Source organism: Trichomycterus rosablanca, chromosome 1, assembly GCF_030014385.1.
Source record: "Trichomycterus rosablanca isolate fTriRos1 chromosome 1, fTriRos1.hap1, whole genome shotgun sequence".
NCBI classification, from domain to species: domain Eukaryota; kingdom Metazoa; phylum Chordata; class Actinopteri; order Siluriformes; family Trichomycteridae; genus Trichomycterus; species Trichomycterus rosablanca.
Window position 1 is genome coordinate 19,786,698 of NC_085988.1, and position 121,896 is coordinate 19,908,593.

Below are 121,896 nucleotides of genomic sequence, written 5' to 3' on the forward strand. Positions count from 1 at the left end.
TTGCCCAAACATATGCGGATTCATCCTACTTTCCACGTCTCGCAGTTGAAACCGGTCAAACAGTCCAATCTGTGCCCTCCGTCCAAACCCCCTCCACCCGCCCGACTTATTGATGGGCACCCGGCCTACACAGTCCGCCGCCTCCTGGATTCCAGACGCCGCGGCCGGGGCCTCCAATATCTGGTGGACTGGGAAGGCTATGGTCCAGAGGAACGCTCCTGGATTCCCCGCTCTGCCATTTTGGACCCTCACCTTATTCGGGAATTTCACCGGGACAACCCCGACAAGCCTGGTAGGTCGCCTAGAGGCGCCGTTAAAGGGGAGGGTACTGTTAAGAGCTCCTCCTGAGCTGCTGTTCTCTGTGGCCGCTCCTCTGGTGGTTTTGGTGACATCTAGCGGTGGCTGAAGGTACTTCTCCTCCCATTCCAGCCAATAGATCTCTCCCCTGCCTAATTTGACTCACCTGGCCCTAATTACCTTCTCATCAGCCTCCTGGTTATAAGCCCATGCCTTCCTCTCAGTCAGGACCAGATTGTCAGTTGTTGTTTGCTATGCACACTGTCTGGTTTCCCTTGCGCCTGCAATCTGTTCCTGTGTTCCTGACTTCTCTGCCTGGTTCCTGGATCCCTCGCCGGCTCTCTGTTCCTGTGTTCCTGCCTTCTCTGCCTGGTACCTGGATCCCTCGCCGGCTCTCTGTTCCTGTGTTCCTGCCTTCTCTGCCTGGTACCTGGATCCCTCGCCGGCTCTCTGTTCCTGTGTTCCTGACTTCTCTGCCTAGGTACCTGGATCCCTCGCCGACTCTCAGTTCCTGTGTTCCTGCCTTCTCTGCCTGGTTCCTGGATCCCTCACCGGCTCTCTGTTCCTGTGTTCCTGCCTTCCCTGCCTGGTCCCTGGATCTCTCATCCACCTGCCACCTGCGGTTCCTGTCAGCCTCCTACCCCCAAGCGTAGCCACTCGTACCCTCGCCTTCACCCTCGTTCCCTGGTTCTCTTTCTGGACTATTATTCTTAATAAATCACTTAAACCCTGCTCCTGTCTCTGTGGTTGTGTTCGCATCGTGGTTCCAATTCCAAACCCCTCTTAACACACACTGCTGTTGAGTCACATATTTTGACCTACACCAGCTCTGAAGTCCCACTGGCACTACTGCTGAGCCAAAGTGTGATTTTCTTTTCTTCGCCCCACATCAGTACTCTGAGTGACTGTTTCCCCTTTTTGACTAAAATCAGTATTGCTGTGACTTATCCACTCATACCAGCACAACACACACTAACACACCACCACCATGTCAGTGTTACTGCGGTGCTGAGAATGATCCACAACCCAAATAATACCTACTCTGTAGTGGTCCTGTGGGGGTCCTGATAATTGAAGAACAGCATGAAAGAGGGCTAACAAAGCATGCAGGAGGTGGTTTTAATGTTATGGCTGATCGATGTATGCTAACAGCTGTCAGTCAAAGACCTGGTTGATTTACAGGCTATGAAAGGAAATAAAATTACTTGGTTACAATAAATCATGATTATGTTTGAACACTTTGCCATTTGGCTACTAGTAAATATATCACCAAGAAATTATTCATACAAATAAAGACTCTTATACTGAAATAACTCTTAAGAATTAGTCAGCAGTATTGATAATAGTTATCTAATGATAGACTCAATTACACACTGCCTGAATGCTAACATCACCACTGGTAGTCCACTCATTTAAAACACTATTTAGTAAAGTTTAATTTGGTTTGGGATGTGACCGAATTGTGTACATCAGGGGATTTTTAATGCTAGTGCTAACAGGCTACACATTATTTATTTATTAGCATTTTATTTAATTATTTATTTTAATGCATTTTCTCCCCATCCAGTTGCCCAATTGCATTATCATTATCATCATGCTTCCTCTCTGCCTATGCCTATCCCTGCTCTGACCGAGGAGATCGAAGCTAACCCACGCTCCCTCTGACACGTGGGCAGCAAGCCGCATGCATCTTATTACCCACACATTTGACGAGTGTTGTGCCACCTAGCGTTGTGTACGGAGAGACACACCCTAAGAGCACTCTTTCCTCATCTCTGTGCAAGCGCCTCTAATCAGCCAGCAGAGGTCGTAATTGCACCAGTCTGACAGAGAGAGACCCTATCCGGCTTAGCCCCGCCCACCTGAACAACAGGCCAATCGTTGTTCATGTGGCCGCTCAGTCTTCAGCCGGCAAGGCAGAGCTGAGATTCGATACGATGTATTCGAGATCCAGCTCTGGTTGCAGCGTGTGTTTTTACTGCTGCGCCACCTGAGCGGCTTTATTAGCATTTTAACATCATGTTTTACACTTTGGTTACATTCATGACAGAAACGGTAGTTACTCATTACACAAGGTTCATCAATTCACAAGTTTAATATCAAACACAGTCAGGGAGGAAGGAAACCCACGCAGACATGGAAAGGACCTGGACCGCTCCACCTGGGAATCAAACCCAGGACCTTCTTGCTGTGAGGCGACAGTGCTTCCCACTGAGCCACTGTGCCACCCAGGCTACGAGTTAAATTTTGGTTAATCCAGTAGGTCACAATGATAATGATATAATTTATAGTGCAAAGTGTATTTTGCTATGGGTCTGGCGCCAGCTGAAAATACTGGGTGTAGACCAGGAGTACACCCTGGACGTAGTGCAAATCTACCACAGGGCACGACATCTTTACTTACACCTAGGGGGCATTTGAAGCAGCCAATCTACCTTATGTTTGTTGGCAGGCAGAAGTAAACCAATGTACCAAATTTGCTTTATCCTATTCAGGGTCGCAGTGGGTACAATTCACCAAGCAAAGGTAGGAAACACCCTGGAAAATGTATACACACACACCTACAGACACTTTTGAATCTTTAATTAACCTGACTCTATGACTTTGGACTGTGGTAGGAAACCAGAGCACCTGGAGGAAACCCATGCGGCTTGCTCAACAGGGGTTTTGATCTGTTGGTCCTGGATTCTGTAAAGTTGCTTTGAGACAATGTCTATTGTAAAAAGCGCTATATAAATAAAGTTGACTTGACTTGATTTGGTGGACACTGACCCAATCAAACCCAGAACCTTCTTGCTGCAAGGCGACAGTGCTACCCACCGAGCCATGATGCTGCCTTGTAGGAACATTTGAGAGAACTATTTCCCCACAGATACTGACCAAAGGCAGAGCTGAAACTCTAAGAAGGTTCTCAGAAGTAGCCAGGGCAGTTGTAGCCTAGTGGTTAAGATACCTGACTAGTAATCAAAAGGTCACTGGTTCAAGCCCACCACTGCCAGGTTGTCGCTGTTGGGCCCTTGAGCAAGGCCCTTAACCCTTAATTGCTTAGACTATATACTGTCACAGTACTGTAAGTCGCTTTGGATAAAAGCGTCAGCTAAATGCCGAAAATGTAAATGTATTTAACCAGGAGCTGTTCTGTTAGAGGGAATTAACACACACCTCTCAGCCAATTAGAATCCATGAGCTGTGTGGCACCCACTTCACCAGCTGCGCCACCATGGAGGACATGGAGGCGTTTTGTAATCCAAATATCCTACACTATTCATAAAAACCTTGTATTTTAGGGCATCAAATATGAACAAAAACTTATTAGACTTATTACTGTTTTAAATTCTAATTTATTTTAATGGTTTTAATGGAGTTTAAAGACACCTAAAAGGTGAGAAACCTGTTCAGAACACAAAGCCAAATCAGAAAACTCATTAAAGATACAATTTTTACATTGCAAAAAGAAAAAGAGGATAAAAAAGAAGCAGGGTGGAGATTTGGAGCTAAGCGATTGAAACCTAAATGAACTCAGCAGACTAAGTGCAATCCTTTCTCTTCTTCCAACAGAAAATATTCTTTGTAGCTGCCGCTCCACTAAAAGCCTTTTTAAATGACTCTCCTGCAAGAACGAGGAACGAAGCTCACAATGCCAGCCCAGCCGACGGGCACAGCACTCAGTACGCGGCCACAGCCATATGCTGCTATCCAGACACCAACAGCAGTTGGAGTTTTAGTCTGTTGGTTAAATGTTTGTTAATTATGTTCTTTGCTTTTCCCCCAGCATCTTAATCAGAGAGAAACATCCATGAGCTACAAAACATACTCATTTCGTTTAAATTACCTTTATCGAGTGAATGCATTTACTCCTGCAGACAGCTCATTTTCCGAAGCCCCCAGAGCCGAGAACAACTGTCCTGCCTGATCTGAAGTCATCAAAGCGACAATTATAAGGTAAAAACAGCTGCAAAGCATATTTCCTCAAGCTAATGACAACTGGCTTTGCATCTGAAGCTGCGACTATAAGGAGTCGGCAAGCATCAAAGCACTTCATTCAGCTTTATAGCAAAGCAAATGGCGCAACTGTCACTCTTTTCTAAAACTAAAGCGTGTTAGTGTGGATCAGTGATTTAAAGAGATATGAACACTGTTAGTCCACGTGCCTGGTCTGCACCTTTTATTTTCATTATAAACATTTACAATCCTGCCCCAGTGTTACTAGAAACTGATACATAACTATTTTAATGACTAATCTTGCGCATTTATCTACAGATTCAGAAGTAAGATACCTGGCAATACACCCCTATTTACTCCCCAACCACCTAGGAACACCTTAGCAACTACCCCCTTTATCCTAGTACCCACCTAGCAACAACTAAGTAACCACTCTGTACAGCTTGGCAATCACACGTTACATCTTGGCATCTGCATAGCACAACTTTAGCACCACACAGCAACACTTAGTGCGTTAGCAATTCACCCGCTACCATAGCAACATCCTAGCAGCACCTTAGCAACCATTAACATTTACATTTTCGGCATATAGCTGACGGGCGGCACAGTGGCTAAGTGGGTAGCACTGTCGCCTCATAGCAAGAAGGTCCTGGGTTCGATACCCAAGGTGGGGCGGTTCGGGTCCTTTCTGTGTGGAGTTTGCATGTCCTCCCACAGTCCAAAGACATGCAAGTGAGATGATTTGGAGACACTAAATTGTCCATGACTGTGTTCGATATAACCTTGTGAACTGATGAACCTTGTGTAATGAGTAACTACCATTCCTGTCATGAATGTAGTGTAACACATGACGTTAAAATCCACAATAACCAAACAAACATTCATCTAAAACCCTCAGGACGACTCACAGAAGTGCTTCCATAGTAAACATTACCTTACTCTAGTTTAAGTAGACATAAGCTTGACAACTTCTACCAGTGTATCACAATGTATCGTTTTTATTTGATCATTCTGATTAGATTTTGACAGGACACTTTATAAGTTTTTTTATACAACAAGAAAGAGCATTTAATTAACCAAGGGCTAAATGTTGTTCTAAATAGTTACAATCCTGCCCCAGTGTTACTAGAAATTGATACTTAACTATTTTAATGACTAATCTTGGGCATTAATCTACAGATTCACAACTAAGCTACCTAGCAATACACACATATTCACTCCCCCACCTGTTACCATAGCAATCACCTAGGAACACCTTACCAACCACCCCCTTTATCCTAGTAACCACCTGGTAACAGCTTAGCAATCCCCCGTTACGTCATGGCATCTGCATAGCACAACTGTGGCACCTCACAGCAACACATAGCACATTAGCAATTCACCCACTACCATAGAAACATCCTAACAACACCTTAGCAACCTTTTTTTTTACATTTTCGGCATTTAGCAGACGCTCTTATCCAGGGCGACTTACAGAGTGCTTCCATAGTGAACACTAGCTTACTTAGTTTAAGTAAACAACAGTCCAAGAACACAAATCTGCTGAAACCCTGTTAACAAGTTAGTTTTTTGTTTGGTTTTTTTGCAAGAAATGAATGAGTGTTAGTAAGAGGTAATGAAGGTTTTTAATCGTTTTTTAAAGACAGCAAGAGACTCACCACTTGGGTGCAAGTGCAGAGAAGAGCCTTGATGCTTGTCTTCCTCGGGTCCTGGGTGGAGGATCAAGTCGAGCAAGACTAGTGGCTCGAAGGTTGTGTGGTACAGAGCGGGGTTTGATTAGACCACGAAGGTAGCTTGGGGCTGGTCCATTTTTGGCTTTGTAGGTGAGCATCAGTGTTTTAAACTGAATGCGTGCAGCTACAGGAAGCCAGTGAAGAGAACGCAGCAGTGGGGTGATGTGGCAGTGTTTAGGTTGGTTAAAAAACCTGACGGGCAGCTGCATTTTAAATGAGTTGTAAGGGTTTAAAAGTGGACATAGGAGCACCTGCCAGGAGGGAGTTGCAGTAGTTCAACCGTGAGATTACAAGTGACTGGACAAGAATCTGAGTGGCTTCCATGGAGATAAATGGCCGAATATTCCTGATGCTGTAGAGGAGAAACCGGCACAATCTTTCTTGAAAAGAAACCATTTACATTTTCAGCATTTAGCAGATGCTCTTATCCACAGCAACTTACAGAGGTGCTTCCATAGTGAACATTACATTACTCTACAGTAGTTTAAGTAGACATAAGCTTGACAACTTATACCAATGTATCACGATGTATCATTTTCATTTGATCATTCTGATTAGATTTTGACAGGACAGGTTTTTTTATACAACCACGAAAGAGCATTCGATTAAACAAGGGCTCGTCCGGGATTTGAAACCGGGACCTTGAATCATACCCCTAAACCAAAGAGCCAGCTTGGCATCAAATACATAACTTTTAATTTTTACAATATTTTTACAACGTTTAATAATATCACAATTATGGCTAATAAAATATTGTCAAAGGCAAATGGCAAAGATAAGGGATTAATGAAGTACAACCATAATCATAAACAGAATTGTATGAATTGTTATATAAAAACCTATTGTGTCTATGTACTGTGACCAATGTTTAAGAAATTGTTGTGTTTTATTTATGTACAAGTACATTTGGGTGGGCAGGAGGGACATCTGCTCTCCTCTCAACCTATGTTCTCTTCTCCAGTCCTCTTTTCTCTTCTTCTCCTTTTTCTTCTCTGAACACACCAGGATAAACATTAAAGAAATATTATATGTAAACAACTTGTATTTCTTACCACAATATTTAGGAATGTATTGACCATATCTGATCTGAATGGCAATTATTATATCAGGAAACACTGACCCATCTCTTGTACTTCTGTGTACTTTTATCATCTGACTCATACTTATTTACATTTACATTTTCAGCATTTAGCAGCACTTACAGAAGTGCTTCTATAGTGAACATTTCATTTCTCAAGTTTAGGTAAACAGTCGAAGAACACAAATCTGCTAAAACCTGGTAGAACCAAAGTGCCTTTTTTTTTTTCTTTTTTTTTTTTTTTTTTTTTGGGAAATGGAAAAGAATGGAACAAAATGTTAGTAAATAAGTACAAGTCAGCCTAAGTGTTTAGTAAAAAGGTGGGTTTTTAATCGTTTTTTAAAGACAGCAAGAGACTCAGATGTTCGGACAGACCGAGGAAGTTAATTCCACCACTTCGGCGCTAGAACAGAGAACAGCCTTGATGCTTGTCTTCCTCGAGTCCTGGGTGGAGGATCAAGTCGAGCGAGACTAGAGGCTCGGAGGTTGCGTGGTACAGAGCGGGGTTTGATTAGGCCACGAAGGTAGCTTGGGGCTGGTCCATTTTTGGCTTTGTAGGCGAGCGTCAGTGTTTTAAACTGAATGCGTGCAGCTACAGGAAGCCAGTGAAGAGAACGTAGCAGTGGGGTGATGTGGCAGTGTTTGGGTTTTGAATGAGCTGTAAGGGTTTAATCGTGGACATGGGAGCTCCAGCCAGAAGGGAGTTGCAGTAGTCCAACCGTGAGATTACAAGTGATTGCACCAGAATCTGGGTAGCTTCCCTGGAGAGAAATGGACGAATCTTCCTGATGTTGTTCAGGAGGAACCGACACGCTCTTGTCATGTTGGCTATATGAGGAGAGAATGTCAGCTGGTTATCAAGGACAACACCAAGACTTCTTACCTTATCAGATGGTCTGATCTGGGAGTCATCCAGAGAAATGACTAGGTCCTGGGTTGGAGATTGATCTCCAGGAATGAGCAACATCTCTGTCTTGCTGGGATTAAGTTTTAGATGATGAGCCGACATCCATTGTGAGATATCTTGCAGACATGCTGAGATGCGAGCTGAGACTTGCATGTCTGAAGGAGGAAATGACAGAACGAGCTGAGTGTCATCTGCATAGGAGTGGTAGGAGAAGCCATGGGAGGCTATGACCTTGCCCAGAGAGCGGGTGTAGATAGAGAAAAGAAGTGGGCCAAGTACAGAGCCCTGAGGAACACCGGTTGAGAGAGTGCATGGGGGAGATATGGATCCCCTCCATGACACTTGGTAGGAGCGCCCTTCCAGGTAGGAGGCCATCCATTGCCATGCTGAACCTGTTACTCCAAGGTTGGAGAGAGTGGTCAGGAGAATGCTGTGATTCACTGTGTCGAAGGCTGCAGAGAGGTCAAGAAGAATAAGGACAGATGACAGTTTGGCTGCTTTGGCTGCATGAAGCTTCTCAGTAACAGCTACAAGAGCTGTTTCTGTAGAATGTGCTGCCTTGAAGCCAGACTGGTACGGATCGTGGAGGTCATTCTGAGTGAGAAAGGCAGATAATTGGTTATAGACAGCACGTTCAAGAATTTTGGATAGAAAAGAGAGGAGTGAGACAGGTCTGTAGTTGTTAATGTCTGTAGTGTCTAGTGTAGGTTTCTTAAGAAGGGGAATGACTTGAGCCTTCTTAAAAGCAGTAGGGACAACACCTGATGTCAGGGAGTTGTTGATGATGGGTGTGATTGAGGGGATTAGGTCCTGTGAGATGTCTTTAAGGATGGTGGATGGTATAGGGTCAAGTGTGCATGTAGTGGGATTGCTGGATGAGAGGAGCTGTGTAACCTCATCCATGGTAAATGGGGTGAAGCTGGTGAGTGTGTTGGTGGGTTGAGGGTCAGTTGAAAGTGGGTCAGTCGAAAGTGGGTCAGTCGGAGAGAAGGATTGATTGATTTTTTCGATCTTGTCCTGAAAGAATGTTGAAAAGTCAGTAGCAGTGAGAGAGGCAGAAGGGGGAGGAGGAGGAGAGTTCAGAAGAGAGGAAAAGATAGCATGAAGCTTACGTGGGTCAGCAGCAGATTGTTCAAGCTTGGCTTTGTAAAAAGATGTTTTTGCAGCAGTCACGTCAGATGAGAACCTGGACAGCAGATCGTGGTAGGAGTGAAGATCAACACTGAGGTTAGATTTCCTCCACTTTCTCTCAGCTGCCCTTAATTCTCTTCTGTTGCTGCGCAGTGCATCTGAAAGCCAAGGAGCAGGGTGAGAAGGTTTTCCTCGTTTGAGGGTAAGAGGACAGAGCTGATCGAGGGATGTTGAAAGAGAAGAGAGTAGAGTATTAGTTGCGGAGTTGAGTGGAAGGGTAGCAAGAATGTCAGGGTTAGGTAGTGAAGTTAGGATGGTGGAGATCAGAAGGGAGGGAGATAAAGAGTGAAGATTGGGGCGTGTTGTAAGGGTGAAAGTGTGGTTGGAGGTAGGAAGAGTTGGGAGACGGAGAGAGAAGGACACAAAGTGATGGTCAGAGAGGTGGAGTGGGGTGACAGTGAGGTCCAGAACAGAAGCTGGACGGCTGAAGACCAGGTCCAGAAGATTGCCTCCTTTGTGTGTCGGAGGGCTGTGGTTAAAGAGGAGGTCGAAAGATGAAAGAAGAGGAAGAAGACAGGAGGACTGAAGTGTAGGGAGATTAAAGTCACCAAGAAGAGTCAGAGGAGTTCCATCTGAAGGGAAGAAACTCAGAAGAACATCCAGCTCTTCTATGAAGTCTCCCAGTGCGCCAGGTGGTCTGTAAATGACAATGATATGAAGAGTAATTGGAAAAGTAACAGTAATAGCATGAAATTCAAAAGATGAAATGTTAAGGTGAGAAACATTCACAGGAGTGAAGTGCCATTTCCTGGTCAAGAGCAAACCTGTACCACCACCCCTACCAGATCCTCTCGGTGTATGAGAGAAGGTGTAGGCAGAGGATAAGGCTGCTGGTGTTGCTGAGTTCTCGGTGGTGATCCATGTCTCAGTCAGTGCCAGGAAGTCGAGGCTGTGAGAAAGTGCAAAAGCTGAGATGAAGTCAGCTTTCTGGACGGCTGATTGACAGTTCCAGACCCCACCTACCACCACTGTTTGAGACTGTTGCAACAGTTGGGGGTAGATGAGGTTGCTGCTCCTGTAATGTGCCCTCTGATGTCTGCAGGGTCTGTGAGATATAAGCACAGGACTGTTTGAGTAGCACATGCTGAGAAAAAGTTTGATAGATTGAACAATGTCAGAGACTGATAGTACTTACCCAAGTTAGTTTAGATTAGTAGAAAAAAACCTAGTAATAGAGAAGACCAGGAGATTTAATTTTATACTAAGCTTAGCCCTGCCCCTCAATTCACACCTAGGCCTCCAACAATAGGCACCTGAAGCCACTTTAACCAATCAGCAAAACACAGATTAATGCATCAACAGACTATCTTTTAACAATAGTTAAATGCTACTTCAATTCTAGCAATGTTAATAATCAAAGTTACAAAGATAGAGTCTAGAACAAGTTACAGCAAAAAATATACACTTTAACCAGAAGCTTACCTTACCCAGGAATACAAATGAACACTATAAAAGTTACAAGCACTGATTAATTCAATGGCTGGAGATTTAATTTTATACTTATTTCTCTACTGCTTACTTTTTTTTTTCTTCTGAGGCTGCTAAGAAAAAACTAAAACTGGTGAATGTCACTGCAACCCTTCCTCTTGCTCATAATGACTCACTGTGAATGAAAAGTATTTTTTACTGTAGTAAAAATAAAACTACTTGCATTTCAAACACTAGTACTGCTATTTACCATATACAAATACAGCTACACAGCTATATGAATATGCAATAATTAAAAGCTACTGACTGTTCTACATTACACATGCACCACTACAATGATTAACACTTTAATGAGACCTCACATGGGTTTTCTTACAAATACTATGTAAAGACACTTGTGACTATTGTTGGTCACTTAGCTATGATAGCTCATGTTAGGGATGGTTGGTTGATTGATTGGCACTCACACGTTGGCCAGTTTTCACCAAAAATGTTTTTACTTTAACCCCTTCATGCATGAATTATAACAACATGAAGAATCAAGAATGGTTAAATTTTCCTTTCAGGCTAATACAACTATTGCTTTTTTGAATTTTAAATGTTTTAAATGTAATTAATTACGAGTTAGGTGGACAGCATGCATTTGAGGTTCACTGAGAGTGATATTTCATTAACAGCCCAATGAATAGAACAATCATTTTTAGAAATAAATAAAGTAAAATACAAACTTTTAATGATGTACAACAAATGCTATCATGTTTTAACATGTACTGGACTGGTTATGAAAAAACATGAACAGTCTACTGCCCTGTGAAAACATAGGAAAAAATGAATTAGTTTGTACGTAAAATCTATTTACGATACGTTAGCAAAGTAGCCAGGGCACAAAGGCACAAGACATTTCAAGCAAATGTACTTGGTCTATTGCATGCATCAATAGAAAGTCATCTTGGCATCTGTGTGCATTTTTTGCTTCCTTGAGCTAAGGCCAGTAGTTTCTAGGCCCAAATCTGATCTCAGTACATCTCATATTGGTACAAATGGTACAAAGAACACCTCGTGATTCTCTTCTGTATATAATCACAGAGACGCAAAATTAAAAATATTAATTTAATACTATTAAAAATAGTGTAGTTTACAAAAAAAATCAGACTTGAGGTGTATTTTCACCAAAATATGGATTTAGTATAAAATACATTTGGTAGTTGAAATATCCACAGAAGGCATGATGTCCATTTTAGTGGACATGTGGTTAATTGTAATGTACTGCTTCAAAAAAATAAATATTTGAACAACACAATGATTGTATTGCTTCTTAGATGTTGCTTTTTGTGCTCAAATTTTATTTACCAGCAAAGATGCCTTGTAGTAGAAGAATTTTACAGAAATCCCCGAAGTAGATGGAGTTTCTGACATTCCGTCAGCTATTTTGGTTTATCAGATGATTTGTTGCACTTCATCTTCATGCAATTATTGGCCAAATGGTGGCGCAATACTGGGTTGTTTGGTAGCGTCCGCTTAAAAGGCATCAATAACAATAAAACCTACACACATAGAAAATAATGACTTTTAAATAGCTGTGCACTGTAGTGACCACTATGCATAAAATGGTTAATGTTTGTAAATGTTTGTCACAGTTACAGTTCCATCACAAAATGAAATATTGACATTAACTTTACCTTTTAATACAAATCAGAGCTGTTTTAAAGACTTAGCTGAAGTGAAGTAGTGGTAGTACGGTGTTACAATAACAAGTGTCCCCATCAACGACTGACAGATTCTAACATTACACAAAGCTAGTGCACACAGGTCGGAGGAGGCGTCGCGAGCAGCAATATACCCACCTCAACTGAAAATATCGGGGATCCCACAGCGGCGGAACACAAATTGACTACACTAAATTGGGAGAAAATGGGAGAAAAAAAGCATAAAATATATATATATATATATATAATACTTAATGCATTAATTGGGTTAATCAGTTCCAGGCCCCAGATAACTATAAAACCAATAAATGTAAATGAAATAAAATAAAATAAAAATGTAAGGTAGAAGGTGGACAGGAATAGAGGGAAACACTGTCACCAGCCAACTGGTTTTGTAAAATCCAGACTAACAAAAGTTTTTTCTATTTGTGATAGATAACCTGTTCACTCCTTTTGCCACATTAGCCCCTTTTCATTCTGCCTGTAGGCTCCTTGTGGAGCAAAGGGCCGCAACCACACCCCTCCAGCGGACTCTGTTCTGTGCGTCCCTCCTCAGCTGTGTCCATGACAGGCCGGCATCTCTTGCCTCGCCCTCGACTGATCTCCTCCACATCTGTTTTGGCCTCCCCACTCTGCGTTTCCCCCGTGGGTTCCAGTCCAGGGCTTGTCTTGTGCGTTACCGGCCTGTTTGTGTAGGGTGTGGCCAATCCAACCCCACTTCTGTTTCTTCACGTCCTGGCTAATGGGTTTCTGGCTGGCCAGTTCAGCGTTGGAGATCTTCTCAGGCCACTTGATGTTAAGGGTGTGGTGCAGGCATCTGTCACTGAAGGTCTGAAGCTGGTTGGTGATGGTGTTTGTCACTCGCCACGTCTCTGACCCATACAGGAGGACTGCCTTCACGTTGGTGTTGAAGATGTGGCCGTAGCCTAGCGGTTAAGATACTGGACTAGTAACCAGAAGGTTGCTGGTTCAAGCCCCACCACTGCCATGTTGCTGCTGTTGGGCCCTTGAGCAAGGCCCTTAACCCCCAATTGCTCAGACTGTATACTGTACTGTAAGTTGCTTTGGATAAAGGCGACTGCTAAATGCCGAAAATGTAATGTAATCCTGCTGCACAGGGATAGTGCCTTAGAGTTCCAGATGGGTCACAGGGTGTTAAACGCGAGCCTGGTTAACTCGGCTTTGACCGACTTCTTAGCCCCTTTTATTGCCTCTTTATTATTCGTTTTTATCCTGTTTAGTATTCCACTTTTAAACTTCGCAATAAGTTCTTTTTCAGTTCAGTTGTTGTTCTCACTGCTTTCCTCTTTGGGTTAATAGAATTACTCATGTTTTGGACCCAGGTTTACTGATGTTAAAAAAAACAACATAACACAATGTTTTGCTTGTATTTAGCTTATATTAATAATGCTAAGCAAAGAGCCAACGTGAGACTGATTGAATGACTCAGGCTTGGTCGGGACTGACCACAATGGTTTGTTTTGAATAACAGAAAAAAACAAATTCCGTGTTTATTTAACTTTATTATAAAAACTGGACAAATGACAAGTTGTATGAGTGGAGAGGCAAACAAATAGCAGGGTTCTATTGTACTGTATTTATATTTTTACATCAGAATATTGGGGGGGAAATACATATTGTGATTATGGCCTAGTACAGTGCTGTGAAAGTGTATTTGCCCCTAACCCCATTTCTTCTGTTTTTGCTAATTTGTCACATTTAATTCTTCCAAAACAACTGTGGAAACACTAAGTAATAATCCAGACCTTTGTTCAATAGAGAGGAATGGTTACAACTGCTAATGCCACTGCTTCTATCAATGTGAATAACTAATCAATGTTTTCAATGAACTCATTAAGTACAAGTGTTATTGTTTTAGGCATAATGTGTTTGTACACTATTACAAAGTTGAAGATGAAGTTATGATTCATTTTTATAATTTATTAATGTAGAAAACAGGGTATTTTTAAAAGGTTTCTAAACCACAGTATACACTGATCACCCATAACATTAAAACTACTGGTGGACTATTCTCAGTCCAGCAGTGACAGTTAGGTGTTTAAAAACTCCAGCAGCACTGCTGCGTCTGATCCACTCATACCAGCACAACACACACTAACACACCACCACCATGTCAGTGTCACTGCAGTGTTGAGAATGATCCACCACCCAAATAATATCTACTCTGTGGTGGTCCTGGGAGAGTCCTGACCATTGAAGAACAGCATAAAAAGCAGGCTAACAAAGCATGCAGAGAAACAGATGAACTACAGTCAGTAATTGTAGAACTACAAAGTGCTTCTATATGGTAAGTGGAGCTGATAAAATGGACAGTGAGTGTAGAAACAAGGAGTTGGTTTTAATGTTATGGCTGATCAGTTTATCTTGCAACATACATACAATACAAGTAAAAGAACACCATGTTTCTCTTAGTCTTAGTTGTAATGCCTATTATGTTTATGGGTACATTTAGTTAATAATGAATAAATAAACTGAGAATATTCCACCATAAAATCTAAAAAAGGTAAAGACTGATTTTATTTTTACCATATTAAAAATGTATTAATGAATGCAGCTCTTGATTTGCAAATGACCTAAACACAGCGATGGCACCTTTTAAAATGATGTACTTCACAGTTTAGCAAACGATAAGCATTTAACATCTAGAGTATTAATATACTGCAACATATGGAATGCCATATGTGATATAATCCATAATCAAATTCAGAACATTTATAGTATTTAGCAGACACAAGGAAACTTATGAAGTTTTTTTTTACCTAGACACCAATTACATTTACATTTTCAGCATTTAGCAGATGCTTTTATCCAAAGCGACTTATAGTACTATGACAGTATACAGTCTCAAGGGCCCAAGTAGTGGGGCTTGAACCAGAGACCTTCTGATTACTAGTCCAGTACCTTAACCACTAGGCTACAGCTTGCAATAATCTTACTTTAATAAAAAATAGGCATAAATCTTAAATAAATCAATAAATCAAAATTCAAATAAATCATTTTAGAGGGTTTAATCGGTTTTATTAACTGTAAGATCAGTGTCTACTTAAGTATGCTGTGAAAATGGTGCCTTTAACCTTGGTGCTTGTCTTCTCTTAATTCTTAGAGGTAGGTCATGTTGAGGCCAGGCTTGTGACTCCAAGGGTTATACATATGTAGAGACTGTGCTTCAACCAGTGTTTTCAGATGCTGATCCAATTTGGCATTCTAGACAAGCATTGTTGTTTTAAATTTAGTGTGGGCATCTGCAGAAAGCCAGTAGAAGGAATCCAGCAGTGCAGTGATGTGGGAGTTTTTATTTACAAAATATTAGTGGAATGACATTTTCCATCTCTATAGCATTTCCCATTCTGGTAAATAAACAACACACAAAAAAGGTCTTAGAAAGGTCTTTAAAATGGGGCTACTGCTACCTCTTGAAGGTGCTATATGCGGTACTTAAAAAAGGATTAAAACATGAAAACTGTTGAAATGAGCCATGTAAATTAAATTTCAAAAAGAATTTCAAATAGGCAGATTAATAGTACATTATTTAATATTTCTAACACTAGTGTTGGAACCACTATGTAAAAAGTGAATGTACTTCGATCTCTTAAAAGCTTCAATCAGTATTGTATTTTTTGGTGGTAAGCCTCTAGCTAATGACTACAAAAAGCCAACTAATCTATTTATTTGCTTAAAAAAATCAATAAATAAACCTTTTAAACTAAGTTTTGGTGTTAATGAAGGTTGGTAGCATTTGCTGGTCATGCTGGTCAGTCTTTCCTTGGTCAAGTTGTTAATTTTGGTCAAGCACCATCCTAATCAAACTGTTCATCATGATCAACTAGTTAAATCCTAAACCTGGTAAATAATAATCATAAACAAACAAACTGAAATTTAGATATATGGTGATCAACAAATTATTTTATTTGCTGGACGACCATGTTAACCAGCTTAAACTGGCCAAGCCAGCAGGGACTACAATTGTTTAATCAGTTACACTATGTATTTAAAAGACTAACCAGTCATATCATGTGTAGCTCTATCTTTGTTGGTTGGTACTAGTAGGGGTGGGCGATATAATATCGTTCACGATAATACCGGTATAGTTGTAAATTCGATATGGTTTTTGCCATATTGCGATATTGTTAGCAAAAGCGCGTCACTCGCTCTCAAGCGCTTAACAGTGAAATAATGGACAGAGAGTAGTACCGGAGTTAGCACCGAGGACGAAATAGTCCCTAAAAGTCGAGCTACATCACTAGTGTGGAAGTTTTTCGAATACAGAAGGTCGGACAAAACGTGCGAAAATACTGTAACGACAAAAGGTGGCAACACATCAACTTTATTTCAGCACCTAAAGCAAAAGCACCCGCGTGAGTACGAGGAGTGTCAGTCACTGCGTGAGTCCGAAAATGATGTGAGGCCAAAAACTGTGTCAGTGAATGAATATAAATACACAGGTTACCACACAGGTTACCATCTGAGAACGTTTAAAACACAAAAGCGCTAAGCTGAACGCTTTCCTTCATGTATGAGCATGGAAACTGAATCACTGAGTCAATGAGTCAGAAACGACTCTTTTCAGACGAATTATTCATAGGAATCGAATCAGAAAACTGTGCTCTGGTAAAGATTTATTCGTTTTGCTCACTGTGTGATAAACAACTCCGCTTCAAGAGATTCAGATGTATAAACCAATCAGAGCTTCGAATTCAGATTCTGGGTGGAATTTCAAGCTCTCTCTTCATTGGTTGCTGTATAATTGACAGATATTCATTTTGCAACAATAGTTAAGCATGATCAAATATTAATCAGGATTTTTCCGATGCTCATTTATTTGAAGTAAAACGGACAGTAGAAATGTGCTTGTGAGATTCTGCTGGTTTGTTTAATATAAATGTTGTCAATATGAATACAAATACAGCCTGTAATAATACAGAAAACACAGTAATTAGTCAGAATTTATCAGAACTACAATGTTTTGTGTTTTTAAGAGAACCTTCGTAAGGTAAAATACGAGCAGTGGCCTGCCATTGTACTAAGTTTACATTATATTGTATCGTATCGTATATAGCCACTTCTCAAAAGCATATCGAGATATGAGTTTTTTTTAGCCATATTGCCCAGCCCTACTGGAAGTGATGCTTAATTTAATGTACATTTAGTTGTTTGTTTTGTTTTATTAGGGTTTTAATGTCATGTTTTACACTCTTTGGTTACATTCGTGACAGGAACGGTAGTTAATCGATACACAAGGTTCATCAGTTCACAAGGTTATATCAAACACAGTCTTGGACAATTTAGTATCTCCAATTCACCTCACTTGCATGTCTTTGGACTGTGGGAGGAAACCAGAGCACCCAGAGTTAACCCATGCAGACACGGGGAGAACATGCAAACTCCACACAGAGAGGACCCGGACCACCCCACCTGGGGATCGAACCCAGGACCTTCTTGCTGTGAGGCGACAGTGCTACCCACTTAGCCACCGTGCCGCCCATAATGTACATTTAGTAACATTTGTACCTTAGATTTCCTGACTGTCTGCAAAACAAAAGTGTTTTTAAAATAAACTTTTTTAAAAAGTGTTCTTATATATCGCTAGTGAATATCGTTATCGCAAAAATATCCCAAAATATCGTGATATTATTTAAAGGCCATATCGCCCACCCCTAGGTACTAGACTAGTAAACAGCAGGTTTAAGTTTTACAGTCACCAGGTTGCCATTGTTGAGCAACTGAACAAGGCAAATAACCATCAACTGGATTATAATCTTTCTTAATTTTAAGTCGCTTAGGAAAAAAGCATCCGCTAAATGTCAAAATTATTTTATGTAAAATGTATAAACATCTGAAGCCACACCTGGCCTGCAACAAAAAGGTGCCAAGAGGAGTCTTACATCGGTCCTTAAAAGTTATTTGCATGATAATTAGCTATGTAAAACCATTTATTTAATTATTCAAAATAAGAAATAACACTTTTTTGCTTCTTTACATCTTACATTTGTTATTATAAATATGTAGTATTGAAAGCCATTTAGAAAGGCAGTGACTCTGAAGTCCAGTTTATTAGCTAATGCTAACGGATTGGAACTTGGTGCTATAGGACCGGCTTGAACAGGTTTAGTGAGGTGGGTAAACAGTAGTGAGGACGAGAACCTCAAAATGAATTGAGAACACACGTCTTTTACACTAATAAGACCTTATAGTACAGTCAGTGCCTGACATCTTGTGGTAGCCAACAGAATAATTCACATTCGTGTCCAGTTGTCGACGTTTAACACCGTTACTGTAATTATAACCTCGTGTTAAAAACATGTACCAATGTTAATTACCTGAATGTGTGTGAGTGTTTGTTTCTAGCTCTTGAAGGTGCGTTGGTCAATGTCTAACTGTTCTTAGGTCAAACTGTTCTTAAGTATAAATATCTGGAGAACATAATAAATCAGAGTAAACAAAGAAAGTGTATCTGAGAAAACAGTCAGGCTAGCTTGTTTTAATCCCTCTTGTTGGTTACATATTGACATTCATCAATTAATCTGTCACTTCATCACAATCTTTATTGCTCAAAGATCAAACGTAGCCGCTCAGGTGGCGCAGCGGTAAAACACACGCTGTTCACCAGAGCTGAGATCTCGAGTACATCGTATCGAATCTCGGCTCTGCCTTGCCGGCTGAGGCTGAGCGGCTACATGAACAATGATTGGCCTGTTGTTCAGATAAAGGGCGGGACTAAGCTGGATGGGGACTCTTTCTCAGACTAGTGCGATTACGACCTTTGCTGGCTGGTTGGTGGTGCCTGCCCGGAGATGGGAAAAGAGTGCGGTAAAGGGTGTGGCCCTCTGTGCACAGCGCTGAACCGCACTGCACTCGTCAGGTGTAGGTGATAAGATGTTTGATTGCTGTGCACGTGTCGGAGGGGGCGTGGAGCAGCCTCGTCCTCCCCAATCAGGAGCAGGGACCAGCATTAGTGAGAGGATGATTGACAGGTAGAAACTGGATGCGCTAAAGTGGGAGAAAAAGGGGTAAAATAAAAAAAATAAAAAAGATCAAACATGAAACACATGGTCATCATACACTACTATAAGTATTAATTATTAAGACCCCCCTTCTAATTACTGAATTCATATTTTAGCCACAACAACTGCTAACAGTTGTAATAAATCAGTTACACAGTCAAGTCACATTATTATGAACACTTTCTGTTTTCGACTACGGCAGCGCGTAGCTCATGAAAGAAGTCACGTTTCGTGAACTGGCTTGGTGGTTATATAAGGTTTGCAATAGACTGTCTGCACATATATTCCTCATTGCCGTCGTGGGTGAAAGTACCATGGGTAAAATTGTCTTCCCAGGGGCAGATAGGATCTTACAGCAAGACAATGCGACATGTCACATGGCTAGATATGTCCGACACTGGTTGGAAGAGCATGACCAAGACTTCCAAGTACTACCCTGGCCCCCTTATTCCCCAGATTTGAACTCAATTGAGCATCTGTGGGACCACCTTGATCGTCGTGTTCACTCAATGGATCCTCCCCCACATACCCTCCAGCAGCAGTGGGATACACTGCAGTCAGCATGGCTCCAGATACCTGTGACAACCTACCAGGAGCTTATTGAGTCACTTCCAGCCTGTCTAGCTGCTGTCTGTGCTCACTTGGCGGTTACTCTGAATATTAGCTGGTGGTCATAATAATTTAACTTGACTGTGTACCACTATGACTGTGCTCCTGTGCACAAAGCAAGGTCTATAAAGACATGAAGAAATGCATAGTTTAAAGAACTCTCGTGGCCTACACAGAGCCCTGACCTTAGCCCCACTGAACCGCTTTGGAATAAATTAGAGCATCAACTGAGGCTTTCTTGACTTGAACAGCTATGGAACGAACTGGAATATCAACTGAAGCTTTCTTGACCAACATTAGTGCCCAGCCAAACAAATGCTTTTTTGACTGAATAGGCACAAATTCCCACAGATATACTTTATGATATACTTTACTTTATGATGCCTTCTCAGAAGAGTGGCTGTTGTTATAATTATATATACAGTATACAGTATATATACTGTATATAAATAATATTATAATAATATAATTATTAATATAATTATAATATTATATAATAATATAATTATATATATATATATATATATATATATATATATATATACAGTATATATATATATATATTGATCATGATGTTCTCATTTCTCGCCTTTTCTCTATTGGTATCACTGGCATAGCTTTACAGTGGTTCAGGTCGTATCTTACAGACAGACAGCAGTTCATCACGTTACACAGAAGCTCACAGAAGTCCTCTACTTTTACTGTTATGGCAGGGCTCAGTTCTTGGACCTCTACTTTTTGTAATCTACATTTTACCCCTTGGCCAGATCATTCGTACTCATGGCCTAAATTTTCATTGTTATGCTGACTATATTCAGTTATATCTCAGTACACACATATCCTCAGTTTCCCCTCCCAGTACATTAATTGACTGTATTTCTGATTTAAAGCTCTGGATGCACAATAACTTTCTTATGCTAAATACTGACAAAACTGAAGTCTTACTGGTTGGCCCTAAACATCTATTGTCAAAGTCATCCAATTTTTCAGTGAGTATTGATGGCCTGCTCGTTAAGCCTGCGCCTGTTGTTAGGAATCTTGGTGTTTTATTCGACTCATCACTTAACTTTGATCAGCATATCAAGTTCCTCACTAAGAGAGCATACTTTCATTTACGTAACATTGCTCGTCTTCGACTGTTCCTGACCAATAAGGATGCAAAAACCTTGGTTCATGCCTTTATTATGTCCCGTATTGACTACTGTAACTCCCTCTTTGTTGGTATCCCTGTAAAATCTATACAAAAGTTACAGTACATTCAGAACTCTGCGGCTAGAGTTCTTACTCACACTAAGCGTTCAGCTCACATCACCCCCAGTCTTTTTCAGTTACATTAGCTGCCAGTTTCGTCCCGGATAAAGTTTAAATTTTTACTACTTACATTTAAGGCCTTGCATAACCTTGCTCCCCTCTATCTCAGAGAACTGCTGACCTCTTACACTCCCTCTCGCTCTCTTAGGTCTTCTTGTAATAATTTACTTGTTGTCCCACGCACTAGACTTTCCACTTTGGGAGGAAGGTCCTTCAGTGTCATAACCCCCAAACTCTGGAACTCACTTCCTCAATCTCTTCGGGACTGCACTTCCTTTTCCTCTTTTAAATGTGACTTAAAAACCTTTCTTTTTAATGCATATTTTTCTTCCTTCTCCACTGCTTAGTTTATTTTTTTTTTTTTTTTTTTTTTTTTTGCTATTGCTTTGTAAAGCGTCCTTGGGTCTGTGAAAGGCGCCATTAAAATTTAACTATTATTATTATTATTATTATAGCTGAAAAGATCACACAGAGGCCACTCTACCTTTATCCCATTTGTTGGGTGTCCAAAAACTTTTGGCCATTTAGTGTACAATACTGTGGCTGCATGGGAAAAAAAACACAGTCTGTTGCTGTTGTTCACCTTTTAAGCACTAGCGCCAGAATTCTACCTATTATGACATTATACCATGAAGGACACACTGGTCTTCATTAGACTGAACTTAATTTACTACATTTTTATAGATTCACCAATTTAGAAAAAAAACATTTATGTAAATTGAGCTTCCTACAAAGAGGTTAATTACAATAACATGTAAAAACAGGTCTTAATAATATTCATAGCTTAAAAAAAAAAAAAAACCTATGTTAACATGTATTCATTGCTACAGGATGATTTGTGTCCCTACTGATGCTGCTAGAATTTTTCTTCAGTATTTAGCATACATTATGTCCAGGTTCAACAGGTCACTGATCCACTGAGCCCTCTCATCACAATCATGGGACCAGCAGATAATCAGAATTGACCTCCCAAACCTGGACAGAATCTTTGTTTGCCGAATGAAGAATAATCAACATTAATAAGGACATTAGTACATTAGATTCAACAAATCAGCCCAGAAGCTGTCATTACATCAGAGTGCATGCAGGGCTAACAAAGTGGAATAAATATGTTTGTTCTTCTGAACTAGTTTGGTTAAACTGCTCTGCCATAACCACACATCTCAGAGTACAAAAAGACATACAGGTGCAACAGCGCCCCTTGCTGAAGCACTAAGAATACAGCTTGCAATTGTGTAGTACTGATCAAATGCTGTGATAGATTTTGCTGTGATAAGAACTTACAACCTCTTTTCCACTGCACAGTACCTTACGGTATGTTTCAAATCAGTGGCGATTTCTGTAAGACTGCAAGGGAAGCTCAGCTTCCCCTAAAATGTCCAAAATTAAATGGTCAAATATGTACAGTTGTGTTAACATTTCATTGACTACAAATGCGTTAGAACACGTTCATCTCGAAGACGAGTTCGTTCAGAATCAGCTACTTATCACAAATCGACTCGATTTTGTTAACTTAACTCATACATTCCCGGAGCGTCAATGCATTTACCCGCAGACGCTGAGCGTCTCTTTGCTTCTATGGGGCTGCATGGGCAGGAATTCGAAACTCGCCGGTCATTGGATAAATGCCACGATCTTGTCCCGCCCCCAGACGCTGAGCGTCTCTGGGGGTGAATGGGGCTGTGGGCGGGTCTGGACGCTGAGCTTCTGCAAGATGATTGGAGGATCAGTCGAAAGGCTGAATCCCGTTTTGATTGACAGCTGTCGCTGGGAGCTTCAGTACCATCGCGGATTTTGCGAGTGAAGTCGGAAGACAAACTGCAACCCATTTCATGCCATTTTCTTGAAAACTAACAAAGGGGAGAATTTATACATTTATATATAAATAAATTGACAAATTTTATGATGTAAGCCGACAATGAGCTTCCCCTCTTTGAAAGACCAGCAGCCGCCACTGTTTCAAATCCATGATCACACATTTAGTAATTGTAAGTAAGGTGTATAAAAACTCTATCAGCATTGCTGTGTCTTATCCACATATACCAGCACAACACACACTAACACACCACCACCATGTCAGTGTCACTGCAGTGCTGAGAATGATCCACCACCCAAATAATACCTACTCTGTAGTGGTCCTGTGGGGGTCCTGACCATTGAAGAACAGCATGAAAGGGGGCTAACAAAACATGCAGAGAAACAAATGGACTACAGTCAGTAATTGTAGAACTACAAAGTGCTTCTATATGGTAAGTGGAGCTGATAAAATGGACAGTGTGTGTAGAAACAAGGAGGTGGTGTTAATGTTATGGCTGATCAGTGTATGTAACTGCTTTACAACTGTACACAAATAACTTACTAATTATTTAAAGTCATGAAAAATGTAAACTAAGGGTGGTTGTAGCCTAGCAGTTAATTTATTGGATTAGTAATCAAAAGGTCACTGCCAGGTTGTCACTGTTGGGCCCTTGAGCAAGGCTCTTAACTTAACAGGTGCCCCAAATAATGGTAATATAATACATGTTCTAAACTGGTTCCATACTATAGAAATGAGTGGACTGGTTCCCTGACACACCATAACCCATTCACACCATGCATACGTCAGAAGAGACCACCTAATGCGCCATTGATTTTTTCAGAAATGTTACCTTAAATGAATATGGCTGTAGCCCTGGAGACTTGGGTTTGGACCTCACCACTCATCAGTGTCCTTTCACCTCCCAAAATATCCAGAAATTGGATTAGCTGCTTTAACCCACCTCTGGGTGTCAGTAAGTGAGGAAATGTGTAAGTGTGTGTTGCTCTGCAATGGACAGGTTTCCAGTTGAGTGTATTAATTACATTTACATTTAGCTTAATTACATTTATATTCAGGCCTATGTTGCAAACTAATCAGAATCAGAGACACTTTTGCCAGGGAGTAGTGCTCACAGAATTTGCTTTTGTTTTTAGTGCATGCCATAACATAGATAATTGTTGGCTGGATGGATGGGTGGGTGGATAGATAGTTGCATGCAATACAATGTGCATTAATACTAAGAATATATACATACATACAAGTAAAGTGGCTGTGCATTGTGAACAGTACCATGTACATACACCAATCAACAATAACATTAAAACCACCTCCCTGTTTTTACACTAATTTTATAAGCTCCACTTACCATATAGAAGCACTTTGTAGTTCTACAATTACTGACTGTAGTCCATCTGTTTCTCTGCATGCTTTGTTAGCACTCTTTCATGCTGTTCTTCAATGGTCAGGACTCTCCCAGGACCACTAAAGTGTAGGTATTATTTGGGTGGTGGATCATTCTCAGCACTGCAGTGACACTGACATGGTGGTGGTGTGTTAGTGTGTGTTGTGCTGGTATGAGTGGATAAGACACAGCAATGCTGATAGAGTTTTTAACACCTCACTGTCACTACTGGACTGAGAATAGTCCATCAACCAAAAATATCCAGCCAACAGCGCCCCATGGGCAGCGTCCTGTGACCACTGATGAAGGTCTAGAAGATGACCAACTCAAACAGCAGCAATAGATGAGTGATCATCTCTGACTTTACATCTACAAGGTGGACCAACTAGCGCTGCTGTGTCTGATCCACTCATACCAGCACAACACACACTAACACACCACCACCATGTCATTGTCACTGCAGTGCTGAGAATGATCCACCACCTAAATAATACCTGCTCTGTAGTGGTCCTGTGGTGGTCCTGACCATTGAAGAACAGCATGAAGGGGGCTAACAAAGCATGCAGAGAAACAGGTGGACTACAGTCAGTAATTGTAGGACTACAAAGTGCTTCTATATGGTAAGTGGAGCTGATAAAATGGACAGTAAGTGTAAAAACAAGGAGGTGATTTAATGTTAAGGTTGATCGGTGTATATTATAAAGTGTGCCATATGTGTGCAATATGGGTAGATGCTCAAGTTCAAGTAATCCCATAGTAAGTATTTTAGTGCACAGTAATGCCCAGACACAGTGTAGTTATACAGTATGATCACATGTTAGAATAAACAATCTCTTGTACCATAAGGCGGTAAAATAACAGCCAATAGCACAGAACAATAAACAGAACAACAAACAATGTGACAACAGACATACAGGAAGTGCAGCAAACAGACAATAATTACACAGTGGACAAGATGTCAAACAGTAGTTGACATTAAACAGTACAATATAATAGACAGCTGGCAATGTGGTATAGGGCATGTCTGCAACCTGTAACATGCAGATATGTGTTATCTACTAAAAAATATTATTGCAACTGTTATTAAGCTTTTGAAGATACAGTAGGGTAGTGAAAGCTCAATGGTTAAGTTGCTGGCCTAATAAATTGAAGCTTGCCAGTTTAATCCCCACTACTGCCAAAGTGCCACTGTTGGGCCCCAGAGCAAGGTCCTTAACCCTCACCTGCTAGCATTGTGTTCAGTCATAACAGAGTAACATAAATGTAAATACTGATAACCTTAAGAAAGAAGCTATGTAAGTGGTGTTTTTGTAAAGGCCTTAATGTTTAGTGTTGCCCTGATGTCGTACAGATGCTTGATTTTGGTGAGTTCACAACCAACGATTTTCTTAGCAAAGTGGACCACCCTCTGTAGCTTCTAAAGCATCACAAATGTAATCCTAACATATAGTATATATTGGGCCCCCATGTTTAATTCATGGCTACAGCCTTACAGGGCAAACTCACCACCTCTATGACAGTTTAAGGTCCAGACTGACAGAATCATCACCTAGGTGACCTCTGGCACAGCCCAACATTGGCTGTTAAACATTTTATGCTAAATGTTTGATGTGGATTGGTGACTGCAATGGATAGGCACCTTGTCCAGGGTATTTCTACCTTGTGCCCAGTGTTTCCTAATGGTACTGGATCTGCCACAACCCTAGCCAGGATAAAGTTTGCTTTGTTTATTAGAGTTTAAACATCATGTTCAGGTAGTTACAGGTTACCCATGATTCATCCATTCAAGTTCAATGTCAAACACCATCACAAGCAATTTTGTGTCTCCAATTCACCCAACTTACACATCTTTAGACCGCTCCACCTGGAAACTGAACCCAGGACGTTCTTTCTGTGAGGCGACAGTGCTACCCACCGAGCTACCATGTTGCACTGCCAGAATAAAGTGGTTAACGAAAACAAAAGGGAAAAAATGAAATAAAATATTAGTTTGTTTTATTGACCTGTTGTTAATCCAACTGTTTACTTTGTTTAAAAAAAAAACTTTATTGTGGTCAGGCTTGTGGTGGGTCAGGCACCACCTAGGAACACTGGATGCAAAGCAAAAATACATCCTGGACATGTTGCCAATTACTGTAGGTCAACAAACATCCCACATGTTCATTCACACAACTATGTGCAATGAGAACCAGTCTGTATGTTCATTTTATTCAGGGAAAAATCTTAGAGCTTAAAGGGGAAACCAGTCAGTTGCTGGACACTAGTCCTACTGGGAGAAAAATGAAATGTGTACTAGTACAAGAATGATGAATATGCTTGAATATTTAATTATCTTGTTTGAATATCTTTGAGTTTTTAAGTAATAATTACTACTGGTGACAGTGGGTAGCACTGTCACCTCACAGCAAGAAGGTTCTGGGTTCAATCCCTAGGTGGGGTGGCCTGGGTCCTTTCTGTGTGGAGTTTGCCTGTGTCTGCGTGGGTTTCCTCCAGGAGCTCTGGATTCCTCCCACAGTCCAAAGACATTCAGTCAGGTTCACTGAAGATAAAGAAATCATCCATGACTGTGTTTGACATTAAACTTGTAAACTGATGAATCTTGTGTAATGAGTAACTACCGTTTCTGTCATGAATGTAACCAAAGAGTGTAAAACATGAAGTTAAAATCCTAATAAATTACTACAGTGGTACCTTGAAACTCAACGTCAATTGGTTCTGGGAGTGGCATCGAGTTTAAAAGGTGTTGAGTTTTAAGGTATTTTTTCCCATAAGAATGTATGGAAAACCTGTTTTGTGGATTTGTGGAACTGCATATATTTTAGGCTAATCTAAAATAATTGGCTTGTTTTTAACACTTATACACTAAAAATAACACAAATATAATATAACAAATACCAAGCTACAACTGAAAACAGTAAAAAATCAATAAAAAAATACAATAAAACCTGCACTTTACCTTTACCACACTACCTTTATTGTTTTCTTATGCTTCTTAATTAGTGGAGAGAATTTATGAGCAGTAATAATTAAGAGAGTTTTAGTGTTTCTATGTCGTTCCTTTAATACATTAAGTCACATTAAGCTTTTTTTTAATGATAAGCGTTTTAGACTCTCTCGTAAAAGCTGATTCTTACAGTTTCTCAGAACCCCGAGCTGTAACACAAGTTTAAAAGTGAAACAGAAGGAAAATCCAGCTTAACCCAGATACATGTGGAGCTTTCAGAGTGGATTTGATGGTCATTCCACACAAATGCAGATTCGTCTCATATTCGCACTTTTATCACTTTTCAAGCCGAGCACTGAACAAAGCAGCAGTCACACACATGTCGAGTTTAAGGGAAACGTTGAGTTTAAGGGTACAAATTTCTTGATGAATGGTGTTGAGTTTCAAAGATATTGAGTTTAGGGGGACGTTTTATGAGACCTTTCTTAGAAAACAAATTCCCACAGACATACTTCAAAGTTTGAGAAGCCTTCCTAGAAGAGTGGCTGTTGTTATAGCTGAAAAAGATCACACAGAGGTCACTTTAATACCATTTGTTTTTGATATAGGATTGCCTAACAAGCTCATGGTTGGGTGTCCAAATACTTTTGGCCATACAGTGTATAATACTTTGGCTGCTGTTGTTCACCTTTTAAGCACTACTGCCAGAATTCTACCTGTTATGGCATTTAAACCTCATGAAGGAAACACTAGTTTTTAAAAGGCTGAACTTAATTCACTCCATTTTTATAGATTCACCAATGTATATTTAATCTATATTTAATGTATATTCATCTTGTTTTTAAATAATAATGAAAACTGAGAAGACTGTGGACACTCCCGGTATCTACAGCAGTTTTGCTGTTCACCTGCAGATGGAGGCCAATCAGCTTAGTTCGGAACAGTTCCACCTTGTAGATCCGAGTCAGCCAAACTCAAGCTGTTGTTCATTCACTAGCCGACGGAGAAATGGAGAGGAATATGTTAGAGGTAAAAAAAATAATTCACATAACAAAATAAATTGATGTTTTAATTGTATTCAAAGTAGATAAACTTGTGTTGAATCTGTTTACCTAGAGGCGTTGCTTGTTTGGAAAACAACTGAGGCTACCTGAAGGTTTTCAGTGTAACCAAGCAAAACGTTGCTATCATAATATTAAACAATTTGCAGATATGTATATTTTTTTGGAAATATATCGTGTATTTGTTTCTATTTTTCAGTTTAGAGTTCCAGTGGGCCTGTTGGCTTTTATACCTGGTGTGGTAACGAAGGGAATGAACTCGTTACACAGATATGTATTAAAACTGTGTTGTGTTTTTATCACAGGCGTTGAACTCACAGAATTTGAAGTCTCTAGAAGAATGGCTTCAGAAAACCTCCATCACTTTAACACAAGTTAACGGCCAGCGGAAATATGGAGGTCCTCCACCAGGTAATTTATTATATATTGGCTTGCTGTATGCTCAGTGCCTTTATTTCTTTTTTACTGTCTGTATAACAGAAAGGTTTCATGTGTATATTTTGTATAAATGCCTGTAAACAAAGTCGCGACTTTCTAGAACATTCCACTTCTCTGCTTTGTTTTCGACTTTTACACAGCTAATTCATTTAAACGTATTAACTAACCCAGTAAAGATGACCTGAAACAAGAAAAAAAGCAAGATTCTGCACCGCGATAATTACCAAACACAGGAGAGACCAAAACGCGTAACATAACATCAGGGGCGATTTAATGCATGGGCTTACCTGGGCCCAGGCCCCGAATAATTGAGGGCCCCGGATTGGCTGTTTTATTTTTTATATATTTTGGTTAATAAGAACGGGGAAGCTTACAGACCAATGATTTTGTAAATCATTTACACGTTATTCATATTTCTGTCTGTTGATTGGCCAGATAAACTAACGAGCTGCTGTAATTCTGATTGTTAGTGGTGTGCCATACTGCAAAATTTGGTATGATCCGATACCAAGTAAATTCAGGGCCAGTATCGCCGATACCGATACTTTTTAATAATTAAAGTAGATGCATCATTAAATTGCTAAATCTGCTTGAATTTTCATGACATTTAAGTGTATTATTAAGTGTATTTTGTTTTTTATGTAAGTTTTGTTTGTTTGTTTATTAGGATTTTAACGTCATGTTTTTACACTTTGGTTACATTCTTGACAGGAACGGTAGTTACTCATTACACGAGATTCATCAGTTCACAAGTTTATATCAAACACAGTCATGGACAACTTAGTATCTCCAATTCACCTCACTTGCACGTCTTTGGACTGTGGGAGGAAATCGGAGCACCCGGAGTAAACCCACGCAGACACGGGGAGAACATGCAAACTTCACACAGAAAGGACCCGGACCGCCCCACCTGGGGTCCGAATCCAGGACCTTCTTGCTGTGAGGCGACAGTGCTACCCACTAAGCCATCGTGCCGACATTTTTGTAAAGTAGCTGATCTGAGTAGGGTTGTAAATAAATTCAGTTGTTTAAAGCGGTCAGATTTCTTGTTTCTGGTGCTTTACTTTCTCACAATGTTATCATCATAGTGTATTGCCACAAAGTGGCTAACTCATACTATGTAGTTGTGTTTGCAGGGTGAATAAATTTGTAGCTTTTTAATAGTGAGCGAATACATGTGTCCTTGTTAATTTAAAATAAAAATAAATAGATGCTATTCTGTTTACATTTATAAGCACAAAGTCAAAAGAAAAGAGCTCTCATTCACCAAAACACGGAATAAGAGCCTCACTACATGATCTGATTCATTTGCATAGGGTGCGCAATGTGCGTAAGGTGCGTCTGTACTTTACGCACGTATAGTTTACACTATTATTTCCATAAAATCGCCCCTTTTTCTGTATCTGCAAAGCAAAGTATTCAAAAACTTACAATCTTCCACTGCCTACCAACGTGCTGATGTCTGTTAGGATTATAACAACATGACGTGACGGTACCACAACAAAACCCAGCAGAGCAGGAGCGAGGTGAGCATGTAAGATGTGAGAGGAACGAGTCTGTACACACATGATCTTTATGTTCTAACGAAACGAGAGAATTGTGCTGAATGTAGCGGAGAAAAAGTGAAACTAAAGTATCGATCCGATACCAATACCAACGTTGGTATCGATAATATCGATATTTGGATCGATCCGCCCACCACTACTGATTGGTGGTTTCAGTTAAGCAACGTAAACGTTAGAGCTAGTGCGCTATCAAAATGTCTGAGCTTAGAAAGTACGAGAGTGGGGCGCAAAAAAATAAAACGTAAAAATAAACTGCGATCTGCTATGCTCCAAGAAAGAGTGAGCCACTTGACTCTGATGTCTATCGAGAGTGACATTTTGAGAAATCTGGATTTTAAGGACATTATTAGAGACTTTTCATTTCAGAAAAGTAGAAGAAAATACTTTTAAAGGTAGGCTCAGATGTTTTCTATTTTTCATGTTAGAACTGCAGTGTTCAGTCTTGTTGTCGCGTGTGTTGTGAAATGATAAGACTGTAGACCTGGGTACTCTTCCTGATTCCATATTTACATCCTTATTATTTTATTGAATCTGCATTTAATGTTTTAACCTGTTGATTGTTGTCCGTGTGCTATCGCTTTGTTTTCTGTCCTTACTATGGTTTGGGTAACATGGCTACATTAGTTCGGAAGGAACTCTGTTGTCTTGCGTTGTGTACTGATTTTATGAAAACTGTACATGGGGGCCCACAACCAGCCGTAGCCCCTGGGCCCACAGGCAGGTTAAATCGCCTCTGCATAACATGTACACCGATCAGCCATAACATTAAAACAACCTTCTTGTTTCTACACTCACTGTCCATTTTATCTAATCCACTTACCAATAGAAGCACTTTGTAATAATAATAGGCATCCGTCAGTCTCGGGAGACTATGGAGTTGTGCACTGTTCAATTTTTGCAACATCGGTTGTGGCTTGTCAGGCATATACGGGAATGACAGTCTCTTCCACATCTTGCGCAGATGAAGCTTGATGCTGGTCTCTCAGCTGCACTTAGCGCTTTCCTCTTCTGGCATTGTACCTCTGTCTGTTGAGCTATTTTCTCTTCAAACTTGGAGAGACTTTTCTGCACTGTATGCTTCCAGGATGATCGCTCGGTGGCCAGGGATTCCCACGTGTTGAGGTTCATGTCCAAGGCTTTCAGGTCTCTTTTACAGACATCCTTATATCATAGCTGAGGCCTGCCCGTGGGACGCTTTCCTTCGGCCAGCTCTCCATACAAGAGGTCTCTAGGAATGCGCCCCTCGTCCATCAGGACAACGTGTCCAAGCCAGCGCAGCCGTCGTTGTTTCAGTAGGGTGAACATGCTGGGGGTGCCAGCCCTCTCGAGGACTGTGGTATTGGGCACCCTGTCCTGCCAGGTGATGTTGTAGCACTTTGTAGTTCTACAATTACTTACTGTAGTCCATCTGTTTCTCTGCATGCTTTGTTAGCCCTCTTTCATGCTGGTTTTCAATTGTCAGGACTCACAGGACCACTACAGAGTAGGTATTATTTGGGTGGTGGATCATTCTCAGCACTGCAGTGACAATAACATGGTGTTGGTGTGTTAGTGAGTGTTGTGCTGGTATGAGTGGATGGATAAGACACAGCAGTGCTGATGGAGTTTTTAAACACCTCACTGTCACGGTCACTGGACTGAAAATAGTCCACCAACCAAAAATATATCCAGCCAACAGTGCCCCGTGGGCAGCATCCTGTGACCACTGATGGAGGTCTCAAGGATGACCAACTCAAACAGCAGCAATAGATGAGCGATCGTCTCTGACTTTACATCTACAAGGTGGACCAACTAGGTAGGAGTGTCTAATAGAGTGGACAGTGAGTGGACACTGTATTTAAAAACTCCAGCAGCACTGCTGTGTCTGATCCACTCATACCAGCACAACACACACTAACACACCACCACCATGTCAGTGTCACTGCAGTGCTGAGAATGATCCACCACCTAAATAATACCTGCTCTGTGGTGGTCCTGACCATTGAAGAACAGCATAAAAGGGGGCTAACAAAGTGCTTCTATATGGTAAGTGGAGCTGATAAAATGGACAGTGAGTGTATCCGCGTATATAATATTTCTCTCAAGTATTACTGGTCATATGCACACTCATACTGAAATTACCAACCTGTGCTCCTTGAAAATACAATACAGATACAGAATTTTTAAACTTTTTAATACTCTTTAAACATCAAACGGCATTTAAACAACCAAACCATCAATGTCAGTACAGAGTCTGTGTGAGCAGTAATGTTTGGTGTACCTGGTTTGTTGTTTTAATACATTAAGCCATGTTTACACTTTTCCTAAGTAAAAAGTTTAACATAATAATAATTATTTTCATTTTGAACCACATGTTGGTCATTTCAGCAGTAGAGAGTACTTATGACCAGTAGAAATCAAAAGTTTGATGTTCCTAGGTCATTGTTGAACACATTAAGGCATGTTAAGCTTTTTCTTTATATTGATAAATGGGAGGAAAAGGTCTAACATAAAAATACAACCCAAAATCCTTATGTTCTTATATTTACTTTGACTTTTACTTCATTGCAGACAGGATGAACCTGATATATTTCATGTTTTATCTGCTCACCTTCATTTAATTTATTAATAAACATCCATTCCTGTATTTCAGACCTGCAACACATTTTAAAAAAGTTGGGACGGTAAAGCATTTACCACTTTGTAATGTTGCTATTCCTTTTCACCACACTTAAAAGATGTTTTGGCACCGAGGATACCAAGTGATTTAGTGTTTCAGCTTTTATTTTGTCTCATTCTTCCTGCAAACACGTCTTAAGATGTGCAACAGTACGGGGTCGTCGTCGTCCCATTTTTCATTTCAAAATTCTCCACACATTCTCTATTGGGGACAGGTCAGGACTGCAGACAGGCCAGTCCAGTACCTGTACCCTCTTCTTCCACAGCCATGACTTTGTAATGTGTGCAGCATGTGGTTTTGCATTGTCTTGTTGAAAAATGCTGGACGTCCCTGGAAAAAATGACGTCTTGAAGGCAGCATATGTTGCTCTAAGATCTCAATGTACTTTTCTGCATTAATGCTGCCATCACAGAAGTGTAAATTATTTTTGCCAAGGGCACTGACACAATCCCATACCATGACAGACCCTGGCTTTTGGACTTGTTGCTGATAACAGTCTGGATGTTTTTATTCGTCTTTGGTCCGGAGCACAGAGTGTCTATTTTTTCCAAAAAATCCCTGAAGATCATGGGCGTTGAGCTTAAGCTTGTGTCCTTGGCCTTTATGCACTGAAACTCCTCCCGGTTCCTTGAATGGTTTAATGATATTATGCACTGTAGAGGGAGAAATATGCAAATCCCTTCCAATCTTTTTTGTCTTGTTTTTAAACATTTCAATAATTTTCTCATACATTTGTTGACTAACTGGAGATCCTCTAATCATCTTTGCTCATCAGAGACTCAGCCTTTCCTGGATGCTGCTTTTGTACCAAACCATGATTACAATCACCTGTTGACATCACCTGTTTGGAATCACATCATTATTTAGTTTTTTCACCGCATTACTAGTCCTAAACTGCCCCGTCCTAACTTTTTTTGGAATGTGTTGCGGGTCTGATATGCAGGAATGGAGGTATATTAACAAATGAAAGGAAGTTGAGCAGATAAAACATGAAATATCTTAGGTTCATCCTGTCTGCAATTAAATAAAAGTTAAAGTAAATGTAAGGAACACTGCATGTTTATTTTATGTGCATTTTTCATACTGTCCCAACATTTGGGGTTGTAGTTGGAAGATCTCAAACATTTAAATGTGACAAGTTAGCAAAAATAAAAGATATCAAGTGAGGGGCAAAACTAATATAAATCTTACGTATAGTACTGTATAAGGCAAAGTTAAGACGTTAACTGAGACAAGGCTGAGACATTAACTCCACAATACATCTGCAGAAGTCCTGTGAATCTGGTAGCAGCAGGTCCTTCAACTTGCTGTTATCTGGCCATGATGATTCAGCCCGTATTAGTCACATGTACTGCAAGTCACTACCATCAGCCCAACATTTAATTATCCTTTACCGTGGCCCAGTTGTTACAAAATAAGCATTACCATTCACATTTTTTGAGGGTGGTTCTACTGGTTTGGGTCATTATTGTAAGTCTCTGTTGAGTACTCTTGGTACGCATGCGAACAGTGAACCTAATTCCACTTTTGTCTTCTGACAGACTGGAGAGGTCCAACTCCCGGTCCAGGTTGTGAGGTCTTCATCAGTCAAATTCCGCGGAACGTCTTCGAGGATCAGCTGATCCCCCTGTTTCAAAGCGTGGCACCACTGTATGAGTTCCGCCTCATGATGAACTTCAGCGGTCAGAACCGTGGCTTTGCCTATGCCAAATACGGAGACGTGGATGGCGCAGCCGCTGCCATCAGGGCTTTCCACATGTACCCGCTGCAGGCTGGCGTCACACTGCTTGTAAGCAAGAGCACTGAGAAGAGGCAGCTGTGTCTGGGTGATCTGCCTTCTACCATAGAGCGCAATGAGCTACATGCCGTGCTGTGCCAGATCTCAGAAGGAGTGGAAGGCGTCACCGTGAAGACCGCCGGACATAAAGGGAAGAGTGTTTCAGCAATCGTGTACTACTCCTCACACTACGCCGCCTCCATGGCCAAGAAGCTGCTAGTGCAAGGTAAGATGTTATCTTTAGTTAGCACTAGACAGAGAGTCTTAGCTCAATAATTAGAGTAGAATTTGGGACACCTGAACCCCAAATGTAATTGGTCAGCCAACATATATTTGGTATCTAATATTTACTACTTTAATATTATCATATACACTGATCAGCCATAACATTAAAACCACCTCCTTGTTTCTACACTTACTGTCCATTTTATCAGCTCCACTTACCATATAGAAGCACTATGTAGTTCTACAATTACTGACTGTAGTCCATCTGTTTGTCTGCATGCTTTGTTAGCCCCGTTTCTTGCTGTTCTTCAATGGTCAGGACCGCTACAGAGCGGGTGTTATTAAGATGGTGGATCATTCTCAGCACTGCAGTGACACTGACATGGTGGTGGTGTGTTAGTGTGTGTTGTGCTGGTATGAGTCGATAAGACACAGCAGCGCTGCTGTAGTTTTAAACACCTCACTGTCACTGCTGGACTGAGAATAGTCCACCAACAAAAAATATTCAGCCAACAGCGCCCCGTGGGCAGCGTCCTGTGACCACTGATGAAGGTCTAGAAGATGACCAACTCAAACAGCAGCAATAGATGAGTGATCGTCTCTGACTTTACATCTACAAGATGGACCAACTAGGTAGGAGTGTCTAATGGAGTGGATAGTGAGTAGACACAGTATTTAAAATCTCCAGCAGCGCTGCTGTGTCTGATCCACTCATACCAGCACAACACACACTAACACACCACAACCATGTCAGTGTCACTGCAGTGCTGAGAATGATCCACCACCTAAATAATACCTGCTCTGTAGTGGTCCTGTGGAGGTCCTGACCCTTGAAGAACAGGGTGAAAGCAGGCAAAAAAAAGTATGTAAGAAATAGATGGACTACAGTCAGTAATTGTAGAGCTACAAAAGGCTTCTATATGGTAAGTGGAGCTGATAAAATGGACAGTGAGTGTAGAAGCAAGGAGGTGGTTTTAATGTTATGGCTGCTCAGTGTATAGTGCCATCAAGTTGATTTCGACTACAGCTTCCTCTAAGCCCATGGTGGTGTAACGCTTGCTTGACTGTGGACAGTGTCACCTTTCCTTCAGCAGCTTCATGCTTTATGGAAAATGCTTTATGAGACCTTTTAAAGCTTTTTAGATCTTCAATGCCTATGGGCCGGTCTAGTGGATGGGTAATGGACAAAGAGAAGTCACCAGCTGGGATCAAACAAGGAATTTAAAGGCCATGCCACAAGGTCACATGACAGAAGTTTCTACATCACTGAGATTTTCATGTTTTAATCATCGATTCCTTTCCATTGAAAGGAATGATTGAATCCATTGTTCCTTACAAGTGTCTGTAAAGTTTAGACATCAACAATATATGGTCCGTCTGAAAACCTAGTGAGCTGCCGTGTTGCCTACTACCTAAGCAGCTGCATAAGTGGAGAGGATTCTAATAAGACATCGGCTTATAAGGCAGATTATTTGGACACAGCGATTACGTCACCGCAGTTTCACTTACTAAGCTAACACAGTTAGCCTCAGGTCATTCAAACCAATTGGCTAAGGCGGCACAACCCGCTAGCATGCCAGCTACCATATCCCTTCATGTACCGAAATCAGTTAAATTGTCCCGGACAAGACAAATTTGCTAAAAAATGACACTTGTGCACCTTTATACAAAATAATTTACAACCCCAAATCAGAAAAAGTTGGGAAAGTATGGAAAATGCAAAAGAAACGACAGTAAGAACCTGATATATTTCATGTTTTATCTGCTCAACTTCATTTCATTTATTAATAAACATCCATTCCTGCACTTCAGGCTTGCAACACATTCCAAAAAAGTTGGGATGGTAAAGCATTTACCACTTTGTAATGTTGCTATTCCTTTTCACCACACTTTAAAGACGTTTTGGCACCGAGGAGACCAAGTGATTTAGTGTTTCAGCTTTTATTTTGTCTCATTCTTCCTGCTAACACGTTTTAAGATGTGCAACAGTACGGGGTCGTCATTGTCGCATTTTTCATTTCAAAATTCTCCACACATTCTCTATTGGGGACAGGTCAGGACTGCAGACAGGCCAGTCCAGTACACGTACCCTCTTCTTTCACAGCCATGTCTTTGTAATGTGTGCAGCATGTGGTTTTGCATTGTCTTGTTGGAAAATGCATGAACGTCCCTGGAAAAGATGACATCTTGAAGGCAGCACATGTTGCTCTAAGATCTCAATGTACTTTTCTGCATTAATGCTGCCATCACAGAAGTGTAAATGACCTTTGCCAAGGGCACTGACACAGCCCCATACCATGACAGAGCCTGGCTTTTGGACTTGTTGCTGATGGATGGTCCTTTTAATCTTTGGTCCGGAGCACACGGCGTCCATTTTTTCCAAAAAAGACCTGGAATGCTGATTCATCTGACCACAATACATGTTTCCACTGTGTGATGGTTCATCCTAGATGCCTCTGAGTCCAGGGAAGTCGATGCAGCTTCTGGACACGGTTAACATGAGGCTTCTTTTTTGCACAGTAAAGTTTAAGTGGCATTTGTGCATGTAACTCTGTATTGTAGAGCTTGATAAAGTTTTTGATGCAGTGCTGTCGGAGGGATTGAAGATCACGGGCGTTTAGGTTAAGCTTGCGCCTTTGGCCTTTACGCACTGAAATTCCTCCAGATTCCTTGAATGGTTGAATGATATTATGCACTGTAGAGGGAGAAATATGAAAATCCCTTCCAATCTTTCTTTGAGGTACATTGTTTTTAAACATTTCAATCATTTTCTCACGCATTTGTTGACAAACTGGAGATCCACTGGCCATTTTTGCTCATCAAAGACTCTGGATGTTGCTTTTGTACCAAATCATGATTACAATCACCTGTTTGGAATCACATCATTGTTTAGTTTTTTTTACTTTATTACTAGCCCTAAGCTGCCCCCGTCCCAACTTTTTCTGGAATGTGTTGCAGGCCTGAAATGCAGGAATGGATGTTTATTAATAAATTAAATTTTGTTGACTGGACAAAACATGAAATATCTTGGGTTTAAACTGTGTGCAATCAAATAAAAATCAAAGTAAATGTAAGGAATACTGCATTCTTATTTTATTTGCATTTTCCTTACTGTCCTAACTTTTTCTAATTTGGGGTTGTATTTACATGTGAAAAAAACTCGTTGACCGTTTGTTGCTGTAAGAAAAGTTGTGCCGCACTGACTGCTGGAATTGCCTTCACTGCTGAGGAAGCATTGGATGCTCCCTTGTCATTCAGTCAGTTTATAGCTTCGAAATAAGGCATCTCAGTAGGCAGCATTTTAAAGTATCTTAGAATTCAGACACTTTTCTTCTCTGAAGTGTGCGTAGGATGACGTAAAATGCGTGTATGTAGAGAGATCACTTGGTTTTCAGACAGACCCATAGTCTGGAATTATAAACCTTTTGATTCCCTCATCACAAGAAGCACATTGTCTTAGAATAAAATGCAAAGATGTGACTTCTGTGCTGTGATGAGTAATCAGTCCTAGTACAGTCTTAATCAGCTCATTAAAACCTGTGTAATAGGAATGAGCCACATCACAGGAATAAACTTTCTTTTTAAGTTCCGCTAGATTAAAGTCTTGATCAGTGACTCAAACGTCTGTAAAATAGTCTACACCTTGGTGAGTGAGCGAGCGCCGTGTGGAGCACAGGAGGGTTTCACGGCTGTATCAGGCTGACGGTTCGGTTCGTCACGTTGCGCCACGGAAAGCAGACGCCTGCAGCGCACGTCTCTCAAACGCCATGCTGAGCAGATCCTCCGCTGACGAGCTTAATGCTAATTTATGCTAATCACATGCAAATCAAGAAAGCTGCTGTTCCACATCATAACACAGCAGAGGTGGGAAAATAATTAAGGCCTAGCAAAGAGCAATCAAAACCCAAACATAAATCACTGAATAGTATAACAGGATGACAGGAATTATTCATATTTCTATCGTCTTTAATTGGTTTTGCCTGCACCACGTTGATGTGTGGCCTTAGCCTAGTTTCTAACTGTTACATCAGAGATTAGACGCAAATTAAACTTTTGAAGGGAATAATCTCATGAGGGAGGAGATTCTAGTCAGATGAAGCTACATATATTGTAGAATTTCATAATATTTGATGTGTTCATTCTTTGTCATCACAGCATGCAATCAAGCTGGCGTGGACAAAATCATAATTTCACAATATTTATACCATCATGAGTGTCTTTTTTTAATTTCTCCCCAATTTTCCTCCCAATCTAGTCGTATCCAATTAGCTGATTGCATTTCACTTCCTCTTTACCGTTGCTGACTTCCACTCCTGACTTATGACAAGGAGAGCCATGACCAAAACACGCCCCACGGCGGACGTGTGCAGAACCGACTGCTTCTTTTTACCTGACCGATGTGAGTTCATATGGGGATCGGAATCACGTACAGGGGAGTCACAGCTGATCTCTGTTATCCCCCGCCACTGTGCAGGCACCATAGATTAGCAGCCAGCAATTGCATCAGTTATAAGGAATCATCAACAGCAATCAAACCCAACAGCCAGCCAATCAAACTCTCAAGTTCGAGATGTCAGCTATGGTGTGCTAGAGTGTGTTACAGCTGTGCCACCCGAGCACCCCAAAATGTTGTGATGTTACTGAATGTCTGACTGTCTGATTTCAAGTCCTCCTGTAAATCCTGATTAGTTCAGGTTGGTTTTGGTTCAGCTGAATGTGGAGAAAAGTCCATAACAACATACTGTATCATAGCACTGCTTGATTTTTTTTGGTCTTGAAATAGTTGATGCAAAGCTTTGACATTTAATATGCTAATGAAAAACATTGTATTGAAATCAAGATTCTAGTGGTCTCAGACCTTTAGTCCTGATTGTATGTAATTGGAGGGATTGATCATAACATGACTGCAACTTGAGTAGTTTTGAGCATTTAAAACCTACATTTCAGTTAAGATCAGCTTTGATCAGGACAGCTTTAAGCACATGGTAGTGCTAAAAATCTCAGTCAGCTTAATCACTTCCAACATTCATACTGTTGCAGTGATTTTTTTCTAGTGGTGGCAGTGTCTAAGATTTAGTATTATTTAGGTGGTGGATCATTCTCAGCACTGCAGTGACACTGACATGGTGGTGGTGTGTTAGTGTGTGTTGTCCTGGTATGAGTGGAATCAAACACAGAGTTTTTAAATACCGTGTCCTCACTGTCCACTCTATTAGACACTCCTACCTGGTTGGTCCACCTTGTAGATGCAAAGTCAGAGACGATCGCTCATCTATTGCTGCTGTTTGAGTTGGTCATCTTCTAGACCAGAGGTCACTAACAGGCGGACCGCGGTCCGGGTCCGGACCCAGAAGCTGTCCCATACGGACCCGGACCTACAGCCAAAACAGAAAGTTAGGATTTGAAACCTGACGGAGCGCTTCTATTTTAACCGGCGCAGCTTTTGTAGTCTTTACGGTAGCGGTTTAGCGTATGAGAACCAATCACGTGACACCACTCAGCCAATCAAGTCTGTGCATTCCAGCCGGTAAACACTGCGACTGCAGTGCAGACAGTTGAGAGAGTTAGAGGTGAGTTACATGTGGAAAGACGGTGGAAAGAAAAAGAAAGATAGCGAATGTAGAAAAAACGAAGGGAGAGATACAGACGACTGTGCCGGAGAAAGTTGAGAAAAAGACGAGTGAGACAGGAGACAAATAGCGCTCTCCAAAAAAGAAACGTGTACAGCGAAATTACAGCATTTAATCCGTGATGGAGAGACTCATCTCTGTTCTTACTTCCCACTGGAGCACAATTTATTGTCCGGTCAGGGTCCTCTCTGTGTGTGCATGTTCTCCCCGTGTCCGCATGGGTTTCCTTCGGTGCTCCGGTTTCCTCCCACAGTCCAAAAACATGCAAGTGAGGTGTATTGGAGATACTAAATTGTCCATGACTGTGTTCGATATAACCTTGTGACCTGATGAATCTTGTGTAATGAGTAACTACCGTTCCTGTCATGAATGTAACCAAAGTGTAAAACATGACGTTAAAATCCTAATAAATAAACAGACATTTGATTTGACAGTTATTGATAACATGCAGATGTTGATACAACTACTAGGCTACATTATATTATATATATTATATTGTATATATGTTATAGTGTTAAGGTACTGGACTAATAAACAGAAGGTTGCCAGTTCAAGCCCCACCACCACCAAGTTGCCACTGTTGGGTCCCTGAGTAAGGCCCTTAACCCTCAATTGCTCATTGTGTTCCGCTCATTGTGTAAGTCGCTTTGGATAAAAGCGTCTGCTAAATGCTGAAAATGTAAATGTAAATATCAATATATTTACATTATATATATATATATATATAGTTAAACATTCCAGACCTTTGCTTCAAGAAATTTTCTCTAACTGGACCCCTTTAAATTTTAGTTGAATACCCCTGTTCTAGACCTTCATCAGTGGTCACAGGACGCTGCCTACAGGGCGCTGTTGGCTGGATATACAGTGTATCACAAAAGTGAGTACACCCCTCACATTTCTGCAAATATTTCATTATATCTTTTCATGGGACAACACTATAGACATGAAACTTGGATATAACTTCGAGTAGTCAGTGTACAACTTGTATAGCAGTGTAGATTTACTGTCTTCTGAAAATAACTCAACACACAGCCATTAATGTCTAAATGGCTGGCAACATAAGTGAGTACACCCCACAGTGAACATGTCCAAATTGTGCCCAAAGTGTCAATATTTTGTGTGACCACCATTATTATCCAGCACTGCCTTAACCCTCCTGGGCATGGAATTCACCAGAGCTGCACAGGTTGCTACTGGAATCCTCTTCCACTCCTCCATGATGACATCACGGAGCTGGTGGATGTTAGACACCTTGAACTCCTCCACCTTCCACTTGAGGATGCGCCACAGGTGCTCAATTGGGTTTAGTCCATCACCTTTACCTTCAGCTTCCTCAGCAAGGCAGTTGTCATCTTGGAGGTTGTGTTTGGGGTCGTTATCCTGTTGGAAAACTGCCATGAGGCCCAGTTTTCGAAGGGAGGGGATCATGCTCTGTTTCAGAATGTCACAGTACATGTTGCAATTCATGTTTCCCTCAATGAACTGCAGCTACCCAGTGCCAGCAACACTCATGCAGCCCAAGACCATGATGCTACCACCACCATGCTTGACTGTAGGCAAGATACAGTTGTCTTGGTACTTCTCACCAGGGCGCCGCCACACATGCTGGAGACCATCTGAGCCAAACAAGTTTATCTTGGTCTCGTCAGACCACAGGGCATTCCAGTAATCCATGTTCTTGGATTGCTTGTCTTCAGCAAACTGTTTGCGGGCTTTCTTGTGCGTCAGCTTCCTTCTGGGATGACGACCATGCAGACCGAGTTGATGCAGTGTGCGGCGTATGGTCTGAGCACTGACAGGCTGACCTCCCATGTCTTCAACCTCTGCAGCAATGCTGGCAGCACTCATGTGTCTATTTTTTAAAGCCAACCTCTAAATATGACGCCGAACACGTGGACTCAACTTCTTTGGTTGACCCTGGCGAAGCCTGTTCCGAGTGGAACCTGTCCTGGAAAACCGCTGTATGACCTTGGCCACCATGCTGTAGCTCAGTTTCAGGGTGTTAGCAATCTTCTTATAGCCTAGGCCATCTTTGTGGAGAGCAACAATTCTATTTCTCACATCCTCAGAGAGTTCTTTGCCATGAGGTGCCATGTTGAATATCCAGTGGCCATTATGAGAGATTTGTACCCAAAACACCAGATTTAACAGCCCTGCTCCCCATTTACACCTGGGACCTTGACACATGACACCAGGGAGGGACAACGACACATTTGGGCACAATTTGGACATGTTCACTGTGGGGTGTACTCACTTATGTTGCCAGCTATTTAGACATTAATGGCTGTGTGTTGAGTTATTTTCAGAAGACAGTAAATCTACACTGCTATACAAGCTGTACACTGACTACTCTAAGTTATATCCAAGTTTCATGTCTATAGTGTTGTCCCATGAAAAGATATAATGAAATATTTGCAGAAATGTGAGGGGTGTACTCACTTTTGTGATACACTGTATTTTTGGTTGGTGGACTATTCTCAGTCCAGCAGTGACAGTGAGGTGTTTAAAAACTCCATCAGCGCTGCTGTGTCTGATCCACTCATACCAGCACAACACACACTAACACACCACCACCATGTCAGTGTCACTGCAGTGCTGAGAATGATCCACCACCTAAATAATACCTACTCTGTAGTGGTCCTGGGAGAGTCCTGACCATTGAAGAACAGCATGAAAGAGGGGGTTAACAAAGCATGTAGAGAAATAGATGGACTCCAGTCAGTAATTGTAGAACTACAAAGTGCTTCTATATGGTAAGTGGAGCTGATAAAATAGACAGTTTTGGAGATGCTCTGACCCAGTCGTCTAGCCATCCAAATTTGGCCCTCGTCAAACTTTTTCCTGCTTCTAACATCAACTTTGAGGATAAAATGTTCACTTGCTGCCTAATATACCCCCCCTCCCCCCACTAACAGGTGCCGTGATGAAGAGATCATCAGTGTTATTCACTTCACCTGTCAGTGCTTATAATGTTATGCCTGGTCGGTGAATAGTGTTATGCCTTAATTATAGGGTGTATTTTATTTTGGACTAATGATAGACAGCAGAAAAGAATGTTAATGAAAAATCTATTTTTCTCCAGGTGATAGAAAGAACTAAAATACACCCAAGCTATATGTAATTCATGTTTGTTTATTTATGCTTCATGTTTAACATAACCTTTGTCTTCTCCTAGCCAGGTACTGAGCTCTTACTGCAGACATAAATAAATATATAAATAAAAAAGAATAAATGCCTAAAAATGCATAATTACCAAAGTGAAATTACATGCACTAATTTTAATTTTGCATTTTTCACAAATTGTAAATCATTGTTTCTGTAAAAACATAAATCATTGTTTCTGAAATATTAGAATATTAGTCATATTGTTATAAAATCTATTCCATAAATACTATAATAAAGTACTTTACATATATACATCATCAGTTATATATATATAAAAGCACAAATACTGCCAATCTAGGACATATATCCATCATGGAATTCACTCTGCAATGGTCGCACCGCATGATATTTGGTCGCACCACATGATATTTTCAAGTTTAGTTCAAATTTACAGGCACAGAATTGGCCACCATAACAAAATAAGCTAGCTTACCACATAATGTAATTCTGAAATCTATAATCAAAATATATGTTTGTAGAAATAACTTAATATTCATTATATTTGTGAGGTCATACCACATAAAAAAATTAAAAAGGTTATTTTTTAAAAAATTGAGTTAGTTACAAACCTGCTTGTTGCTTTCAAGGGCCCTTGACAAATAGGTGTATGATACAACTTTTAGTCTTTGACTTGTTTTCAACATTAAAACCCCAAAGTGGCAGTTTCTTCATGGTCGCACCACATGATATTTCATAAAATGGGCATCTTCGGACAAAGTTTGTTTGTATATTATGATGGAAATTTAAATAAAAAACACTTTGCATTTTTGTGCAGTACTGCAAAACACTTTGAAAATTATGCCGAATAAGACAGAAAATAAAGACGAATAGGTGTAGAGAACTTCAATGAAGTTTGTAAAACAGAAGTCATGGCCGGACGGTCGCACCATATGATATTTTGACACTTTAAAAAACAAAAAATTACAATTTACTAATGTTTTGTGAAAAGTTAAATTGAGTACATATATGTGAGAGATACTACATACATATGGCACCTTTTTATGCATTTAAACAAATGCAGTCGGACAGAAAATTAAGGCGTCACGTCAATGACCCATGTATCAAAAGTGGTCCAAGAAAGGAACAGTGGTAAACCGGCGACAGGGTCATGGGCAGCCAAGGCTCATTGATGCATGTGGGGAGTGAAAGCTGGCCCGTGTGGTCCGATCCAACAGACGAGCTACTGTAGCTCAAATTGCTGAAGAAGTTAATGCTGGTTCTGATAGAAAGGTGTCAGAATACACAGTGCATCACAGTTTGTTGTGTATGGGGCTGCATAGACATAGACCATTCAGGGTGCCCATGTCCACCGCCGAAAGCACCAACAATGGGCATGTGAGCATGGGAACTGGTATATATGGAGTATGTTTGAGAGCCAGGATCGAAAACATGGTGGCAACCTTTAAAGAATGGAGCTTCTTTCAGTATTGTTTGGAACAGTTTCAACCATTCCATTCTCAAGACCTGGGGTTTGGGAAGGGAGAGTGACCGGCGTCGGATGAAGCACCGAGTAAGAGGACTGATACCATCCAACCATGCGCTTCGGGTCCTGCAGTTGTCGAATTAACTTTTGGTGAAAACATGTTTCTCAGAGAGTTAATGTTGTAGCTGAGGGATCAAATTGAGATGCATGAAACAATGGTTTGGCATTGATGGTTTGGCATTGATGGTTTCACTGGCTAGAGACACACACTGATCAGCCATAACATTAAAACCACCTCCTTGTTTCTACACTCACTGTCCATTTTATCAGCTCCACTTACCATATAGAAGCACTTTGTAGTTCTACAATTACTGACTGTAGTCCATCTGTTTCTCTGCATGCTTTATTAGCCCTCTTTCTTGCTGTTCTTTAATGGTCAGGACCCCCACAGGGCCACTACAGAGCAGGTATTATTTAGGTGGTGGATCATTCTCAGCACTGCAGTGACACTGACATGGTGGTGGTGTTAGTGTGTGTTGTGCTGGTATGAGTGGATCAGACAGTAGCTCTGATGGAGATTTTAAACACCTCATTGTCACTGCTGGACTGAGAATAGTCCACTAACCAAAAATATCCAGCCATGATGAAGGTCTAGAACAGACCTGGGCATTGTACGGCCCTGGGCATTGAGAGATCCCCAACCGGCCCTCATGAGGTCCGTGGCAATTAAAAATCAGACGTAAATAAATGTACATCACACATGCTATATAACAGGATTGTTTTTGACGGGAGAGCTATGTCTTTAAATTTCCGCAAGTTTCGATTTACGTGTGTGCGAGTGTATCCAGCTTCACCGTAATGTGTCGGCGAACAGAACTGAGTGTGATTGACGGTCGAGTTTTTTACAAGACGTGAACTTCTGAAGTATTTATTTACTGAAGTCAGATGTAATGCTGTTTAACGATCACAATTTAGGCTTCAAATCGCTGTTATGGTACTACACAGAGAAATACAACAACATGAACGATGCAGAGCGTCACACCTGAAGCTGCGCTAACTAAACTGCAAAAGCAACAAGGACTTTTTATTAAGTCTAACACATCCAGAACTGAAGCAGTCAGGACCAGCTCTGTGATTTTAAAAATAATATCCAACATAACAAAGGACTGAAAAACAGCAAATGAGGTAAATAGACTCCAAATGAAATTGTGTAAAGTTTAAAAACCTGCACATTGTTCACATTTGTTTTTAAAACATTAGTTGATTAAATAGTGAAATAATGTTGATGTTAACATCTAAAGTGTAACAGATTATCAGAACTATACAATTTACTGCTTTTTATAAAGAGATCAAATTAATATTGAGCAAAATTAAGTTGACCGTAATGGTCCGGCCCTCCACAACAGTCCCAGTTTCTTATGTGGCCCCTTGGAAAATTTAATTGCCCACCCCTGGTCCAGAAGATGACCAACTCAAAAAGCAGCAATAGATGAGCGATCATCTCTGACTTTACATCTACAAGATGAAACAACTAGGTAGGAGTGTCTAATAGAGTGGACAGTGAGTGGACACAGTATATAAAAACTCCAGCAGCGCTGCTGTGTCTGATCCACTCATACCAGCACAATACACACTAACACACTGCAGTGTCACTGCAGTGCTGAGAATGATCCACCACCTAAATAATACCTGCTCTGTGGTGGTCCCGTGGTGGTCCTGACCATTGAAGAACAGGGTGAAAGCAGGCTAAAAAAAAGTATGTAGAGAAATAAATGGATTACAGTCAGTAATTGTAGAACTACAAAGTGCTTCTATATGGTAAGTGGAGCTGATGGAATGGACAGTAAGTGTAGAAACATGGAGGTGGTTTTAATGTTATGGCTGATCAGTGTATAGTGACAGTTTAACAAGGTAAAATGTCCACTAACACCCAAAGCCCTTTGATTGATTGGTTCCCTGTCCAGGGTATTGATGCGCTGCACCCAGTTTTTTCCAGTAAAACCAGACCTGACCAGGATAAAGTGGTTGATGTAAATTAAATAAAAATCTTCAGTTTTATTACTTTATATTATTTTGTTTATGTTTATGACATGTTTGTCTTTTCTTATCAGCCTTCTGGAAGCTGTATGGCATCTCCATCTCTGTTAGATGGATTTCCTACAGCCACAAGTCCAGACATGAGGAACGGAACGAAGAGGCTCCCCTCACCCCTCTGTCCAAGAATTGCTTCACACCTGCACTTAGCCAAGACCCTCTTCCTCCTCCACCTCCTACACCTTCACCTTCTCTCCATCAGCACTACTTCTCCCAGGCTGTAGGGGGTCCAGCTCTGCGAGCAAACAGTGTTGTGGTACCCCAGAGCCCCAGGATCGCAGGGGAGCCGTTCCACAATTCTGTACAGCAGCTGCGCTGGATGTGTGAGCTGCAGGGGCTCGGTGTACCACTCTACAATGTTGAATACCACCACACGGGCCCTGATGGCACCCTATACTTCACCTACAAAGTGGCAGTGCCAGGGCTGCCCGTGCCTCTCTGTGGTGTTGTTCGCATCCTGTTAAGCACCAGCTCCTGCAACATGGAGGCTGAGGTGCACCAAGCTGTGGCCACGCAGCTCCTCAGGGCCATGTGTCAGGCCCAGGTTCCATGAGCTGTGGCCACCTGTTCCAGATGTATTATTAGTATTAAGATTAGAAAGCATACAATGTTAAGGCTGCCAAGGTGAAGTGGTTTAATTGCTTGATCTACCTCATTTTTTTGATGTTTGTTTTATCTTTTGGTTTGTTTTATCAATGTTTTATATAAGAAAAAAATAATTGTATAATTTGTGTGTTTTCCATTTTCTAGTTTGTTCAATCTTTACTTTTTTGCATGGTGTTTGCATTTGATTTTTATGTTTTGGAGTGGATTTGCATGGTTGTGTTGCACTTACATTAAAAAAAGGATTGTTGGATTAAATTCTGGTGTTTTTCAAGGTTCTACAGTGGGTTCCAAAAAAGCGTTTAAAATATCTTTGGTTTGTGCTTTTGTTGATAGAATAGATAGGAAGACCCATAGTCCACAAAGTTGAATCAGTTCATCTGGACACAAGTTGGTCGTAGAGATACGTTTCGTCACTCATCCAAGTGACTTCTTCACTCACTGAAGACTGAAGAAGTCACTTGGATGAGTGCCGAAACGTATCTCTACAACCAACTTGGGTGGTGGATCATTCATGGTGTTAGTGTGTGTTGTGCTGTTATGAGTGGATCAGACACAGCAGTGCTGCTGGAGTTTTTAAATACCGTGTCCACTCACTGTCCACTCTATTAGACACTCCTACCTAGTTGGTTCACCTTGTAGATGTAAAGTCAGAGACGATCGCTCATCTATTGCTGCTGTTTGAGTTGGTCATCTTCTAAACCTTCATCAATGGTCACAGGCACTGCCCACGGGGCGCTGTTGCCTGGATATATTTGGTTGGTGGACTATTCTCAGTCCAGCAGTGACAGTGAGGTGTTTAAAACACACTAACACACCACCACCATATACTGTAAGTGTCATTGCAGTGCTGAGAAATGACCCACCACCTAAATAATACCTGCTCTGTAGTGAGACTATTCAATAGTCCTGACTATTGAAGAACATCATGCAGAGAAACAGATGGACTACAGTCAGTAATTGTAGAACTACATAGTGCTTCTATATGGTAAGTGGAGCAGATAAAATAGACAGTGAGTGTAGAAACAAGGAGGTGGTTTTAATGTTTTGGCTGATCGGTGTACATACGCTCATAAAATACATGTATGCGTTGGCAGCCTTGGAAAATCGGCTGGCATCATGTGTTTTTGAGAACAGCTCTGGTAGTAATCATGCCTGGCTGTGGCTAGTGAAATTGTACCCAGTTGTCAATTAAATTTGGTTGACTGGTTGATTTAGGGGGCAGTTACTTTTTTCACATGGGGGATGTAGGTTTTTATTAGATCCTTATCTTAAGTAAATGGAATAATTATTTAAAAGCTGCATTTTGTGTTCACTTGTGTTGTCTTTAACTGGAATCTACAACATTTAAATGTGCCAGAAATAGAAGAAATTGGGAAGGAGGCAAATACAGCGCACAGTTATTTAACTGACAATGGAACAAAGAAAAGATTTCCATTGTTTTCACTATACAATTTAATTGTATTTAAATTGAATTAGCCAAGATGGGCAAAATAAAGAGTGAAAGGTGTATAAAATGTTACACTGTTTTAAAACATTTAAATTGGTAACAGTTGAGGGAATCATGAGTGGGTATAAAATGAGGATCCACCAGTCTTTACAAGTAAATATGGGTTATAACTAAGAGATCTGTAAACCAGTTAAAAACATATTTCTAAAGGTAAGGTATTTTGGGCCGCTCAGGTGGTGCAGCGGGGAAAAAACACGCTGCAACCAGAGCAGGGATCTCGAGTCTCAGCTCTGCCTTGCCGGCTGAGGCTGAGCGGTCACATGAACAACGATTGGCCTGTTGTTCAGATGCGCGGGACTGAGCCGGATGTGGGTCTCTCTCTGTCAGACTAGTGCAGTTACGACCTCTGCTGGCTGATTAGAGGCGCCTACACAGAGATGAGGAAGGAGTGCTCTTAGGGTGTGTCTCTCTGTACACCACGCTAAGTGGCTCAACACTCGTCAATGTGTGGGTGATAAGATGCATGCGGCTTGATGCCCATGTGTCGGAGGGGGCGTGGGTTAGCTTTGATCTCCTCGGTCAGAGCAGGGATAGGAAGCATGATGCAATTGGGGAAATTGGACGCGCTAAAGGGGGAGAAAATGCATTAAAAAAAAGGTAAGGTTTACCATCTACTATACATTATATTGTAAAAAGGCTCAAGAAAATTAAGAGAAATTTCACTTAGCATAGGGCAAGTTGGGCACCATGTTGAATGTGTGTGACCTTTGAACCCTTAGACGGTGTGAAAGTGCACAGTTCACTTCTAACTAGTGAATAAGGTGTAACCTAATGAATAAGGGCGGCACGGTGGCTAAGTGGGTAGCACTGTCGCCGCACAGCAAGAAGTTCCTGGGTTCGATTCCCAGGTGGGGTGGTCCGGGTCCTTTCTGTGTGGTTTGCATGTTCTCCCCGTGTCTGCTTGGGTTTCCTCCGGGTGCTCCGGTTTCCTCCCACAGTCAATTGGAGTCACTAAATTGTCCATGACTGTGTTCTAGTATATAACCTTGTGAACTGATAAATCTTGTGTAATGAGTAACTACCGTTACTGTCATGAAGGTAACCAAAGTGTAAAACATGACGTTAAAATCCTATTAAACAAACCTAATGAATATTAAGGTTTAAATGAAGCTGCTCCTCCCAGACACACGTACTTACATGAGCCATATCTTAATGGTTGTGTAGGAGGATATAAATGTCCTGATGTCTCATTTCTTGTTCTATTAGATTCCAGTGCAGTGTTTGATATTTCCTGGAAAAGCTAGAAAATGCAGTAGGTGTTAGATGACTCGCACTCGTTTGAATAAAAAAAATCCAGTCTAATGTACAAAATGCTCTGCTCTAAAACTGCAAAAGTATGGGATTCCACATGGGTTAGTTTTGGGACCTCTATGATTTACACATACATTTTTCTTTGTAGACATGGAATCTATTCTTTGGCAGACAACAGTTGTATAGATCTGTCAAACCCAATGACATCCACATAGGAAGATAAAGGATTGTAGACCCGAGCGCCCCTCACGCAGCATTATTTTATACTGGTAACAAGTTTTGACTGAATCTGATCAGGGTAATGGTAGCTCACCAGTTAATGTACTGGACTAGTAACTGGAAGGTTGCTGATTCAAGTGCTTATGAGCTGATATGAAACCCTAGGTTTGCACTTCCATTTGTGCATTTACAAATCACTGCAGTTTGAATTCAGTGAATGCCCACCAGGTTCAATTTCGAAGCATTTAACACCCATTAATTGTCTACATTTAGAGAAGAGGAACCACCCTGAGCAATATTCATGCAAATACATTCCGACTTGAGGCGTCATTTGATGAATCATTTGCCTGGAAAAAATGGCTGGAAGGGCACAGAAAGAATGGCAAAGGCAGAGCATTAAAAAGAAAAGCAATTTTATGAAGTGTGAAATTGAATTATTTGTCAGGAAGGCTGACTGTCTCAGCTTGTGGAATACATTAAAAACTGCCTGCGAGTTTAGATTTTTAAAGACAATTAAATGATATAAAGGATGTAAGGTGGAAAACATTCCTTACTTGCAGCACTGCAGATGTAATATCCTATAAATCATGCCAATAGGTGGTTTATTCGTTCTACCTTAATAACCTGAGTTGATTACTTAATTTAAAAGTAGCCAATCTGCATAGATTGGGAAGGTACACTATATTGCCAAAAGTATTCGCTCGTCTGCCTTCACACGCATATGAACTTGACATCCCATTCTTAATCCATAGAGTTTAATATGATGTCGTCTTACCCTTTGCAGCTATAACAGCTTCAACTTTTCTGGGAAGGCTTTCCACAAGGTTTAGGAGTGTGTTTATGGGAATTTTTGACCATTCTACCAGAAGCGCATTTGTGAGGTCAGACACTGATGTTGGACGAGAAGGCCTGGCTCACAGTCTCCGCTCTAATTCATTCATTCATATGGAGTTGAGGTCAGGACTGTGCATGCCAGTCAAGTTCTTCCACACCAAACTCACTCATCCATGTCTTTATGGACCTTGCTTTGTGCACAGGTGCACAGTCATGTTGGAACAGGAAGGGGCCATCCCCAAACTGTTCCCACAAAGTTGGAAGCATAAAATTGTCCAAAATCTCTTGGTATGCTGAAGCATTAAGAGTTCCTTTCACTGGAACTAAGGGGTCAAACCCCACTCCTGAAAAACAACCCCACACCATAATCCCCCCTCCACCAAACTTTACACTTGGCACAATGCAGTCAGACGAGTACCGTTCTCCTGGCAACCGCCAAACCCAGACTCGTCCATCGGATTGCCAGACAGAGAAGCGTGATTCGTCACTCCAAAGAACACGTCTCCACTGCTCTAGAGTCCAGTGGCGGCATGCTTTACACCACTGCATCTGACACTTTGCATTGCGCTTGGTGATGTAAGGCTTGGATGCAGCTGCTTGACCATGGAAACCCATTCCATGAAGCTCTCTACGCACTGTTCTTGAGCTAATTTGAAGGCCACATGAAGTTTGGAGGTCTGTAGTTATTGACTGCAGAAAGTTGGTGACCTCTGCGCACTATGCTCCTCAGCATCCGCTGACCCCGCTCTGTCTTTTTACGTGGTCGACCACTTCGTGGCTGAGTTGCTGTTGTTCCCAATCACTTCCACTTTGTTATAATAGCACTGACAGTTGACTGTGGAATATTTGAAAAATTGGGGAATATTTGGAAAATTGCCCCTTAGTGTGACTGTACAGTAGATTGTGTGATTCCTTTGATTGTGTGATTCCATTTATGCATGGCATTTTTTAAACTGGCAGAGCAGGTAGAACAGATGCCACAAAGAAGCATGGGTTCTGGGGTGCCTACCAGGTTTTCCTATTGTTGCCCAAAAACACATAGAAGGTGGATCGTGTGTGTTACCCAAAGGTGTGAGCGAATAAGAGAGTAGTAGAAAGTGTTAAAAGTGTAAACAGATGCAGTCATTTTCAACAAATGACTGAATGGCCTGATTTAGATGTGTAAATGTACTGAAATTAACCAGTAAAGGCTCATGGTGCAATGGGTCAACATAGTGTGAGGTGAGACTGGATGCCAGTCTGTGGCAGAGCATAGGGCTTTTATGTACACTGGCTGTGCTATTATTTCCATTGGCATGAGGTGCAGATTCAATGCTTTGAGGCTCGGTTTTTATAGCTTGCCACTGCTCTCAAAGTTCAGTCTGATTGACCGTTGACCCAGTTTGCTGCTGCCATTTTCAAAGTGCTGCCAATTAGACAAACTGTTTATAAGATGGAATCAGAATGGTCATCGTCTTCTTTTGGCTGGTCCCGTTAAGCGTCTCCACAGCAGGTAATTCCTTCACCCTTCTCTGTCACATCAACCACCTGCATTTCCTCCCACACCGCATCCATAAAGCTCCTCTTTGGTGGCTTCCTGATTGGCACCCTTTCTCTGCCCATCACAAACCCTTTTGTCTCTAAAACATCCTATCTAAGGCTGCTCAGATGGCGCACACTAGCGCACCAAAGATGGGATTTTGAATACATCATATCAAATCTAAGCTCTGCCATCCGGCTGAGCTGAGCGGTCACATGAACGACGATTGGCCTGTTGTTCATATAGGGGTGGGGTATTAAGAGAGTCGTAACTGATGCACTGCAATCTCAGCTGGCTGATCGATGGCGCCCGCCCAGAGGCGGGGAAAGAGTGCAGATCGGGGTGTGTGTCTTCGTGCACAAGGCTGATTCGCACAAGGCTGATTCTGAGGGGATCGTGGGTTAGCTAAGTTCTGTGTACTGTGTATGTGTGTGTATATATATATATATATATATATATATATACTGTATATATATATATATATATATACAGTCCCTGACAGAAGTTCTGTCGCTTATCCCTGTTGTGGAAACAAAAGCTTATAACCTGACTTTAAATTCATCCATTGGTTTTAGAAATGACTCATATGAAAGCTGAAACCCTCCCAAATGAGGTTTAATTTACGAAAATAAATTTGCTTCACTGCAGAAATATTGATCATTTAATGAACACAGAAAGGTCAGATTTTGGCAAGACAAAAGTTTTGTCGCCTTGTCATATAATGCACCCAATCCTAGTTTACAGCCTCACCTGTGCTCACTAATTGATCGGTTAATTAGTGGGAGTGTATAAAAAGAACCCCAGCACCCCAAACCTTCACTTGAACTGCAACTTCACCTCTGACAACATGCCAAAAATCCACCCTGCGACCAAAGCCTTGATTATCAAGAGGCTGAAGACCAGATCCACTGCAGAGGTGGCTGGCACCTTTAATGTGTCTCAGCGTCAAGTACAAAGAATTAAAAAAAGATTTGAAGAGACTGGAGATGTTTTTGACAAGCCCAGGTCCGGCAGACCCCGCAAGACAACTGCTAAGGAGGAACGTTTGTTGGTTAGAAAATCCAAAGCCAGCCCCTCTTCCACTGCAGCAGAGCTCCACCAGGCCTGGTCACCTCAAGTCCCTGTGTCAACTAGAACAGTTTGTAGGATTCTGTCTCGAAATGGCCTCCATGGTCGAATCAGTGCCCAGAAGCCAGCACTAAACAAAAGGCCCACAGCCTGCTAAACGGATGGATGCTGGAAAAGTGGCAGAAGGTGGATTTCTCAGATGAATCTTCAGTTGAATTACACCACAGCCGCCGCAAATACTGCAGGAGACCTACTGGAGCCCGTATGGATCCAAGATTCACCCAGAAAACTGTTAAGTTTGGTGGTGGAAAGATCATGGTCTGGGGTTACATTCAGTATGGGGTGTGCGAAACATTTGCAAGGTGGAAGGCAATATCAATAGCCTAAAATATCAAAAAGTATTAGCTACCTCTTACATTCCCAATCATAAAAGGGGTCAAATTTTGCAGCAGGATGGTGCTCCATCTCATACATCCATCTCTACATCAAAGTTCCTCAAGGCGAAGAAGATCAAGGTGCTCCAGGATTGGCCAGCCCAGTCACCAGACATGAACATCATTGAGCATGTTTGGGGTAGGATGAAAGAGGAAGCTTGGAAGACAAAACCAAAGAATCTTGATGAACTTCTTTGCTATTCCTGATGACTTCATCAATAAATTGTATGAATCATTGTCAAACCGCATGGATGCAGTCCTTAAAGCTCATGGAAGTCACACAAAATATTAAATATGGCTCTAATAGCACCACAACTTCATTCACCAATGTTATGAAACATATCTTTGTATTTAAAGTAAATTATTTGTTTGATTTTCACATTACTTTCTGTGGACGACACAACTTTTGTCTTGCCAAAATCTGACCTTTCTGTGTTCATTAAATGATCAATATTTCTGCAGTGAAGCAAATTTATTTTCGTAAATTAAACCTCATTTGGGAGGGTTTCAGCTTTCATATGAGTCATTTCTAAAACCAATGGATGAATTTAAAGTCAGGTTATAAGCTTTTGTTTCCACAACAGGGATAAGCGACAGAACTTCTGTCAGGGACTGTATATATATATATATATATATATATATATATATATATATATATATATATATATATATATATATATATATATATATATATATATATATATATATATATATATATATACACCGATCAGCCATAACATTAAAACCACCTCCTTGTTTCTACACTCACTGTACATTTTATCAGCTCCACTTACCATATAGAAGCACTTTGTAGTTCTACAATTACTGACTGTAGTCCATCTGTTTCTCTGCATGCTTTGTTAGCCCCTTTTCATGCTGTTCTTCAATGGTCAGGACCACCACAGGGCCACTACAGAGTAGGTATTATTTAGGGGGTGGATCATTCTTTGCACTGCAGTGACACTGACGTGGTGGTGGTGTGTTAGTGTGTGTTGTGCTGCTATGAGTGGATCAGACACAGCAGCGCTGCTGGAGTTTTTAAATACCGTGTCCACTCACTGTCCACTCTATTAGACACTCCTACCTAGTTAGTCCACTTTGTAGATTTAAAGTCAGAGACAATCGCTCATCTATTGCTGCTGTTTGAGTTGGTCTTCTTCTAGACCTTCATCAGTGGCCACAGGATGCTGCCCATAGGATGCTGCCCATAGGGCGCTGTTGGCTGGATATTTTTGGTTGGTGGACTATTCTCAGTCCAGCAGGGACAGTGAGGTATTTAAAAACTCCAGCAGTGCTGCTGTGTCTTATCCACTCATACCAGCACAACACACACTAACACACCACCACCATGTCAGTGTCACTGCAGTGCTGAGAATGATCCACCACCTAAATATTACCTGCTCTGTAGTGGTCCTGACCATTGAAGAACAGGGTGAAAGCAGGCTAAAAAGGTATGTAGAAAAACAGATAGACTACAGTCAGTAATTGTAGAACTACAAAGTGCCTCTATATGGTAAGTGGAGCTGATAAAATGGACAGTGAGTGTAGAAACAAGGAGGTGGTTTTAATGTTATGGCTGATCAGTGTATATAAACTTATCTGCACTGCCCCTCTAATAAAAGTTCCTTGACCATCCTTGTCACTCCCAATGACAGAAGCAAATCTGTGGCATTTGGCTTGGCGACTTTTGTGATGAAACTGTTTCCTTTCTAATCTTCTAATTGTTCCAAATGACAACACTGAAGAGCTATCTTGAATAAACTAAATACATTTCATACAAAAACTGCATGTGAATAAACTGCCAATAACAGTCAGTAATGTCAGTTAATATTGTGTGTTTTCAAGCTTGCCATTGAGTGGCACAACCAGCAGAAAGCAGGATTGGTGCTCATCATGTGAAAGGCGTAAACATTGCAGTAAGTGGTGTAATCATGTAAAGGCAGCCACACACTCATTTATATTCCCAATTAAGAGTCACCAATGCAGTTGCTCAGGTGGTGCAGCGGTAAAGTACGCTAGCGCACCGGAGTTGGGGTTTCGAATACATCGTATCTTCTTCTAGACCTTCATCAGTGGCCACAGGATGCTGCCCATAGGATGCTGCCCATAGGGCGCTGTTGGCTGGATATTTTTGGTTGGTGGACTATTCTCAGTCCAGCAGGGACAGTGAGGTATTTAAAAACTCCAGCAGTGCTGCTTTCCGACTAGGCTGGGCGGCAGTATGAACAACGACTGGCTGTTGTTCAGGGTTAGAGGGTAAGAAAGTCGGATCAAAGGTCCTCATAACTGGTGCGACTGCGGCCCCTGTTGGCTGACTGATGGCGCCTATACAGGGATGAGGAATAATGCTGATGGGGGTGTGGCCCTCCGTACACAGTGCCTGTCAAGTGTATGAACTCGACTCGTGCAGGTGAAAAATGCAGTCTGTACTGACTACGTACTGGAGGAGGCGCAAGTCAGTTGAGAGGCGTCCTCAGTCAGCGGTGAAGGGTCGAATCAGTATAGAGGACGCAATCAGGGTATTTGGACACGACTAGACTAGGGGATAAAAATTGGGGGGAAAAGAGGGGAAGAAAAAAAAAAAGTCACCAGTGAACCTACTTAAAAGGTTGTATAAACTCACAATGGTAGAAAAACACACAGAAATCCACACACGGTAACCAAGGCTGAGGATCAAACCTAGGAGCTTGGAGTTGTGACATTAACATTACCTGCTAACTTTAGTGAAATTACACTGCAGAACAATGAACAATTATTTTGTCGTTTCCAGCAGATCTTTATTGTAGAAGCTACGCTTGAATATGAACAGTGTTGGTAACTCTACTCAAATCAGAGATAGTGGAATGCACATTTCTGCCCACCGTACACGTTAAGCTGATTAGAAAGCAGACGCAGACTCGGATTTCTTGTGGATTTAATTATGAGTGGACAGAGTCTGACCCGTTCACAATGATGCGTGACTAACAGCATGTACATACTTCATGGAAAATGAGAGATCAGCTAATGAAACCATGGCTGTCAGATATAAGTGTAATGTATGCTTGAGTAGATCAACTAATGACAGACATGTATTATAGTACTTCTGTATGCGACAGTCTGACTTTTAGCAGTGCTGAGGGTGTATTAGCATGATGTGTCTCTGTGGTAACTGTGGATCTCAGCACTGTGATGTTCGCTTCTTGATTTCTTCAACCAGTTCTGCTCTGGACACGTCCACCTGTTAAAAAATAAGATGCTTTTAATAGCTGGCATTTCATAAACTGTGCTCCTCTACATTGTGCCAGCACATACGGCAATCAGGTAAGTACATTAATCACTTATTTTAGAAGCTCCATCTACCATAGAGATGAACTTTGTGGGTAGACAATTACAGACTGTAATTACAGTCCATCTGTTGCTCTGTGTACTTCGTCACTGCCCTGTATGACATGGACCTTCACTGACCTGATGATGTTTGGTTTATAGACCATTCTAAGCACTACAGTGGCACTAACGTGGTAATGGCATGATAGTGTGGTGTTGTTTTGGTACAAGTGCATCAGGTGCAGTAGTGTTGTTGGGATTTTTTTACATACTGTTTATACTTACTGACCTCTTCATTAGGAACACATACCTTGTTAGCACTGGTTGTAGCTGAATAATTAGAGACTGGAGCTGTGTTTTAATCTTCATCTAGTCTTATCAGTGGACACATTCTGATCACAAAATGTTGTTGACTTTATATTTTTGGTTAGAGCACAATTCTTTTTCCAAAATTGACATTAAGATGTTTAAAATCCCAATAACACTGCTGTACCTGCTACACTTTAACAGCAGAGTACCATGTCAGAATTAGAATCAGGCTTTACTGGCCAACAATTGTAGTTCTGAGTAGTAACATGTCATTACCATGTTACTTTTACTAAGTACTGAGAATGGTCCACCACCCAAATAACATCTGGTTAGTTGGGGTCCATTTCAGTTACTAAATAGGGTAAAAAAGGGGGAAGGGGTGTAACAGTGTACAAAGCAATGGGCTACAGTCAGTAATTCTTTACCCTTGGTGTTAATCTACATGGTTAATGTCGAAGAACTACAGTGGCCTACTGAGCCCTGACCTCATTAACCATTAATCATCTTCGGGATGTACTAGAATGTCAACTGCGAGTCAGGCCTTCTCAAACATTAGTGCCTACTCTGAGAAATGCTATGTAATGATTTATCATACCTCCTCTCGTGTGGCCACATTGCGAAGTTTGATGACCCCATCTTTAAGCTCCTGCTCCCCCAAAATTGCCACCAGCGGGATGCCGGTCTCCTCACAGTGCTGCAGCTGAGTCAGTAGCTTGGGGTTCTTCTTATAAAGCACCTCGGCCTGCAGGTCAGGAACGCAAACATTAAAAAAACCCAGTAACACACTGATGTCCGTTATCCCTGGTCTCATTGTGCAGCGATCGATCAGCCAGCAGAGGTCGTAACTGCAGGAGTTATGAGGAAACCCTGTTCAGCCATTGTCCCACCCCTTGCAGAGACACAGCCAATTGTGGGTCAGTGTAAACGCCAGAGCTGAGATCTCTGCACTGGTGAGCTAGCGTATTTTACTGCTGCGGCACCCAAGAACTCGCACCATCTTAAAATACATTTACTTTAGATATTTAACTGATACTTTTATCCAAAACGACTCCCAATTGTGACCGTTCAGTAACTGACGAAATAAGGGCCTTGCTTAAGGGCCTTGCTCTAGGGCCCAACCTGGCAGTGATGGGGCTTGAACCAGTACAGTGGCTTAATTTTTTGCATTCTCCAAATCTAGTCATTACCAATTCCTCTACAGACTGGTGGCACCACATAGACTTACTTCCAGGTCTTTGAGGTCGTGGGTTAGTGTATTTGAAAGCTGCAACACCACCGTGCCCAGCAAGTGAGCCCCCCACCCCAGCACCAGTCCTGGGCAATGCATATCGCAGCAGCAGCAGCAGAAAGAGACCCCGTCCAACCATCCCTTCCTCAAACACGACATGTATGAGTGTTGCAGGCACAGGCTCATATTTTATGGCAACACAAACATAATGCTCACCTTAATTCCTGCGTTCCACAGCTCGGCAGTCAGTTTGAGTCTCTCTTCCAGGAGGTTCTTTTGTGCAGAGGCCACCAAAACCTGTGTTTCTGTGGTACGGATCTTCTCTGCCGACATCTACAAAGAGACAGATTGAAAACATTTACTCTGTGCTGAACAGTACCAAGTGGCACGGACAGGAAACCTGGTAAGGATTGAGGGATGGATTAAGGATTTAGGGCACACACCGACTCCAGACTGGGGTGACAGTTCACCTTTAAATACAAAAATGACCTGAAGCATACATACAAAACAACACTGGTGTGGATTCAGGGCATGAGTGGCCCCTATCTGTTCAGTTTCTCTGTGTGGCTTACCTCAGCTTTCTGCTCCATTATGGAAAAGATCCTCTCGATGCCGATGCTGACACCCACGCAGGGAACTTTTCTGCCTTTAGGGTCGAACATGCCCACCAAGCCATCATAGCGCCCTCCGCCTGCCACACTGCCCACGGTCACGCCGGCCTCATCCCCTGGAGCACCGTTCTGCTCTGCCGGCTCTGGAGGCCGAAGCGTTTGACACAGCACTGCTTCATAGATCACACCGGTGTAGTAATCCAAACCACGAGCCAGACTCAGATCAAACACCACCTATGTAGAACAAGCATTGGGAACGTATCAACAGTTCTGTATGGTGAACATAAACATGTTCACCGAACACTTTATCAGGTATTAAGTCTGGTGTCTACATTTATTCATAAGCTAGGTCTTCCATACAGATGAACATGGTGGGTATAATCTGCACTTCTCATCACCTGCCAGTGTTGGGTTCTCACTCAGAGCTGTACTGCGTACAGAGAGACACATAAGGCTCCATGTAACCCCCACACTTGCGCAAGCACCCAGCACAGCTCAGGAAATAACATATTGCAGCCTGTCCGACCTTCCCTCCCTCCCTCCCTCAAACGTGGCAAAATGTGTTTGTGTAGAGGCCTGGTTAGATTGGTGGCTCTGCTGAGAGGTGTGCTAGCATGTTAGACCCTAGCACCAGTCGAGCACCTGTACCCCATTTATTAACTGAAATGGACCCCCATAAGACCCACACTGACTAGATTTGTGGGTGGTGGACCATTCTCAGCACCGCAATGACAGTAATATGATAAAACATGGTAGTGTGTGTTGTACATGTGCTGTACAAGTGTAGCAGGTGAAGCACTGTTTGGATACAGTCAGCGTTAATGAGGTACATGTTCCTAATAAAGAGGCCGGTAAGTATTTAAAAATCCCAACAACACTGCTGCACCCGATCAACCAAACATTATTTGGTAAGTAGGGGTCCTTTTGATTAATAAATGGGATACAGGGAGGGCTGACAAAGCATAAAGTGCAACAGATGGGCTACAATCAGTAACTGTACACTAACAAAGTTAATCTGTATGGCAGGTGTAGCTTACAATAAATCATCAATGGATGTACATACCACATAGGTGTCCCTAATAAAGTGCTCTGTGAGTGTATGCTTATAAATTGCACAACAGTATGCATGTGTGTGTGATGAGATCTGATCTCACCTTGTCTGTGACCTGGAAGAGCTGCAGAAAACTAAAAAGCTGTTTCATGTCAGTGAGGCCAGCACAGGCCTGCTTGCTCTGTGAGAGTTTGGAATCCTGCAGCAGCCTCTCCGCCAGGTCCAGCCCACCTAAACACAAAGGGGGTTGACGTTTAGACATCACGCACAAGCTTTCACTCTACATAACAGATACTCTTTTTTGTATTTCTCCCCTAATCTGTCTTCCAATCTAGTCAAATCTCTACTGTTGCTGACCTCCACTCTGACCCGAGGACAGCCATGACTAGCACAGGCCTCCTCCGACACGTGTGCAGTAACCGAATGCATCTTTTCACCTGCACAAGACGAGTTCTTTTGGGGCTCAGTCTCGCACACGGAGAGTCATGCACCAGCAGCAGGAGAGGTCCTAATTGCATCAGCCCCTAGGCAACCAATCTGATGAACGAGCCAATTATTGTCCACGTAGGCACCCAGCCTGCTGGTAGCAGAGCTAAAATTCGAACTCATGAGTTTGAGACATCAGCTCTGGTGTGCTAGCAAGTTTTATCACTGCGCCATTGAGCGCCCAAAAGATACTAACATGCATGCTTGTTACTGGAAGTGTAGCTTTTTTTTTTTTAGAAACACTAAATATGGACTGTACGGATTTGGATTTTCAAAAAAGCTACTGGCACTTGGCAGTTAGGTTGTTTGTGGCTCATAGGCCATTTTTCTAGCAGAAGCGATTGGTTGGATACCGTAATTCAGACCTGGGCATTGTACTGTACTGGTGCTCCGGACCAAAGACGCATTGGGACATCCCCAACCGGCCCACATGAGGTTCGTGGCAATTAAAAGTTAGACGTAAATAAATGTACATCAAACATGCAAAACAACAGGATTGTTTTTGACGGGAGCGCTGTGTCTTTAAATATCCGCAAGTTTCATTTTCGTGTGTGAGAGTGTATCAGCTTCACCGTAATGCGAACAGAACTGAGTGTGATTGACGGTCGAGTTTTTAACAAGACGTGAACTTCTGAAGTATTTATTTACTGAAGTCAGATGTAAAGCTGGTTAACGATCACAATTTAGGGTTTAAATCGCTGTTATGGTACTAAACTGAGAAATACAACAATATGAACGATGCAGAGCGTCACACCTGAAGCTTCACTATTAAACTGCAAGCAACAAGGACTTTTTATAATGTGTAACACATCCAGAACTGAAGCAGTCAGGACCAGCTCTGTGATTTTAATAAAAATATCCAACAATAACAAAGGACTGAAAAACAAATTATGTAATTAGACTCAAAACAAAAGTTTAAAGTTTAAAAACCTGCACATTTTGTTCACATTTGGTTTTTTTTTGCATTTGTTTGTTTAAATAGTAAAATAATGATGTTTTTACTCTGCCTACTTCTAATTGTCTGATTGTAACATCTAAACATTAACAGCTTATTAGAACTGTACAATTTACTGCTTTTAATAAAGAGTGAGCAGTTGTAGCCTAGTGCTTAAGGTACTGGACTAGTAACCAGAAGGTCGCTGGTTAAAGCCCCACCACCACCAGGTTGCTGCTGGCCCTTAACTAATATTGAGCAGAATTAAGTTCACCTTATTGGTCCAGCCCTCCACAACAGTCCCAGTTTCTTATGTGGCCCTTTCGAAAATTTAATTGCCCACCCCTGCCGTAATTGGTGGAGGTGGGAGGAACCAGTCCAGTAATTGACAGGAATTTGATCAGCGTTTCAGTTTTGGACATGGATGTCTTTTATTATTGGCGATATGTGGAATTGCCATCATTCTTGGTGGTGAACAAGAATAAAGGAAATGGAGAAGATCTTCAGCTGTAACTATTTAACTGTCCAAACAAAGACCAGAAATGTCCAGACTCTGGCCTCTCTGTGGTTCTTCATTAATGTGAAAGCTGGGGAGTAAAAAGCAGGTAGAATATTGATGCTTTTGAATTTTGGTGCAGGCAGAGACTTTTGAGAGTACCTTGGATGTCAAAGAAGGCAAACAAATAGATCTATGACCAAATCAAGCCTAACCTCTCACTTGAAGACCAGATTTATTTATTTATTAGGATTTTTAACATCATGTTTTACACACTTTGATTACATTCATGACAGGACAGGTAGTTACTGGTTACACAAGATTCATCAGTTCGAGTCTTTAATGTCAAACACAGTCATGGACAATTTTGTATCTCCAGTTAACCTGACTGCATGTCTTTGGACTGTCGGAGGTAACCGTAGCTCCCAGAGGAAACCCACACAGACACGGGGAGAACATACAAACTCCATACAGAAAGGACGCGGACCACTTCACCTGGGAATCGAACCCAGGACCTTCTTGCTGTGAGGCGACAGTGCTACCCACCAAGATAAGCAAACTGAACTATTAATTGAAAATGACAGTTATGCTTAGAAAAGCTGAAGGTGAAAGAGGAAGAGGACAGTCAGCAACAAGATGTATGGATACAATTACAGGAATAATGAACAAGCCATTAAGAGGCCTGAAGACCAAAACAAAAAAACATGATATTCTGGAGAAACACTACCCCTGTGGTCGCCAGAAATAGGAGTCAATCCAATCTCGACAACAATACTAATAAACAACTTATTAGATTTAGCTTTAGATCAGTTGAAGCACGGTGCATTCCACATCACTTAAGCCTCAGTGTCTTTCCCACCCCAGTCTGCCGGATTTACCTGATTGCAAGCTGGATGATAAGCGGATGAATTAATCAGGTGTTTCCTAAAGCATCAAGCAATTTTTACTATAGATGATTGACTAATAGATTCTGTTTATAAAGACTGCTTGATGAAAACTATTTTTAGATGGACAGTGATACTGTTTTAGAGTACAGCATTAATACATTAAAGAGGAGAGAGTCTCACCTTGCATGCTGACATACTGTCCAATCTGGTCGGCCACATCCTCAGACAAGCCTTTTTCATTTACCATCTCTTTCTTGACATCCTCCCAGGGCATCTGCAAACATGCGCACACAGACAGCACATTTACATATTGCATATTTTAAGCATCACACAAATGGCATGTTTGTGTGGGAAGACGATTTTTATATTTCACACCTGGAGAGGAAAACCACTCTAGAATTCTGTGTTTTCCATCATTAAACACACCGGGTTCAGTTAATGAAGAGCTTGATAATTAGTGGATGAGAAGAATCAGGTGTGCGAGTTAGAAAAACAAGGCTGCGCAGTGCACAATTGAACTGACTGGTCTGAAACACCTGATGTATAAGCTGATCATCACAGCATTCTCAGAGAAAGTATCACTCCAAGTCATGGAGCTGGGTGCACAACTGCTAAAATTCTTGTTGCATTTGTCAAATGTTTACATACCAAAGCCGATATCCAATTCTCTTCCAGTAGTGTCTGAATACGAAAGCAGCCACGCTTTCTCTCTACCAAAATGTTCATAATGTATACATGTAAAGGTTACATAAGAAATAAATGTTCCAGATATTAATAATGCAAATTTAAAAAGCTGTGCAAAATACATCAGGTTTTATAAGGAATGACGCTGCCATCGGTTTGAGAGATGCATGCAACAAGGTTGTGTCACCTCAGCCCATTGGTTTGAACACAGTTAGCCTAGTAAGTGAAAACTTGCTGTGACGTAATCGCAGTAATCACTGTCTAAGTAGTGTGTCTAAATAATCTGCCTTATAAGTTCAATGTCTTATTAGAATCCTCTCTATTTAGGCGGCTGCCCAGGTAGGCAGCAGACAGCTCACTAGGTTTATACAGACCCAACATGATAGTTGAATGACTTATAATTAGGGCTGTCGTTAATCGCGTTAATTAACGCGTAAAAATTTTAATTGCGATTAAAAAAATTAATCAAGATTAAAATTTTTAATCTAACTATTTTTATTTGGCTGTTTGTGCCACATACATGTGTGTCTCTGTGGTAATTAACTGTATTTCAGATGAATTAGGATGTAAAGCGCATGAACTGTCCGATGATAAACTACTTTTAGCGGTTTTCACTTTTTTTACGTGTTGATGAAAAGATGAATGAAATCACGCAAGCTCTGTAACGAGTATTTCCATTGGCTGCTAGAGCTGTCCATCAAAACCGTGTAGCTCTGCCTCCTTCCCCTCCGGTGAGAAGTGAAACTCTGCGTGATGTTTCATCTCTACAGTTTATTCAGCTTATTCTATCACATGGTTATAAACATGATTTATATTTGTGATGTTTGTAGTTTTCTAAAAACACATTCGTATCTGATATTTATATGGACTAAGCGTTTACATGGACTGTTTTAATTAACACTTTTTTTATATAGCTACAGTCAATTACTTATAGATAATGTTTGCTAACTTGACTGTTTCAGGTATTTATAGATGTTTAAATGGTAATGTAGAACAGTATTTCCCAGTCATGTTTCTGCACAAACACAGTATTTAAGGGTTTTCTTAATAGATCTATGAAATAATCATATCTGTGTTTTGATGCTTTATTGATGCCTTATATTAGATTAAAACATTATGGTTGGTGCACCTGTTTTCAGTGTCAGGGTCATGAACAGAAAAAGATCCTCACTTTTGTCAGATAATGTGCTTTCTACAATGAATTTAGATTTAATCATTTTATCATATTTTATGAATGTTTTATTGGTAAACACGTTCTTGCAATAACAATGTGCGATTAATTGAGATGAATACATATATATTAGGGCTGTCACACGATTAAATTTTTTAATCGAGATTAATCTCGATTAATTTTGTTCTTTAATCGTGATTAATCTCGATTAAAAATTTTAATCATGTGACAGCCCTACTTATAATAATAATGAATATGCAGATAAGGAGTGGATTTTGACATGCGGTGCGAGCTCTCACCTTGTCCAGTTTGTCCACAGTAGAGCAGATAGTGCGAAATTTCTCATCAGGAACCCCACACACTGCAAACATTCCGTCAAGGATGCGCCGGTCGTTCACCTGTAACCATAACAAGATATCACCACCACCATCCAGCCCGATTATTAATATTCAGGGCAGTTGTAGCCTAGTGGTTTAAGTACTGGACTAATAAGCAGAAGGTTGCCGGTTCAAACCCCACCACTGCCAGGTTGCAGCTGTTGGGCCCTTGAGCAAGGCCCTTAACCCTCAATTGCTTAGACGGTATACTGTAAGTCGCTTTGGATAAAAGCATCTGCTAAATGCCTAAAATGTAAATGTATTCAGTTCAGCTGATTTGTTACTACTGTAAATGCAAAATCCAATTCATTTAGTTATTTTTCTTTATGTATTTTTTCCCACTTTTTTCCCCCAATTTTTCTCCCCTATTCTAGTCGTGTCCAAATACCCTGATTGCGTCCTCTATACTGGTTCGACCCTTCACCGCTGACTGAGGACGCCTCTCAACTGACTTGCGCCCCCTCCGGTACGCAATCAGTACAGACTGCATTTTTCACCTGCACGAGTCGAGTTCATACACTAATGGACACTGTGTACGGAGGGTCACCCCCCCCATCAGCATTATTCCTCAGCCCTGTGCAGGCGCCATCAGTCAGCCAGCAGGGGCCGCAGTTGTACCAGTTATGAGGACCTATGATCCGACTCTCTACCCTCTAACCCTGAACAACAGCCAATCGTTGTTCATGCTGCTGCCCAGCCCAGTCGGAGAGGTAGAGTCAAGATTCGATGCGATGCATTCAGAACCCCAACTCTGGTGCACTAGCGTACTTTACCGCTGCGCCACCTGAGCGGCCCAATTCATTTAATTCTTTTTTTACTTTAAACCAACCCATTATGTAAAATTAGGTAAATCTTTGGTTTAGTGTTCACCATTCTTATTACATTGAAATTAACCTTTATTAAACTTAGATGGCTGACCTTGATGAGGAAGTCACCCAGCTCCAGCTCGCTCAGGATCTCGTAGACAATTTTTAAACACTCAGCGTCAGGAATCATTGGGTCGTACTGGCCTGCAATGTCAAAATCCTAAAGAGTGAGAGAAAAGCTAATATTAATTATTTTTAATAAAGCCAATATTTTAAAAACATTTAAATGACTTAATATAAGCAGTATACACTGATCAACCATAACATTAAAACCACATACTTGTTTCTACACTCACTGTCCATTTTGTCAGCTCCACTTACCATATAGAAGCACTTTGAAGTTCTACAATTACTGACTGTAGTCCATCTGTTTCTCTGCATGCTTTGTTAGCCCCCTTTCATGCTGTTCTGCAATGGTCAGGACCGCTACAGAGCAGGTATTATTTAGGTGGTGGATCATTCTCAGCACTGCAGTGACACTGACATGGTGGTGGTGTGTTAGTGTGTGTTGTGCTGGTATGAGTGGATAAGACACAGCAGTGCTGCTGGAGTTTTTAAACACCTCACTGTCACTGCTAGACTGAGAATAGTCCGTCAACCAAAAATATCCAGCAACAGCGACCACTGGGCAGCATCCTGTGACTACTGATGAAGGTCTAGAAGATGACCAACTCAAACAGCAGCAATAGATGAGTGATCGTCTCTGACTTTACATCTACAAGGTGGACCAACTAGGTAGGAGTGTCTAATAGAGTGGACAGTGAGTGGACATGGTACTTAAAAACTCCAGCAGCACTGCTGTGTCTGATCCACTCATACCAGCACAACACACACTAACACACCACCACAATGTCAGTGTCACTGCAGTGCTGAGAATGATCCACCACCTAAATAATACCTGCTCTGTGGTGGTCCTGTGGGGGTCCTGACCATTGAAGAACAGAGTGAAAGGGGGCTAACAAAGCATGCAGAGAAACAGATGGACTACAGTCAGTAATTGTAGAACTACAAAGTGCTTCTATATGGTAAGTGGAACTGATAAAATGGACAGTGAGTGTAGAAACAAGGAGGTGGTTTTAATGTTATGGCTGATTGGTGTGTATATTCATCAAGACATCACAGAAGAGAATCTAAAGTTGGATATATGATCTAATCAAACCAGTTAAAGAGGACAGGATGTTCTGGAGACTGCACTTAATAATAATAATAATACTAATAATGACAACATATAAACATGTAATGCTTTAAGTTTAATTTTTAAAAAGCTGTGGGTTTGTTTGATTCTTAATGCCATGTCAGCTACTATAGCTATCATCATGGCTAAACGATTCCATCTTTAAAAAGTCAAAGTGGGGACGATATGTTTCTTCATTTCTTTATTTAGAAATTGAACATTTGAAAAGACTTCATGGTAGTAAGCCGTAAAAAAGGGTCGCAGGGAAAAATAATAATAATTAAATCAACTTGTAAGCAAACACTGTTCTGGTGTTATTTATCTGGTGTGCTTTATTGGCATGTGTGGATGATGTGAGTTGTGGGTTAGAATATGAAACATGTGTATGGTACTCACACACTGGTAGAACTCTCGGTAGCGGCCACGGGTCATAGCTGGGTTGTCTCTGCGGTACACTTTAGCAATGTGGTAGCGTTTGATGTTGGTGATTTTGTTCATGGCCAAGTAGCGAGCAAAAGGAACCTGGACAGGAATAATGAAGGAACCACAACATGGCTTAACAAAACACAGACAGCGGTGAATCTTCAGCAGGTGACAGAGGAGATACAAGAGCTTTAATAGCATCCCATTTTAAATCCATAGACATTAATCCTGAGTTGGTCGCACTTTGCAGCTGTAACAGCTTCCACTGTTTTGGGAAGGATTTCTACAAGATTATGGAGAGTGTGTGTGGTCATTTTTGCCTATTTGCGAGATCAGACTCAGAAGTTGGATGAGATGGCATGTCTTGGTATGCTGAAGCTTTCCCTTATGATTAATATTTCCCTTTGATGGAACTAAGGGGCCAAGATTAACCACTGAAAAACACCACCACAGAATGGTGTTCACCAAACCCATCAGACTGCCAGATAGAGAAGTGTGATTAGTCACTCCACAAAGCACATTTCTACTGCTCCAGAGTCTCATGGTGGCATGCTTTACACCACTCCATCCGACAATTGCCATTGTGATTGGTGATGTATGGCTTGTGTGCAGCTGCTGAAGCAGCTCAGCAGGTTTTGTGCTTATGTTAATGCCAGAGGAAGTTTGGAACTCGTTATTCAGTCAGTCTCCAATTACTTCATTTGAAGACCCATTCTTTCACAAATGTTTATAAAGGCAGACTGTATAGCTGCATGCTTAATTTTATACACCTGTTACAATGGGATTAAATGATACACCAGATTTCAGTGTTGAAGATGCGTGTCCCAATACTTTTATCCATATAGTGTACATCAACATTGGTATGTTCCAGCTTCCAGGACTTGAACTGTTATTGTTGTTGTTTAATTCTTAACGCCATGTCAGCTGCTATGGCTATTATCATGGCTAGCTAATGGTCTTTAAAAGTCAAAGTGGTGGGTCGATTTGCTTTCCTAACAAGTCTGTATGGTGTATTAAAGTGATTATGTGACTTGAACTGTAAACAAGCCTTGGTGAGATCAATGAACAACACAACATGATTTGTTGTGAATGTGTAACTGACATAAACATAACACATTATCTAATATCTGGGGAGGGAGGGCACATTTCCGTAAGTAAAGAGACACTGACTACTGAAATAATAAACTGGTTGAATAAAAGAGGATACGGTGAGATCATATCTCAGAGACAGCAGCTCTCCTCCCTGGTCCTTCAGGTCATAGATGAGTTTGGAGTCTTCACCATATTTCCCCGTCAACGTTTCCTATAGAAAAAAATAAACAACTGAAAATGTAAACACGTTAGTACTTAATTAAAATGCTACAATTCCTTCCCCTTTAAAAAAAATATTTTCATGTTGTACCATCACGAGGCTGGAACCCGACCTACTACAGAGAATTTCAAACCTTGTTTTGTACCTCATACCCTTCAAGGAACAAGTCTAGCTCATCCTGATCCAGCAGATCCACCAATCAGAATTCCAGCAAGACAGGCATCAAGGTTCTCTGTTCTAGCACCCAGGTGGTGGAATGAACATAACAGCTGAGTCTCTGGCTGAATATACCTCTGCACTAAGGGTCTATTTAAAAACCTAGTGAGCTGCCCTGCTGCCTACTGTCTAGAGAGAATTCTAATAAGACATCGAACTTATGAGGCAGGTTATTTAGACTGCGATTAGGGCGATTACATCATTGCAGTTTTAACTCACTAAGCTTACACAGTTGGCCTCTGGCAACTCAAACCAATGGCCTGAGGCGACACAACCCGCTAGCATGCAAGCCAACATCTCCCTCTGTATACCAAAAATGGGTAAACTGTCACCGACAAGCCTGAATTTGTAAATAAAGGACACTTGTACAACTTTATACAAATTAAAAATCTATGAAAAGATTCAATTCGATGAAAAGATTCAAAGAACTCAATTCGAAAACTTTGGCGAGAAAAGTTGGGCCACACAGAATGCTGGGATTGCCTTCACCCCTAAGAAAGCATCCCTTGTTATTCAGTCAGATTATAGCTTCGAAATAAGACAACTTAGTAGGAAGCTGTTCTTTAAGGTATCTAAGAATGTGGACAGCCTTCTTCTTGGGAGCGTGCGTAGGACGACGTAAAATGCGTATATGAAGAAAACTCACTAGGTTTTCAGACAGACCCTAAGAACTTCCATGGAAACTGACCCTGCACTAAATCTTACAGGGTTCCAGTAGATTTGTGTCCTACTAGACAGACTGTTCTCTATTTGTACTAGAGTAAATACATGTTTACTAAGGAAACACTTCTGTAGGCTTCATTCAACACTTCATTCCCGGAGATCAATCTCCAACCCAGGACCTAGTCATTTCTCTTGATGACTCTCAGATCAGACCATCTGATAAGGTAGGAAGCCTTGGTGTTGTCCTGGATAACCAGCTGACCTTCTCTCCTTATATAGCCAAAATGACAAGATCGTGCCGGTTCCACCTCTACAACATCAGGAAGTTCCGGCCATTTCTCTCCAGGGAAGCTACCCAGATTCTGGTCCAATCACTTGTAATCTCACGGTTGGACTACTGCAACTCCCTCCTGGCAGGAGCTCCCATGTCCACTATTAAACCCTTGCAGCTCATTCAAAATGCAGCTGCCCGTCTGGTTTTTAACCAACCCAAACACTGCCACATCACCCCACTGCTACGTTCTCTTCACTGGCTTCTTGTAGCTGCACACATTCAGTTTAAAACGCTGATGCTCGCCTACAAAGCCAAAAATGGACCAGCCCCAAGTTATCTTCGCGGTCTAATCAAACCCCGCTCTGTACCAGGCAACCTCCGAGCCACTAGTCTCGCTCGACTTGAGCCGCCACCCAGGACTCGAGGAAGACAAGCATCAAGGCTCTTCTCTGTTCTAGCACCCAAGTGGTGGAACGAACTTCCTCTGTCTGTCCGAACATCTGAGTCTCTTGCTGTCTTTAAAAAACGATTAAAAACCTTCATCACCTCTTTACTAAGCACTTAAGCTGACTTGTACTTATTTACTAAAAAAATTAAAAAACACTTTGGTTCTAACAGGTTTCAGCAGATTTGTGTTCTTCGACTCTTGTTTACTAAAACTTGAGAAATGAAATGTTCACTATGGAAGCACTTCTGTAAGTCACTCTGGATAAGAGCGTCTGCTAAATGCAGAAAATGTAAATGTAAAGTAGATGCCACTGCAACATCTACTGTCTGCTTAAAGGGCTAGAACAGATGGTGGAAGAGTGGTGAGAACACAGTGTGATCTGTACACGTCATGGCTCTCACCATTACACCACACAAGCTCAACAGATTTCTACATCCATGTAAAAGTACAAAATCTTTGGACTCCGTGTTCACAAAAGCCATGACTGAAGAAATGAAAGATGAAAGTTTTTACCTTGAGCTCAAAGACAGGGGTGTCGATGGTTTCAGCACCATGGCGTTTAAAGCAGCTGATGATGGTGTTGAAGACCTTCTCTCTGATGGCCATCTGTTTGGGATTGTAGTCCCTGGTCCCCTACACACACAAACACATATGGTTTCCACCAGGAGACACTGGGCACAAGTCAGGAATACCCTGGACAGGGCACCAATACATCGCAGGACCTAGGCTATGTCCCCCAACGACACAGTGGTGTTGGGCTAGTGTAATAAACAGCTGTACCACGCAAGTGGCAAGTTTTTTTAATGAAATAAAGAGCATCCTAATGTAAAACATCACAACATACACACACACACACCTACACACATAGACCACCTTATTTCGACTGCTCATACCTTGGCTGTTTTAAGAACAAATGTGTGCTTGACATCGTCTCCTCCAAGCTGAGCCTTGAGCTTTAACAGTTTGGAAACCTCCTCATCAATCTGCAATAAACAAAAACAAAGAGTTAAATACAAAATAATATAAAATCCAAAGTCAAAGAAACAAAGCACCTTTAATCTATTTATATAGGGCTTTATCAGATGCCTTAGCCCTCATGTCCTCTGACATCAGCTGAGTCTTTGCCACCTAACAACCTGTAGCTAGAAACAGTCAGATTAGGGCTGGGCGATTTTCACGATTAATTCGGTTAATTCGCATGAACGTTTTCACCCGATGTTAGAATGTGACAATCGCGATTGTTTACATAGTTTATACTTTAATTAAAATACCAACATGTCACGAAGCAGAAACTGACCAGACGCCCGCGGAATATAAATCAGGAGAAGTTTAATATAAAAAGGGCGAAAACAGTGTACAAAATCAGCGAAAACCAAAACAGTAAACGGAAAACAACAAGGATTATACACGGTAACGGTTAGATTCAGTAATAAGGAGAGCAAACACGATCGGCAAAACGAGACACAAACAGAAGAGTTTAATTAAGATTCACTGAATCAAACACCGCTGAACTGAATCAAAACACGGAGCCGATGAGCGCGATCAGGATTGGCTGGAAAGTAACGAATTACATTTACTCGCGTTACTGTAATTGAGTCGTTTTTTGTGTACTTGTACTTTTTAAAGTAGATTTTACAGCCTGTAATTTTACTTTTACTTAAGTATGTTTTGTACTAAGAATTCGGATCTTTTGTCTCGGTTCCTTTTAAAGAGCCGTACGTATGTAACGACTCCCAAATGCGCGAATCGGTTCCTTTATTTAGGCTTAAAGGGCCGTTCAATAGAATCGAATCATTCTACGACACATAATAGTGGTTAATACAGTTTGAAAGTTTTATGGGACTAAAATGACACATTACACATCCTTAAATGTTTAAAATGTTGTATCCACCCCCCAAATCACAAGAGGACAAAATCAAAGCTGAGCAGAGTGATTTAAGAAACCTGTACAGAACTTTTTGTAGTTTTTTTTCCTAATGTAAGGAGGTTCTGCTGAACATTATTTAAAGTAAAAGTTGTTTGTGAGCTATTCTTAGATATAGATAGATAAGGATATAGATAATTTAGATCTATTTAGTTTTAATTATTGTTAATTATTGTGATATCGTTATTGTGATAAAGTTTGAGTCCCTTAAAAGGATAATTATAGGTGGTGCTGTTACTATTTTTGCACTTCTGCAGCCTTTAATTACAATGCAAAAAAAGAAATTTGAGTCTTATTTTAATTGCATTATACAAGAACAAAAAAAAAATCGAAATCGTAATCGACAATCAGGTATAAATTTAAAATAATCGAGATTTTTTTTTTTTTTTTTGCAAAATCGCCCAGCCCTAGTCAGAAGTGCTCACAGGTAGCATACCCACCAAAAGTGGTCCAAAAAGAAACAAGTTACGAACCACCATCAGGTTTGTGGGCAGCAAAGACTAGCAGGGCATTTCTTTCACTTCGTTTTGAAGAGGGGAATGACATTTTTAATCCACAATTAAGGGAAAAAAAAAAAAAGAAACTAACAAAGATCTAAAGACCTGTCCTACCTGAGTTATGGTCATTCCAGAAAGGTGGCACAAAGACCGGATCCATGGGGAAGCACGGTGTCCAGTTAGTCCAGCACACAGACGTACACACACCAGTCCAAGCGTGGCCATTATTCAGCACACACACAGCAGTTCAGCAGCAGAGCAGTCCCAGCAAATCAGAACACAAGAGTTCACCAGTCCGAGAGTGATCCAGAGTCCCAGAGGTTGCAAACATCCAGCGATCAGGAAAAGGATTCGTAGTAGCAAGCAGGAAGAACAGGAGAAAAGTGGTGAGCGACCCTATCACTAGGGGGGCATCACGGCATCAAAAAAGCAAAACATGAGAGGAAGGTGTCAACATCAGGATCTACTCCAATTTTTAAAAAGAAATCTACACAGCAACACACCTCCTCTCGTGCTTACTTCCAATTGCTTTTTTACTGACTACACCAACCCATGTTGATGTAAATAAAATATATTATATAAGATATATTATATAAGATAAATATAAAATATAAGGGTGACATTTGATTCATTTAAACTTTCAAAAAGTAACTTTAGGCCAGCCATGAGAGTACTTAATCACATGAGGTAAGATCGAATCTCACAGGTTTAAATCTCAGCAGAGCTACCATCCTGGCCAGGCATCTACACAAACACAATTGGCCGTGTTTGAGGGAGGGAAGGTCGGATGGGATTTGTTCCCACTGCTACTGCGATATGCGATCACCAAGACTGGTCCAGGTGCCTGTGCGAGTGTGGGTCAGTGTCTATATGTGATAAGTCAGTGTGTGGGGAAACCCAACACTGGCAGGTGATAAGAAGCAGCCACAGATAGACACATGTCGAGGGGGCATGTGGCTATCTGGCTCTCCTTGATCAGATCGGGGGTGTGCAAGCAGCAGCAGCAGATTTAAAACTGGGAACTGGAAACGATTGGCAGGTAAAGGGGAAAAATCCAGAAGAAAGAGAACAGCATCAACGTTCAACTACGTAAGTTCAGTTGCAATTTGCTGACACTTTTGCTCATCTTGGCTATGGACATAATGTCTGTTTGTTTATTAGGATTTTAATGTCATGTTTTACACTTTGGTTACAATCATGACAGGAACGATAGTTACTCATTTCACAGGATTATATCAAACACAGTCTTGGACAATTTAGTATCTCCAGTTCACCTCACTTGCATGTCTTTGGACTGTGGGAGGAAACCGGAGCTCCTGGAGGAAACCCACACAGACACAGGGAGTACACACAGAAAGGACCTGGAGAGCTCCACCTGGGAATTTAACCCATTTAACCTTCTTGCTGTGAGGCGACAGTGCTACCCACTTAGCCACCGTGCCGCCCTGGCTATTGACATTAAGCTCCTTCTTTTGTCCCTTTGCTGTACTAATGTTTAAATGAGTAGCCACAAAATGTGTCAGAGCATCTTTCTATCAATGGCTTGGCTTTTGTTCAAACATCAACTAACAAACAACCTAGTAGATATTAGAGATCTGGTCTTGAATAGGGATGTCAATGATTAACAGGTGACCCACAGCCAACAAAGAAGTCATTGATCAATTAATGCTGTCAGTAAAAATGTCATTTACATTAAGTCTTAAACAACTCAGCAGGTGAATTTGATCAATTCATCAAAATTTATAAGGATTTTAACATCATGTTTTACACTTTGGTTTTATTCATAACAGGACAGGGAGTTACAGGTTACACAATTCGTCAATTCAAGTTCAATGTCAAACACCATCCCATGCATTTTTCCAGTTTGGATTTCCAGTTTACCTAACTAGCATGGCTTTGGGCTGTGGGAGGAAACCAGAGCTCCCAGAGGAAACCCCCACAGACACGGACAGATTTAAACATTTTTACTCTGTTATGCTGATTATATGACTTGTTTATTATATTATTTATTATTATTGTTTATTATTACTGGTCAGAGACTGTAGGTCAGGATGACTTCTCACAGGGGCATAGCAGCTACCAAAGATGTTAAAAGATGGGAAGTATCCTTTTTGCCATCTTGGGCATTTATTTGGCATCATTTCCACATCCATCATGCCAATATGTGTTTGTGATGAAGCAAGGGTAGCATGATAGCTTGGTGAGTAGCACTGTTGCCTCACAGCAAGAAGGTTCTGGGTTTGAATCCCAAGTGAAGCGGTCTAGGACCTTGCTGTGTAAAGTTTGTATGTTCTCCCCGAGTGTGCGTGGGTTTCCTCCCACAGTCCAAAGACATGCAGTCAGGTTAATTAGAGCAACTAAAATTGCCCTAGGTGTGTTTGCCCTGTAATGGACTGGTGCCTGTCCAGGGTGGTTCCTACCCATCACCCAGTGAACTGTACCCATGAATAGGATACAGCGGTGGTAAAACAGACAATGAATGAATGTGACAGTGTATTTGTATATCTTACAAGTCATCTGATTCTTGATATTGCACATGGTGTGATAGTGTCATATAAGATGGGACAGGATATTTTTAAGTGATTTCATACAGTGTGACAAGTCATGATCTTATTAGATCGCTGACATCAAAACGTGATTATTTATTAATATTATGTAAATGTAAACTATGGCTGTTAGATATATTGTGGATATACAGTGCAGTGTTTCCTCTCGAAATTTTTTGACACACACACACGGGGAACAAGTGACGTCATCTGTGGGCGTGTCACAGTGTAGAGGCTGTGAAACCGCTTTTGCGCTGTTCTTTCATATTTTAAAAGTTCATCTGATTAAATTTTGATATTTTCAAAGCGATGAACTGTGTGATATGAGGCGGTAAAAGTGCTCTAAACAGTACAAACAACGCTTAACGTGAAAAATAAAGCTTAACGTGACTTATTGCACTAAAACAATGACCGATGAATGGGAAGTACAGAGCACTTATAACCAGTACAGAGCACTTATAACCAGTACAGAGCACTTACAACCAGTACAGAGCACTTACAACCAGTAATAACGGAGAGAAATTTAGTGTCCCTGTGTGGTACCTTTAGTACTCCAAGTTACGCTTTTGTACGTAAAGCTTTTTCGATTCTCCCGAGCTGCAGAACCAGCACACAAGAAGTTAATCCAGCTAAACACAGGTGTATGTGGAGCTTTTGGACTGGATTTAATGGTTATTTCACACAGATGTATTTTCGTGTCGTGGAACTTTTGTGATGTTTTATCGCTCAAGCGGAGAGCTGAGCAAATCGGCTATTTGAGCCGAGGGTCGCGGTGAGAGCGAAGCGCAAAACGATTCTCACGTGATGCACTAAAGAAAACAACAACTACGACAAACACGTCTACAAGTCTTCTTATCACCAATAGTTATCCGATGCTTTTGCATAAAAATGAACATCTGTAACAACTGCACTAATGCTCACGCATAATCTACACCAGGGGTGTCAAACTCACGGCCCGCGGTCCAGAGCGAGAGCTTAAACGACTGTACGATTGTTGTGATGGTTCGAGTCGTTACAGAGACGCGATTATAATTTAACGGGACTCCTGCGCCTTTAAGAGACAACCGTGACATCGTAGTCATGGCAACTAACTTTGACCTCGCTGAGTAGCCATGTGACTTTTACGGCAAAAGAACGCGAAGTAGCGTAGTCAGTAATGTGAACAATAATAAATAAATACAAATAATTATCTTTCAGTATAATACAGAAGAATCGTCTGTAAGTAGTGGCGTTTATATTCTCAGTTGTTTGTAAATGTTTAGTGAGTATATTACAGCGCTTTAGTTACAAATTTACCGTAATTAAATACAATTGTTACTGTTACTATAGCAATTAGTATTTTTACACAAAATGCTAACTCGTTATTTTACGTTTGGTTAAATCTCATATTGTACCAGATGTAACACTTGACTACAGCTGTGTGCTTGTACTGTATTAGGTTCTTTATTGTTTTTATTGTTTGTATTTTTACTTCATTCTGGTGCACACAGTGTATCACACAGCTGGGAAGCAAATAAAACCGACTGTATTCTGAAGAGAGCTGTCTGTCTGTCTGTGTCTGTCTGTCTGTCTGTCTGTCTAGCTGATAAAGGGGGATAAACTATTAGTGAGGGCAGAACAATTGTCTTAAAAATACACTGTAAAAACTGCATCTTTCAAAATGCTGGCTGATTTTGTGACCTGCAAAGTGACACATCCCGCCAGTAGATGATGTTACACATATTTACACATGATCCCAAAATGTACAAGAAGATAAGTAAGAAAATTAAGCAGAAGGAGAAAATTTAATGAAAATGAAAACAAGTTTGTGCTTCAGGAAGAGAAACCGGTGCGTCTCTTGTGTTATGAGGCCGTGTCTGTGGTAAAGTAAAACAATATAAATGCAGAATTCAGCCTCCAAGAAAAACAACAGACTGCAATCACAGCAGGATACGTAACAATCGGCCCTTTGAGGGCCACAATAATGCTGATGTGGCCCTCGGTGAAAATGAGTTTGACACCCTTGATCTACACACTCCGCATTACTCCACATCATGTTACTCTTTACTTTCTTTGTGTAACGCCCACCGTTGATGACGCGCGCTTGGTTCCCAAACACTGGTGGCAACGTGGGTTGTAAGTAGGGTGGCCAGATTCATAGTAACAAAAAGGAGGACAGTACACCCCAAAAAGCCGGACATTACACCAAAAAGACGGACGTCATATTAGGAACAGGGGGACAATATACTGCAACACACAGAATGAATCCAGAACCCATATAACAGAGTTTTTGACTAATTTAAGCAAGAATTCTATAACAAATGACTGTTTTACTCACTAAATGTTGTGTCTACTTTTCATATTTAAGTCTGTTCCTCGCTGCCTCCAAAAGTTTACCTTTTTGGCATTTTCACCGCGTTCCTGATCATGAGAGCTGAGTGACTGTCTCAGGTAGAGTTCTGTTTACAGAACGGAGTGGGCGGGCGAAATTCAACCACCCAATCACAGACTAGCATTTAGAGGCCGGCCTTCTCCGATTGGCCAGTGGTAGCTCTATAAGGAGTCAAATGAGGCTGTTAAACCAATGAAATACAAAGCATTTGTTTTGATGTGTACCTGAGCCAATGGTAAATAATATTGATCAAAAATGAAACCAGTTCACTCCAAAAGGAGGATTTTTAAGTGTCCATCCTAGCGTTGCGTGAATGGAGGACTGGCAGCTGAAAAGCCGGACTGTCCGACCTAAAACCGGACGTCTGGCAACCCTAGTTGTAAGACTGACCGTCTGTGAGTGCTTTGGGACGGGGGTAACTGCGGTTTCATGTCATCATATAACTTCTGATGGAGCGGTGGCAATAATTAAGCAGCAGCGGCGGGCCGCCACCGCAAAGTACATGTAGCGGAAACACTGCAGTGGGTCTAATAACAGTCTCTCTAGAGATATTGCATCAGCATCATGCTAACACTGATTAGCCAGAAGCTAATCGTAATGACAGTTAAGAAACTAAAAAAATATTTACTGTTCCATGACAGAATTAATGTTCAACAGACAGAATAATAACTCGTTACCTTAATAAAGATGAAAAACACACAGCTAAATTCTAATTCATCTCAGCAAGCTAACGCACATGTATGCTAGCAACCGATAATTACGTCACACATTTTCCTTAGGGCTTAAAACGCACAAACACGTTTATATAAAGTCACACTTTTAATACAGACCTGCTCCTTGCTGACTTTTTCAGCTTTTAATTTGCGCACCAGCTCTCCCTGTACTTTAATAGCGTCCTGTAGCTGCGCTTTATCCGCCATGGTGCTCGTACATGCACCGCTCACTTCTGTTCCCTTCACGATAGTGCACTCCGGTCCTGTCGCACACTACACACGTCATCAGCACGAACCCAGTGCACACAGCTCTAAGTTTGTTTGTTTATTTGTTTGTTTATTGGAATTTTAACGTCATGTTTTACACTTTCACGACAGGAACGGTAGTTACTCATTACACAAGATTCATCAGTTCACAAGGTTATATCAAACACAGGCCTGGACAATTTTGTATCTCCAATTCACCTCACTTGCACGTCTTTGGACCGTGGGAGGAAACCGGAGCACCCGGAGGAAACCCACGCAGACACGGGGAGAACATGCAAACTCCGCACAGAAAGGACCCGGACCGCCCCACCTGGGAATCGAACCCAGGACCTTCTTGCTGTGAGGCGACAGTGCTACCCACTGAGCCACCGTGCCGCCCCCAGCTCTAAGTACTGTACCTCTATTCGGGGTGTATTTGGACCCAGTCCAGTTCCCCCTCCCAAGCAGGCGTCACTGCAGAACCAAGCAACCAGGTAAAGAAATCGCACCTGATTTAGCTCCTCCTGGCAAAAGACTAGAGAGTGGGGTCAAACCGAATTCAGTAAATCTCACCGCGGAACCAAAAGTCCTGATGTAGCTTCTTCTGCCAAAGGTCTAGAGAACTATGTCAAAGCAAATCCAGTAAATTAAGTAGCCCTTCTGCAGATACAAAATACTAGAGGATGGGTCAAACCTAATCCAGTAGTCCTCATTGCAGAGCCAAATGTCCAGGTGGAGTAGTTAGACCTAGTTTAGCTCCTTCTGCCAAAAGTCTAAGAACGAAGTCAAAGCAAATCCAGTAAATTAAGTAGCCCTCTCGGTAGAAGCAAAAGTCTAGAGGATGGGGTCAAATCCAATTAAGTAGGCCTCACTGCAGAGCCAGAAGTCCAAGTAAAGAAATCGCACCTGATTTAGCTCCTCCTGGCAAAAGGCTAGAGAATGCGGTCAAACCTAATCATGTAGTCCTCATTGCGGAGCCAAATGTCCAGGTGGAGAAGTTAGACCTGATTTAGCTTCTTCTGCCAAAAGTCTAGAGAACTAAGTCAAAGCAAATCCAGTAAATTAAGTAGCTCTTAATGCAGAAGCAGACCTCTAGAGAATGGGGTCAAACCCAATTAAGTAGGCCTCACTGCAGAGCCAAATGTCTGGGTGGAGAAGTTAGACCTAGTTTAGCTCCTTCTGCCAAAGGTCTAGAAACAAAGTCAAAGCAAATCCAGTAAATTAAGTAGCCCTCACTGCAGGACCAAAAGTCCAGGTGGAGAAATTCAAACTGATTTTGCTCCTTTTGGCAAAAGTCTACAGGATTAGTTTAAACCTAACCCAATAGTCCTCACTTCAGAACTAAATGTCCAGGTTTAGACCTGATTTAGCTTCTTCTGCCAAAAGTCTAGAGGACTAAGTCAAAGCAAATCCAATAAGTTAAGTAGCCCTCTCTGCAGAACCAAGTGGAGAATTCATACCTAATTTAGTTACTAATGCCAAAAAATAAAGAATAAAGTCCAACCTATTCCAGTAAAGTAGTGCTAAGTGCAGAATCAAGTGTCCATGTGAAGAGGTTGGACCTGATTTAGCCCCTCTTCCCAAAGGTTCAGAGAATGGAGTTAAACCTAAGCCACTAAATCACGTCTAAGTTTCCTCTGTGTGTTGTGAGCCCAAAGCTTTGCCCATCTTCGTCCTCCACATCTACTTTACTATCAGGTTTGCTAAGCTATTTTTCTATTTCAGCTTTGTAAATTTAAAACTCAGTTAAGCTTTAGATTTTAATTGACTCTGTAAGCTTGCCGGTTATTGGTTAACCACAATGAATGATGACTGATTATCAGCTTTTCTTAAAATATCAGTTTTAAAGGTAGAAAAAAGCCTCATGATGTACATATACAGTACAGTACAATGAAATCTGTATATCCCAGTTTGTTTGGAGAATGGGGTCAGAGCACAGGGTCAGCCATTATACTGCACCCCTGGAGCCAAGATTTAGGGCTTTGCTCAAGGGCCCAACAGTGGCTGCAAGGCAGAGTCACAAACTTTCAATTGATGGCCCAAAGCTCTGCCCACTAGGCAAGCACTGCCCCTACCACTGTTTACCTGTGGAAAATTCCAAAACAGGTTTTTGTTTATTCCTTGACCTTTCCAGTCTTAAATTGCCCCTGTAACATTTTTGGAATGTGTTGTTGGCATAAAGTTAGAAATTATTGTATATTAATGAAAATCAATACATTTAATAGGAAAACGTTGAGGGGCGGCACGGTGGCTCAGTGGGTAGCACTGTCGCCTCAGAGCAAGAAGGTCCTGGGTTCCATCCCCAGGCGGGGTGGTCTGGGTCCTTTCTGTGTGGAGTTTGCATGTTCTCCCCGTGTCTGCTTGGGTTTCCTCCGGGAGCTCCGGTTTCCTCCCACAGTCCAAAAACATTGGGCAGTCCGCCCATTGAAAAGCTGGGATAGGCTCCAGCACACCCCACCCCTCGCGACATATGGCCAAAGTACGTGGAGCCGTCAAAGGCTTGTCAGTTCAGAGAAGCACGGGTCTGGATCGGCACTAAAGCGCTGAGGGCGAGAGCAGCCTTTAATGTGCGTTACTGTGGTTATCCAGTAACCCGTGATTAATTTTGGGTGGTTGTTTGTACTGTACGCTACCTTCCACATGATATGATGACTAAACCCGTCAATGCAACCGTTTATAGCGATGCCATACGGCTTTAGTTTATCGTACGAGTCCGTAAGGCTCGGTTGAAGTACTGGTGACGACGCAGACGCCTAGCACACTGTACATTCTTCTAAATAAACAGTTTATTGCAAAGCCGTTTGAGCGTCCTTATGCTTACGACTCTATTCTCGAAATCATTTCTACTTTATTCTCGAAATCGAAACTTATACGACTTTATTCTCGGAATAATTTCGACTTTATTCTCGAAATCACATTTTTTTTTTTACAGTGGCCCTGTAAATACGCCATACAACAAAAAAGGAGTGAAAAAAGAGCATCTTTCTGATGAAATAAACAGTAGCATCATGCTTATACCAGCAGATGGAGGTAAACCCAGTGAGAATAAAATCACCACAGGAGAAGCAACACTGTTCTGAGTTGTCATTTAGCTTGTATCGACACAGATATAAACACGGTATGTTAGTGCACTAAATGTAGCAATATTGCGCTGTTTTGAGGTCTAATTCAACCAGAACGGTAAATACTTTAATTAACAATTTATTATCTGAGTGTTGAAATAATGTACTTTGCTAAAATGAATGTAACTTGGTTAATGTTTCAATGCTAGCTGGGTTAGCTGTTAGCGCTCCGGCTAGCTCTGTGTTTACAATGTTTGTGTTAAAATGCCTGACAACGACACACACAGAAAACTTCATTTTGTGATATTATTTACTAATATTTATTAATGCTAATGGAATATATGTTTGTTAAAACTGTTTACATGGTTGGTATTTGTTTAGTCAGCTTGTTGTTGTGTTGTGTTGTGTAATGGGTTGATATTATTTAGTAAATCTACAGGTTTAATATTGCATAGTGTTTATTAGTACACTTACTGGTTAGTGTGTGAATTTTAAAGGATTTCAACCAAAAACGAATATTTGTCACCGGATTAAAACGAACCATTTCCAAACCCAAAGGCATTCATATACAGTTGGTCAATATTTAATGCTATAACAGCCACAACTCTTCTGAAAAGGCTTTACTAAGCGTTAGAACATGACTGCAGGGATTCACTTCCATTCAGCCAGTTATAGATGGCAGTGTCAGTGATATTTTTTTTACAACATTTCGTACTGTTTGAAACAATGACAATAAATACATGATTTGGCCCTTCCTGACACAGCCCTCCTTATTTTTATCCAGGCTTGGGACCGGCACTGAGAGCGCACTGATATGTGCACCTCCCAGTGGCTTATACTAGGTGTGGAATAGGAATAAAAGGAATTATACAAAATAAATATACCAAATGTTAGCCAATTCAGATTTGGTACTTGTAATTTGCATGCAAACACTTGCTCAAGCTTGTTCTTTACTTTTAGAGACTTTTAAAACCCCCCAGATGTTCTGCCCCTCATACAACAGTACCAGTACACCCAAATATTTTGAGAATCTAATTATTAAGTTTAACTGTCTCGGTTACAATCATGTTGACAGGCGTATAAAATGAATGAAATAAAATCAGTTATATTTTCCAACCTTTGGTCAACCATTTGGGAAAAGCTCTTTCCTGCTGTAGCGTGACTGTGCCCCTGTGCACAAATCTAGGTCTGTAAAGACATGGTTTGACAAGTTCAGACCTCAACCCCATTTTACACTTTTTGGTGGAATTGTGAGCCCTGTCTTTTCAGCCAATATCAGTGCTTTAGCTTACAAATTTTTGGTAAAATAAAGGCTGATATGAATGTTTTTTTTCCATATAAATCAATGTAGGTATTTACTGTATTTATCCATTATTTTTAATACATGTCTTTTTACTACATTTGTTTTTACTGAGTTGTTTAATTTGTCTTTTGTTCAGTTAAAATATAGGCTGATTAACAGCTTTTGAGAAAGATGATTCCGACGCAGTGGGAACTCCCACCGGAGTTATGTTGCAGGCCAATGGCCTTTGTGGCTCTGACTGGTCTCGATGTGGTCTACAACGCTGTCCACCGTGCCATCTGGGATGCCTTCTGTGCTAACCGACGGGCAGACAGGGTGCCTATTTCCTTTAAAGTCTTGCCAGGAGATCATGAGTACCCAAAGTGCAGAACTAAGGTAAGAAAAATTTTATTGTTCTTTTTATTCTGCTATTGCATAGTCACTAAATAAATTAACTGCTTTATATCAGACACACTGTGACATTTTCTGTCATGAACTGAAGCTGGGTGTATATTGCTGCTTCAGCGTTTACGCTTTTAATATAATACACTTAAACCACTTTCTGCTGTCTGTGTTACTACAACAAGCTTGAAATCATGATACTCAATATTAATATAAACAATATACACAAATAGTGTCATAGGCAGTGCTTTGAAAAGGTCAGCAAAACTGGGTGAAAGTTCAATCAGACTGAGCTTTGAGTGCTGCGCCAAGCTGTAAAAACCAAGCAAAGCGCTTAGTCAGCACAGTGCCCAACATATTAAATTATTTTTCATTTACATTTTCGGGATTTTTATCCAAAGAGACTTGCAGTACTGTGACAGTATATTGTCTAAGTAATTGAGAGGTAAGGGGCTTGCTCGAGGGCCCAACCGTGGCAACCTGTTAGTGGTGGGGCTTGAACCAGCGACCTTTCGATTACTAATCCAGTACCTTAACCGCTAGGCTACAATCTGCCTATTTTTTTACAAATATAATTGGATATTTTGCATTATGTGCTTAAAAAAAACCCTACAATGCTGGTTCTGCTGTACGTGTTTATGTTCATCTTACTGTTCTACATTACTAACACATTCAGTACATAACACTGTTTTCATTCAATAAAGATCAAGATTTCTTGGTTAAAGCTTAGTTGAATCCCAAATTTGGTGTGACATCGAGAGATTGATGGTAACAGAAGGGGCTGTGGCTTCTAATGAACCATATCCAGAGGATCTTCTATATGTGATATTTGACTGTAATCTTTCAATACTTCTGCTCTGTTCTGTTCCACCAGAGAACCTCCTACGAGTGGTACATTCCTAAGGGCATTCTGAAGACAGGCTGGATGAATAAACACTTAAACCTGGTACCTGCTCTAGTGGTGCTTTTCTATGAGCTGGACTGGGACGATGCTCAGTGGAAGGAGAAGCAGTCAGAGTGTGCTACTAAAGTGGAGATTGTCAGGTAGTGTCGTATTCAAGTTCACTTATGAAAAAAATTATTTCCAGGTTCGAATTTCAGGAGTGTTAAGCTGTAACAGATTCCACTTTCCACTTTGAATACCACAGTATGCAAAAATTTTGTGAGATCAATAAAACAATGAACTAATACAACATGATCTAATACAACATTTTTGTTTTTAACATAGGACGAGTCTGCAGGGAAGAAACACAAAGGTTGCTGTTGTCTTAATCCAGAAGAAGACTCCTCTTCCACCAGGTTGGGATAACTACCACCTTTCATCTGTTGTCTGTTATCTATGTTTAACTTGTTTAGCTATTTGACCTCTAGTTTTACACTTATGCACATGTGGTGCACTGGTGCTTTTGGCTCGCATGGTGTCTACCACTGATGTCAGTAACGCGTTACTCTAATCTGACCACATTTTTCAGTAACAAGTAACCTAACGCGTTACTATTTCCAATCCAGTAATCAGATTAAAGTTACTTATCCAAGTTACTGTGCGTTATTATTTTTGCAACTCGGGGAGTGACGTCTGGCCTATGCGACAATTAAGTCACGAGCTGCGTCCGAAATCGCATACTTAGAGTATGCCCTAGATTGGAGGAAGTATGCACTACTCGGCCGGTAAAGAAGTACATACTTTCAGTACAGAAGTGTGCAGTATGCACACAACACCGCTACGTACTACACGTGGGGACGTGATGACGTAATATCACCATAGTTACAGACTCATTACAAACCCCACTCGCCAAAATTTTGAATATTTCTCGTCTTTTTGTTATTTATTTGTCTCTAAAAATTTTATTTTATTTATCTTACTTACACTTGTGAACAGAGGACTCAGTTTCCAGTTATCTTTCTTGTTTCTTATTCCGCTTCAGTTGCATTACGGCAGCTGCTGAATGTAACTAATAAAGTAACTTGTAATCTAACTTAGTTACTTTTAAAATCAAGTAATCAATAAAGTAACTAAGTTACTTTTTAAAGGTATATGCCATCACTGGTGTCTACACATACTAATTATGGCTATATTGGTAAAGAGGTTGTCTTTGGCTTGGAGAGCGTGGGCTCATCTTACCGAAGCACACGTTGCCACCTCAGAGCTTAGTAAAGTCCACCCTGAAAAGAGAAGAAAATATGAAACTACAGCCATACTGCCTAGATCAAGTTCAAAACTTTGTTTAAATTGCTGCTAGATTGCAGACTGTCACTGTCATTGGTGGCAAAAAGCAGTTTATTTTAAAGAATGTGCACATGCTTGTCTGTTTACACTACATTTAGACAAGGGTTGTTTGCAAACACATGTGAATGTAGCCTGGTAGTTACCATTGCATGACATTTCTGTCATCTTTCTGTTGTTGGCTGTACTGCCCACTAATAATTCTGTGTACATTCAGGGGAGGATCTGGTGGCGTCTGAGAGGGCTGCAGCTCTGTGTAGCGCCTGTGATCTGTCTGCAAAGTCTTTGTTTGTTCTCCCCCATACCGATCATCTGGTGGGCTACATTATCAGGTAAGATACTTTCCATTAATAATGTAGTCTTGAATTTGTACATTTTTATTAATATCCTTATATGTCATTTCTAACATTTTCTTGTTTCTGCATTTTTTTCCTTTTTCTTCCAACCTGGTCATATACAATTACCCAGTTGTAGTTCCTCCACTGCTGCAGACCCCTATGCTAACTGAGAAGGGTCATACCTAACACCCACTTAATACAGGGATCAGTATCGTGTACAATGTGCACATCTCTGTGCAGGTACCATTGACCAGCCAGCAAAGACCACAATTGCATTAGCTATAAGGAATCCCTTTGGCCCGCCAACCTTCAGACATAGCCAATCATGTCTGTGTCATGTGCTGAGAATCTGTGTGATAAATCTGAACTTGAGAGATTGAGATCTCTGCAGTAGCAGGCTAGTGTTAGACAGCTGTGTCACTCGAGCGTTCATTGACATGACAGGCATAGTGGTTAAACAAGATTCATCAGTTCAAGTTTTTAATGTCAAACACAGTCATGGACAATTTTGTATCTCCAAATCACCTCACTGGCAAACTCCACACACAAAGGATTCGAACTGCTCCACCTGGGAATCGAAACCCAGAACCTTCTTGCTGTGAGACGGCAGTGCCGCTCCATTTTAGACTCTGACCTTGGTATGCTGTGCATATTTAGTACAACGTTTAAGTACATTTTGTGTTTCCTATGTGTCTGTAGGTTGGAGAATGCATTTTACGAGCATGCTCAGATATACTACTATAACGAGATCCGAAGAGTGAAATCGCACAAAGAGTTTCTTAATAAAACAACTCATCAGGTAATACTTTCTTATATGTTAATACAGCCTATTTATTAGAAACACATACCCTATTAGCGCTGGTTGTAGGTGTAGAGACTAGAGCTTATATCACTGGACAATTTCTGATCACAAAACTGTTGATTTTATATTTTTGTTTGGAGCTTTATTCTCCTCCCAACAGTGACACTTAGTTGTTTAAAAATCCCAACAACAATGCTGCACCTGCTATAATTATAATTAATGGCATTGCCATGTTAGTGCTATTACACTTCCAATAATGGGAACCACTCAAATAATGAAATAATGTCTAGTCACTGTGGGTTTCTTTTTTGATTTATAAATGGGGTTAGTTGGGATGACTGTGTGTACAGAGCAACAGATGGGCTACAGTAATTGTACACCCACAACGTTCATCTGCTGTTTGTCTCCCACCTATATGGCGCACACCAGTGTTTCTTTTATTTAAATAAATCCTTGTACAGTGGCATTAAGGCAGTAAGCTCCACATATAACATGATTTTGAGTCACCAAACGCACTGTAGGGTCAGTCTTGGCCACTAATCCCTTTCATTAATAGGTTAGCTGTATTGACACAATATGCAGCAGACCTGCTTTTGTGCTGGCTGTGTTACTGTTTGCTATGGCGTGAGGCTGTACTGCTTTCCTTGAGCATTGCACATCATGCAGATTTACTTTTTTGCCGCTTTGCTGCTCAGTTTTTACTGCTTACTGCTGCGCCCAACATTTTCAAAGCACCGCCAGTGAAACAAATTGTTTATGACGGAGTCAGAAGGCAAAGCACAGACATGGCAGAGAGAAACTGATTCTAACTGTTTCACAAAACCCTGTGCTTGTTGTGGCATTGTAGCTCTTTAGCAGTGGTTCTCAACCAGGGGGCCTTAGTGAGCCTAAAGGGGGGACCCGTTGCATTTAATTGAGAAGAATCACATGTAATGGGACAGGAAAACCAGCAGGCTATTTGCATATGGGAGTCTTCTTGTGATGTCATATAGATTTATTTTAAACTGCTTATAGCCTAAGTTGGGTCTGTGAGAATGGACACATTTGATTTGCACACCACAAAAGTACAAAGGTCAACAGATTTTGATTAATTTGTTGATGCAGATTACAGCATCTTTTGTCATCCTTGCTGAAAGCATAAGAATAAAATCACACCTTGTGTCAAGGGGGGTCCCAGATCTTTTTTTAACACAAGGGCTCTAAGAGGGAAAAAAGGTTTAGTGCCTTTAATTAAAGCACTAAAGTTTTATCAACTGATTTCCTTTTTTATCTTCTCATGTCTCCAAACGACGACACTGCAGATTTTTCTTGTATAAACCAAATACATTTCATACAAAATGAATGTGAATACAATGTGAATAAACTACCATTACTATCAGTATTACATATTGTTTACAAGCTTGCTGCTAAGTGGCACAGCCAGCAGAAAGTGGTTTTGTGTTGCATTCATAAACGCAACATGTTCTTAATTATTTTATTATTATATTTCAGCTGCTGTTTGTGAGGCATCAGTTCAAAATCGGCTTCTTTAGTGAGCTCAAGCAGGACACACAGAATGCACTTAAGTATGCTTCTCCAGTTCTCTACAAGTTTTGTTTTCTTTTATATTTCCAAAAATCTTTTTCATTGACTTGTACGATGTTTTAATTTAAATTTCCTTGCAGGTACTACAGGACGGCCTACAGTCTTGTCCACGAGCTCCGAGCCCATGAAACCAACATGCTTGAGATCAAGACCTTGGCTGGGTTCATTAATTATAAGGTGTGATGTTAAGGAAATATAGGCAAAAGAAAACAGGTGGTTGTGTCCAGCAGTTCAACAGTATGAACATACCATGCATACAAAAGTAACCTCACAATGAGGTGAATTGTTTACAAACACTGCTGCACAGGTGACTTTTATTAGACATGATGCAAATGTATAGCATACATCAGCTAGAAAAGATCATTTACAAGAAACGGACCACCATTTGTAGAGCGTCACTAATTCGCATCACTGTTTGTCTTATTGAAAAAAAAAAATGGACGGTTGGATTCCTTCTAACTGTATTAAAGCCTGATGGTCATCAGAAATAACATGTAGGTACTTTGGGGGTCATGTAAAGACCCTCGCCACAGATTCTTGACCAAATACAATCCAAGCAATGCTCAGAGACTTAAGTGGCAGCTTGGCAGTACCACGGCTTGAACCTGCTACTTTCTGATCACTAGTCCCGCACCTTAATCACTGAGTTACCACTAGCCCAACAAGCTAATGCTATTAAGGTTTTAGACGTTTGTCCCCCAAAACTATCATAAATCAGCACTCATTACAATTTGTGCCAGATCTGTAGCACATCATGAATCCACCAAATGAAAGAAACTGGGCAAAATGAAGTGAAAAAACCATTATTAACCAAGTGTAACATAAAGGCTTTTATTACCTTTGCTAAATACCACACACCTGACTTACCAATGTGACTGGGATAATGTTCTGTGGAGTTGCAAGTGAACCATTAACAAAAAATATACATGAGTTACATGAGTGGTGAAGCTCCCAGCATTCCACCATAAGAACACCTTACCAACAGTGAAATGTAATTGTGGTAGTGTGTATTGGGGGATGCTTTACTGCTTTAGGGACTGACAGAACCACAAATTTGGCCCTCTAGCAGAAAATCCAGATTGAGAAAGTCTTGGCAAAGAGAAAGTATGATGAACACCTACTCTGGAGAAAACTTATGATTTATGCAACATTTAGCTACATACATGGCATGAGCAGAATTGTTCACAACACAGGAACTGACATGATTCCTAACCTGAAGTACAAGTGAAAGTATAGCCATAGCAAGTTGTTAAAAGCATGTGATTGCAAGTGATGAAACTAAATGGGTGAACTAGGTAGCATATACACCGACTAGGCATAACATTATGACCACTGACAGGTGAAGTGAATAACACTGATTATCTCTTCATCATGTCACCTGTTAGTGGGTGAGATATATTAGGCAGCAAGGTGAACATTTTATCCTCAAAGTTGATGTGTTAGAAGCAGGAAAAATGGGCAAGTGTAAGGATTTCAGTGAGTTTAACAAGGGCCAAATTGTGATGGCTAGACGACTGGATCAGAGCATCTCCAAAACTGCAGCTCTTGTGGGGTGTTCCCGGTCTGCAGTGGTCAGTATCTATCAAAAGTGGTCCAAGGAAGGAACAGTGGTAAACCGGCGACAGGGTCATGGGCGGCCAAGGCTCAGTGATGCACGTGGGGAGTGAAGGCTGGCCTGTGTGGTCTCATCCAACAGACGAGCTACTGTAGCTCAAATTTCAAAGAACTTGATGCTGGTTCTGATAGAAAGGTGTCAGAATACACAGTGCATCACAGTTGCAGGGCTGTTTTGGCAGCAAAAGGGGGACCAGCACAATATTAGAAGTGGTCATAATGTTATGCCTCATTGGTGTGTATATATGACTTGACTACTTATGATTATGCAACATTTAGCCTCATATATAATATGAGTAGCAATGTTCACAACCAACACAGGAACTGACAAGCTTCCTTTTTTATAAACTATGTATTGGTAGAAGCACACAGAGCTGGTTTTCACTGCCTCCACTTTTTCTTTCTCAGATCTGCAGACTTTGTTTTCAGCACAACACACCTCTGGATGCCATCGCCCAGTTCAGGAAACACATCGACCTGTGCAAGAAGAAGATAGGAAGTGCTGAACTGGCCTTCGAGCACACCGCCTGGATGTCTAAGCAGTAGGAACCCATATTACTTGTTGTCACTATGTGAACACATCTTTCCATTTTTATGCATTAACCTGACATTGCACACCTCATTCTGGCCACCACACACTGACTGACCCATTAGTTTACTCCAAGGGTGGTTCAGAGCAGCCAGTCTAGCATATGCAAGGAAAGAAAGTGAAGGAAACCCATGCAAACACTGGGAGAATATACTCCTCACATACATTTTACAGCAGCATCTATTCTATCAGCAGTACCGAATTATGGGTGTGTATAATTAGCTCAGATTAAATCGTTGATCCGCCACTTAAAAGAACATGCCCAAAAGTATGTGGACATCACTTTCAATGATCAAGTTCAATACTGAATACTCCTTACATGCGTTGACAGCAGCATCTATTCTATTATTATACTTATATATTATCAAGCCAGAATTAAGGGCATTTTAATCACTTCAGATTAAATCATTGATCCGCCACTTTAAGAACATGGCAAGAAGTATGTGGACATCGCTCATAGTAAGTTTAGGGCAACAAAAAAGCCCTTGTCTGTTCCAGCCCAAAAGACATGGTTTGATGAGTTTAGTGTGGATGAACTGATTGTGAACTAGGCCTTATTGCCCAAAATTTGTAATAGCTCCAAAAGGAGGGGCATTTCCATAATAATGGGGCCGGGGGTCATGGAGCTTAGCATGGCGGATCAGTGTGGAAACCGGTAATAAGAAGCAGCCGCAGATTGGATATGTGATGTGTTTAAGGGGTTGTGTGGTTATCCAGCTCTACTTCCAGCGTGGCAGTGGACTCACAATGAGTAATTGAAAGTGACTAGATTGGGAGAGAAAGGGAAAAATCCAGATAAACAGAGATAAACAAATACATAATTTGCACACACTACATTTACTATTTTTATATTAGGGTTATCAAATACACAGTAACTAAGGATTAACATTTGCAAATGTTCTTATAAGCATTGTGCCTATAATAAGTTCAATAGTTTCACTCAAAAGCTGCACCGAAATGAACAGATTCGAAATTAGTCAGATTAAAATGAATTCTACATGGAAACATAGTCGGTGTAAGATTCTTTATGCCTCATCACCTAATTAAAAAGCACCCTTTTGATAAGGTGGACTGAAAGACAGAAAGTCAAAAATATAAGAAAAATATGCAGTGTAATAAAAAAAACTGTAAATCCTTACTGATTGAGTCCCAATGTTTATAAAAGTGAAAAGAATAAAAGAACAAAGAAAGCTTTTTTGCCTTACTTGCCTTTCACTTCCCTAACAATTAAGCCTCTCACATCCCCTGTATCTGTCTCTCTTTCCACAGGTTCCAGTCATTTGGTGATCTGTTTGATGAGGCCATCAAGCTGGGTCTTACAGCAATACAGACACAGAACCCTGGTTTTTACTACCAGCAGGCTGCTTGCTACGCCCAGGAACGCAAACAGCAAGCCAGCCAGCTCTGTAGCCATGAGGTACAGCTGTCTTATTCTCTCACATGGCATAGTCTCATCTCAAAGCCAGCTAATGTCACTTGCCTCTTACTCGGGTATAAACTGGCAAAAAGCCAAATAGGTATTATGTATAACGGCACAGTGAGCAGAGTGAAAATAGTAGGGATGTAACGATGCACCGGAAGACAGTTAAAAATCGGTGCGCGTGTGCTAAGATATGAATCGGTTATTCATTTAAGATGAATCGATATTCACTTTAAACAGCAGAGGGGCGCTATTTTTTTTTTTTACACAAAAAGGGAAATGTGCAGGATTATTATGCATAGTTTGTACCTACCTCGGAAATAAAATGACATCATTATGTAGATAAATTAAATATAAGCACAAATCCAGTATTTTATTTTAAATAGAAGTAATAAAAGGAAACTTTGTCATAACTTGTCTTCAATTTAATTTTGTTTAAAAAAAAATCGGAAAAAATCGTATCGTGAACCCGGTATCGTGAATCGTATCGTATCGTGGGTAGAGTGTATCGTTACATCCCTAAAAATAGTGAATCTGTATTGACGAAAGTACTGATCCGTCATTGTTGCTGTAGATGGTGGATTAGCTTAACCCCATTGCAACACCAGTGCATGTAAACATAGCTGTGTTTGTAATGTTTTGGCTCTTTCCAATTCGGCTAACAGTAGATGTTTAGCTTTTTCAATAATACCATTGTGTAAAAAGATCCCTAAAGCTGTGGTGTAAAATGACAGATTTTCTCAGTCCTGTAAGATTTCATTCATGCAGGACTCAAGCTAAGCAGCAACCACTTCTCTACTGTTACTAGTTTACGAATATAAATGCACAAGGTTACAAGATTTTGGCTTTATTATCCACCCCTACTTTGAAAAGAAAGGACAAATGTCAACCTTTTTTTTTTTTTTTTACAACTATGATTTGTGATGCTTTTCGTAGCCGAATGCTAGCTATCCCACACCTGATCCTTTGGAGACAGCCACAGGAGCCTTGGATTTCTATGGCCAGAGAACATGGAGACAAGGCCATCAGAGTAAGTGTGCATCATTTCTACACAGTCACATTCAGCACTGAATTACACACCACATTAAAATGTTTCAAAATTATGTCTGTATATTTTGCATTAGCAGTGGCTCAGTATTTCAGTCTTCTCTCTTTTTGCAGGTATTGACCCACCTGACCCTGAGAAGGAGAAACATGGCATCCTTGCTCTCCAACTAAAAGAGAAGGAAGTGCTCCATTCAGTCAGTATTTGTTCATATTTTGCCTTTTACCTTCAACTCCATAATGTTCTGTCTAAAGTTAACCAATTCTTGATTGTAATTAAACATTTTTATTTAGTTTTTATGATACAGTTGAAAGGACACAGTTCAAGAAGGTTTTTAATTATTGAAATTAACTGTAATTGGCGGGGGTGGGGGTTGTCAAGAGGTACAGAATCATGCCTGTCTGCCATGCCATTTGTGGCCAGCAGGGGGACATGGAGACATAGCCACATAGCCTCCAGCACCTCTTTGAATGTCAATTCGATCTAGGTAAAAGGATGTGTATCTAATCATGGTGTCTTCCTTTCTGTGTTTATTTATAAATAAATTACTTAGTTGTTGTCAGACTATTCAGTTATAAACTGGGCAGAGAGAACCCACCTCTTTACTAAGCACTTAAGCTGACTTGAACTTACTTATTCATTTTTTGCAACAAAAAAAATGATTCTGCCAGGGTTTCAACAGATTTGTATTCAGATTTGTTTACTTAAACTCAAGTTAGGTAATGTTCACTATGGAAGCACTTCTGTAATGCCTAGTTCACACTACACGATCTTTGCCCAGATTTTCGCTCGGCGACTGGTCGGCGCTAGATTTGCCGGCTCGGGAGCAACTCCGCGTTCGCTCGGCGATCGAAACTCGGCTCTCAATTGCTAAGTGTGAACTACCCAACAACTCGATCCGACTGGCTTGCCGAGTAATCGCCGAGCGAAACGAGATTTCTAGCATGTCAGATATCTCAATCTGAGTTGCACAACTGACAGTGAGTGCTATGTCGAACAGCTAATGAGAACACAAGATACAGCGTGAGAAGAAACGCAGGGGAGGAGTGTGGCTGTACAGGGGCTTAATACAGTTTATGTCATAATACACCGGCACACACACACACACAAGTTTTACAGTATTTCTGACCTGATCGTTCTCTACAAAACACCAACGTTGCATTGCAAAAATATTTATTAACCTCCAACTCACTATAGAACAATCCAAGCACAATCCACTAAGATTCATTTATTTTTTTCTCCTTGTTTTTACGCGCACAAACGTTGATCGCTCGCTACTTGTTGACGTGCATGTTTGGACGTGGTATCATTAAACCTTTTGTCACTTCTCGCGTTTGTTTTCGTGACAGAACGTAGTTTGGGAGAGCAGAGAAGCTCGCCTGCGATTCCAGTTGGTGATAGACGGTGTAGTGTGAAACCCCCTATCGCCGATCAGTCGTGTAGTATGAAATACACACCGACTGAAAAGTCTCCCGAGTGCAAAAGATCCAGTCGTGTAGTGTGAACTGTACAGCGACCCGGCAAATCAGAAAGTCGTGTAGTGTGAACTTGGCATTAGTCGCTCTGGATAAGGGCATTTGGGCAAAATATAAATGTTTTGATTTCAGTCCCAAATTCCTGTAGAGACATTTATGTAAGGTTACCAAGGAGGAAATCACTGCTAAACATGGGAAACATTAATGCTTGTCTGCAGATGTTTGATTCCCAGACATGTCTATTAGACATAGTTCTGTAGACAGACGTGACAAAATTATAACTTTTTGGACAACATTATATTTGGCGAGCTTTGAATACAGCATTTCATAATGAAAACACTATCATTCAACTATTGTGGTAGTAGTGTGATACTGTGGTGGGGCTTTGCTTTCCTAGACAATTTACTGTTCTTAAAATAACAATGAATATCATACTTTAGAAAATCTTAAAGAGAATATAAGTTCATTTGTTCACGGTCAAAAACACAAATGCATGTTCACACTCATTTTGAATTGATAATTGCAATTAGAGGGAGTGGCAAGACCTGAAACAAGCAGTTTATTGCTGAAGTTGAGCAGCTTGTCTGCATAGGAGTGTCAGTGGGTTGCATTTACCATTACTGCGCGATGTGTATGGGCTTCACACCTGATTTTGTGCTTGGTCTTGCCTGCAGGAGCTGATCATCGCACTGCTCAGCAATGCTGTTGCACAGTTCAAGAAGTACAAGTGCCCTCGCATGAAGAGTCACTTGAGTAAGTTTCCATCAATTTTTAGTGCTTAACGGAGGAAGAAAAATAAGGTGCATTAATAAACTTGGGTGTGTGTGTGCAGTGGTCCAGATGGGAGAGGAATACTACAATGCCAAGGATTACACTAAAGCTTTAAAGTAAGTCAGTCACCTATAATGCTTCATGCTGTGTTTCATTTTAAAATTATTGTTTAGGACAAGCTTGACTAGAACATCACAGGGGTATTCCACTACACGCTGATTAGCCACAACATTAAAACCACTGACAGGTTGATGTACTGGAAGCAGGAAAAATTAGCAAGCGTGAGAATCTGAGCAACTTCGAAGAAGGAAACTTGGTCTGATTAATCAACTTTTCTTTTATCATGTGCACATCACTAACCTGGGGAAGAGATGGCACCAGAATGCACTATGGGAAGAAAGCAAGGCAACCGAGATGGTGTAATTGGCTGGACAGTGTTCTACTGGGACCTTGGTTTTTGGCATTTGAGCATCTGTGGGATGTGCTGGACTAACAAATCCAATCCATGGAGGCCCCACCTTGCAATCTTCTGCCAACGTCTTGGTGCCAGATACTACAGTACACCTTTAGAGGTCTTGTCGGGTCCATGTCTTGACGAATCACAGCTATTATAGCTTCATAAGGAGTTCATAAAGAGTTTGAATGTTATGGCCGATCAGTGTAAATACAAATGTCACAACACAGTATGTGTAGTTTTGGTATCAGAAAAAACAGCAGCAGATCCAGCACTTAAAATAAAGCCTTGTGTGATAACCAGGCAAACAGAGATAATAAAATTAGTTGGTATTTACTATTTCAATGTTCTTTTCAGCAGTTGCATATAGCTGGGTAAACAACAGCCACTAATAGGGTATGTTTCAAATCATACACCTGCACTCTACAAAGTGTTGAAGTTGTGGGAAGTAGTGACAAATGTAGCACTTTTACAATGGGCATTGTCTCAAAAACCTCAAATGAGAGAAAGTAGAGAAAAGCTCCTAAATATTACAAAGAAACCAGACTCAACAAGGACCTCCATTCTCCCTGACTGGCCTAGAGAATATTTGGCCAAATTAAATGTACTTTTACAAACAGAAACTACAAAGATCACATAGGAGCTGAATTTTTGGCATGTCAGCCTAAATCCTGTGGGCTTTAGCCTCAGATAGGTGAAAAGGTTCACATCAGATCGATTTTGAGTTTAAAAAAAAAACAGAAGAAGTAGTAAACATATGATATAAACTAAATTAATCCCCAAAAGTTAATTGTGCAGATTATAGTATGAGACTCTGGCACCCCTAATTATAAGAGCACAGCTAAAAGCAAGCCCTAGAAGGTACCACATCTGTAAGGGCTCTCTTGGGACATAATAGAACAGTGACCACCTTTTCCACAGTCAACAAACCTGAGTAAAGGTATGTGAGAGGCAGAAAGACAGAAACCCAACATCTCAGATCACTGCCATTCTCTATGTCCATAAACCTCCAAACAATGCACCTTTGTCTAAGGCAGAGTGGACAAGCAGTGGGCCACGGAGAGCCTTTAGTAGCTGAGTTTGAGTTACAGCGCATACCACATTGACCCCTGTATTAATATGCATATCATAAATCATTTAATTCGTTGTCTTTTGCAGACTCTTGGACTATGTCATGTGTGACTATCGAACCGAGCGCTGGTGGACTCTACTCACCTCCATCTTGTGCACGGCGCTGAAGTGCTCATACCTAATGGGTCATGTCAAAGACTACATCACTTACTCTGTGGAGCTGGTGGGCAGAGGTACCCGATTCTTCATTTTTATCTTTTCTTTCATACAGTCAGTAAATCCAGTTTCAGTGTGTGTGTGTCATTGAGCCTGGTATATAATTGCTGACTACAATATTTAAGGGCTTTTCTTATGCCTTTGGAACTGATAAACTTTAGTTTGCAACTGGCATCATGGATTTATTGAAATGCCAGACTGTTGTCAAGAAGAATGTGATGACATTTAAGGCCTTAGTTGCCTTATAATTATTGTTTAATAATTTTTTATATTTATATGTTTTTCTTCCCAATCTAGTTGTTTTTAACTCCCTACTGCATTTGCCAGACAAACAAAGCTACGGACTACCACATACCCCCTCACAGAGACCTGTACTGCTTAAGTAGTCACACTGTGCCTTCTTTTATTCCCCCACCCCTTATACAGGCACTCATACCAGACAGCAGAGGTTGTATTTCTGCTGTGGCAATGAAACCCTGTCAGTCTTCCTCCCTCTGATGCTGCCTGTTTTGCCAAACAGTTTTTTTAATATATATTTTCTCTTTTTTTTTTCACCAGGGAGTCTTTAGGGTTGCCTATATTTGTTTGTGTGTGTGCAAGGTACTCTCTATATATAAGAATAATAATGACTTGTCTGTGTATATTTAGCTTCTACTCTACGTGACGATCAAAAGTCTAGGATTGAGAAGAACCTGATCAGAGTGCTTATGGTGAGTAAATGTAATGTAGCTGTAGGTAGAGAAAACCTTAACCCTCTCAGCTCCAGGGACGACATACAATGGCTGACCCTGTGCTCTGACCCCAGCTTCCAAACAAGCTTTCATTGTACTGTACACATGTGTATGTATAAATGACAAATAAAGGCATCAGCACATTGGTCCTAGACTAGTTAAATGTAATTCCATACTTCACCATCAGATGGTGCCAGACATTTACAATGCATGTATAGCTGTGGGGTGTTTATTCATCATGACAGTGACTAAGGATCGGTGAATAAATAAATGGTTTAAATAAATGAATGGATAAACAAATGGGTTACTAGGCTGCTTGTAAACGTTACTACTAATCGTATTTAGTGTTTGCCATAAAATTTCTTACCCCGAACAGAAACTAAACAATAAAAAAACAAAGCAAAAAAAGTGGCATTTTATTCTTGTCAGAAGAAAATAAAGACGCACTGGGGCATAAAAAGTAAGCGTGTTTATTTGATCCAGGTTTGCTTTCATTTGTGTTTAATCTTTTCTGTGCGCGCAGAATGAAGTTCCAGACCCGGAACCAGATTGTGACCCCAGCTCAGTGAAGGCAGCTCTGGGCCTGTGGAGTGACCGGGTCTCACTAGCTGGCAATAATGAGTTTACAGTCGAAGTGCAGGATTACGTGCCCTTTAGTAAGTACAGCCAGAATCAACAGTATAATCATATAGTATAATTATAGTATATTATAAGTGATGCTGTATTTCCTGTCTTAGTCCAGTGCAAGGCCAAGTTCATATCTCCCAGCTTTCATGTGGACGAGCCTGTACAGCTGCATGTCTACTTAAAAGCTGACTGTCCCCATCCTGTCCGCTTTGCCAAGCTGGGTGTCAGCCTGAGCAACCAGGTACAGTCGTTCTCTACCACACACTCACACACCACATCATCCAGGAGAAGAAATTATACAGTGCTCAGTTTTTAAACTGACTTTATTAATCACACCAATATGGTAGTTACATACATTGATGATTTTACAGCTACACATAGCATACAGATGAATGATTACTGTACAGTTTGTCACCTCTCTCTACCCCCTTTATTAATTGAACTGACCAGATGTTTTAATGGTGGAAAATTCTCAGCACTGCAATGACACTAACATGGTAATGACATGGTAAACAAGTGCAGCAGATGCAGCAGGGTTTTTGGGATTTCTTAACACCTTAATGTCAATGGTGGGAGGAGAATAAAGCTCCCACCAAAAATATTAAGCTCACAACATTCTGTGATCAGAAAGTGTCCACTGATAAAGGACTAGAAAAAGATTAACACACAGCTCATGTCTCTAACTGTTCACCTACAGCCAGATTTATCACTTTATTATTTAATATTTGATCTCTGTTTAATTTTTAACATACACTGTATACTTCACTGTATATTTCACCTCCTTTTACTCATAATTTTTTCACTAAATAATAACTGCACTGTGGTTATCCAGTATATGTAAAGTTCAGGTTCCTTTCAATCTTGGTTGTTATGTAATAGACTAACATGGTTATGACATGCAAGTGTGTGTTGTTTTGGTATGAGTGTTGCAGTGTTGTTGGGATTATTTCGTACATGATTTTGCATTGGACTGCCTAAGTAACGGTCAGATGCACATATACTTTTGACCATATAGTGTACCTCATCTTTATTTGTGTATTTTGAGTGAAAGATGTTGTATCATGGTGACCAGATTTACGTGCTCTTCCAGCTCCTACCATTTTGGCTTAATCAGCCTGCTAGATGATTTGTCTTCTACTGAACTCTGTGTTTTGTCTTAATACTTACTGTTTAACATCATGTCGGAATAAATGCTTGGGTTATAATTTTTTATTACATGTTTGCACGGTTGTTATGTCTGTTTACAGATACATAGCTCACAGGCCAGGCACTGGGGCTGATAAGATTCAGGAGAACAGATGCAAATTTTTGGTGACGTGTCCCTTCATGGTGGGGCTTCCTGTACCTATAGTACAAAATGTCAGAACACTGGGCAGTAGTGAACACTTGGATCTTTTAGGGGCTCTTTTTTATGTTTTCTGATGTAGAGGCAGATTTTCTCCATATTAGGCAGCATCCATAAATCCACTGACACCGATGCAGGACTCATAATTCTAAAAAGGTCATATAATTAATATTATCTGTACAATGGACGACAGCTGAAGTTTCTTCCTCCAAGTCTAACTCTCTAAATCCTACAACTGTGTGGAGTGTTTGTCTCCTTTGTTTGCTTATACTCCTGATAGGATTGATGACCTTTGATTCAACAGAATATTTTTTTTACCTTTACTAGAACAAAATGGGCCTAACAAGTGTTTCTGGCCTTGAGATGTTTTAGTTAAATGCACCTTTGTGTGGATGGTGGTCATTACTCAGCAGATGACCTGCATCAGTTTGAATTGGTTGGACATGATTTCAAAAGGGACATACATGGGTTTGGAAGGGCCAACTTTTTACACTCCATTGTCAGGACAAAAACCAACTGTAAATTTCTGCAATCAAATTGTGGCAAGGCACAAATCAGGACAATAAAATAAAATAATGTCTAAGGTTTTAATTGTTCCATAGACTCACGCGTCTCAGTAACTTTAAAATAATAAAAAAGAACCCAATGCACAATTAAAAGAATAAAAAAGTCTTGTATGGAGATCGGAGAATCTGTTGGACAAACCACCACCTCTGTGATAAGGGTCTGATTTATGGAATGCTACGGAGTAGCAAGTCGGAATTCATTGTTAAGTAAAATGGATGAGAGGGAAAATATGTTCTGGTCTGATTAGGTCAAAACTGAACATTTTGGGCAGAACAACAAGCACCATTTCTGGCAAAAAAAACAACACTGCACATCATCTGGTTTATACCATCCCTGTAGTAAAAGGTGGTGGTGGCAGCCTCATGCTATGGGCTGCTTCTCAGCAGCAGGGACTGGAAGACTGGGAAAAATTAAGGGATGGATGAATTCAGCCAAAAACAGCAACATCCTTAAAGAAAATCTCCTTAATTTCTCAGCATGACAATGACCTGAAGCATACAGCCAAAACAATGTTGAAGTGGCTTCAGGGCAGGTCTCTGAATGTCCTTAAGTAGGCCAGCCAAAGCCCACACTTGTGTGGATAGACCTGAAAAGGGTAGTTTACAGTTTAGGTGCTTGACATTAAATCTGACAAAGCTTGAGATGATTTGACCTGAAGAATAGGACAAATTGTCCAAACCCAAGTGTGCAAGGCTTGTAGAGGCGTATTTATAAGCATCCTGAGCTATATGTTTAAATATACACAGGTTTTATTGCAGACATCACCCTGAGAAACTATTCCTGGAGTAACAAATCAAAAAATACATTATGCATGTTGTCAAATTTTTAGGAGTATAACCAGTACTGCTTGGTGGAAGAAGCCTCCAAAGAAAAGGACGTTCTGGAACCTTCCTCTCAGCAGAACATGTGTCTGGTACCTGGCAAAACCCGAAAGTACTGTTTCAAATTTGTGGCCAAGACTGAGGATGTCGGAAGAAAGATCGAGGTACACAAGTACAAGCAACTTTTTCCTTGCCATAGTTCTGTTCATAGTGTAATAAACCTTAACGTGTTCTTGTTCATTTATGTGACTTTTGCCAATGGTTCATATGATTCAGATCACCCACGTTGACCTGATGCTGGGTAGCGACACTGGTCGGTGTGTGTATCTGAACTGGAGGGGTGGAGGTGGTGACGCTGCTTCTACTCACGAGGCTTTGCAGGCATCACGCTCCTTTAAAAGGCGAACTTGTGTTCCACAGCAGCAGATCGACTGGAACTCCATTTCCATCCAGGCTAGCACCATGTGGGTTCACTAATACATTTTACAAGAATTGAAATAAATAAAACACACACACACACACACATAAGAATTGATGATCAGGCTAAATATGTTTGACTTGTACTGGACAAAACCTCTAAAAACAGAAAATAGATACAGTAAATTCAACATCTGTTCTCTTGGAAAAGTACAAAATCCTGACTTACACAAACATGTCAGGGCAGCACCGTGGCTCGGTGGGTAGCACTGTCGCCTCACAGCAAGAAGGTCCTGGGTTTGTTTCTCAGGTGGAACGGTCCAGATTCTTTCTGTGTGGAGTTTGCATGTTCTCCCCGTGTCTGTGTGGGTTTCCTCTGGGAGCTCCGGTTTCCTCCCACAGTCCAAAGACATGCAAGTGAGGTAAATTGGAGATACAAAATTGTCCATGACTGTGTTAAAGATGTGAACGGATGAATCTCACGAGTAACTACCTGTCCTGTCATGAATGTAACCAACGTGTGTAAAACATGATGTTAAAATCCAAATAAATAAATGAGTAAATAAAAACAAACATGTCACTGTAAAGTAAACTACCCCTTTTTACAACATCAGTGTAGCTTGGCAGGGGGGCACGGATTACAGTATCATGGCCACCTGCCATTCCATTAATTCATGAAGGCACAGAAGGTTACTTTATCTGAGGTGGAGGACGTTGTAGCCTAGTGGTTAAGGTATTGAACTAGTAATCAGAAGGTCACTGGTCAAGCCCCACTGCCAGGTTGCTGCTGTTGGGTCCCTAAGCAAGGCTCTTAACCCTTAATTGCTTAGAGTGTATACGGTCACAGTTATGTAAGTTGCTTTGGATAAAGGCGTCTGCTAAATGCCGAAAATGTAAATGGAGGATCACTTTAAAAGGTCTAGTAAGTCTAGAAGATCACTTTAAAGAAGCCCTCTCAAAACGGTGACACCTGTCATAGCTGAAAAGATCACATATAGATCACTATTGTAATGGCATTTTTTTTGCAATGCTCATGATTGTCAAAAAAAAAATTTGACCAAGTAATATATGTTAATTATGTGGATGCTGGAAGATACATACTTTGATGTGTGTGTGTGTTTGTGTAGGATCATATCCAGAGTGCCCCGAATCTCTGTGCAGCTGCATCATGAGCCGCCAGCCCTGACCAACGAGATGTACTGCATGACGGTCACTGTCCAATCAGAGGAAAGCACCGTGGCCAAAGACGTCAGTCTTACTGCCGGCCTCAAACCAGGTACACGACCGACTCTTCTTTAGCGCTGTGTACAGATTAATGCTTCACAGGAGAACTCAATTGATGGTGTGCTTCTGTCTCACTGTTTAAGGTCAGGATGCAAATCTCACACAAACTACCTACGTCACACTAAACAGCTCTGAGGTTTGTGACGACGCCCATCCCGCCCTGCTTACTGACATTTCTATTGGGGATTTACAACCAGGACAGAAGGTACACACCTTATAACACTATACTTATGCTAAGTTAATACACTGCTTACAGCTCTATTTACACTATTACACTTAAATCATGCAGACTACATTACTGATTTGATACAGGTCAGCAATTGGTGTGGCTAAAACAACAGGTCTGCCTAATTGATGCCGTATGTTGTGCATCGACATTACCAATCTAAGCTGGCATGCAGATTTAATCATTTACATTATAGAACCATTTCATACACGCACCATACTATACATTCAAATCATTCAATGTACTCTAACCGAGCACTTTATTAGGAACACCTACCTGTCTGGTACCTACATTCATCAATTATTTTATAAGCCACATTTACAATACAGATGAACGTTGTGGGTATACAAATGCTGTCTGTATCCCCTCTTATGTCCTTTTGCTACATTTACAAACTTTTTTGTTTAACATGAGCAAAAAAAAACAGTTATAAAAAACCCAAACTTTATATTTGAAATGTAAACAATTTAGTGCCCTATAAAATGGTTGGCTGTTTTGAAGCTATTTATGAGAATTCAAATGTAAAAGTTCAATCATTCATTCATTGTCTGTTTTACCACCACTTTATCCCAGTCAGGTTTGTGGTGGGTTTGGACAGAACACCCCAGACCATTAAAGGGCAGAAACACACACAATGCAATTGTTAGTAGTTCCAATTGACCTGACTGCATGTTCTTGAACTGTGGGAGGAAACCGGAGCACCCGGAGGTAATCCACACAGTGACAGAGAGAACATGCAAACTCCACACAGAAAGGACCCTGGAGGCCCTTCTGCACCACCGTGCCACCCGAATTTAAGAGTTTAACCTGAAAAATGACATGACACCATTAAAATGGTGGGGCCCAATGTAATATCCTTTCATGGGGCCCAAAATCCCTGGTAGTGATGCTCTCTCGCTCTCTTTCTCTCTCTCTCTCTCTCTCTCTCTCTCTCAATTTGTCTATCTGTCTAAAGAGAAAGAACATTTCACTGCCAGATAGTGACATGATATTCATTTTAACTGGCTCTTGCTTAATAGTTCATGAGAGCAGCACGATGGCTCGGTGGATAGCACTGTCACCTCACAGCAAGAAGGCCCTGGGTTTGATTCCCAGGTGGAGCGGTTTAGGTCCTTTCTGTGTGGAGTCTGCATGTTCTACCTATGTCAGTGTGGGTTTCCTCCGGAACTCCGGTTTCCTCCTGGAGGTGTATTAAAGATACAAAATTGTCCATGACTGTTTGACATTGAACTGATAAATCTTGTGTAACCAGTAACTACCTGTCCTGTCATGAATGTAACCAAATTGTGTAAAACATGATGTCATGTAAAATCCTAATAAATAAATAAATAAATAATAGTTCATGTATTTTTCTGACGGCACAGTTTGAATTTAGACATTTGACATGGCAGTAAAGCCCATGAGCTAAAAATTCCATTATGGCCAATAATTAGAATTTAGCTTTTTAAAATCAGTATCAAAATTGTATACCAGGTGGGCTTTATGCAGGGACAAAATGTTAGAGGCTTTTAAATGAAAATGTTGATAGATCTCAACATAGTTCACATGTTGTTTATACATTTCTGGCTGATTTTCAGATTGAGAAGAAGCTGTACATTCGCTGTGTAAGCACTGGCTCCAGAATCCTCCTGTTTCATGTCTCTTATGCAGTGAGCACCACAGTGGAGGGCAAAGACATCACATGCAGGTGTCACAAGGTGCGACCTAAAGCAAATTTGCCCCACTTTTGTTACTTGATTTGCTCTGTTTTGAAACTTTGCTCAGTACTTTGTGGTTAATGTTTAGGATGAAACGGTCAGTGTTGACGCTGTGGTTCCATTTGAAGTGGCTTTCAAGTTTGTGTCCACTAAGGTATGATGGATTCTTCATAGCTGAAGTTTTATAATCAATATTGAACATGTATTCACATGCAGGTTAATTAAATGCTTTATGTCAAAGGTGAATATTACTCCTAGTTCTTTTATCTGTAATCAAAAATAACCTAATACTGAAATCACTGTTTAGTTTGAGCACCTGGAGCGAGTGTACGTGGACGTGCCCTTTCTGCTAATGACAGACATTTTGAGTGCATCCCCATGGCCTGTGCATCTGGTCAGCAGTGAGCTGCAGCTGGCTTCAAACATGACCGCCGCCGATCAGCCTCAGAGCCAAGTGGAAGGAGGTAAGAGGACAGATGTACAGAAGATCAGCGCTCTGTGTCTAATTTCCTTTACTGTTGTGTTTATAATGGCTGCAGTATTTGGTAACTGTGCTGTTTGTTGCAGTGGTGCTACAGACTGGGGAGTGTGCCAGCGAGTGCTTTAACCTCAAATGCCCTCCTCTTCAGAATGGTACCAGCACAGTGGCAGCAGGACACTACCTCATCTCATGGAAAAGGTCTGAACACACACAATGTGAAATGTGATTCACCACAAGCTGTCACACCAAATATCTGTAGACATACTGGGTGTGTCTAAAAACCTAGTGAGCTGCCTACCAGTGCAGCTGCCTAAGTAAAGAGGATTCTAATAAGACATTGAATTTATAAGCCAGATTATTTAGATGCACTACTTAGACAGCAATTATGACAATTAGGCCACCACCGTTTTTTCTTTCTAAGCTAACAGTTAGCCTAAGGGAGTTTTTCCTTGCCACTGTCGCCCTTGGCTTGCTCAACAGGGTTTTTTGGTCTGTTGGTCCTGGATTCTGTAAAGTTGCTTTGAGACTATGTCCATTGTAAAAATCACTATACAAATAAATTTGACTTCACTTGAGGCCATTCAAACCAATGGGCTGAGGCTGCACAACCTGCTAGCATTTGTAAAAAAACTCTGTTGGTTGCTTCTCATTCTTCCGCCATATTTGTAGTTTTTTGAGAGAGAGGTTGTGCTGCACTGAATGCTGGGAAAGCATCGGATGCTCCCTCGTTATTCAGTCAGATTATCATTGGAATTAAGGCATCTCAGTAGGCAGCATTTTAAGGTATCTAAGAATTCAGACAGCCTTCTTCTCGGGACTGCACATAGATGACTAAATGACTTGTCATAAAATGTAATATTTATGTTTGTTGTCTAAGTGACTGCAATTTGTCTGCACTTATTACCAAACTGTATGTTTATCCTCCTATATTTGGAAACCCAAACTAAGAGCTGAGAATAAACTGTATGTTCTTGTTTTGTAGAAAGTCAGAGTGCACTGAGACACCAGTGGTTAAAACGCCTATGGTTCTCCCTCATGTTATTGTGGAGACGATCCCTCTGTATGTCCATGCTGGTAAGTCAGATCATCTTAAATAAACATGTAGCTTGCTGAAAATTTTCTAAAAATAATGCAACTTTACCACAGCCAAGTTAGATCAGATTAGAGAATTGATATTGGTATTGATCTGCATGGGGGAAATTCAAGTGCTAGAGCAGCTCCAGTACAGAGTAAATACAGTTAAAGATAGAGTAAATTAATAGGGTAAAATAAAAAGAAAAAAATTGACTAATGTATAAAAATTATGACTCTATGACTATAACATTTTTTGGAGTACGTTCATTGTTAGCCAAGCTAATTGCAGTTGAAACTTTCCTTGCACAGTATTCCATTCTGAGTAACATTTCTTTTTTCCTTACTTGAATGGGTCCAGACCTGCCCTCGTTTGGTCGTGTGAGGGAGTCTCTTCCTGTGCGGTACCACATTGAAAACCGGACAGGGCTGGTCCAGGATGTGGATGTTTCTGTGGAACCCAGCGAAGCCTTTATGTTCTCCGGACTCAAACAGGTCAGTGTTTAAAACTGTCCATCACAGCACTGAATAGCACAGCACTACACAGAACTTCAGACACACCTATTGCTTACAAGTGCATCTGTTTTAATTAAATGCTGTGGAGGAACTTCAGTGGCCAGCATAGAGCATAGGGTATTAAATACCCCATTTCATAGATTTGGGAAGAACTGTAACATTAATTGTGAGTAAGGCCTTCTCATCCAACATCAGTGCCTGAACTTGGGCAACTCCCTATAATCGCCCACAGTTTGGAATGGAATGTCAAACAAGCATGTGATCATGTGTCCTTAAAATTTTTGCCATAAAGAGTCCATTCCACCTCACGCCATTTCCAGAAAAGTTGGGACACTTTGTAAAAATGCAATAAAAACTGTAATTCCTTAAATCACTTGAACCTTTATTTAACTGATGAAAGTACAAAGAAAACATTCTTAGTATTTTCACTGACAAACCTACTTAATTTGTGTACATGTAACAAACGACAGAATGCGCCCATGTAGCACAGCAGGATATTCCACTAGCCCACCAGCGCTGGGATTCTAAATTTCTTGAGTTCAAATCTCAGCTTGGCTACCAGTCTGCTGGGTGCCCCCTAGCAGCAGACAAAATAGGCCACTAAAATCCACTAGTGGGAAAAGACTGGACTAAAAAGGGTGGATCTTGGACGTCAGTTCATGACTCTCCATGTGTGAAACTAGCCTCACTCGGGAATCCACAGAGGCATGGGCGAATAAAGGCCTCAGCGACCGATGTGACGTAATTGCGGAGAAAGTGAACAACCAAGGACATTGCGCAGGACAGGCTTTGCTCGCCCTGTCGCACACATGGAAGCTGGGCGAGCTCCGCGGATGACGACACGCCGCAACAACGCCTGTGATTGGTCGGTAAAAGAAAGGCATGCCATGAAAACAAACATGGATGATTTTGAGGAGCGTATCAACTGTGATCATCGCTTTTCGGTAGTCATAGAACTTAAACATCATCAATGTCACAGCGTCACCTGCAGCTGTGGAGCAGACGCGACAGGCAAAACGTAACCTCTGAAAGTATGCCAGCTTGTAAGCTCGCGAAGGCGCGTTTGGCTTTGTGCAACGCTCGCGGACTTAGTTTAGCAGGAAGTAGGCGGAGGCCTTAAGAGGGGGCCGGTGGACTGTGCACGTGTCGGAGGGAGATTTGTCAGGCAAATATACCCTCCTCGGACATGATCGTGGTCTCCAGCAGAGGAAGACAAACTGGCTTTGCTAAATTGGGAGAAAAAGGGCAGAAAAGCATAAAACAATCTAAAATAAAAATACAATGTGAAGCCTGCAACTCACTCAAAAAAGTTGGGACAGAGACAAAATAAGACTGAGGTTGTACAAATAACACTGTTCTGAAAGGTTCCATAATTAGCAATTCAATCTGTAACAAGTAAGGTCATCAAGGCTGAGTATTAATGGAGCTTTAACCAAAGACTTGAGGTTCGGGTAAAATAAACTCTCTATTGGGGACTCAGTGGCACTTCACTACTGTTGATATCCAGGGTTGAATGCTATCAACTGGTCGGGCATCTACAAATGTGTACATGGTTGTTTGTAAATTGTAAAGAGAATACAGCAATGATTACCTTTCCACTGTCAGGATATACATGAATAAGCTCCAAGCAACGTAAGATGTAAAAATCTGTCTGACAGGAGATAAAGTCTGGAATGGCTGCGAGTACAGCAAAGTTTGAGTGGCCAAAAATCTCCAAGGGCTGGTTAAGTTTTGGGGACAGAGCATAACCAGAAGTTGTTTTTACAGTTTGGCAGACTTACTCCCATTTATCCTTTGTTAAACCAGCACTTTGTGGATAAGAATAGACACCCCTGGCCTAGATAAATTTTTACCCCTGCACTGCACACACATGAGCCAAAACAATATGGCCACCTGCCCAAAACAGCTCTGACCCACTTAAATAGACTCCACAAGACATCTCGAGGGGTTCTGCGTTATGTTGTACCAGTTACATTACCAGCAAGCTTTTAATCTTCTGTACAGTACATCCAGGTGTCTTCTCTTCCTCGAGTAAACGATGCACATGTGCCTGGCCGGCCACATGATATTGAAAACAGGACATGTTGGGCCAGTCGATTTTCTTCTATTGTTGTGATGCCCAGTTCCGATGTACCGGGTGTCCCTAAAGTCTGGACACATAGGAAATATAACTAACTATATGTTTACTTAAATACACACACATACATATTGCATCACAAATAGTGGAAAACACATTGAAGATTTTTTCAATGCATTTTCTCCCCATTTTCCTCCCGATTTAGCACACTCAATTTGTCTTCCGCTGCTGAGGTATGCCCGATTGCATCCGAGGAGAGCACGTCGCTGTACACGCCTCTTCCGACACGTGCACAGCCCTCCTCTTCTCGCCCCTGCATTCTGCACATCCTGCATCAGGGTCCTTACACAGCGTATGAAGATCCCACCCCGCACATAGTCCGGCCCCCACCCTGCAGATACGGTGGCCAATTAGTATCTGCTGCAGGCACTGCCAATTGTGCCCGCCAGATGGCGCCCAGCCGACCGGTGGCAACGCCGAGTTTCAAACCGAGGAGTTCAGATGGTGTGCTAGCGGAATATCCCGCTGCGCCACCTGGGTGACATTGAAGATGTTTTTGATTAATATTCTAATGAAATAAAATGTTGCTGAATGTTTTGAAAATATGCATTTTGCCTATGTGTCCAGACTTTAGGCACATCCTGTACATATAGGCACTCGGACAAGAAATGATTCACGTACCAAGCAGGGTGGCACAGGATGCTGTCAACACGCTGTTCGGAACAGAGAGCATTTTTAAACTTGTGAAGTTTGTCATTAGTGTTATTAAGTGCCATCATCTAGCTAGGGAATTGTTACTGTTGCATAGCAACAACTCTTTTGTTGTAGAGCTATGTTTTTGTGGCAGGTATTGTCAGTATTAAAGCGTATTTAGTATAAAATTCCACAGCTAGCCGCTAGCACACCAGAGCTGGGATTTCGAATACATCTTCAGTGGATTCGTTCGTGAGCCTAGTTTCGCGCATGGAGAGTCATTAACCTACCCCCAGGTTCCTCCAACTCTGTACAAGCACCATGAGATACTAACCAGGGTCCTTATACAGCGTCAAAGACCAATTAAGCACTGCCAATTGGCCGACTGGTAGCAGAGCTGAGATTTGAACTCGAACTGTACATTCTGATTGGCTAGCAAGAATGCAGCCCTGTACACAGAAGGGTCCGATGCACTGTATATTGACACATCCCCTTCATCACCAGCCTTAAAATGATCTGTGGTTTAAACCACAGAAGATCTTCTGTTGGTCCATGCCAGACACCATAGCCTTCATGTCTTCTGGCATAGAAGTCTTTATGCTAAGCATATCTGTTGCATTCACCACATGAACTACGAGTACCAACCATCAGCACAGCATTTAATATGCCACGGTGAGTGATATATTAAATGTTGGGTTGATGATGTGTATACTGTGCAATGGTAAAAAATGTATCTAGGCCAGGGGTTTCTATTCTTATCCACAAACTGCTGATGGGGGTGCTATCCACAGATTTCTGGTGGTGTAACGGAGGATATCTGGGAGTAAGTCCCCAAAACCTAACCCACCAGCTGTTACCCTTGGAGATTTTTTTTGGCCACTCCAACCTCGCTGTACCTTTTATCCCCGGTCAGACCAATTTTTTACATCTCACGTTGCTTGGAGCTTATTTATTTATATCCAGTGGAAAGTGGTAACCATTGCTGTATTATCTGTTCCTTCTAAATAGTGATTAATGAGTTTAAGAGTTAGACATGTGTATCACCTCATATTTATACCTCAGTAAAAAAAAAGAAGTGTTCCTAATGGAGGTAAACTTTAACTCTGTCTGAAAACCCAGTGAGCTCCCTTGCTGACTACTGTTTACTTAGGCTAGGGTTATACTGTTCTGGAAGGTTCCACAGTTTTTTAATTGGTAACAAGTAAGGTCATCAAGATTAAGTATAATAATCTTCTACCAAAGGCTTGGGGTTTGTGTAAAAAAAAAAAAAAAAAAAAAAAAAAACTCTTTATTGGGCACTTGGTGGTGCAGCACTAAAGTTGGTATCCAGGGTTTGACCCCCTAGAGGTGTTATCAACTGATCGGACATGTACATACAGACATGGTTGTCTATTTTTGAGGGTTCGATCAAAGGCTCTGTCTGAAAACCCAGTAAGCTGCCTTGCTGCCTACTTAGTACTGCCTACTTAGTAGAGAGGATTCTAATAAGACGTCAAACTCATAAGGCAGTTGTTTACAGCCTGTCTGCCAGTAAATCAGTTGCCAGTCCTGTAAAAACCAGGCAATTCCTTGAATGCTTATTTGAAATGATTTCCTTGTGGGCACTGAATCAGACACAGGTGCACACGTGGTCTTTAGATAGTGCTCACTGAAGTGTTGTTTTTCCCTGCACTGGTAAATGATCCATTCCTAACTATTTAAGAAGAAAGCACGGGCTAATGCTAAACCAATTACCAATGACAAGACCAGGCATTGTTTCTGTACAGCGGTAAAACTGGTTCACTCTTAAGGGCATTTTTGCATCCATTCTCAGACTTACTTAGACTTCTCAAAAGACCCACAGATGCCAGAAACTATAGATGATTCGAAACCTTTCAAAATAGTTTGAACATGTCAGCACTGCCTTACCACAACAGCTGACGACTGCTACGTGACCAACTGCTGGTAGCACCTACAGTGTGAACACTCCAGACAAGAAATGATTCACATCCCGAGCAGGGTGGCACAGGATGCTGTCAACACTCTACTCGGAACAGAGCGCATTTTCAAACTTGTGAAGTTGGGCAAGCCATAGCCTAGTGGTTAAGGTACTGGACTAGTAACCAGAAGGCTGCTGGTTTGAGCACCACCACTGCCAGGTTGCTGCTGTTGGGCCCTTGAGCAAGGCCCTTAACGATTAATTGCTCAGACTGTATAATGTAACTGTGATGTAAGTCGCTTTGGATAAAGGCGTCTGCTAAACGCTGTAAATGTAAATGAAGTTTGTCATTAGTGTTATTAAGTGCCATCATTCAGCTAGGGAATTGTTACTGTTGTATAGCAACAGCTCCTTTGTTGTAGAACTATGTTTTTGTGGCAGGTATTGTCAGTATTAATGCGTATTCAGTATAAAATTCCACAGCCAGCCGCTCAGGTGGCACAGCGGTAAAACACGCTAGCACACCAGAGCTGGGATTTCGAATACATCATATCGAATCTCAGCTCTGCCATCTGGCAACAATGTTGTTCATCCAGGGAGGGAGTCGGATAGGGACCTCATAACTGATGCAATTACGACCTCTGTTAGCTGATTAAAGGCGCCTGGAAGGTCCTGGGTTCGATCCCCAGGTGGGGCGATCCGGGTCCTTTCTGTGTGGAGTTTGCATGTTCTGTGTCTGCTTGGGTTTAATCCGGGTGCTCCGGTTCCTCCCACAGCCCAGAGACACGCAAGTGAGGTAAATTGGAGATACTAAATTGTCCATGACTGTGTTCGATATAACCTTGTGTGAACTGCTGAATCTTGTGTAATGAGTAACTACCATTCCTGTCATGAATGTAACCAAAGTGTAAAACATGATGTTAAAATTCTAATAAACAAACAAACATTGATGCCATCTGCACAGAATCGAGGAATAATGCGATCAGGGTGTGGCTCTCTGTGCACAAGGCTGATCTGCATATGAACTCGCCTCGTGCAGGTGAAAAGATGCAGTCGGCTACTGCACACGTGTCGGAGGGGGCGTGTGCGAGTTCGCTTTCCTCAGTTGGGGCGGGGGTGAGCACCAGTAGAGGAAGCATAATGCAATTGGGTAAAAAATTGGACGCACTAAAAAAAAATCGGGAGAAAAAGGGAGAAAATCCATTAAAAAAAATTCCACAGGCATTCTCTAGCCACACCACAACAGCTGATGTTTCAACCGAGACAGGAAAAGAGCTCATTTTTAAACTTGTGAATTGTTTATTTCTAGATTTTTTCTTTAATATTTACCACATGGCGGGAAGCCACGTATAACAGGTGACTATTGTTTTCTTAGGGAGCCTCTGTATACTTAAATGCAAAGAGACTCCGATAAAAAAAAAAATGGGTAAACAGGTTTTATAGAGTTCAGGTAGCGCAATCCTTTCTTTGTATATCAACCGTGGAGAAGTGCAAGGCAGGAATACCCTGGACTGGGTGCCAATCCATTGCAGGGCTTCTGTCATCGACCCACCTCCAACATAGTCAATCTTGTCTGTGTAGATACCCGGCTGGTTGATCGCAACACTGCTATCTGGGTATTCGAACCCAGATCTTGGCACTGGGCTAGCATAATAGACTACTGCGCCACCCAAGCACAATATAGCTCTTTGGCAAGGATTTCCAACTTAAGTCAAATTGCTACTGCATTTGTAATGTCTCCGCATGTGCATTACATAGGGCAGCGTTTCCCAACCTTTTTTGCACCACGGACCGGTTCCATATAAGATGTAATTTCACGGACCGGCGGGGAAGGGAGGATTTCATATTATTTAATAATATTGCTCACAGACTTTTTAAAATGAGCTGTTTTCGCTGCAACGAGACGCTGCTCCCACAATAAGACAATAACGCCCGAAATAGAAGCAGTAAAAACTGCTTTTCTAGCCATCTCTAATTATTCATTCTTTCTGTGCAGCCCGGTAATAAATAGCCCAGTGGTTGGGGCCCACTGACAAAGGGTAAAGCGTGATGACATGTACACCCATTTATATTTTAGGCATTTAGCAGACGACTTTGGACTTACATTACAGTTACAGTATACAGTCTGGGCAATTAAGGGTTAGGGGCTTTGCTCAAGGGCCCTACAGCAGCAGTGGTGGGGCTTGAACCAATGACCTTCTGATTACTAGTCCAGTACCTTAACCACTAGGATACGGCTTGCCCAGTAGGTAGTGAAATAGAGATTTGGAGTTTCATTGGAGGTTGATAATTAACAAGGTAGGTCTGCTTTCTACCAGTCACATGGAACTTCCTACACTTCAGGGTTTAATGCTCTCCTGGCATAACGCAACCAGTGACCTTTGCCTACTCTGCCAGACTTTTTATTAAATCAGCAATAACACTGACAAGCGCTGCACTTAGACTGAACACCGATTTCACAAGCACGGGTCAACGTTCCTTACGGTCTGAGCTAGACATTGCAACAGCTTTTGTTCCCACTGTGGATGTGTTTTCAGACGGGATCTTAGAGCGAATACATGAATGCTTTGCAATGTCAGTACACAGACGGCACTGTTTTGACCATCAAATATACAATATTTACATTAACTGAGAACTGAGTGTGCAAAGTTGAAACTACATTGTAACAAAGATAAGATAAATGGAAAGTATTTACATTATGAAACGTTTTCCTTCAGTGGATGCTTTAATCCAATCATGTACCCTTGTTACTAAAGACAGTGCAGGCAATTGAAGCTGAAGGTCCTTGCTCAGGGGCCCAACAGTTACAAACTGGCTGTGGTGGGACTTGAATCTTCAGGAACCTTCAGTTTTCTAGGCCATTTTTTTAACCACCAAGCTATGACAAACGTGCCCCAAAAACGTCACTTGGTTAAGGAGACACTGTTTGATTCTGTCCCTGTTCCACTTAAAGTTTTCATCAGAAGCTAATGTGATTCATGTCACCCAGAGATGGGGACTCGAGTCTGCGACTCAGGGTCGCACGTAAGTCGCACACACAGCGACTTCAGACTCAACTCGGACTCGTTTCAAATGAATCGGACTCGACACGTGACTCGCAAAAAATGACTTGTGGACAACAGAAGTTGCGTGTGACAATTTTATATATATATATATACAGTGGGGTCAAAAAGTATTTAGTCAGCCACTGATTGTGCAGGTTCTCCTACTTAGAAAGATGAGAGAGGTCTGTAATTTTCATCATAGGTACACTTCAACTATGAGAGACAAAATCAGAAAAAAAAATCCAGAAAATCACATTGTAGGATTTTTTAAGAATTTATTTGTAAATTATGGTGGAAAATAAGTATTTGGTCACACACAATCAAGCAAGATTTCTGGCTCTCACAGACCTGTAACTTCTTCTTTAAGAAGCTCTTCTGTCCTCCACTCGTTACCTGTATTAATGGCACCTGTTTGACCTCGTTATCTGTATAAAAGACACCTGTCCACAGCCTCAAACAGTCAGACTCCAAACTCAACCATGGCCAAGACCAAAGAGCTGTCGAAGAGCACCAGGAAGAAAATTGTAGACCTGCACCAGGCTGGGAAGAGTGAATCTACAATAGGCAAGCAGGTTGGTGTGAGTAAATCAACTGTGGGAGCAATTGTAAGAAAATGGAAGACATACAAGACCATTGATAATCTCCCTTGGGGTCAAGATCTCATCCCGTGGGGTCAAAATGATCATGAGAACGGTGAGCAAAAATCCCAGAACTACACGGAGGGACCTGATGAATGACCTGCAGAGAGCTGGGACCAAAGTAACAAAGGCTACCATCAGTAACACACTACGCCGAGAGGGACTCAAATCCTGCAGTGCCAGGCGTGTCCCCCTGCTTAAGCCAGTACATGTCCAGGCCTGTCTGAAGTTTGCCAGATAGCATATAGATGATCCAGAAGAGGATTGGGAGAATATCATGTGGTCAGATGAAACCAAAATGGAACTTTTTGGTAAAAACTCAACTCGTCGTGTTTGGAGGAAGAAGAAGAACCCAAGAACACCATACCTACTGTGAAGCATGGGGCTGTTTTTCTGCAAAGGGGACAGGACGACTGATCCGTGTTAAGGGAAGAATGAACGGGGCCATGTATCCTGAGATTTTAAGCCAAAACCTCCTTCCATCAGTGAGAGCATTGAAGATGGAACGTGGCTGGGTCTTCCAGCATGACAATGATCCCAAACACACCGCTCGGGCAACGAAGGAGTGGCTCCATAAAAAGCATTTCAAGGTCCTGGAGTGGCCTAGCCAGTCTCCAGACCTCAACCCCATAGAAAATTTGTGGAGTCCGTGTTGCCCAGCGACAGCCCCAAAACATCACTGCTCTAGAGGAGATCTGCATGGAGGAATGGGCCAAAATACCAGCTACAGTGTGTGCAAACGTGGTGAAGACTTACAGGAAACGTTTGACCTCTGTCATTGCCAACAAAGGTTATGTTACAAAGTATTGAGTTGAACTTTTGTTATTGACCAAATACTTATTTTCCACCATAATTTACAAATAAATTCTTTAAAAATCCTACAATGTGATTTCCTGGATTTTTTTTTCTCATTTTGTCTCTCATAGTTGAAGTGTACCTATGATGAAAATTACAGACCTCTCTCATCTTTCTAAGTAGGAGAACCTGCACAATCAGTGGCTGACTAAATACTTTTTGGCCCCACTGTGTGTATATACTATATATATATATATATATATATATATATATATATATATATATATATATATATATGATCCGACATCATTCTGATCGTGTCATTTTCTGCTCTCTAATAACGCTTCGGCCGTCTTAACACGCAATGGCTAAATGTTCCAGCCAGCTTCCAGCGTAGTGATGAAGCGTCGCTCCCTACTCCCTACTTTAAATTCAAATCTCACTTAAAATGGTGGAATACGTGTAGTCCACTACACAGTAACAGATAATGTGAATGGAACACTCCTACAGAATTGGCGCTAATTATTGAAAAAAATGCTTTCTGAGCCAATCAGACCTTCTGATTTTAATTGTTAGTAAGAAATGCTTTTATTTGATGTGTCAGTGAAACGCTTGATTGGCTTTCTAACGAGTTCGTGTTTTACTTCACGACTGGGAAAAGTTTGGAGGTTTTTAATTATAAGCACATTTACAAAATAACGGATTATATTCCTAATGGGACACGGTTATAAATTTAATAGCATCTGGAAGAATATAAAGCTAAGGTAAGCAGTGGTTATGGATTTTTTGCTGTGTTTTGGATTAAGGCACGAAGTAAAACGGCAAAATACAGTTGCGAATCTGTTGATTTTAATCTGAACTTACATATTATTTGTTTATTTCTACGCTACATTTCCAATATATATTTTGTGTATATAATATTGACTCGTGACTCGACTCGGACTCTAGCCTAAAGACTCGTGACTCGACTCAGACTCTAGCCTAAAGACTTGTGACTCGCCTCGGACTCATATTTTGTGACTTGTGAACATCTCTGATGTCACCATGGAAGAAACCCAGCTGAGCTTTGTGGGATTTCTGTTTTGTGTCTAGGTGCGGATGAGGATCTTGCCGGGTGCAGAGCAGGAGATGGTGTACAACTTCTACCCTCTGATGGCTGGATATCAAAACCTTCCTGTGCTCAACATCAACTTGCTGCGCTTCTCCAGCATCTCCAACCAGCTGCTGCGCCGCTTCCTCCCCACCCGCATCTTCGTCAAGGTAAGTTCTCCTATTAGTTCCTATTAGTCCTAATACCAACTCTTGTCCTTCTGTCCTCAGTCCAGCAAGACATCTCCTCATGGAAACGTTTGAACACTTCGCTCAAATAGCATTCTGTACAGGAAGCAACCGTCCACATGTGACTCTTTAAATAGCTTTAAATAATTTATATTTAGTAATTAAACAAGCATTCTCCTTAAAAATCAGTAAGGCATGGAGTTTAACCTGAGGTAGTTACAGTGCTTTGAAAAAGTATTTGCCCCCACCTGATTTCTTCTATTTTTGCTAATTTGTTACCTTTAATCGTTTCAGATCTTCCAATTACAGTGGTACCTTGTAACTTGACGTCCCCTAAAGTCTAAGTCTTTAAACTAATTTGTACCCTTAAACTCAACGTTTACCTTAATTCGACGTGTGTGCGACTGTCGCTTTGTTCAGCGCTTGATTTGAGCGGTGTAGTAAGACGTCATCAACGAATCTGCATTCGTGTGGAATAACAGTCAAATCCACTCTGAAAGCATCCACGTGTATCTGTGTTTAGCTGGATTTTTTTCACTGTTTCACTTTTAAACTTGTGTTGCAGCTTGGGGTGCTGAGAAATTGTAAGAATCACTTTTCCAAGAGAGTCTAAAACACTCATTGTTTAAAAAAAAAAAAAAAAAAAAAAAAAAAAAAAAAAAAAAACCTTAATGTGACTTAATGTATTAAAAGACCGACACAGGAACACTACACCTCTCTTAATTATTACTGCTCATAAGTTCTCTCCACTAATGAAATTCCTCCCTCGTTGTTTTAGTTCAACAAGTCACATTATGTTTTGTGCACCGTCACACTCCGTAAGAATTAACAGCACAGCCAGCGCAAAAGCAGTTCTGACGCTTCTCATGTGAATGTGCCTTTACTGAATGGAATACGGGATACCAAGGTTAAGCATCTCCACGATTAAGAAGCATAAAAATGGTGCCCAGGTGGCGCAGCGGGATATTCCGCTAGCCCACCAGTGCCGAGTTCAAAACTCGTCGTTGCCACAGGTCGGCTGGGCGCCATCTGGGGGGCATAATTGGCAGTGCCTGCAGCAGATACTAATTGGCCACCGTATCTGCTGGGTGGGGACCGGACTATGTGTGGGTGGGATCTTCATACGCTGTGTAAAGACCCTGATTGGCAGAAGAGACATCTGTGCAGAATGCAGGGGTGAGAAGAGGAGGGCTGTGCACGTGTCGGAAGAGGCGTGGGCAGTGACGTGCTCTCCTCGGATGCAATCGGGTATACCTCAGCCGCAGAAGACAAATTGAGTGTGCTAAATCGTGAGGAAAATGGGGAGAAAATTCATAAAAAATAGAAGCATAAGGAAACAATAAAGAAGTTAACAGGTTTCCCAAACATCCTTATGGAAAAAAAAAATACCTTAAAAATAAACACCCTTTAAACTCTATGCCACTCCCAGAACCAATTGACATCGAGTTTCAAGGTACTTCAATTTAAGATAAAGACAACACAAGTAAACACAAACTTGACAGTAAACAGCATCAGCATACATTGATAAGTTGTCAACAACTGAACTACATTCTGAGTGATACATTCATATTTTTAGTTTTGTTACTAGTCAGTTTGTGGTTTACACATGCAGGGTTGGATTTGTCCTGATGTGACCTTATTTGACTTTTTGCAGAAGTGTAGTATGTCACAGGAAATAGTTTAGGTACTGATTAGAGGAAGTGAAAGGATTTGCAGAAGCACATAGTGCCAGTTATGAATATTTTTACAGCCTACAGAGCATTCTCTTCTGTTTCTTCCTGAGCCCTTATCTTTTTTTGTTTGCTTTTTTGCAGCCTCAAGGGAGAAACGGAGATGCTTCTATTGCAGCTGCTTGAGAAGTGTGGTGTGAAACGTTCCTGCATTTTACACTGATCTGGGAGCAGTTTAGCAGGTTCACTTTACAAGGTTGATTGACAGAATGGAAGGTGAAGCTGTTTGATTAAGCTGAAGAATAACTCGCCACTTTTAGTGATTTTGTGTTTGGGATTTACAAACATTCCTTTTTTGACTGGAAATCCAAAGTGTGTCAATATACTGACTAATACGTGTGTGTTACTACAAATAGATTTGAGTTGGTTGAATTAAGCTGCTCAACATAAACAGCGCTGGAATGGTTGCATGAACTGTTGGTTCATCGTTTTCACCTTTTTCCTTTTCTTTATTTTTAAAAATCTCAGAACTAAAACAGTTATGTAATGCAAATCCATAAGTAATATTAATAATAAATGCTTACTGCTGATTTAGAAAAGAGTATATTGAAATTTTACTGAAATGCACACACACACACTCCTAATACTAATGTAAAATATGAGTTTGGATTTGGATTTAGGCTCATTTGCAGCAGCTGACGCTTTTATCCAAAGCAACTTACAATTGTGACCGAACACAATTCAAGCAGAAATTTGAGCAACCTTCTGTTCTACTAGTCCAGTACTAACCACTAAGTTACCACAGCCCAGGGTGGCACGGTGGCTCAGTGGGTAGCACTGTCGCCTCACAGCAATAAGGTCCTGGGTCTCAGTCCCAGGCGGAGCGGTCCAGGTCCTTTCTGTATGGAGTTTGCATGTTCTCCCCGTGTCTGCGTGGGTTTTCATCTGGGAGCTCCAGTTTCCTCCCACAGTCCAAAAACATGCAAGTGAGGTGAACTGGAGATAGAAAATTGTCCATGACTGCGTTTGACATTAAAGATCTGAACTGGTGAATCTTGTGTAACCAGTAACTACGTCATGAATGTAACCAAAGTGTGTAAAAGAGATGCAACCAGATGTGAATTGGTTACCCCTTAGTCTGCCGTCGAAATGCTCTACTACTGAGCTAAACCCTATTGTGCACCAATTTATCTTTTTAGGTTGTTGTAGCCGTGTGTTCACGAGCTGGTGAAGACCTTGTCTGACTGGCTGAACATTTGCAATAACCTATCAAGATTACACAACTTTACAATCTTTATTAACGTATGCTACAGCACATTGTCATTTTTAATAGTGACGTAGGGTGTGTTCGAAAACCTAGGGAGCTGCCTTGCTGTCTTAGGGTGTGTTCGAAAAGCTAGTGTGCTGTCTACATAGGCAGCATTTTACGTCATCCTGTGTGCGCTCCCGAGAAGGAGGCTGTTCGAAATCCTAGATGCCTTAAAATCCACACTTCTGAGGCATCTTATTATTTCAATGTTTTTTTGGCTCAAGAACGAGTGAGCATCGAATGCTGCCTTAGTGATCAAAGCAATCCCAGCATTCATGGCTGACGGGGC

General features: G+C 41.1%; 3 protein-coding genes across 5 annotated transcripts; 2 read left to right on the top strand and 1 right to left on the bottom strand.

Annotated features, from left to right (window-relative positions):
• Positions 1-28,336: 28,336 nt before the first annotated feature.
• Positions 28,337-48,253, top strand: dnd1 (DND microRNA-mediated repression inhibitor 1). Its single transcript, XM_063000671.1, has 4 exons — positions 28,337-28,397; positions 28,735-28,840; positions 34,633-35,094; positions 47,423-48,253. The coding sequence occupies exons 1-4, from the start codon at positions 28,377-28,379 to the stop codon at positions 47,956-47,958; spliced, it is 1,125 nt and encodes a 374-aa protein (XP_062856741.1). The 5' UTR covers positions 28,337-28,376; the 3' UTR covers positions 47,959-48,253.
• A 9,487-nt stretch (positions 48,254-57,740) lies between these two features.
• Positions 57,741-80,043, bottom strand: hars (histidyl-tRNA synthetase). 3 transcript variants are annotated; one of them, XM_062989923.1, is made up of 13 exons: positions 79,925-80,043; positions 72,650-72,739; positions 72,270-72,389; positions 70,051-70,146; positions 68,817-68,942; positions 67,299-67,406; positions 66,303-66,401; positions 64,329-64,422; positions 61,449-61,576; positions 60,256-60,528; positions 59,900-60,016; positions 59,051-59,197; positions 57,741-58,060 (listed from the first exon to the last, which is right to left on the bottom strand). In XM_062989923.1, the coding sequence occupies exons 1-13, from the start codon at positions 80,012-80,014 to the stop codon at positions 58,001-58,003; spliced, it is 1,548 nt and encodes a 515-aa protein (XP_062845993.1). In that variant the 5' UTR covers positions 80,015-80,043; the 3' UTR covers positions 57,741-58,000. The 3 variants fall into 3 exon arrangements, with proteins under 3 accessions (XP_062845993.1, XP_062846054.1, XP_062845926.1); XM_062989984.1 differs by lacking the exon at positions 79,925-80,043 and adding an exon at positions 77,267-77,282; XM_062989856.1 differs by lacking the exon at positions 79,925-80,043 and adding an exon at positions 74,292-74,570.
• A 3,114-nt stretch (positions 80,044-83,157) lies between these two features.
• On the top strand, positions 83,158-120,897 carry trappc11 (trafficking protein particle complex subunit 11). The gene is made up of 30 exons (XM_062990022.1): positions 83,158-83,233; positions 84,555-84,793; positions 85,674-85,843; positions 86,028-86,098; positions 87,241-87,355; positions 88,061-88,160; positions 89,655-89,728; positions 89,828-89,924; positions 91,770-91,903; positions 93,220-93,367; positions 94,307-94,400; positions 94,532-94,611; positions 96,565-96,643; positions 96,723-96,777; positions 98,274-98,419; positions 99,051-99,112; positions 99,657-99,789; positions 99,871-100,001; positions 102,502-102,657; positions 102,770-102,957; positions 104,038-104,186; positions 104,278-104,399; positions 105,998-106,117; positions 106,206-106,271; positions 106,425-106,581; positions 106,685-106,796; positions 107,581-107,672; positions 108,031-108,164; positions 118,443-118,610; positions 120,443-120,897. Exons 2-30 carry the CDS (start codon positions 84,590-84,592, stop codon positions 120,482-120,484), a joined length of 3,399 nt encoding a protein of 1,132 aa, XP_062846092.1. The 5' UTR covers positions 83,158-83,233; positions 84,555-84,589; the 3' UTR covers positions 120,485-120,897.
• The last annotated feature ends 999 nt before the right edge of the window (positions 120,898-121,896 follow it).

Bases quoted from the DNA above. Each gene is read 5' to 3' on its own strand.
- trappc11 (XM_062990022.1), top strand. From the start codon at position 84,590: ATGATTCCGACGCAGTGGGAACTCCCACCGGAGTTATGTTGCAGGCCA. The intron at 88,161-89,654 runs GTAATACTTTCT...ATTATATTTCAG, and splicing joins TTAATAAAACAACTCATCAG to CTGCTGTTTGTGAGGCATCA. The intron at 89,729-89,827 runs GTATGCTTCTCC...ATTTCCTTGCAG, and splicing joins GACACACAGAATGCACTTAA to GTACTACAGGACGGCCTACA.
- hars (XM_062989856.1), bottom strand. From the start codon at position 74,402: ATGGCCACGCTTGGACTGGTGTGTGTACGTCTGTGTGCTGGACTAACT. The intron at 72,390-72,649 runs GTATGAGCAGTC...TTGTGTGTGTAG, and splicing joins TTGTTCTTAAAACAGCCAAG to GGGACCAGGGACTACAATCC. The intron at 60,017-60,255 runs GTAAGCCACACA...GTCTCTTTGTAG, and splicing joins TAATGGAGCAGAAAGCTGAG to ATGTCGGCAGAGAAGATCCG.
- dnd1 (XM_063000671.1), top strand. From the start codon at position 28,377: ATGGAGAGGAATATGTTAGAG. The intron at 28,841-34,632 runs GTAATTTATTAT...GTCTTCTGACAG, and splicing joins ATATGGAGGTCCTCCACCAG to ACTGGAGAGGTCCAACTCCC. The intron at 35,095-47,422 runs GTAAGATGTTAT...TTTTCTTATCAG, and splicing joins CAAGAAGCTGCTAGTGCAAG to CCTTCTGGAAGCTGTATGGC.